The sequence below is a fragment of the Kogia breviceps genome, chromosome 2, assembly GCF_026419965.1.
Source record: "Kogia breviceps isolate mKogBre1 chromosome 2, mKogBre1 haplotype 1, whole genome shotgun sequence".
NCBI lineage: Eukaryota > Metazoa > Chordata > Mammalia > Artiodactyla > Physeteridae > Kogia > Kogia breviceps.
The window spans coordinates 126208189-126352367 of NC_081311.1; the positions used below are offsets into that span (position 1 = coordinate 126208189).

At 33.3% G+C, this 144179-nt stretch overlaps 1 non-coding gene and 1 pseudogene across 1 annotated transcript; one reads left to right on the forward strand and one right to left on the reverse strand.

The window, feature by feature from the left end:
• Positions 1-46930: 46930 nt before the first annotated feature.
• LOC131751697 (small nucleolar RNA SNORA70) lies at positions 46931-47066 on the forward strand. The gene has a single exon (XR_009334264.1). It is a non-coding gene; the product is annotated as a small nucleolar RNA SNORA70 (small nucleolar RNA).
• Positions 47067-61621: 14555 nt separating this feature from the next.
• Positions 61622-117593, reverse strand: LOC131750387 (transmembrane emp24 domain-containing protein 2 pseudogene; annotated as a pseudogene).
• Between the last annotated feature and the right edge of the window lie 26586 nt (positions 117594-144179).

Here is a 144179-nt window from a genome sequence, read left to right on the forward strand (position 1 = left end):
AAGGGTTCCCTGAGGCAGGCCAATATGCACGATTATAATTTTAAAAAGCAACGAAAAGCAAAGGTTAAAGTCAAAGAAACAGATCCAATATGGAGCTGATTTAGCTCTTCCCTGTTACAGGACTAACAGCAGGGCTGTAAGAAACCTAGACTCTGCTTTTGAAGAGTTCACATCCACTTGCGTACTTCGGAAACAAGGCAGAGGAAGCAGATTGACACTGCCCGGGACTCTGGCTGGTTTCCTGTGAAGGTCGCTGGTTTCCTGTCAGCTCCAACGCCTCAGGCTACAAGGCACAGCCCCACGCTAGGGTGAAGGCTGCCCTTGCGGAGGAGAGTGCGCAGTTGGGGATGGAGTAGGTTCAGACCCAACACAGCATGCAAACTGTGTGAGGGCAGTCCAATCAATTTATTTATGAAGGTATAAAGCACTGTTTTAATTATTGAGTACTTATAGTATGTTGACAATTTTGAGGAGACGGTTGCTACTCTGCATTTTCTTTACAGTTTTATTGGTTATACTTGACTTGTTTTTGTTTTGTTTTTAATACAAACTTTGGTGTGAGTTTGATCAGTTCCAGAAAAATAGGGCTACACGTGCTATTGTGGCATCAAATTATTTTACAATTTGAATGTATACAATTCATTATATATTACATATATATAACATTACATATATAAAGAACTACAAAAAGAAATTGACAAACCAGAATTCCCTTGCAGTCCAGCGGTTAAGACTCCACGCTTCCACTGCAGGGGGCCGGGGTTCGCCGCTCCCTGGTCGGAGAACTAAGATCCTGCAAGCCTAGAGGTACAGCCAAAAAAAAAAAAAAAAAAGAAATTGACAAACTCACATGAATAGTAGAAGTTTTCTTTAAAATATATGTCTCAATGATTGACAAATAATGTAAAGTAAAAATAAAAAACCTATATGTAAGCATATAGACATTTCTAAACACAACTAATACTTGACCAAAAGGACATGTATACACCATTCCACCCAATAACTATAAATATGCATTTCCTTTCAAATTCATTTAGAATATTTAGATAAATAAGCTTATGTACTTAAAAAAAATTCTATCTTATAGAACACATTGACTAAAATAAAATTAAGCAACATTCTTACAGAAGTTACACTCGAGGAAAAGATATGCACTAAGTACACAGAAAATAAAAGAGTCATATCAAGTACATATAAAAAGAAGTCCTAAAATTAGTAAAGAAAAAAACTAACCAATACTAAAATGGGAAAAAGACATGAACAAACATTTCAAAGAAAAAGAAACACATATGGTTTCCAAAATAGAAAAAATGTTTAACTTTATTATCAATCATTAAAATGAAAACAAAACCACAGTGAGATATGATTTTACTCTCATAAATTTAAAGGAAAAAAAGTTTGATATTAACAAGTATGGTGGCAATATAAAACAATAAAGATTTCTACAAATCTCTGGTAGTAGAGTCACTTTTTAGAACAGCTACTAAAGATATACACATCGTATGACTAAAATTTAACTCATAGATGTAGCACATAGAGGTGCTTACACATGTGTGATAGGGGATGGATACAAGAATGCTCATAACAGCTTTGTTCATAACAGAAAAAAAATATATTAACCAAAATTCCTTAACAGGGAAGGAATAAATACTTACATATATATGCAACAGAACGTTCGTTTGATATACACAAATATATTTATTTTATAATATAGGTATATATACATAGTTTAAAACAAGGCAAAACCAAATAATATATTAATTAAATGTGTGTATGTGTGTGTTAAAAATACAGAGAAAACAAGGAAATGAATAATGCAAAATTCAGAACTGTGGTTACCTCACGGAAGAAGGGCGGGCAATGTGATCAGCTAATGCACACAGGTGGATTCAACTGTATTTGTAGTGCTCTAATTCGTAAGCTTAATAGTAATACTTTTATTTTGTTTTGTCTTATTATGTAACATATACATACATATAAACTATATATTATTTTGCATGTCTGATATCACTCAAATAAGAAAGTTGGTAAAATAAATAAAACCAAAACAAGAACTCCCTTAAATTTTTACCTCATTCCATTAACTTTGACATTCTTCTTTTATATAAAATTCTAACTATAAATATGCAATTTTACATCTTGAAGATGTAAAAAAGCCACTTGAAAATACGTACTTTTTCTTTTGTTGAAAATAAAATGACTGCCAGATCAAATAATTTGATTTTTCAGCTATATTGGTATTAAACATTTCCCTTTCATACCAATATGTAAAGTTGTTCTAAATCTGCTTTCATTAACATGCCATTTGAGCTAATTACTTTATAGTAAATGCAGCTCTTAAATAATTGCTAAACCTTGGGAAATGCTTTCAATAATCGACTTGGTTTTCATCAGCAAAACTTGTGTTATTAAATTTAAATTAAATGCACATTTGAGACACAACTTAAAGTGTTAACATATCAGCATTTTAATAGCATAAGTGAAATAACTTGTAGAATTAATACCAAAAATAATTCAAACATTGTATTCAGAATTCTTTACATATTTTCTTTCATCTGAAAAATTTGCATACACTTTCTATGTGTATTATGTCATCTGTAATGAATGTGTTTTCCTACTTTCTGACATAACATAATTTTAAAATATTGTGTTTCCTAAGGTACAAATTTCCAATATCTGTGACCGACAGAAAATGAGATAGAAAGGCTTATTTTAGGGTGATATAAGTATAAATCAGTGAAGAAGTAACAAAATATTGCAGACAGATTGATATATCTAAATGTTAAATTATTCATAATTAGAATTCATTGGTAATTTTTCATAAACTTTTTATTCAAATTTTTATAAATTTTATACAGTTGGGATGAAGAATGCACAGTTCTAATTTCCTTTAAAAAATTCTCTATTGTTTTCCCTCGTTTGTGCATACATGTGAATTTTTAGCATTTATTTATTTTTGATCTGCTTCCAAAAAGAATTTAAAAGATAGATGGTTGGATAGATAGAGATAATTTCTTAAGCATAATACTTTCCCCTTGGTCAATCCTCTTGGTCAATCAGAAAGATGAAAATCTTTCTGAGTCTCATACTCAGAAAATGGATTAAACTCTCTGGTTATTTTCAAGGAAATGTGTATTTTATGAAGAAACGAGAAAGAAGTGGTTACATTACACGTCACATATGCGTAAATGCATAAACATATATTTTAAATGTTTCTTTTCTTCCACTGGAATCCTTTTTCCCTGCCCAGACGACTTACCTGTCTTCTTATCTCCAGTATGCCTGTAAGAAACCCTTTCTACTCGTCTCAAAAATTACTCTAAAAGTTACAGTTAAATAAGTAGTTATGCGAAGAGAAATTTCCTTAGAGTATTCAGCCAACACAAGAATCTATGCGAGATATTTTAAGGCTTAAAAAATAAGATTTTTCTCTAACTTATAAGATTTGTGTGTGTATGTATAGACACACACAAGACACACATATATTTGCATGCACATATAAATGTAAACATACTACATAGAACAATGGAGAAGTACTATAGGTTTCTGACTGTCACAGAAGACAGATGTTAAGATTTTGGTGTTATTTCAAGGAATTTGAGTTATAAAATCAAGACACTCAATTCATATCCCATCTTGACCACTAGTTAATAATTCTTCGTTATCTATGACTGTGAAGCTGAATCTGGCTTATGTACCCTGACACTGAATTAAATCTCGGAGACAGAGTTTTGGGTGAAGTAGAAAAGAATAGCTTTGTTGTTTTGCCAGGCAATGGGTGCCACAGTGGGTTAATGCCTTCAAAACTGTGTGTCCCAAGCAGGGGGGCTTTGTGAGGAGTTTCATAGTCAAGGGGGCAAGGTTTCTGATAAGGATCAGGGTGCTTGCAGGGCCTGCATTCCTTCAATAGAGAGAACTTCTGACATCAGGTGGTGAAGGTCGAACTGTGACCTTCTCTGGAATAACGAGTTCTTTATCAAGTAGTTAACATCTTCCATTTGTTGGGGGGTTTAGTTCTGCAAAAGAGCTCAAAGATATTGCTACGTATATCCCTTGAGGGGGTACCAGGACCCTGCCCCAAGGCTGCACTATTGTTTTTTGACTGCTCCTCCCTTGTCTCTGCATCCCCTCCTTTCCCTGATGAGCAACTGTTTGAACCTGCCCTTTGGAACTCAGAGAAGGGGACACAGAAAAGCTTTTGTGCCCAGGAGGCCCACAGGGTCCTATTGGTTTCAACTGTCCTCCTTACACATGGGAAATATACATCTCATATATTAAGTCAACTACAATAAATTGGGCTTTGCAATATATGGATGTGTGGAATAAATATGAGAAAGACAAAAATGAGTCTCCAGCTGGGATTCCTTCTCAATAGTGTGACAAAAAAGGAATATGAATGATGTTTGACCTTCATGTGTGATTAAGCACCCTCAAATAGAACCAAGTCTCCTCCAGGTTTGGAACAGGGCAAACTTAAGAGATAGTTTCTTATTTTGACTCCACCACTCTATGATATTTTTATACCCTCCCTCATACTCAATTATTTCTCCTTTCTCCCTATGCTGAGTCATAATCACATTGTTTCTCCCCCATGAGCTATAATCTATCTTTTTTCTCTCATCAAAATTTCCATCTCCTGTTTCTGTAAGGCTGTAGTTTTTCACTTTTCAAAATTTGAAAGAGGAGCCTCAGTTCAGAAGTGTACACTAGAAGCATCCCTTACTTCCTTTAACAAAGAGATGGCAATTCTGCCTAGATGGTTACATTCCAGGACAATGTAAATATAAACATCATCCATTGATGAAGTGGCACATATATTAATGTGCTATATTATTAATGTAATGACAATATATTAATTTGCAGGGTTATTTCTATTTACATAATCAAATGTAATTTTGGAATCTTTCAACTTGCTGTGTTGTCTGTGCATTCATTCAAATTAAAATAGTTGTGTCATAGAATGCTTGTTCCATAAAAAAGTGCTATTCTATGCATATTTGTGCATATTTTAGAGATTAGTTTATGATCACATGTTCACAATTTTTCCATAGAAAATATAAGCTCCAAATATATTGGATAAGTAAACATAATCCAAAGAATAAAGAGGTTTGCCATAGATTTCAAACTTTTGGGGGGTAGCTAATTGAGTGCCTCAGGATTATCAGGGTCTCCACGTGAAATGGAAAATGGAAAGAGCAGACAAGGCTTTGCTCTTCTATTCTACTTTTTCTTTATCCCAAAACTTTTCTATCTGAATTGGGTTCTCACGGAAAATTTTATTTGAGGAAAGTTTTTCAACACTTTACAAATTTGAAAACACTGAGTTAATGGGTTAAAGAAACCCAACAAAACAGCCTTACAAACCTTAAAGTTATGGTGCCTTGACCATCCTTTATGGTCTCAGCTGCATGCCTGGTGCCTGCCACTACTCTTGGCTATAGGCAGAGGGCATTTGTGGATTGCTATCTCAGCAGTAGGACTCTGTTCCCCATCGCTTAATCTGGTACAGACTATATTCCACAAATCCTGTTTTCATTGTTTTTAACATTTTCTCTTTTGTTTTTATTTAACACTCCCCCTTCAAACAGGGTTGGACCCTACAATCACGTTCGTGCCGTGCAACTCTAGTCCTTGGCTGTAACAGAATGCACCGTGAGTAAACACCTAAATCAAATAGGGTCAATGAGAGGCTCTTGCTTGGATTAGAATTAAATCTGAAAGTGGGATTACATGACCCTGGTTGTGGAAAATGGATGAATAAATTTACTAGGAAACGGTACCTCATTTTACGCCTGCATCCCTGTCAAGACTGAGGCTTTACAGTTGTGTGAGTTCAGCTTGGAACAGCTCCAGGATGTTATTACCACTTTTCTCCAGAAGATGGCAGTAAAATATTTTAGTTTTAAAAAGGCACCATGGTCTAACGCAAGTTGTACAGGATGGCTCTCTACTGCCAAGCAGAGTCTGGACGAATTTTTATTTTTTATTTTTTGATGTTAATAGTTGTCTATTAAATGAATGGATGCACTGCATGTCAATTAAAAACAGGTGGAAAATTTTTATAGATGAAATAAAGTGAGTGATTCTAGATTTAATATTAAGATAGGACTGTGGTGGCCTAAATTTTTAAAATCCTTGTTTCAGTCCATTTTCCACTGCCTGTGAAAATCTGAAATCATTCTACATCTACACCTTGGCAAAATATTCTGAGAAGTGAGAAGCTGGCACATGTTGGCATGGATACCTAACATCCATAACGTTTCCCTTTGACAAGTTATTAACAGAAGTGTTTCACTGAATCTGATGGGCTTTGCTTTACTGAAGAAGCATTTCCTGCCAAAATATTCCTTTTCTGTCACAGGGCCAGCTGCAGTGGTCCATTGGTGCTATTGCTTCAGTCTCTCTTACCTCCTCTATTCAATTAGATGGAAATTTCACACACTGCACTTTTTAAAAGTTATTAAACATTTACTAAGTGCTTATTGTGTTCTTTTCCTTCCCCATTGCCTCTAAACTGTCCTAATCCAACTCTCCTTGTTTTAATCATCTCTCTCAAAGGATTCTGAACTGGCTTTTCTTTCTCTAGCTCTTCTACTTTCTATCCATTTAGTCAACTGCAAGTAAATTACGTTTTCTGATGTATGGTCCTGTGACTGTGATTTGTCTCACCTGTTTATTTGGTGGCAGGGGTTGTGTGGGTAGAGGGTAGTTCTGGGCAATATCATGACACCTAGTTTGTTGTAAATGTCCAAAGGTTTTCGCTTCTCTTTCTATATGGTCCTTTTTCCCTCTGTGTGTGTGAGCATGTGTTTATGTATGTCTGTGTGTGAGTGTATATGTGTGAATTCAGAACCATTCAAGAACTATGCTGCCACTGCCTTCATCCTCCCAGAAGCTTCTCGATTATATAGTGGGATGTTTTATATCTACTGACATTTCACACCCATCTATTGATATTTCTATATCAATATCTACTCTTCACTATCAGCTTATGCAATCAGAATATATGGAAATATGTATACAGATAGTAACGTTAGTTACGACTGATAGTAATTTATAATTGATAACTTTGTAGGTGATTTTTACCTTCTCTCTTTATGAATTAAATTTTTTAATAAACAGAGAGGTATATATATATATATATATATATATATATATATATATATATATATATATATAGTGCCAATTAGAATCAAAATTTAGGTAGACCCATCCAGAAAAGGAATTTGAGAATTGGTTATCATTTCTGTGGTTAAGAAAATGACTTGCTACGCCTACTCAGTCGCACACCAAAAAAACAAAAAATAGGAAAGGAATAAAGAACTCAAGGCAAATTGAAAACTTTACAATAAAAACATGATACTATTACAAAACAAGTAAAAACATAGTGTCATTTTATTGTTAGTAGAGATTAAAGATTCATTTGAATATAAGACTTAGCACTTTCTCTTTTGAATGGCACATATTTAATGACAAAGATTACGTTTCATTTTTTTACAGGTCAAACAGTGTTTGGTATTGCTGTAAATAATGATCAAATGATCTTTATATTATCTATGTTTTATTCATTTTTACTTAGTATAATCAACCTATAAGCACAGGTGATTGAAGGTTGGCCTATACTTTTAGGCAAATAATAAATGCTATAACCTTAAAGCCTAAAGTAATTGCAAGTCTGAAAACTGTCAAGAGGTGGAGGGAATGACACAGGTGTGAAGCATAGAAGGGTTAAATCCTTGGCTAACAGAGTGGCTCACACACATAGACTAAAGATGCTGGTTCAGAAATGCATGTTTAAGTATTTTACTCATTGAGAAAAAGTAACAAATAGGGAAACTAAATGTCTGCATGAGCAAAAGGGAGGAGGTAGTATACATATGCTTAATTCTATGATCTTTTTAATGCGAAGCAATAAATCCTGTCTACCTTAGGTATATCCAGAAGTAGAGTTAAAATCTAGTATTTAGAATTTGATGAAAATCTACAGAAGAATCTACTTCAACATATGCATGCTATTTTTATACTGAAAAAGGTGTTTATGGAAGATTATCAATTTTGACCTCTATGGCACTATATAAAAGAGTTTCATTATGAAGTATTTTATTTAAAGTGTGCTTCCTTTTCCAGTCTGATTATAGTTCAAAGGTATTTTTTACTTAGGTTTTGTTAACTATTTAAGGCAGTCTACTGTAAATGTAAATGACTCATATGCTTTTATATCTTGCGAAAATAAATGACTTCATAAATTACATCTCTTAGAAAATCGGATTGTATCAAAACGTAAAAAGAATATGTAAAGTTTGAAAAATAACACAGATAACACTTTTTGATAAAAATGCAATTTGATGATTCAATAATATAATAATAATAATATATCCAATAATATAATAATTATCATATTCAATTTCGATTCAATTATCATGTTCAATTATCATATTCACTAATATGATAATAATATTCAATTAGATGATTTTTAATAACAGTTGAGCAAATTAGACAAAATTTTACCAATCTATGTATTATTTTATAAATTCTCTTTATTATTCAAGAAGATATGCAAAATTATAGAAATCTGATGTATTTTTACATTTCTGTAACAATCACCTATCTTGCAAAGGGTTCATCAGGTTCACAATTAGTAAGTACTTACTCCTTACAGTTAAACAACCTAAAGTTCAAATTGAAGAAAATAGTTATCCATTAGCCCATATTAATATAAATAAATGTTCTGATAAATAAATTAATGGGAGAGAATAGGCAACTGTCCCATGAAGAATTCCAAATTATTTATATAGATACTCTAGCCTCAAGAAGGTGGAGCTTTCCTCCTCACTCCTTAAGTGTGAGCTGTGCTTAAGGACTCCTTTCCGAAGGGTCCAGTATGGGAAGCTGGGGGGCTGGGGAGAGCAACTCTAGAGCCGAGAAACCTGACAAATACTTTCTCAGCAAGGTGATAAGGTCAAAGTCAACAATGGTAAGTCATGTTGATTGTATGTAGCCTGGATATGATGTGATTAAAAATAGCACTTTACCTCTCTGATATTACTCACAATACATAATCCCAGTCTACTCAAGAGAAAGACATCAGACAAACCCCAGATGACAGCAGTTCCACAAAACACTTCACCATTACTCCTGAAAACTATCAAGGTCAACAAAAACAAGGGGTGTCTGTTCAACTGGCATAGTCAGAATGAACCTAAGGAGGCACGATGACTCAACAGAATCCTGGAACAGAAGAAATGAAAACCAAGAAAATCTGAAAAAATACAGACTTTAGTTAATAATATTATGTCAATATTGGTTCATTAACTGTTAACAAGAGCACCACGCTAATGTAATAGGGGAAATTGGGCATGTAATATGTGGGAGCTCTGTACTTTCTTCACAATTTTTATGTAAATCTAAAACTGTTCTAAAATAAAAAGTTTATTTTTGAACAGTCATTCAGAAAATCAAATTGAGGGTGATAACTTTATGTAGTCATTATATTTTTCAAAAAATTTTCCTTTCAAAAGAAATGACCTTCTCTGTATTCAGGAGACTGCATTGCAATTTTGTATAGTCAAACCAGTTCACTGACCACACCTCTGAAATTCACTACGCTTCCCACTGGTAAGCAAAGAATGGCGGTATGTATAGTCACTAACCAGTTGGACCATTTCATGGTGATCCAATCTCTTTAGCCATCTTGAAATCACTGGCTACTCATGACACAACTGGTTGGGCAGCAATGATCAGCACTGATGGTGAAAGTGTGAGCAATGATTGAATTTGCGGTGTTGCAGGTTAGTTTAGCTGCCCGTGTGGAAAGTTTATTTCAGGTAGTAAAATCTACAGAGGATTTCTTATTGGCAATTAGATTTGAAAAACTACAACTAACATTGTCATTCCTATTAGCTACTTTAAATTATCCATTCCTTTACAACCTTAAGGATGTTGTTTGTTAAACGCTACATGTTCTTCTGGAAAAAAAAAAATTTTCTGTTTAGATTGAATGGTCATTTTGATTAGAGCACTGGTGTTTACCTGTTTAAAGCTATTATAGAAAACATACATCCTGTTGCAGATATTGTAGTCTTACCAGTCAAGGAACTAGCGTGATCTTCAAGAAGGAAAAATGAAGTAAAAAGGAAGAAAAACTATTTTTATGAGAATCCAAGGATTTTTAAGGTACTGGAAATTATAAAATAATGTCCAAAACTCTGTCAGTTTCCTGTGCTTACCCATCACTAAAATTTAGCCAACACTAGCTCCTCACCCAAAGTGAATTTTTACAAGCTTACATGCCTCACATCTGCACATCTTAGCTAGTTCACACGTGAGTTGGAAATGTAGTAAAAGCACCCTTTCCCTTCTGCCTTGTCATATTGATACTACCCTGTTATAAAACCAGAACCTGGGAGGAGTAAGTAACGGTACAAGAATTAAAAACTTTTTTATTTCCCTAAAATTTAAGATGTCAAAATCCTGAATTTTGCTAACGTCATAAATGATTGACTAACCCTAGGAAAAGAGCATAGACAAAATAATATAGTAGTACATATCATCCAATAGTAACACACTGTAAAATATTAAAATTGACCTTATTTGCCATCTTTTTAAAAAATTTTCCACTACCATGAAATGCAGTTCTAAGCCCTATGATAATGAAAGTCATAACTTCAAGTAATTTCTTCAGTCTCTACTAGATGGAGCCAAAGTATAAAAAATATGTCCTTGTTCCGCTCTGTGGTCTAAGGATTCTTAAGCTAAAACAATTTTACTAGCATAATAAAACAATGAAAAATTATAAGAAGCTGAATGTTTAGTTTTAAAGCTATTCACTTAGGATCATTTGGATTTGAATCATGGTTCATTCACATATTTTTTTAATGAAAAATTCTGTGTATATAAACCTCGTGTAACGTATATTTTTCTAGAATCTTTCATTGGCTAAATTTTAGGTATTTTCTACCTCTAATATATTTGAAAATTTATACAAAAAATCCAGTTGACTCTTAATATTTTAAAATATATATATTTTTTATTTTTTGTAAAAAATTAAAGATGGAAGAGAAAATGACAGTGAAAGAAATGGTGAGGTGTGTTATAAAATCAGACTGGTTTATAATAGCATAAAAAGAAACAAAGAATATAATTAGTTTTAATTATTCATTTACACATTTTTCTTTAAAAAAATATGTTTCCTATATCATGTCATTGAATTGTCTATGCCTTGATTAGATCACAATGTAGGTTTCCTTTTGCTTTTCAAACAACCATTTTTGGCTTTCTGAATGGTCAGTTAAGAGAATCCAAAAAACAAAACCCAAAATACTAAACAAGTACTTTCTATTGTAATTTTTTTATTCTAGGAATAATCTTATTTCAAAATCATAGAAAGTCACAAAATTTTAATGTACAAATAAAACTGAAACTAAAATATCTTTTAAAAAAACTTTTCCCAAAGGTACAAGCCTAAAAGGTCAATCACAAAAAATTTAATGTTGGCAAACTCATAACACTCTTTGTTAAATAAATGTATTTACTTCACATGAACGAAGAAAGTGCTCTTGAGATATTTGGCAGATGACTGATTCTCAGAATGATGATGGCAAAGTCCTTGCTTGACTAAGTATTTCACATTTATAAAATGAATTTTGTCAGTTCTTTTAGCAAATTTTTTTCCTGGTTATATATTATCAACCTTTACAGATAATGTAAATAACAGCTGGTTGCATAATGAACATTTTGTCCAATAAACACATTCCTCTTCCATCCTTGAAACCAAATATATTAGATGCATAGTTCTTTTCTTTGCTGATTCTAACAAATCAATTGAGTAGTTTAGCAATGTGTAAGCACAGCGTTTACAGATAAGTTGGACCTATTACTTGAAGCACAGAATGAGGGGTCTGTAACATATAGGTTGCCTCACAAAAATGCAAATAATCAATATTAATAATTCAGTCAAATAACAGTGGTCAGGGTGTTTTTTAAAAAAAAACAGAAAGTTAAACATGTTTTGTGGAACCATGTTGAAAAAAATCTAGTTGTTTTATTGCTTTTTCTACATTTTAATTGTTTTAATCAAGGTTGTGTTGTTGTAACCGTAGAAAAGTTTAGGTAAAATAAATTGTAAATGGAACAGTGATTAGCCACTACTTTAATAAACAGGTAAAAGAGAGGCTGTGATTCTTCAAAATATCTCAATATATAATTTACATTGGGATTTTAGAAGGTGAATTTGATTGTAGTAAATATTTATAAATTATGCTTGTAGATTATCAGCCAGGTATTTCAGTTTTTCATTCTTGTGAAATATTTGTAGACATAAATTGACAAGTAACAAAGCAAAATAAAAAAAAGAAAGAAAATTAAGATTTTCAAGTGCTTGCAGGTCTATCAGAATGATAATATCTAAGAATACGTTGAATGAATAATGTTTCTTCCAAGGAAATTAAGATTTATTTGTATATATTATTTGTTATGTAAAAGTTGTAGGGATTTAAAGCTATGATTGTAGCTCACAAAAAAATAAAGCTGGTAAATTCATAAGATTAGATAATTTACTAGTAAAATTATACATTTTTCATAGAATTATTCAAGTATTAACAGTAAAGAAAAAGAAGAGAGGAGGGCTGGAGACAACAGAAGGAAGGAAAAGTAGAGAAAGTAGTGGGCAGTACCTAAAATATAGAAACAGTCTCTTGATTTTAATTAATGATTTAATACAGATTTTTTTAACATCTTTATTGGAGTATAATTGCTTTACAATGGTGTGTTAGTTTCTGCTTTATAACAAAGTGAATCAGTTATACACATACATATATCTCCATATCCCTTCCCTGTGGCATCTCCCTCCCTCCCACCCTCCCCATCCCACCCCTCTAGGTGGTCACAAAGCACTGAGCTGATCTCCCTGTGTTATGCGGCTGCTTCCCACTAGCTATCTATTTTACATTTGGTAGTGTATATATGTCCATGCCACTCTCTCACTTTGTACCAGCTTACCCTTCCCCCTCCCCGTATCCTCAAGTCCATTCTGTAGTAGGCCTGCGTCTTTATGCCCATCTTGCCCCTAGGTTCTTCATGACCATTTTTTTGCTTGTTTTATAGATTCCATATACATGTGTTAGCATACGATGTTTGTTTTTCTCTTTCTGACTTACTTCACTCTGTATGACAGACTCTAGGTCCATCCACCTCACTACAAATGACTCGATTTCATTTCTTTTTATGGCTGAGTAATATTCCATTGTATATGTGCCACATCTTCTTTATCCATTCATCTGTTGATGGACACATAGGTTACTTCCATGGCTATTGTAAATAGAGCTGCAATGAACATTTTGGTACATGACTCTTTTGGAATTATGGTTTTCTCAGGGTATATGCCCAGTAGTGGGATTGCTGGGTCGTATGGTAGTTCTATCTGTAGTTTTTTAAGGAACCTCCATACTTTTCTCTCCATAGTGGCTGTATCAATTTACATTCCCACTAACAGTGCAAGAGGGTTCCCTTTTCTCCACACCCTCTCCAGCATTTATTGTTTGTAGATTTTTTGATGATGGCCATTCTGACCTGTGTGAGATGATATCTCATTATAGTTTTGATTTGCATTTCTCTAATGATTAATGATGTTGAGTATTCTTTCATGTGTTTGTTGGCAATCTGTGTATCTTCTTTGAAGAAATGTCTATTTAGGTCTTCTGCCCATTTTTGGATTGGGTTGTTTGTTTTTTTGATATTGAGCTGCATGAGCTGCTTAACAACATGCCTATAGCACTGCTTTTGTATCATATTGCATATCTTCTTTTATAATAATTGATTTTGCCTTTTAACTGGAATTGAGGAAACTAATTGCCCTCAATTCTGCTCTCATTCGTGTTAAGTAGAGATTATATGTGCTTTGTTTATTTTTTTGTGTTATTTTGTTTGTTGTTTTTAAATTTTTTCATACAACCTAGTGTGAACTTCTATACATGATGAATACTTTTAACTCGTTGTCACCTATTCTTTTACTAATAGTGTTGAATCAGAATATGCAACTACTGGAAATAAGTAGGTAAATAATCACAAGATGCTAAAAATTACTTTTGTGATGTTTAAACAGAAGAAAAATTTACTGCTTACTTTTAATATAGTGTAATTACTTTAGTAGAGAAGACCAATGAGATATATTAAAACTTCCAGAAAAAGAAATATTGTATATATAGAATGCACTTTGTTTTTTTAAGAAAATATAATTTTGACTTCTTAATTTATTTATCAGAAAGGAAGAGGAGCCAGTATCAGTTTAATTATTGTTATTAAAGTATGAGTATTTTTTTTTACATACGAACTAAAAATACATGTAGGTTTCCATGGCAGCAAGCAGCACCTTTTTCTTTTCAAAAATCTTATGTATTAACAGTTGACAAACTTTGGAATATCATCTGAAATTTAATGTTTGGAATTTAAGATGTTTTTCTTCATGAAAGGGAAAAAAAGAGAATATAATTAGTAATTATTGAGTGGGGAGAAAGTGGGGCATACTACATCTTTATACCATTACTTGCTGCCATTTTGGTCATATGTCTACATTAAACACTTTAGGATGTAGTTAGTATCACAATTTACATGGAGCAATATTCTGAATGTTATCCATTTTTATTCTACATTGAGATATCTGAATCCCTTTCCCTCCTCTACCTCATGTCTATATAAGATACGTGAAAGTATTCTGGGTAATCTGTCAAAACACTTTTTATTGAATATCCAATGAAGAAGAGCTCAAAGTCATTCAGTGCACCCTAAAGGCCACTCACTGGAGCAATTTCACCTCTTCTTTCCACTCTTTTAACAATCTTATTTATCAGCTGCTTAAGAATCCCAGAAGTTTATAGTTGAAAAACACATTACAGATGATTCTGTCCAATCCACACATTTTTCAGAGGACATTAAGGTCCAAGAAGTCGTCTTTTAAGTTCAAGCCTGTACAGTTAACAAGTAGCAAAGATCCTAGAATCTATTCTTACTGATTTAAGTCCTTGCTCTCAAATTACTTTTGCCCAAATTCCAGGCAAGTAATTACAATCAAAATACATATTACTGTAAATTCGTATTTCTCCCAATAAAGTTAGAAGATGGTTTCAAGTTTTTGCAGGCTATGTGATAAATGATCATTGCGGTTGGGGCAACATGAATTATGATCTTGAAGAATTCCGACCCTCATTCTTCAGAAGACCTGGCTTTACACTGGAAACAAAAAGCTGAGAAAGGCTAAAGAGAAAAGAATGCAATGGTTAGCCATAGTTTTATAAAGACTATTTTGAAAAGTAAAGATTAAATAAAAAGTATGCCTTCAGCACAAATGATTGTAAAGATCTATTGAATGAGCAAATATCAGAGATTCTATAAACTCAGGTCACAGGCTGACGGAGACTCACAGGATGTTTCACTATTGAATATGAACATCGCACATAAAAAGGAAACTGTATAAAATAGGCAAAAAAAGGATGTTCATGTTGTACTTTGTGTTACTTTGTATGGATAATTTAACACTGAAATGGATATCGAAAGCGCTCTATTATTTCATAGAATATTAAGTTAAAGTGCTATGTAATAGCCAAACTCTTGCCTTCCAACCTTACCAAGGATTAAACAGTGGAAAGATCAGTTTAGAACTTCATCACTAGATGGCATTGTTACACTTGTTACAATTTAAATAATACACATTGAATGGGCTAGTTAAATTAGTAGACAATTAACCCTGTTCTACTCCTCCTTTTATGTGATGAAACTGGTTGTTCCTTATAGCCTGCAGGATAAGTCCTATAGGACGCCCCACTCAGTCAGGGCTGTTTTTTCACAAGCTCTCTCTTCCCAGCTTTCACCTCAATCTGTCATCCAGATTTGACACAGCATCGTTCCAGCAGTACTCAGAAATGACATGTATATAATGTGGAATATTGTGCACATTTACAGCCCGGGCTCTTTCTCTTAAACATTGCTTGCCGTATCTTGGCATCGCTGTTCTGCCTAGCTGGGTGTCCTTCACTTTCCACATATAAGTGAGTGCCTAAACCAAAACTTCATCATCATCTTTATTGTTATTATTACTATTATTTTAAAGAAAAACCAAAGAACAGCAAAACTGATTTCTGTCACTTTCTGTTAGCATTTTCAAGTTTCCATGGAGCCTCTTTACAGGCTAATAAAGGCCATGAGACATGCAGGACAATGCTAACACATGATATTTTTATGACTCAGTTCCATTAATACTGCACACTATAAATCAAGTTAAGTAGCATTTCTATCAAAAGAGGTTCTTCTTTACTTCTTTATTTCCTTAAGATCAACAAGACCAACTCAATAAGCCTAGAAACCCATTTTCTTCCCTGGAATAGTCCTTAGCTTTGTTTTCCTATGTTATCATAATCTAGCACTTTTCCTGCTCTAACTGAAAACCCACTGAGGAAGCGAATCATTCCATTATGAGTGTTATCAAAAATCAATACTATACTATTTTTAGAAGAATACAACTCTAAAATGCATTGTAAATTGTACCCGGCCCACACGTAGGTGATACCACCCAAACATTCTGGGCGTGATTACAGTTCATCACATTTGCATATTTCAGAAGAAGTAAGTACAATGCATTGTGGGTGGCGGTTTCTATTTACAAGAAGGGATGCTGGAAATACCGACCCACACTACAGAATGATATTTTTGTTTTATTAAGGCCATAGGGCACAATTGTTTGGGCAGATTACAATGCAACTGTAGTATACATCTTCAGATGAGGATTGCTACTTTGTTCTTTTTCAGATATCCACCTTCCCCTCAACTCAGTACTTTCACATGAATGTGGAAAATTAACTCTTTGCATTCCTCCAACAAAAACCTTCTGAACACATACTTTTAGTTCCCATTAAGAGAACATAGAAACCAGAGAGTTGAGTGTGCACAAATACAAGCCACCCAATTAATTCTATACTGTAAACTATTATCAAAGTACATATAGACATTAAATCTACTTTAAGAGGTAAACAAACTAGGATGGCACATGCAAGTTTGATTTGACTATGAGTATGTACCGAGGACAGAAGAAGTTCTGTAGAAATTTATAATATGATGCAAGCTTCTGTTAGACTGCTGTCACAACAGGCAAGAGGGAACAGGAAAGAAATGACTGGCTGGTCTAGGTCTTTTAACATCAGTTACCTGAAAGAAAAGGTAAATCCTATTACTACAATTCTCAGCAATCATAGTACTGAAATTTATAGTAATACATTATGTAAATTTACAAGGTTTTAGATAACCTTCTTGACAAAGTGCCTAGAATCAAGATTTTTAAGCTCAAACTAGAATACGTCTTTTTACCTTATAAAGTGTTATTAATTTATTCAGAAAATCTGTTCATATGTTATACAGGTTTACTAAGATGTTACAAGCAAATCATTTTATTCAGGCCAACATTTTCCAAAAATCCCTTTCAGTTTTCATGCACCTCAAATTCCTTTTAATGCATCTGAGAACCACAAAGTAAAATGCTTCTGATTCAGAATTTGTCTGTATTTAATTTATATTTCCTGAGAGCCTGTTTCACTACTAAACTTATGAATGAAAGAGGGAACTTTTTCAATATTATTTATTTTCACTATTTGTTTCATATATTTCAATATATTCAATATTTATTTATTTATAGTTTCTTGAGTGTCACCTAATGAATTTTAATGTTAAAAATGAAACCTAGTTGTTATTCTACCAGTGTTCTAATGAACTCCTTCATTTACATTGTACATGCAGCAAATTAAATTTTTTACTTTTTTGACCATAATCAAACTGTCACTTCTTAATATAATTTATGATAAATATGCACTTTGTTTACAGAAAAAAAAAAGGATGTTTATTCTTTGTAGAAGAAAAGTGACTTGATTTACATTGAAACTGATCTGGTGAAGGATATTTCAATTGTTCTGCCCTGAAAGTCCTAGAAAACTGATATGGGTATGATGCTAGCTCCTGCAGTGTACATACTCTACAGTGTATTTCTCACATGAGTAACTCCTGAGTTCACTCACAGTATACCCTCCCTCTCTACCTCTCTCTCTCTCTCTCTCTCTCTTTCTCTCTGTTTCACTCACAGACTAACATTAGCTCTTTATTTCTTGGGCATCAATTTTAAAATTATCTCTGAAGCTTAAAAGAGATACACATTGCATCAAAACTCTTGAAACAACTGTATATATCAGTACCCAAAGGAAAAGAGAGTGTCTTCCCATGGCATAGAACTTCACCTGAAAAACTTCAATGTAATATAATTTTCAGGATTTATGTCAATCAAATTTGGCTAAACTAATTTTGTTCAGTGCACTGACTAAATATGTTTTTAAATAAGAAGCCAAAATCAATGAGAAGCCAAACAACTTCTTGCATTCTTCGATTATTAACTTCTCATGGAGCTTTTACAAATAAATTCTTGACTGTAAATAATCCTGTTAGAATCAATAATAAACAATGGTCATTTTGTTTGCAGTCTACATGTTTACAATTCTGTTTTAAAATTGCCTCGAAATAAGATAGTGTACTAAAAGATGAATTCAAAAGAAAGCAGATGGTTTTAGAAACTTAGTTTTGTTAGCATGCTTGCAAATTTTTCTAAAAGTATTGTTGTTTTTAAAACATTTATTTTATTGTAGTTGATTAACAATGTATTAATTTCTGTTGTACAGCAAAGTGATTCAGTTACACACACACACACACACACACACACACACACACATATATATACATATACATTCTTTTTCATATTCTTTTCCATTATGGTTTATTATAGGATACGGAATATTGTTCTCTGTGCTATGCAGTAGGACCCTGTTGTTTACCAATTCTATATATAATACTTTGCATCTGCTAATCTGAAATTCCCAATCCCAACCCTCTCGCCACTAAAAAGTATTGTCTTATAAATTACAGGAGTTCAGGTACAAGCATTATTCAATTTTATTTATAAATTGCATTGATAGTGTTTCCGTCAAAAAAGTGAGTTAAGATGAAAATAGTCTTTAATTATTAGGCTTATAAATGCATTTCACTAAAAACCTTACAATGCATTAATAGTGTTATTGATTTTATAAAATGAGTTCATGTTGGGTTAACACAAAGCTCTCTCGAGGGGTTGATGATGAGAAGTAAGTGGTCCCTTTGTAGGCATAAATGTCAAAGGGCAGGATGGCATAGTGAAAGGAAAGCTGGAACTGAAATTTGGTGACATAGCTCCTATCTCTGCCATTATTTTTTGTCTGTTTTTTAAAAATTTTTATTTATTTATTTAAGTATTTTACTTATTTATTTAGGCTGCACCAGTTCTTAGGTGCGGCAGGCAGGATCTTTTCGTTGCAGCATATATGTGGAATCTAGTTCCCCAACCAGGGATTGAACCCGGGCCCCCTGCACTGGTGTGAAGTCTTACCCACTGGACCAGCAGGGAAGTCACTATCTCTGCCATTTTTATTAGCCATGTCACCTTTGCCAAGTTTTAAACATCACGAATCCCTATTTTTCTCATCTGTAAAAAGATACTACCAAAACTTGCCTAGACTTTCCTACTGGGAATAATGAAAGTATTTTGATAACTGTAAATTATTATAAATTCAAGGTCTTATTACCCTGTGCATATTTCTGGTGGATTAAATACTTCTCATGAACATGGGAAGTTGAGTTTTGTCTGCTTTTAAAATTTGGCAGTGTCTAATAGTCAGGTATACACTCTGGCAGTTCACAAGAAGTGCATTCTCTTTTACACCAAAAATAATTTGACATTTTGGTAAAAATGGCAAGCATTTAGAATCTGAAGATCAAATTGACAGTAATTAGAGGGATTTTACTCTCAAGGAACCTCACACAGATTCTTACAGAAATGTTTGTTAATATCATTGTATTTCTATATAAAGATATATACATCTTTATGAAGGAATATATATCAATATAGAACATGTAACACACATATATGGGTAAGTATACACATACACACACTCACACAAAATCATCCTACCTCACTGAGATGGATAAAACTGAAAATGAATGCTCTGGGATCAGATACTTAGTCTTCATTTTATTTCATTTTAAATATCAGATTTGAAATTAATCCAAGGACCACCATGGAACAGAAAAATGTGTGTGTCAACATCATCTCTGAAAACAAAACTTTGTCAGGCACAAGCCCTATTTCAGTCCTCAATTCAATTCGGTGCAGATAACAAGATTAATTCACAGGCTTCATTTTAATATTGTCTTTATTTTTAAAAAGCCCATTGATGGTGTCAAAGATTTTGATTAGATAATTTGATCACATTTCTCAAGCCAGATACAAATTAAAGTTGGAGCTAAAACGGAAAATCTTACTGTTTACTATTCAGAACAATCTTCCTATTTCAGGAAATGGCAGCGCTCCAAAAGCCACATGTGTACAAATGAAAATTCATAACATGTTATTCAAACTCCTGTTGTATTTGTGCAATTTACTAATTAGATATAATATCAGCACTGAAATATCATAGTAATAGCATTAAAAAGGCAAAAGAAACTACTTTTCTCTGTTCACTTCTCTTTATGAATGATATGTCTTTTTTTGTAGCATAACTACCATCTATATCAAATATAAAATAAAACTTTAAGACTGCAGTGCATATTTTAACAGGAGACTCATTTTCTGTGTGAGAAACAGAAAGACTCTGATGAAAGAATACTTTAAGATTGGTGATATCTGGAATAAATCAAGGTAATGTCCATGTACACAAACTAATTTCTTCTTCAAAGTACATGAATTATATTATAAAAATGCCAAATCATCTGACTTCATTGGGTCCCAACATGGAAACTTAAAAAAGAATGATTTCCTCTCAGAGTTATCTCCTCATTTTTTAAAAAAACATCATTATCTGCCTTGTAAAATTCTTTGGAAATTGATCCAACATAGACATGTACTAGCTATAAACAATTACAAACTGATAAGATATTAAATTGCAGGTTAATGGTTTTAAAAATTAGAGAGGGTGTGTTTGTGCAATTTTTGACAGATAGAGAAACACGGACTCCACAATTACCTTCTTTAGGTACAATCCCCATTAATCTTCAGCTGGGTAGATAATTTTGTTAATAAAAATAATATCTAAAATTTATTGAATATTTACTGTGCCAGATATTGTAATAAGCATTTTACATAAACTTTATGATTTAACCTCTTCCTTTAACCAATGAGGACATACTTTCAGACAAGCTAATTCACCAACTTAAGAAACCAAGGCTTAGAGAAGTAAAATAACTTGCTCAAGTCCTGTATTATGGTGGTGCTAAAATTTGAACCTACATATGTCTGATTTAAGAGCTTACCTTCTTACTCACCATGATGCATATTTTGCCTGCTAATTTTAATCTCAGCTATTTCTCATCAACAGAAGAAACTGACTACTAATAGAGATCATACTTATGTAAATATCTGTTAATGACAAAGATTTGCCAGTAAGGTTTTCAAGGTTGACGCTGTTAGCAGTCACAAATTTTTTTCTTTCCAATGCTAAATTAAGCATCTTGAATGTACACATTTCAGGACTCTGGAGTCAGGACACAGTTTTCATGCCAACCTAAACAGAAAACAATTCATTTTCAAAAAGAAATGAAAGGAAATAAATGTAATGGGTGCCTACTATCTCCCACAGGTTCCCATGGCAGCATAGCAGGCTCAAGAGCCATCAGACAGTGAGAAAAAAGAAACACAGAATGGGAGGTGCTGGATTTCTTACATGGAATCACATCAGAGAGAAAGCTGGACCTGAGGCAATGTGATGTCTGGGAATTGAAGCAGAGGGACAGATCAGGGAAGCATTAGGCTGGCTACAGTAGCACATTCCAGCCTCTTCATTTCTCATCTCCTTAACCCTAGTTTGATGATCTGGAGACACACCTGCCCTCTGTCCTACAGTCTCTACTCTCCTTCCTCAATTTATTTCATTATCTTTTTTCTGGCTTCCTTCCCCACTTACTTCATACATATGGAGACACTCTCGAAAGTGCCTATGTATACAAGTGCACACATTCGTCTTTTTAATCTCACTGTAGCTTCTCATTGTATTCTGTTACACAAACTGAGAAAATCCCTTATATCCTTATTAAAAAAAGAAAAATAACTTTCAGGTTTCTGAGAGACTATAGATTTCTAGTAAATATATGTAGACAAAGCTAAAGAAAAGGGAATTCATGTGGTAAATTATTTGTATTGATAAAAAATGAATATGTTTTCTACCAATCTATGAGTGAACACACACAAATACATACACATACACAAAGTTCTATAATTAATAAACTAATCTTTATTCATCAAAATAATATAATATCCTAACAGTTTTCAGCTTTGCTGGGTCTTTCTCTGACTACTTCAACTGTTTACTACTCAAAAGCCAAAGCTACTTAATGGTAGAAGATTTTGAATCCCTTATTTCCCATATCGGCTCAAAGACCCATTGCCAACACAATCTCTTCATACATGGACCTGCTTTGCTTCCATTTGCTTTCCTTGATGTGCTAAACGTAGCTCAGGAAATCAAAGGCTAAATAAACCAACTAAATTAAGGGACGGGAATTTATTTAATACTGATAGCATTGTGTGCTCATCATTCCTTCCTTCTTTCATACAATCTTTCATACATTTTTGATTTTTAAATATTTTTTTCAGTTAAACAAATAGTAGTATATATAACATTGGGAAACTTGGGAATCTTGAGAAATTATACTTTGCCTCATTTTTCCCCTGAGTATTCTGTTTATAATAACCAGGGGTGCTAGCTAAAAATAAAGATATTTTTGCCTCTCCCAAAGAGAGCCTGATACATTAGGGCTGACATGATACCAGATAATCCTTATGCCAGGATATATTTGCAACATAGTGGTGTAGTGGTAATAATGAGTATTTGCCCAAATTAATGCAGGCTGTAGTGTTTTTAAAATAAATTTGTGAAAGACCTCTTGCATCAAAAATAGTTTGAATTACCATTTTTCTATTTCAAATAGAATTTATCTAAAAGCAATACCATAATGCTGATTTAGGTGCTACATGGAAAATCATGATACCTGGGTTCTGATACCTACACAATGATCTCTGGAAAATAAATGCTTCTGTGGAGCAATGATTACTTAACTATTAACTACTTAATTTATTACACAGAGTATTTGGAGTAACATCTTGAATGCCAGGAGTAAAGGATAGAAGACAAATATTAAATATATTTTTAATCATTGATGAACTCATATTATCATTATTGTTTCTAGAACTCCCTAACACTGTTAAAATTTTTCTTAGTGATTCATAATGGTGGGAATGTATAAAAATCAATTTTTATCAAACATACACAATTCAAGAACTTTCCTAGGCCTGCCAAATCACATTCTCTAGTGGTAGAGAGTAGAAAAATATATTTTTAAACAGTGATTTTTTTTTTTGATACTTTCATTACCCTGATCTCACTCCCAGTTAAAAAATAATGTTCTCCTTGGGCAGTAAGCCACAGCAGTCCAGAGTAGAGAAGTTAAGTCCATATTCACTGAATAAAACAATGTTGAATGATGAGAAAATGAGAATAGCTTTTGCTTTCCATACCCATCATGATTCATAGTTATTTTCATAACATTGATGGAAAGAGGTAATGGATGGCCTCATTACCTTGAGGAAACATTGTATGATCCACCCTCTGAGGGAAGAGCTCTGGTCATGTAAAACAATGACTAATTAAAATATTTTTTAGTACATTTTGAAATGTGCTAAGATGCTTATTTTTTATACAGATACCTTTTTTTAGCTGAGTCATACACTAATACTAGATATGTTTAATAGTATAATTAGTTTTGTCTCTCCCTGTCTTCAAGACCTACCATCTAGAAACAAAAGCAATTTTAGAGGTGGTCAACCTTTTTTTTTAATGCTGTACACCTATTACCAAATTTTAGAATTAAAAAGATTCACCTTTAAAAAAGATCTGTACTGTAATCACTTTTTTATTTGTATGATCCACAAAGAGGAAAGTTTAGACTTACAGTCTGAGATATTTTCCTCTCAACTGAATGCATAAATAAAATAAAAGTGTATTTATACAGACTGATTTATGAAGATCTAGTGTGAAATCTTATTTTTCCACATACTTAACAACCTGGATAATTCAGAGTTGATATAATCTTTATAAGGCTCAGTGTCATTGAGACAATTAAATTTAAATGTAGAATTCCATGTATTTTCTAAGTGTGGGTCACACAGTTTCTTTGTGTGTTAGCTTCCTCCCAAAATGAGGGACTTGGATAATATACTCTCAAAGACTCTTCTGGTCTGGGAAAAGAAAAAAGAAGCCCTCTGTAACTATATGATTGGTGGTAGGAAAATGAGAGAGAGAGAGAGAGAGAGAGAGAGAGAGAGAGAGAGAGAGAGAGAGAGAGAGAGAGAGAGAGAGAGAGAGAGAGAGAAAGAGAGAGAAAGAGAGACAGGGAGAGAGATGGGATGTTCAACCAGGTAGCTTGTTGTAGCAGAGGTAGCTTGGCTGAGCGCCATTAGATAGAGCTGTTAAACAAATGAAATTTACTTTTCGTATTCTTCTTCAGTGCCAGTCAGTTGGATGTTTTTAATCACTGTGAATTTTCAGAGTCCTTCTAAAACCATTACTAGAATGTGAGAGGTTAATCCCATCTCCTGACCTCATAGAGCTATGGGCCAAACCTTTGGAATTCTGAAAGGCAAGGAGGTCTACTTCCTTCTGATTTAGTTTTACAGGCTCCTGGGACATCAATTTTTAAAGACCCAGTCAACAGATTACAGAAATCATTCAAGTTAAATTTTTATTAGAAAAAAAACCACTTCACAAATATCCTTTCCTGTGAAAATATAAACTTAAATATCTTTAACTGTGGAAGAATAGTAGAGGTGTGGAGCAGAACACTTGAAAGATTTTTGTAATGTGGATATGTAGCCCTAAGATTAAAGGGTTTTTCTAGAGGTTCTATTGAATAATTAATGTCAATTACTATTTACAAAGACATCAAAATTTATTAGAGGTAATTGACTAGGGCTCTTATAGGAAGTGTATATGGGAGACAACTATCGACAACAAATCTGGGCACACTAAACATCCAGAAAATTTTTCATTAGCTCCAATTTTCAAGAATGAGTTCTAATATGTGGTGGACTCCGGCCTATTTCTGAAGAGGTTACTAACCTTCTATCAAATGTTCTTAGAATCTTTATCTTAGAAATTTAATACATGGGGCTTATTTGGGGCTTTAAAACTGTATTGTGGAACATATACCTTGTCGTAGGGGACAGGAATTCTGATTGTATTGGATTTCTTATCATTTATACAGAAATTGTTTTTAATCCAGTAATTTGGGCTGAATTCCCTCATTTCCCATCTATTCCCATGACCTTCTGGCTTGCAAATCATGATATCTGAAAGAGCCCATGCCCTGAATCGTTGGTGCTGTCACAGTCTTGCCAGAATCAGAGTTGCAGGGTAGAGGAAAAACCCTTATGAGTGCTATTCTTGGTAAGTAAAGCTGGAATTTTGGTATGTGTGGTTTGGCTTTTCCTAGTTACGGTGAAGTATTTGCTGTACTCTGTTGGCATTTGTAAGGTAGCTGGTTGGGTTAGAGTTTTGGTTTGTGCTTCTGGACCAAAACAAAGCAAAATAACCTCTGTAGAAATCAAACACTCAACCTCAGCATCAGTGTCATCAAACTTTAAAACCAATTGAGCTGACCCAGTTTTAGACCAAACTAGAGCCAGCTGAACCTGAAACTCCTAATCCTTTCTTACACATTATATTGGTTTGGGAGTCTTCCAGAATTAATGACAGTAGACTTCTCATCACTAATACTAAAACTAGGAAAAAAGGTGGTCCTCTTGAAATCTTACAAAATCAAGTTTAACTTGTAAAACAACCACAATACTAGAGACCCTCAGGGGATTGGAGCAGCCAGTTCAGGAAGGTTTGTTGACTTGATAACAGTGAGCAGTTGGTGAACCTGACAGCAGCCTGATTAATCTACCAAAATTATTGTAGATGAGACACACAAATCATAGGCAAATGTATGAAGCAATAGATTATAGTGACTAAGCAGGATTTAAAAAATAACTATACTTTCCAAGAGTGAACACTAAATTTGATTCCCTGGTCATGCCCTCTTGATTCTTACTCCAGGTCTTCTCCATCAAATTCAATGGCAATGACATCCTTCCATTGTACAGGTAAAAGGATTGGCATCACCTTTGACTCTTCTCTTTATCTCTCACACCAATCCATTTGCAAATTGTGTCAGCTGTATCTTCAAAACATATCCAAAATCCAATCATTTCCAGCCTTTTGCCTATTAGAGCATGGGGAGGAGGGTGATCTCTTTATCTCAGGGCTATCTGGAAGATAAGAGATGAGCTGTTGAGTTACTTGGGGGGCAGCATAAAGAAGACTCTTTGCTGCATTGAAATTGACCTGCACACCTACATTTTATTCAGGCAAAACACGTTCACAAGTTTCCCAGGGATGTGGGTCAGACAAGAAAGAGAGCTGATGCAATGGTAGCTTGGAACCTGTCCAATATGACTTCTCAGAGGAGCAAACAAGCTTCTGCAGAGAAACTGTAGGTAGACCTCCAAATTCCAGTGGCAGAGGATTGAGAGGTCTACCATTAGAATAGAGTACATCCACCAAGGCTATGAGAACTGCAAATAAAAGACTATGTGATTGAGAGAGGGCTCTGTAGAACCCTTCATGGATAACCATGAAGTTATCCACAAATGAAAGTGTCACCTTAAAACACCTGCCAGGTCACCTTTACCTTCTCCCCTTTACCTCCATCTTCCTTCCAGATGAATCATATTCTGGTCATGATGGGGGAAATGGTGGATGAAAAAACTGAGGAAAGAGTAAAGACTTTTGTCCTCAGTTACCCACGTTATCATCTGCAACAGTCCCAAAATAGAGAATGGAGGTATGTTCACATTAATTTGTTTGAATTGTTTAATTGTTATAATTGGCTAAATATTATTAACTACTAGATTGGAAACTTAAAGTGACAAAGCCATGAACTGCTAAAATTTTCTTGCAGCAAGAAGATAAATGTCCTCTTCAAAAACAGTTGTAAAGGACAGGAGTCAAAACAATATGTCCAATAACAAGGTAATCTTATCTTCACAGGGCAGGACAGTAATCCAAGTAAACTGGTTCTACCTGGTAAATATTATCTATTCCTCTTCTTAACACCCAGTAGAAGTGCTTTAGCCCTAGAACTTAACTTTGCTTATGTAACCTTACTGTCCATATCAACCACCTGGAAAACTTTTTTCCAACACTCAGTGCAAATACCATCTCTTAAGTCAAATTTTCCAGATGTGCACAAGAAATTAAGCACTTCTTTACCTATTCCTTCCCAGGACTTCCTGTTACATGATACTTTGCATATACTCATATCTTTATAAGCATGTCTCCTCTGAAAGACTCTGAGATTTTTAAAAGGGATTTGCTGCCTTAGCAACCAGCAGTGTGGCTACTAAATACATATTTATTGAACTAATAAATGTATATATTTGAAATTATTATAAAGTTTATACAAACAATTAACTACAATTTCCCTTACAGTATCTCTCACTCACCTACATTTGACCTGTTATCTGAAGACACATAGAAGAGGTCTGAACTCTCTTCCAAGTTCCAGACATTCAAATATTTAAAAGAATTTTGTGTGGACTTCCTGATTATCTCCTTTTTTTCCTCTATCATTCTTGTTATAACATCATGTTAAAATTATTTACAATTCAATCACAATAGTAGCAAGGGTTCTCATTTGCAAACAAAAGAGCTAATATTGGCACACATCAGGAGAAAAAAATTATTGTAAGTCTATTGTGTAGGTCACAAATAAGAAGACTGGAAAAACAGGATTTAAAACTGGAAACAAAGCACAGACGTGGAAGTAACCATTATGTCAAGACATCATTTAAGATATTCTTGCTATTTAATTTGACTCAAGTCTTGAAATTGATAACTCTTTATTTGGTATACTCATATTCCTACTGAAGTCAGGAAGTCCTTTTCCAGCACAGAGTTTTTGGTTTTTCTTCCAAAACTCATGTCTGTTTCATCCCTCTTGTTGAAATATACAATTTTTTGTAGCATAGTCATAGAGAATGCCTAGTTTTCAATCTGCAACTTGTCTGAAAATTTAGATATTTGAGTTTGCCTTCAATTTCTTCAAGTTGTACAATGATGTGCAGTCTTTGCTTTTTAGAAGACTTTCATATAGTCTAAGGCATTGGAAACTTTAATCATTATCAGTCCAATAAGAACTTCCTTTTCTCACATATCTCTCCATTATTCCAACTTGGTAGGAGTAATAAAACACATTAACTGGGTTTCCCTGGTGGCACAGTGGTTAAGAATTGGCCTGCCAATGCAGGGGACACAGGTTTGAGACCTGGCCCGGGAAGATCCCACATGCCACGGAGCAACTAAGCCCATGCGCCACAACTACTGAGCCTGTGTCCCACAACTACTGAAGACAGCGCACCTAGAGCCCATGTTCTACAAGAGAAGCCACGACAATGAGAAGACGGCACGGAGCAACGAAGAGTAGCGCCTGTACGCCACAACTAGAGAAAGCCTGCATGCAGCAACGAAGACCCAACGCAGCCAAAAATAAATAAATAAAATAAATAAATGTATTAAAACACACACACACACACATTAACTAGCTGGGAAAGAAGATTGTTCTTTCCCTGGGAATTTTTTTTTTTTTAAACGTTCAGTTCCCTTAATGCAGATAACGCATTCTTCTTTTACTCCTTCCAAATCCTTGAGAACTTTGCTGATACTTCCAGGTTCTCTCTATTATATTATGTTTACCTCTCTGGGTGGACAGGACCTAACGCAACCCTCATGTAGCCAACACCTGGTCCATCAGAAACATACAGAATTTTCTCTCCAAGAAAACTGGGGAGTGCAGGCTACCCAAATGCAACTACTTCTTTTTGGTTTGTCAGTCAGAGGTAAATAGCCCATCTTTTGCCTTTGACTTTTACTGAGAGAAAACATATACCAGTTTACTCTGTAACCTTCAATACCATAAGAGAGTCATATTTGGCTAGCTGAGTAGTCTCATTGAATTCTCTCTGATTAGATTTGAGGTGATAACTAGGCACATTCATCTTCTCCCCTTTGTGAGAGGGGAACTTAGACTCACAAAAATTTGTTTATAAAACTTTTCTTTACAAATCCTTCTTTAATATCCTCAATGAAATTGCAAAGCTTAAGAACTTCTAACCAATGTCCTATACATGTCCTTTGAAACTCTCCTTTTTTGTCTAGTATCTCGCTTTGCTGTCTTATCATTCCTGCCAAAGTTTCCAATTTAACATCTTGTTGCTCTATGAAGATAATTCAGAGTCTGGGTAGCTAACAGTGAGAAATTTCTACCACAGTAACTTTACTCTAAACGTGCTTGGTTGGCCATTTTTATTTTAAAAGGTGGCACAATATGCATGTTTTGTTTTGAGCAGAGCAGATGAAAAGAAGGCAACTGGAATTTACTGAGTTGATGTCATGTGAAAGGTAATCTGCTAGGTGCCTTCACCTAAGAGAGGTGATGGATTTAGAAAAAAATGTGTGTGTTGTGGGGAGGGCAGGGATTGGGGGGGTGATGCACTATTATTAGGGACATCTTTAAATGTCCTTCATTCAGTGAGAGAGTGCTTGCTAGCAGAGTGAAGAAAACTCCCATAACCAAAAAATTTTGAATTTTGTCACTATCTTTTCTTCTATCAGTTTTGTGTTATCACTGCAGCTGAATTCATACTGGAGGATATTGTGCATCCAAGTGGTCAGTCTGTAAGATAATTCCTGAAGATTCAACTTTAAGCCCTCTATTTGTTTGTCTTTCCTTAGCTTTTCAGTATACTCCCAATCTTAAATCATCACATTAATTTGAGGAATTTCCATGAGAGTGAATACAAAATCATTAGAAAAATTCCACATGTATGGACTCCTCCACACCCTAAAATTTCACCTCTCTTCATGTGAAAAATAAATACCCAAACATTGGGTAAATTCAAATCTCATTGGCAGAAGAAAGAAATTCTGATAATTCTACTTTTATTTTTTGTAGCAGATTCTCCTGTTGAGCAAGTGGGTCTTTAATTTTATATATAAAATGTTCTCTGCCACAAATATACCTCAGATGATATCTTGGATAAGCACAAGAACAGATTATTTTTAAGGCGCTGTAATTTTCACATATTTATATCATGGACAAATTTTCTCAATAATTTAAGTATTTATGCATCCCTGTCTTTGGTAAGCTCTAAAATGAAAGCTAAGGTTCTTTATCTACATTTGCCTTGACCATGATTTTCAACTAGAAAGTGAGTTCCAAAAAAGGTGTTGTCCCGTATTCTACTAATTTTAGAAAGTACACAGGACAAATCTCAAAATGGAGTATGTGCAAACACCATATTATTTACAGCAAACTAAATATAATGCCTTGATTTGGCACTGCCTGCTTGATATTTCTCTTGAAAACTGTTACATATGTTTGTTTTGAGTTTCTGCCAAAATAGCAAGATTCTTAAATATCTTTCATTTACTTCTTGTTAAATTCAAGGAAAGAATTACAGATTACCTTAGCTTAACTTTCATACAACAGTCCAGTGGACACTAAATCTGTTGGGAGAAAAAAGTAATATTCAAATTATACAGAAAAAAATGACTCTCGTAAACACAAATATATTGCAATTGTAACATGCCAATATTCATTTTTATACCTAAGCCAATTCTATTCATAATAATGTGACTCATTTACCAATTACATGTAGAACACAGTGAGACTGTAATTACATGGGGGCTGATTATCCAGGTTGTCAATTATTCAAGGATTTTGCTTCCCCTTCTTCTTCGTCCTGCTGTCCACCTCTCGGACAGTTATCGCCTCGTTAGTATTTTTACTCTCTGCTTGTTAGTGAGATTGGCAGGGAAAGGGAAAAGGTGTGAAAACTTAAATCAGTAGATATTATTACTTGCAAGAATTTCTCATAGAAATTGGTAGTGGAAGAGTTTGAAGCTAATTGCTAAAATTACATTGGGAATATGTGTGTTTCACTTATGCTTGTTTATCTAGTCCTCTCTATATCAGGGAGAGTTAAAAGTGAAACTCAAGGCTTACCAAAGGTAGAAAATTATTTTTGGTAGAGATTTTCTGAGAAAATTATTTTAGATGGAGGCTTTCTGAAGAAACTTACATAAAATAGTCAACCTAACAATTCAGATTTTTTACACTTCAGACAATTACATTATAAACATTATAATTTGCTCCCTAATGAACTGTTCAAATGCATAATTAAACATTTATAAAATATGCCTGATGAATCTCTTTAATTGGGAAAAATATGAATCTGAAAGTCAGTAGTTCATATTTTTATATTTTGAAGGCATCACAGGATATAACATGCAAGTTTAAATGTAATTTCTTTTATTTGAAAGTTTTATATTTCTCCTTTCAGTAAATCTGAGTTTATTTGAAAGCACCTTTCTATAATCTATTTTTAAAACAGATGAAATTCACCTGATCTGAAACATGAGCCATTTATTCACTCCCCCTAAATTTTAAAACTTTATGTAAACATTCATTTTTAAATTATTCAGTCATAAAATATTTTTGAGCATTAACTCTATGCCCAACATACAGTAGACATGAGATAAAATGATAAACAATTTATACATCGTTTTGCCATCACAATATTCACAGTTCAACAGCCAAAGCAGACATTCATGAAATACTCCTACGATCGTTTTTGCACTTCCCCCATCCCTCCCATTCAGGGTGAGGCCAACACAGAATAATGTAAAGGGCAGGAGGAATAATCAAAGCACTTAAGTTTTCTAGACCTCTGCAATTTCAGGCCAATTCTAACAGGGCTTCATGAGTGAGATTTTGCACCTTTCCCCACAGTCCATCGTTTCTGCCCTGGGACTGATCATTAGAACACATGAGACAATGTGGTGTTACAATAATATGATTTATAAGTATTCATTTCAGAGGAGGGAGAAAGCCAATCGATTGATAATAATCCACAAAATCACCAAAATACAGGCTTGTTTTTTGTATATTTATTTATAACCCAACCCCATTCTCTTGTTTCTCTCTTCTGACTCTGCTGGTGATCGCAATCATTACTACTGCCAAGATTCTGTTTTCTCTTCTGGAAGGTCCCAAAATACTGTTTCTTGCAATGCCCAAATTTGGTGTGAATGCCCATGTCATTATACTAAGGGAAAAGTTTATTATTTTTAGCTTTCATATCTTGCACTGTACAGCTTTTTCGTAATGATAGTTGGTGAGAAAAATTTATCTTAGACATCTGTGGTAAAAAGAGGAAAAGAACAACACTTTGGTTTCTGTTATATCTTGTGCTATAGCAAAAGTTGACCATTGATGATGAGCAATTTTTTTTTTAAACATAGCCTATTATAATGGTTGGCTTGTGATCTAAATGGTGTTTTTCAAGATGATAAGACTTTGTCATGTTGGGTACCTGATGACCATATCTTTGCATTGAGAAATGCCAAGAGCCTTCATTTTTGTTTTTTAAACAGAAAGTAAAATTTATACATACTTATATAATCAAATCATGATTAAATAGAGAAATATAGGTTACCTATTTAGCATGCAATTCTATTCGTCAAGAATATGGATTCTCTAATCAATAACTTTTTAAAACAGAATTCCTTATGAGAACTACTAGTAGGCATTTGAAAAACAACTTTTAACTTGAATGTATATTTTGAACATATATACAACTACACTGCTAAAAATATTGGCCATAATTCACATCTTTTTTTTTTTTTTTAAATTTTTATTATTTTTTTTTGTCTGCACCACGCAGCATGTGGGTTCTTCACTGCCTGATCAGGGATCGAACCCGTGCCCCCTGCAGTGGAAGTGCAGAGTCTTAACCACTGGGCCGCCAGGGAAGTCCCAAGCACACCCAAAATGTAATAATTAGGTATGACCTAACAAAATATGTACAAGATCTATATAAGAAAAACTATAAAACTCTGATGAATAAAATCAAATAAGAATTAAATAAATGGAGAGATAACTCATGTTCATGGATAGGGAGACATAATATTGTCAAGATGTCAGTTCTTCCCAACTTGATCTATAGATTCAATGTGATCCTAATCAAAATTTCAGCTAGTTACTCTGTGCGCATCAACAAACTGATTCTAAAATTTATAAGGAGATGCAAAAGACCCAGAATAGCCAACACAATAATTGAGAAGAAAAAAGTTAGAAGATGAAACTACTTGGCTTCAAGACTTATTAGACAGCTACAGTAATCGAAACAGTGTAGTATGGGCAAACAAACAGACAAGTAGGTCAATGGAACAGAATAGAAAGTCCAGAAATAGACCCATGTAATATAGTCAACTGATCTTGGACAAAGGAGCAAAGGTAACACAATGGAGCAAAGATAATCTTTACAAAAAAATGATATTGGAACAATTGGACAGCCATAAAAAATTGAATCTAGATGCAGACCTTACATCCTTTTCAAAAATTAACTCAAAATGGATCATACACTTAAAGTAAAACTGTTACAAGATAATACAAGAGAAAAACTGGAAGACGTTACGTACGGCATTGACTTGTTAGATACAACAACAAAGGCATGGCCTATTAAAGAAATAATTGATAAGCTGGACTTCATTAAAATTAGAAACTTTTGCTCTGTGAAAGAAAATGAGAGGACAAGTCACAGTCTAAGGACAAAGTATTTTGTCATGTGTATAAAGTACTGCTTTTCAAAATATAACAACACTTAAAACTCAATAAGGAAACATGTAACCCAACTAAAAAGTGAGCCAAAGACCTTATCTGGCACTTCATCAGAGAAAAATTTAAAATGGCAAATAAGCATATAAAAATGTTCCACATCATGTATCTTCAGGGAAGTACAAATTTAAAAATGAGATACACACCTATTTGAATCACCAAAATGTGAAATACTGACAGCAGTAAATGCTGGTGAAGATGTGGAACAACAAGAACTCTCATTCATTGCTGGGAGAATGCAAAATAGTACAACCACTTTGGAAGACAATATGGTAGTTTCTTACAAAACTAAATATATTCTTACCCAGTGGTCCAGCAATCACACTCCCTGGGATTTACCCCAAGGAGTTGAAAACATTTGTCCACAGAAGAAACTGCATATGTATATTTATAGCAGCTTTATTCATAATTGCCAAAACATGGAAGCAACCCAGATATCCTTCAGTAGGTGAATGGATAGACTGTGGTACATCTGGACAATGGAATATTATTCAGTGGTAAAAAATGAAATGCGCTATCAATGCATGAAAAGACATAGAGGAAACTTAAATGCATATTACCAAGTGAAAGGAGCCAATCTGCCAAGGTTATGTACTGTGTGATTCCAAGTATATAACATTCTGGAAAAGGAAAAAATATGGAGATAATAGAAAGATCAGTAGTTGTCAGAGTTTTGGTGGGGGAAGGAATAAGGATGAATAGGGTAGCACAGAGGATTTTTATGGCAGTGAAAATATTCTGTATGATACTATAAAGATGGATACATGATATTATATTTGCTCAAACCTGCAGAATGTATAACACCAAGAGTGAACCCTAATGTAAAGTATGGACTTCAGGTGATTATAATGTGTCATTGTAGGTTCATCAACTGTAACAAATGCACCACTCTGCTGGGAGATGTCCATAAGGAGAGAGACTCTGCATGTATGGGGGCAGGTGATACAAGGGAAGTCTTTAAAAAGTAAGAAAAGTAAATGTATAGCATTTTATTTATTGCCTTAAGTTTAAAGCACTTTTACATACTACATTAAATTTGAAAACTGCTTTATGTTAAATTAGTATGTAATTTATAGTTGATAAAGATGAGGTTTTTTTAAGCTTTAAAAGCTGGACCTTAGCTCCTAATATTTATTTGTAACATAATTAATATGATTTCTATCACTTTGGCCTATTTGTTTCTTCTAACATCATAATCTACAATGAACTATGAGAACTGTAGTAAATCTGTGAAAAATTGTCACTGATGAAATGAAAAGAAAAAACAACAAAGAATTTGAATCAGTTTGGGCAGGACCTGATTTATAATGCATACTCAATAAAGCATAATAAAAAATAATGTTTCAAATGTCTTAAATTCAGAGGGATCAATTTTTTGTGTAAATTCTTATTTTTGTGTGGGCCCAAAATTAGGCATTGATTTTGTTTGATTTCTTAGAAATTGCACTGTAGCTCTTCTCTTTCTCTCTCTCTTTTTTTTTAAAGACTGATGTTAGCTTTAAATAACTCACCCTACTTCCAATTACTGTGCACTGCCTTTGTTACTAAGCATACCTGAGTGATTATGAATAATTTTAAGTTACGTTTCAGTGTATTGAGGCTCTGGGACTAAAATGTCAAATTAGAAAGACAAATGTGGGCCAAGCATCTTGCCTTGTGTCTTCAATAAAGTATCCTAAAATTGAGAATTCTCAAATGTTTGAGTCAAGATCCATAAAACCTTGAGATTTTATCAGTGCTGATTGACATTTTTCACACATTGAAGGCAATCACAAAATTTCCCATTAAAAAATAAGTATATAATTTGTACATTCAGAATATTAACATAAACATTCAACTAACATTATTATCTCAATAGACAGTTGGCACCAGTTAGCATAAATAGTGAAAATATAGGCAAAGGAAGAAGTAGATTTAATTAACAACATCCAGGCTTGAGGCATTTTACTACTATGCATCTGGTGTTGTAATACCTTTTTGAAAGAAAAGAACACACAGGAAATCACTTATCTTAGAATGATTTTATAGTCTTAACATTTAGAGATTTATTAAAAACTTTGAAAATACATTTTTAAAAAATGTACAAAAATCCACTTAATGTAATTCCAATTAATGGATTTTTAATCAGTGAGATATATGCATAACCATTAAATACATGTATATTACATATGTGCATATTACATATAAATATATAGGTAATCTCTATATATCTATGTATCTATGTGCCTATCTACATTATGTATCTATTGTCTATCACCTGTGTATCTGTGTATCTATGTATCTATATGTATCCAATTCCCAGCTTCTCTCAGCTCACTATGTTTAGTCTGTGAAATGTAACAGAAATCTTTGCTGTATTTCTGAGAAGTGTCTTCAAAAAGAAAGTGTTATACTCTTCTTCCCCCTTCTCCATCATCCAGCTTGGAATACAACATGAATTTAGGATTTGTATCAGCCATTTTGACCATGGGGATAAGTCCCATGCCTTAGAAAAAAATGCAGGGAGGCACAGGAAGCAGTCAGCTCTTACAGAAATTGTATGAACCTCTAGGCTAGGTGGAAGGGACAGGGAAAGACATTCTGATCTTATTTAAGGGATTAGTTGAATGTGTAAATACTAAATTGTTGGATCCTCCGACTTCTTCTATCTTCTTTCAAAAAAAAAAAGGAAAAAAGAGTCCTTGTACTTCAGAGATGCATACTAATGAATGAAATGATATAAAGAAAATAATTTATTCAAAAATAAATTAGTGTGTGGGCTTCCCTGGTGGCACAGTGGTTGAGAGTCCGCCTGCCGATGCAGGGGACACGGGTTCGTGCCCCAGTCCGGGAAGATCCCACATGCCACGGAGCGGCTGGGCCCGTGAGCCATGGCCGCTGAGCCTGCGCGTCTGGGCCTGTGCTCCGCAACGGGAGAGGCCACAGCAGTGAGAGGCCCGTGTACCGCAAAATAAATAAATAAATAATAAAATAAATTAGTGTGGATGGTGGATATGTAGTACTGGGGGAAGTATGGAAGGATGAAGTAAGATTGACCTTGTGCTGATAATTGTTGAAACTGGGATATATAAGGGATATAAGGTTCATTTTATTATTCTTACTACTTTTGTATGTGTTCAAAAATTTTAGTAATAAAAATGAGAGAATATACTTAAAGTATCCAGAGGTGGAAGAAGTGGAGGAGAAAACAAAGGAGATATTAAAAAAAGATACAAGCTGAGTGAGAGAAAGAGAGAGAGAGAGAGAGGGAACCAGAGATCACATGCATAGAAATGGAAATAAAACATGAAAGAAAAATGGCATCAGATTTCTCAAATGTAACCTTATTGATTGTTTACTATAAAGAAATAGCTTCAAAATTATGAAAGAAAAGCATTTTAACTCAGAATTTAAATTTAGTTAAATTATTAATCAAGTGTAAGGGTAGAATTAAGAGATTTAAAAAAAAATTCAAGTTAGGCTCTTTTTCTGGGCAAATACTAGGGAAACTGCTTTAAGAAAATGAGAAGTAAACACAGAGAGACACCAGACTCAGGAAACAGAAAAGCCAACACAGAGCAAAGAAAAGGGAAGTGTCAAGATGAGAGCTGTTACCTGAATTTAGAAAGCAACCTGGCTAGATTAGATGAGGTAGCAACTGAGAGATAGTTAGGAGGAAAAAATATAGCTGATTGATTAGCCAATATGCTTGAGCTTTCAAAAATTATGTTGGTCATTTGAAACATCTGGTGGAGCAGTTTTTTAAAGTTAGATACATAGAAAACTAAGAAAACATTTTAAATGCCATTATTAATCCAGTAAAAATAAAAAGTTCTGAAAAGAGTATAATTCTCCATTTAGGAATGCAGCACTTACGTTGCCATACATGTGTAAACATTGACTTTATAGAACCCCAAGTTATAGTAAGAAGAATAAGGACAGAAAAATAGAATAAAATGGTGTAACCATGAAAAGTTAAAATTAATAGATTATTTTTAAAATTGATAAATCAAAAATTAATTTTACGTATATTATTCACTAATGTAGAAGCAAAAATTAACATTAAGAGCTGAAAGAACAGAGCTGGGAATTAGAAAGATGTGGAGAAAGGTACTGCATTTTTTTTCCAACATAAACTTTTAAGTACTGTTTGATTTACTTGATAAAATTGTTTAAACATATATTTCAAGTTATTTTTATCAATGAATATATGTCTGTGTCCAAATATATCTATATGCATTTATGTATATATATAACATATACACATGTGTTTATATATAATATGTATACGTGTGACATATATGTACATACGACAGACATATATACACATATGCACACACTCATACATACACATATATACACACATACATACATGTATACCAGAAAGTGTATTTTTCACTGTTGTAATTACTATGTTTTTTTTTTTTTTTTTTTTTTTTTAAATTTCTGTATTAGCCAGAGAGGCTGCCAGCTGCTCTTTGAATTTGCAGAAGTGGAAGGTCATTCTGGTGCAGATCTTCTTTGTCCTGCTCTGGGTCATGTGTTTGACCCTTTCAGTTATGCAAATATGGGGCAAGAAGAAACTCATAGTAGTGGGATTAGGGTGTAACAAGATTTTTTTTCCTATGTGATTTAGTAAAATCCACCTCTATGCAGAGCTCTGGGTTAGAGAATTAACCTATTTGCATAATGGCTCTAGGGACATTCTGGCCAAGGTACCAAGCATGAAACAGTGAGTGTCTGATACAAAATTTTTGTTGATGAGAAGAAACTAAACAGGTGGTTTACCTTCAATACAAAAAACAACCTCAGAGTTTGTTGGGAATGAATTTTAGCCCAGTTTATGGCTAGTGCTATCTCTTCCAGACCACCTGCCCAAGAGGAACAGTGGCTGAACTTAAGCTGAACTTACATATAAGGTAAAATAAACTATAACTTGAAATCACAGTTTGGGATTGTAAGAACACATTATGCCAGCATTGTTAACAAGTGTCACCCATTGATTATGCAGGATGAGACTCCACAAGTTCCCCCTACATGACTGGAAGAAATACTAACAGTAGTAAGCCAATTAAGATCCTACTTCTGTCTCAGTTTGTTAAAGAATTGTTGTCCTCTACCCTGAGTAAGCTGATAGGATCTTTGCCCAATATGAGGTGGTGGGGAGGTCTTGAGAGAGATGTGAACCTACTACTAGTAGAGCATTGTGGGCTATAGAAATTAATTGAAAAAAGAGCTAAAAGTTATAACTACATATGGAGCACAAATTGGCAGCGTAGGTCCCACTATTTACGTATATGAAGACATATGTTTATACATCCCCATGTCCTTACATCAATTTACCCTATGCCACTTTAGGAACTAAGATGTATAACCACACCATGGATATCATTACCATTCAGAGTCATAAACTCTGAAATGTCTCCCTTAATACTACTAACTCTCCTCTTTTTTTCTAGTCACAGTAGTCAATCTTTGAGACTCTTTCTAATCTTTAAATCAGCAAACATTTTATGTAGGGTCAGATAGTAAATATTTTATGATTTCCTATTATAAGGTGTCTTGTAATACTCAATCTGCCATTGTAGCGTAAAAGCAGCCATGGGCATTTGTAAACAACTAGGCATAGCTGTATTCTAAGAAAACTTTAATTATCAAAGGTTATTATCCATAATTCAGTCAGGTCAGATTTGTTTGTAGGACTTCATACTGCTAGGAAATTTTTCTTCCAAGCCTAAAAGGGACATATATTATTTTCAATCATAATCCACTGGCTAGAAACCACTCACATGGCCTCAATCTGATTGCAGGAGAATTTGAGAAATGTAGCCCTTGTGTGCCCAAGAGTAGAAAACAGGATTAGAGAACATCTACTCAATCTCTGAAAAAATACTAAATGTATCATTTTGTTTAAATTCCACATATTAATGATATCATATGATATTTGTCTTTCTTAGTCTAATTTACTTTGCTTAGTATAATAATCTCTATATCCATTCATGTTGCTACAAATGGCATTATTTCCTTCTCGAAAAAAAATATATACATATATATATATATATATATATGAATGAATCACTTTGCTGTACACCTGAAACCAACAACATTATAAATCAACTGTACTTAAAAAAATATTAAATGTAGCCCGAACTGTTTCTCTTCAATACAATGTCATTATTTCTAAAGATAATTTAGGGTGCTAATACTTACTTGGAATTATTAATATCCTCTAGTGTTTGTATATTTTACTTATTAGCTTAATAGGTTAAAACTAATTTCTCCCTAAGATGCAAGCATGAACTTAAAGCATGTCTGATTTGAGTCTACGTAAGATAATTTGAACTCAATGCCTCAATAATATAACAAAAACAAACCAAAATAATGAAAATTCTATGGATCTGAAACTAGATTTACCAAAGTATAGGAAGATTCTTGATGACTAAACTCTTAGAGGAAGATGGAAAGTGACGGTACCAACTAACACTTCTATTACCGAGACCAAAGACTCCAAGTTCTTAAAAAAATAAGAAAAAGAAAAAAATAGAGGTTAAATATTTTCCTTGTTGTGATCATTATTTTAATATTTAAGAGTATTAATTAGTCATTCCACATGGGGACCAGATTACATGAATTGATAGGAAAGCTTATATACCATAGAGGAAAAGTTCTAATCCTTAGGCCACCTCTAAATTTTCTGTGCACATCTGGATCCTGCGTATGCTCATTTGGATCAAAAGATGTTGCTGCTTATAAGGATGTGTGTTACATCTTGCATGGTGAACCTAGAGGTCTGAGAGCTATGCTAGTTAGGCAGCTTCCCTCACAAATAAACACTGGGTGAGAGCTTCTCACCAAGCACTCATTAAAAGGTAAACTTCCTTGGGCTGGGAGTCAAGTCAATCATCGTTCTCTTGCAAACCCAAAGCTGCCTTTTTCTCTGTTAGAAGCTGTTATCATCTTCAAAGCCATATCAAAACAGTGTTTGTTCTGTGCTTTGATTTCACCCACATGGTGAATTCAAAGACAGGTCTACTTGAGAGTAGAGAGAGACTATTTCAGATGTTTGAGCATTTGTCTTTCCGTGTTTGTAAACGTGATTTAAGTGCCTGACGGCTAACAAAAATTCTTTAAATGTAGCGGATTTTTTTTGCATTGAAACATTCTACCTTCTGTGTTTCAAAATGTTTATGGATGAGATTTCATAATCTTAAACATAAAACTCCAAAAGATTTGTAGAAGGACAATATAAACCGTAATTTACCTCAGTGTTCGTTTTCCTTTTTTTACCCTGATGCAGTCCAGTAAAAACAAACAAAAAAAAGCTCTTTTTGAATGACAATTTCTAAATACCTGGTACAAATAGTCAATTTTTCATTGGGAAAAGAAAAGTCATTAGGAAGATAATGTTACTTAAGGTTCGTTTTGCATTGAGGATATTTGACACTATTCACCAGAGATAAACAGATGCATGTAATTTACATATGAAAACCTATCAGATAATGCAAAAATTTGTATGTGAAATGCTTCATTCACTGAATTAGCTTGTGATAATCTCTTATTATATGAAAAAGAAAATGATTACTAAAAATGTCTAAATAAATATTAATGTGGTTATATTGTTTTTAAATAAATAAAATATTTTGAGAGAACAATATGCAGAGAGAATCATTTAAAGGTACAGTTGCTATTTTAGCTTTTATTTATCTGAAGAGCCAATAAAGAAGACTTACAAAATTAAGTCTGGTGATGAGCTGAAAATATGATTTTAAAGCTTCCTCTCTTGTTGCACCAATTTAAATGATGGAAGAGAAGGAAAAATGATAAAAAATTAGCATGATAAACCTTTCATATCTTGACAGAATTAAAGCAATTGTGAATATGGCCAACTTTTGAATATATTGTTCCTTCTCCATTGAAGTCAGAACGGGACCAAGGATGTGGTAAACCATGTTTCTCTCTTAAACACTTTTTCCCATTTTCTCTTAAGTAGAAAACATTTTAAAGTGTTTAAAAAAATCAGGCACTGTGAAAACTGAAAAGGTTTTGAACACAACATTTAGATCACAACCCATTCTTACAAAAAAAAAAGGAAATTTTGCCAATATTATATCACTGACCATGTTCTTAATGGAAAGGGGTCACCACCCTCGAGCAATCTACAGTCCACTTGGGTCACGAGCAAAGACATGGGGGACCAAATTAGAACCATAAATGGAAATCATTTTGTACTATTGTTTGTGATAAACTGTCCATATACTTTTTTAGAGATGCTTACCAAAAGATGTTTGGGTGAAAGATAATCTCTGGGATTTGCTTTACATACCTCAGGAAAGAGAAAAGTAAGAGCAAGAGAGCCAGAGCTGGAGAAGAGGTTAGATAATCAAGTCAGCAAAATCTTGATAAGGGTTGAATCTGGTGATGGGTAAAAGGGGATTCATTTACTCTTCTCTATGCTTCTGTGATGTTTGAAACTTTCACATACCAAAATATATGTTTAAAGACTATATTAAGTCATCTGTCAAATATACTAAAGTGTAGTGAGTATATTTCTTGGGTTATTTTAAAGGAAAATATTGGTCATTCGCCTTCCATAAATATCCCTCAAGAAGTCAAGTTCATAACTTTTAGTGTGCCATATATTTTTATGATGGTCAATAAATTAGTAATGTGATGAAAGGACTGTCTTTTTTCTCAAATCAACATTATCCTATCCTGCCAGTCTCCACCCACCTCCCCAGTAAAAATGGGTTCTAATAATGTGTAAATTAGCTAGGTTCCTACCTTGTTCTTATTTTAATACTGCTTTGTCAATATATGTGGGTTAGAGAGGAGGAAGTTATATTCACACATATATTGATATATGAGACTGACTTTTCTTTAGACAACCTCTTTATATATTAAAAGATGCTTTCTTTCTATGTTGGCTAGCAAAGATATTCTTTCCTCTTTATTTGCTAGACATATATGTATATATTTCAAATTGTTAATGATTTTGATTTGGATCATAGCCAAATTTGTCATATCTGTCGTATTAGTAGTATTATTATGTGTGAAAGTACTATTTCAATTGGAAGATATCAACTCTAAGATTACTTTCCCAATCTTTACCTCTTCTCTGACTACAACTAGGTTATAGAAAAGTCAGTAATATCTCTTGGTTCCTAAATATTGACTCCTGTAAAATATCATTAATCTGTACTAATTGGAGGAAGCTTAGTTTTAATTAAAGAAAAAAAGTCTGAAAATATATTATTTCAGAAAGGAATAGAGTTCCATTATTTCAAGTACCTACATTAACTCACATTAAACTAACAAAGTGTTATCCAATACACATCCTTGACTTGATTTAATGGTTTGTAATTAACATATCAATTGTGTGGAAATGGTTCCTTCTAAAGTACTTGAGGGTGCTTAGAAAGTTTGTTCTACTAAGTATTTTGAAGGATCCTCTTGTAATCTTATTTACATTATTAATTTACTTCTATAAAAAGAAATAAATTAATCAATGCAAAAATAACATTCCTGTCAGCCTCTGGTCAAATAATGAATTCTGAATTAGTGAAACACAATTATTAAATTTTTTTCTCCACCATTAACAAGCTAATTATAATCTCACTGTTTTGCTAAAAAGTTTAATGTATTTTTCTCCATTCGTAAAGGTAATTCTATTGATTGGAAGAAGTGCCTTCTGATTTGATGTTCTTTCCCATTATATATAGAGTAGGGTTTCCTTGCAACCAACAACACATTATTTGAGAGATGGTTAGTAGTCATATAAGATATATATATATATATATATATATATATATATATATATATATATAAAAGACACCCATGATCTTGAAGAAGAGAAAGCCATATTTGGATTCTGCTTGCAATGGATTTGTATTAATACCTAGTACAGTGCCTGGCATATTAAAGCAATACATTTATATTGACTAAATAATTGATGTTTAGCTTTTGGACCAGTAAAAAAACCACAATTCATTTTCCATCATGCTTGTACAAGCTAATCCTGCTTTCAATGTAGTCTTTATTTTCACTTCATTTTCTACTTCATTCTATTTTTATGTGAAAAACTCAAATATTTTTCAAATATGAGTTAGAAGGCAGCCCAATCTCAACAAGAGAGAGAAAGAGAAAGTAAAATTAGATTTCAACTTTGGAAGGAAGGTCTTGGTTTATGTCTGTTCTCCTTTGTAGTAAGGCAGGGTTAACTTAATTATTTATGAGCCTTTCTTAATAAGCATCTAACCTCAATATTGGCTTTTCAATAATGACAGACACTATTACCATAAGAGTTACATATTCTTTAGGTTTATATCCTTCATTGTTTAGAGATTTTCTTAATTTTTGCATGTCTTTCCTAGTTTATATTTTCTATTCTGTCTTTGTCTTGTTTTTTATCATTTAATTATATATATATATTTGTAAATATCTATCATATTTCCTTTTGGTATGTTCATTTGACTGAACATGCCTTCTTCTTTTAACCTTTCCTCATTTTCCAAACCTTTCCTCAAATCTTTCTTATGAACTCTTCAATTTGTTCATCTTCTTTCCCAAATGTGTCACGGCTGTATATACATTTATGTGTATGTGTGATAATGAATGATGCCCTAAGGTATGTACTGTTTTATCTGAGCTTTCATTCTAGTGAATGTGATTATGTGTATTCACTTATTTATTATTCCTTTTAATTTCCTGTATTTTTCCTTGACTTATTCTGAATTTTTTTCCTCTTTGAAACATTTACACTTAGGTTAACAAATTTACTTATGGAAATATTGATGAATAAATAAATGTGTGAAGTGAAGTGGATCCAAAGTTTATGTCATTTTTGCTCTTATGACCTTCTTAAAAGTAGGAAACATTAATTTTGGACAAAATACCTGTATGTGGACTTTTTCCTTTTTTTTGAATTTATATGTTAATAACTGGTAGAATTAGATGATCCTTATTTAGCTCTTTATACCTATAAAGCAGTTCTCAGCACTTTTTAATAATTCATTGAATGTTTTGCTGCAGGGCTGCTGTGTTCTCAAAATTATATAAATCATATGATTGAGAGGAGATGCAAGAATTTACAGTTTTTCTAAGGGAATTTCATATGCATATTGTGTAACACAAAGGTGTCATGAAAATATAAGATCAACATTTTCACTGAGTATATAGTTAACTCAAAGAAAGGTAAAAAATTAAATATCTATGTACATTGTACTTTTTGCATTTATTTTGATTGCACACATCTGAGAATCAAGTTTGAGGCAAGAAATGTACTTTAACCAAAACAAAATGTTCTGATTAAAGTCAAAAATAAAATAAAATAAAATAAAGTCAATGGGGGACAGTAGAGTTACAATTGATACCTAGGTCTATCTTAACACCTCTCCCCACAAAGAAGAAAAAAGAAAGCATTGATTTTTCAGAATACGCTACTTCTTTTCTGGGATGTATTGAAAAATCTGAAATATCTTTCTCTAAGAAATATTGACTTTCTGAAAATTAAGACAATATACAACAATCTTTCCAACTGATATATCCTAGGGAATCCTCAAATTAATACCATAATGAACAAGTTACCCTTTAAATCAGTTTATAATCTTGGATGCCTATACATTCTGATGACGATATATTCATGTTGGAAAACATGATTCTACAAAAAAGCAAGCTGTTTTCTATCTTCAAGTGTTTGCTTAAATTCAGATTTTATAAACTGAATTCCCCAAAATGATCTTTTTATCCATCTGTATTATAATAATTAATACATACCTAGCATCAGAATATTTTATCAAGCAAGAGTTGTGTTAAAGTATAAATGTTCAGAAAGATAAAACCACAATTTTCGTATAAATATAAAATTAACACAACTTAAAAATAAAGTCAACTCTAATTAATAAAGGAACTACTAAACTCTTAAAGGCAATTCAAAGATTTTCAAGATAATGTCTCTATTATATATTTCCACACATAATACATACTAATATAATATATAGTACATACATATATATAATCATAAATGCTTAAGTGAATTTGCTAAAAATTTAACACTTTTTAACATTTTAAGGTTCTATTAAATATATTGTTTCAAGTCATAATTTCTACAAGGTAGAAATCAATTGTATCTCTACTGAACAAAATTTATTTGCATTTCTATGGACAAAAATTACTTGGGTTACTATCAGTTTTCTACATCTTAATTTGTAGAGATAGTCCCATCGAGTTACAAATTAACCTAGTCAACAGAAAGGTGATCTAATGTATGCATCCCTGTAGAATCATAGAATACCCAGAGAACTCAGTAGATAACACTAAGTGCTCCACCAAAATGACATCTAGTACCTTTGATTTTTCTCTTATTTTGCCTACTTTCCTGGCAGTTGTAATATACATAATCAAACTGTGCAAAATAATTTAGAGTTTAATGATCCCTAACCACCTCACCCTTCATACATTTTTTCATTTGAAGGGTAAGTAGTTTAGCATAAAAATCTCAGGGCCAGAAATATTTTATAAAATTCTATCCATTTCATTGTTTGTTTTCAATTTCCCTTATCTTCTTTGCTGTTCTCACAATATAACCATGTTAATCAAACTATTCCTTACAGATTTCTATTGAGTTTCATAAAATATGTCTTGATATGTTTATCCACTTCTCCACGTAGTGAACGATATTTTTGAATTATGATTTGCTTCTTTGCTGAACCAGTTGGTAGCATCATTTTGAAAATCCTAGCAAGCTGAAATATCAAACCTTCCAATCAGTCATCTTAAGCTATCAATTAAATGTTCTCTGGGATAAGGCATTCAGTCAATTACCGAAAATGTATCCCATAAATGTATGTATCATTATTATATTTTTTCCATATTACTGACCACTTTTTCTCCTCTCACTATCCTCACTGCATTTAATTCCCAAAATTGTGCCCTCTGCTCATCTCTTTTTATGACTGGGAAATTGATCCAAAGTAAGGGCTTAAATATGGATAAATCCAACCTTTATCTCCTTCTCTGGTTTATGCTCCAATCTCATTTTCCTACTTTCTTTACAACAAAACAAGTTTCTTTGTTGCAGCCAATTAAGCCAACCACGGTCTTTTCCCCGTGGGGGGCCTAGCATGCAATGGCTGCAAACAGCAGCCTCCTCGGTAGTGTGTGCAGCCTGTTGCCGGTACGGGATGCCCTAAGGGACCTTGGAGACAGCCCTTTCCAGTGGACATTCATGACTGGCATGCTGTCATGGTAAGCTCCAGGTAGGTATGTGCAGTGCCTTTGGAAATCCCCAGAACACAGTAGCCAGAGTCCACTTTGGCCAAGTCATAATGCCCAAAGGCACCAAGGTGCAGAACAAGAAGCATGTGACTGAGGCCCTCTACAAGGCCAAGTTCAAGTTCCCCGGCCACCAGGAGATGCACATCTCCAAGAACTGGGGATTTACTAAGTTCAATGTGAATGAATTTGAAAACATGGTGGCAGAAGATCAGCTCATCCCAGATACCTGTGGGGTCAAATACATCCCTAATTGTGGTCCCCTGGACAAATGACAGGCCCTGCACTCATGAGAGCCTTGGTGCTGTCCCCTTCTTACTCATGCCCACCAATGAATCCTACTTTCCTGTCAAAAACCAAAAACAAACAAAAAAACAACAGGCAAACAAAAAAACCCAAGTCTCTTAGAACCTTAGGATCTTAGAGTTGAATAAAACTAGATGAAAATTAGCCCAAACTCTCAACAAATGACAATTCCTAACAGTGGTTGTGGTAGACAGAATAATGCTCCCTCCCCTGAAAAAAATAAAACGTTCACTTCCTAATCTCCAGAACCTTTGAATATGTTACCTTATGGGACAAAATGGACATTGCAGATGTGATTAAATTAAGGATATTGAGATGGGTAGATTATCAGGTGGTCCCAATGTAATCACAAGAATCTCGATAAGAGAGAGGTGAGAAAGTCAGAAAAGACCGAGATAGAGGTGTACATATCTGGGGGAAGGGGAGTGCTGTGTGTGTGTGTGTGTATGTGTGTGTGTGTGTGTGTGTGTGTGTGTGTGTGTGCTGGAGAGAGGCGGGGAGAGAGAGAGAGATTTAAAAGTGCTACCCTACTGATACTGAAGATGGAAGAAGGACATAGCTTAGGGAATGTAAAGGGCCTCTAGAAACTGGAAAAGGCAAGGAAACAGCTTCTCCTCTTAGAGTCTCCAGTCTCCAGAAAGAATGCAGCCTTACCAACAGTGTCTGGTTAATCCACTAAGTTTGTGGTAATTTGTTAGAGCAGCAATAGGAAACTAATATTATGGCCAAAAATTTGAACCCTTATAGAATCAGGGAAATTATCATTTTCTAAATTTGCATTTTTCCACCATTGAAAGTTTAAATGTTCAGGAAATTTAACTTGAGTTGAATTCTAACCTAGATAGCTACCTGTTACCTCAGATGGCAGCTCTCTATGTGGTCTCGTTGACTTCATTCCTAAGGCGTGTGTCATTTCACAGTGTGGTCATTTTGTATGTGTTACGATCATTTTCTCAGTCTTCCAGTTAAAACCAAAATGAAACAAAAGTTTATTGCCATGTTTGTTACTTTTGGGGGGTAAAAATCTGTCATCATGCTATATATGTCAGATTTTTCTTTCTTCTTCATTTCCATCTCTACCAGGCTGGTACAAGCCTCTCCCTCAGGTTATGATGATTGCAATGGTCTCTGAACTCTGAATTCTGAACTCTTCTTCATGTCTCCAGTCTGAGGTCTTCTCAATTCAGCCTATATGCTGATGCCAGTAAAATCTTCCTAAATAACTAATTTCAAGTCATTCCCTGGCTTAGGAGCCTGTTTTCCACTATTGCTCATCAGTTATCAAGCTTTTATACCTAAATCTCAGATTCCTTTATAATGTCCTTCAGCAGAGCTGGCTTCATGGGCCCGTGGCCTGTGCTGCACTCAGGGCTATGTACGTAGAAAGGCCTGATTCTTGCTTAAGACACTGCTATCACTATCCCAAAATACTTAAAAATTTTTGAACGCCCACCATTTTCATTATGTATTGGAAATTATGTATAGTAGAGCAAATTATGTAGCTTGTTCTGTCCCTGAGCTTATCTACATTTTATTTTGTGATCTCATTCTTTCTCAGTATAGCCTTGTTTCTGGAAGGCAGATATTACTCTTTTGTCCCTTGAATTTACCATCTTTGGCCAACTCCTTTTTCTTAACAGTTGCTATTTCTTTTTCTTGGAATGCCCTTTCTCTTTCATTTCATGCTTCTAGGCCCAGCTCAGGCACTGTGATTGGGCCCAAGAATACTGCATTGTACATAGTCTGTGTTCCTTAAATGTCATTTCTCCTTCTAGCTCCATGCCTTCTTCCTTTCCTTACTGGCAACTTTGTCAATGAAATCTTATCCACTTCTTCAGTTCTCACTAATACCTCTTTTCTGAAATTAATTTGCACTTTACTGTTTCATAATTACTCCATGTACTGTAGCATTTTCTCCTGATCTGTGTCATAACTGTGTAAGAACAATAAACTTATCTTGCCCTATTGTGCATCTACCCTGGAATAAGGATAGTAGTGGATGTATACAAATAATATATATTTGCTAATGCATTAATCATCTACCAACAGTTTTCCTGTCACTGAACATCCTAAGAATATGGGAAGCTGCTTGAAAACCTTTCTGCTTATATGGAGGTTAAGTTAGTTCCATAAAGGTCACTTACACTGTTACTCCCAGGAAGTTAATATTATTTCCTAATTTCTCCCACATTAAAAAGACTAAATGGAGATCCATTTTTTTTGAGCAAGTATCATTGAAACACTTTAACTTGAAGCCATAATATCCTGGAATTTTCTTCTTATAATTTATTTTTGGAATATTAGGAATTACATCTATCTGATTGCTAAATATAACAAAGTGAATTATAAGTTTATATAAAAATTTATATATAGTATATGTACATATATGTATGTACATACTGCATATCTTTACCTATGGCAACAGAAAGTAGGGTTGGAGAGCTTTGGTTTTTTTCCCCCACATTTCCTATAATTTCTAATAATACTTCCCCTCATGGAGAGCACTGTATGTGTGAAGTGAAATATTTTCATCTGTAATTTGACCTCTATTGTAGTCATAATAGTGGAAGATCACTCATTAAAGGGAGAATCAAACTTGAGAAGCTTGGCCTTGGACAGAACTTACTTTCTAAAATAATGGCTATAGAAAAGAAAGGCTGAAGGGTAACAAGATGGAGAACACTGAGGGATTTTCAATTATCTTTGGTGAATAGATTTTTCTTCTGATGCTAACCATTCCTATTGTAAAAGACCTGGCCATGTAAGTGAGATAGAGGAAAAGGGCAGGCTAGGCCATTTGGAACATAGGAAATGAATATAAAGGGTCACAAAAGCTCAGGATGGCAAAACTAAAAAGAAAATGTTGTTCTGATACTTAAAACACTTCTATGCTTTAAAGAACTTTCTAATGTTATTGTTTGAAAGAAGCATCAATAGCTTATACAAATATGTTCTCTTATGCATTCAGTTTTTCTTATTTTGAAAGCATATAGTTAAATTGGTGTTAGAGTCAACTTGGTGGATTTACTTATGGTGAGTCTATGCACTTTCTGTGTGGTTTGGTCATCCTTTAATTTTTAACCCAACCATTAAAAATGGCCTTTTATTCATTGTCATATTGATTTAGGCAATAATCAACTGTTAAAGATTTCCTAGAAAAGTCATCATATCATTAAAAATCCAGCAGTCTACAAAGCTGGAAGTTTGTCCTGATTTTCAGGCAGACTCATCATCTAAAGAAATGAGAATCAGAAACTGGGTCAAACAAGTGTTTAGTCTTTCAGGAGCCTAATTCTTTTAATATAGTTGTTAAATTTTTAAAATAGGAAAGCTTTTGAATTTGTATATTAATTTCATATCCAGACATTTTGGTAAATTATCTTTTTGTATGTAGTGGAAGCAATCTCTGATTTTAGTTTGCAGCAATAACCCTAAAACTGTTCAAAGAGAAAGTCTTTCAGCATGGACATTTCATTCTCTGTTTTGAAATAAGAACTTTTATATTTGAGATTCTTCTCTTTGAGCTATCCAATACCATCCCAAGTAACTCTCTGAAAGCACAATGTCAACATTCTTTATTCATTTAAAATTTTTTTATGGTAGTGCTCCCTGGTTACCTATAATTTTACTCTTAGTTGGTACATGGCCTAAATAAAGAATCACAAGCTCCATTGTTATCTCTTTGACGCTACATACCAAGGACTCTTAAATTTTTAACATCTCAATTCCTTTCAGCTACCTCAGATTTTAAACCAACATCAAAAACCTGCACATTTCCCTGAAGTTCTCGTTCCTAGACCCAGCTCCCTGACGCCTTTTTACTGAAACAGGGTGATTTGCCAATTAAAAAATATCAACTTAAATGAGTATAACTACTACTATTACAGTGAAGAAATAAAGCATTTGCATCATTCCATAAACTTTCCTCTTGCACCACTGCAGTCATTAACCTTTTCCTACTCCATGGCCTCTGACAAATGCTGATTTGCTTACTATCACAGTAGATTTGCATTTTCTAAAAATGCATATGAAAGGTGTAGGGGATGAAAAATAATTTTCCCTCTGTTCTTCTGAGTTCTTAGCTGAGATTCCTGTAATAAAACACAGATTAAAAAGAGAAAAGCCAAAACTTAATAACATATATACCTTATATATGCATGAGAGATAACCAGGGAAAAAATGAGTAACTCAGAGAGGTGACTTTAGAATTCAGACTTATTTACCATTTTAACAGGGACGTGCAAGGAGGAATGTAAGTCTCTTAGGGGAAGGTAAATAATTTTTAGGACAGATGAATGGGCCTTTAGAAGAATAGATGGAAGATATGGTAGTTAATCACAAAGTTTGTCTGAGTGTGATGTCAATGTCTAGACTCTCCTTTGATAAAAGTCAATCTTCTGTGGTTTAATGAAATTCCTAAGAAATGGATTTATTGATAGTTGAGTTCCTTTCGGGGATCTGAATTTAGGCAGATAAGGGGAGGTCAAAGAGAGCCTCTTCCTGCATTTGCTGCTTTTCAAGTGCTTACAGCTCAAAATAAACAATATATTGAAGTGGCATATTTTGAATGGCATGTCCTGAATTTCTACAGTCATTATTTTGGGACGGCATATTCTACTACCCTTCAAATGACTCACAGTAAGTATGCTTTTGTATCTGGTTTCTTTCATTTAGCATAATTCTGTTAAGATCCATTCATGTGCTTGCATATATCAGCAGTCCTTTTATTTTAATTGCTGAGTAGTATTTCATTGTATGCATGTACCACAATTTGTTTATCTAATTTAATTCAGACTTGGGATTTTTCTAGTTCTTTTGCTATTATGAATGAAACTGTTAGGAACATTAGAGTAATAGTATTTTTGTGAGAATGTGCTTTCGTTTCTCCTGGAGAAATATTTAAAAATTGGATCCTGGATTGTAAATTGATTAAATTAATATTTTTACCTATATAACATATGATATTTTTACCTATACTAATTATCAAAGATTCTATGTTATTTTGCACTCTCACCAACAATATATGTGGGTTCTATTTGTTTGATATTTTAAAATACTTAGTATTTTTGGTTTTTAATTTTAGATATTCAACTATATACTAATGATATCTCATTGTGGTTTTAGTTTGCATTTCTTAATAATAAATGATATTGAAAAACATTCATGTGCTCATTAGTCACCTTTATATCTTCTTTAATGAAGTATCAGTTCAATGATTTGTTAGTCTGAATATTGAGTAGCAAGCACTATTATTTCTTTTTCTTATCTTGTTCCAGTGGCTAGGACACATTGTATAGACGTGGGATGAAAAGAAATCTGTACCTTGTTTCTGATATTAAGAGGAAATCATTTGATATTTTACCATTAGTTACAATGTTAGGTTTAAGTTTTTTATAGATATCCTTTATAACTTTGAAGGAGTCAAATTGCCTTCTAATGTTAAGTTTCTGATATGTTTTTGTATTATGTTGAATTTTGTCAAATGACTTTTTGCATCTATTTAAATGATTTTATTAACTTTCTATTTTAGTTTTTTAATATAACTTGAATTAAATTGATAAATTTTCAAGTGTTAAATCAACTTTTCATTCTTGTGATAAATCCCACTTATTACTCTACTTTATTTTTGTATATTACTGTACATGTTTTCAAATGTCTGCTTATGGATTTTTTCATCTGGATTCATGAAGGATTTTGATCAGTAGTTTTACTTTTGAGTAATGTCTTTGATTCTGATAACAGAATAATATTGGTCTTCTACAATGGTTGGAATATGTTCCTTCTTTTTTCTGGAAGAGATTGTGGGGATTCGTTATTTTTTCTTCCCTTAAAGTTTTGTAGAATTCACCAGTAAAGACCTCTTGGTCTAAAGATATTTTTGTAGGAAAGTTAACTATAAACTTTCCTAAATAGATGTAGAACTATTCTGGTTATCTACATCTTCTTGAATAAGCTTTAGTAGTTGGAGTCACTTAAGAAATTTGCCCATTTGTCTAACTTTTAAAATTTATTGTTATAAAGTTTTTGACATTATTTTATTATCCTTTTACTATCTTTAGGATCTGTAATGATGTCCCATTGCCTTTTCCTGTTAGTGGTAAACTGTTTATTCTGTTTATGTTTGATTATCCTGGCAAGCAGTTGATTAGTTTCATTTACCTTCTTGAAGAACCAGCTTTTAATTTCATTAATTTTCTCTCCATTTTCTGTGTTTTATTTCTGTTGTTTGTTATTGCCTTACTTCTACCTGTCTGGGGGCTTAATTTGTTCTTGTTCTAATTTCTTTAGGTGGAAGCTTATATGGTATGTAACTTCAGATATTCTGATTTTTATCTCTAGTAGTTTGTTTTTGGACTATTTATATATTCGTTGCTTTCCTCATCATATCAATATTAATGATTTCCTCTAACTTTGTGAAAGCTACCTGTGGTACTCTGGACTGGATCTTGCAACAGAAAGAGGACCTTAACAGAAAAACTGGTGAAACCCAAATAAAGTCTGAATGGTAGTTAATAGTAATGTAAAAATGTCAGTTTCTTAGTTTTTACAAATGTGCTATGGTAATGTAAACTGGTAAAAATGGGGGAACTGAATGGGAGATATACAGAGAACTCTGCACTATGTTTGCAACTTGTCTGTAAATTTAAAATTGTTCAAAATAAAAAAAATATATTAAAAAACTTTCATTGACTTCAATCTAGTTTTTTTGTTGTTTGTTTTCACCCTATTTCTTTACCCACACTCTCAGCAAAAAGTCTCAGTTGATGAGAAATGTCACTATTTCCCACCTTTCTCTTACATATACTCTGATATGGCTTCCATGCTCCCTAATTCATCAAAATTCTTCTTATCAAGATGGTCAATCACATCTCAATGCTAATATAGAGGTGAGGTACCTGGTATAGAGAACAAGCTCAATAAAGAGAGTTTTGGTGTAATAAATAACATTTACACAAGATATTAATTCTACTTAAACAATACTTGTAGTAGTAGACTATGTTATAGTAGTAAATAGGTCTCAACTCTATGGACTTAAGATAATAAAGACATATCTCACATAAAATTTGATGTGGATCAGGTAACCCTTTACAACTTGAAGCTAGAGGATCTAGAAAAATAGTCCCAATTGTTGTATCAGGGCTAGGGAGAGTCATAGAATTGTGCTTTATAGTTTTCAAGTCCAGGCTTGAAGTTCCTACATCATGTGTATTCATATTCCATTGGCCATTCCTGAATCACACATACACAATCTAACTTAAAGTAGGACTGGACAATGTAGTCATCTGTGTGCCCAGAAAGAGGAAATGATTTGATTAATATGTAATATTATCTCTGTCAAAATGTAAAATTTCTGAGATAAAGTTGGAAAGCCAACCATGCCTAGGTAATAACCAATTGCATGACTGATTGACTCATTGATAGTTGATCAACAAATTTGGCAGAAATTTACAATTTTCTTCCAATGTCCATTCCTTTCTTCTTCCACAATAATAGAAAGCCATTTTTTTTAGTAATCATATGGTTACTCTGAGAAAAGACTATATCATTAGCTTTCTTTGCAACCTTATGTGGTCCTATAGCACTAGGTTATAACGAGAAATGCTCTGTACATCAACTGAGAAGTGGCTTTAATGGAAGGTCATGTGCCTTTATTTCCTACTTACATTTGGCCATGATTTTTAAAATATGGCCAAGTCTCTAGCAACTACACTGGATCATTAGATGACATTGGGAATGGAAGCCAAACATGGTAAAGGCATAAGAGATAAGAAGGCTTATTCCTTGACAGCATGTAGCATCTTTCCATCTCTAGTATTTTCTCCCTTGACTCTCTGAATAAGGAAAAAATAATTTCTATCTTACTAAGTCAAATTTAATTTTTTTCTTCAGTTACTTTCAGACAAACTTAATCATGAAAGATACAGCAAGCAATCAATTGATTTAAAAAGATTAACTATGCCTATATATAGACTTATATGTTCTAACTTAGGATTTTCAGGTCTCTCATTCATTTACATTCATTGTCATTAAATTTTGCATCAGACCAGAGTGTGATCTCTGGGCTCAAATTGTCTCAATTAGATGATAGATTTACTACTAGCTAGAAGACTGGCAATGGGAAAGTTTTGTAGTATTTTAAAGTTTATCTTACATTTCTTTAAATAGTAGTATTTTAATCCACATAATAGGTTTTTACTTTTTCTTAAATTAATTTTTATTGGAGTATGGTCGCTTCATAATGTTGGGTTAGCCTCCACTGCACAACAAAATGAATCAGCCATACACATACAGATATCCTCTCCCTTTTGGATTTCCCACCCATTTAGGTTACCACAAGGCACTAGGTGAGTCCCCTGTGCTATACAGCATGTTCCCATCAGTTGTCCATTTTATACATAGTATCAATAATGTATATGTGTCAATCCCAGTCTCCCAATTCCTGCCAACCCCCCACTTTTGGTATCCATACATTTGTACTCTATGTCTGTGTCTCTATTTCTGCTTTGCAACTAAGATCTTCTATTCCAGGTGTCCCCAACTCCCAGGCCGTGGACTGGTTAGGAACCGGCCCCACAGCAGGAGGTGAGCGGCAGTCAAGCGAGGGAAGCTTCACGTGCCGCTCCCAATCACTCGCATTACCTCCTGAACCATGCCCCCACCCCTGCCCGATCCATGGAAAAATTGTCTTCCACAAAACCAGTCCCTGGTTCCAAAAAGGTTGGGGACCACTGATCTATACCATTTTTTCTAAATTCCACATATATGCGATATTATACGATATTTGCTTTCTCTTTCTGACTTACTTCACTCTGTATGACACTTTTTAGGGCCATAATAGGCTTTTAGAATGATTAAATAATTCAATGCCTTTAAGGTGCTAGCCAGACTTAACAGCACAGAGAAAGTAGTCCTAAAATGATATTTCTTTTACAACAAGTGAAGCAATGGCACTGCCTGTTTAGATTCCTTCATTGATTTAAACCAAAGTTATATTCAGATAATAATATATTAATATGGAAAAATTAACAGAGTCTTTTTTTTTGGCTTGGATAAATTTACTAATTTTATGAGGCCATCCAATGCTACTAAGTTAGTAGTATTTATGCTATTATCCTTAGAAGTTTGAGTAATACATGGTGGTGCATTCCTTTATATCTCAAAATAAGAAAAGTATGCACAATATCAAAGATGACAAATCAAAAACAATTAGGTTTAAAATTAGATTCGTAATAGAAAAATCTGATCCCTGGAAAAAACTTGTCCCGCTGCGTGTGTGTGTGTGTGTGTGTGTGTGTGTGTGTGTGTATGATATCATACATACCAGTTCTTCTCAAAGTGCGGTCCCTAGACCAGCAGCATACACAACATCTGGGAACTTGTTAGAAATGCAAATTCTCTGGCACAACCCCAGACTTACTGAAAGAGAAATCTGTGTTTTAAAAATCTTAATGATTTTAGTGCAGGCTAAAGTTTGAGAACCACGGATGTCTATCTTTAGCTAAAATACTAAGGTTAACAAAAGATTTCAGTTTATACAGTCACCAAGCGAATTGGTGATCTTAATGAGAATTCAACTTGAGTTCCAGCAATATTGGTTTTCCTGCATGAATTTAACCCAGCTAAACAATTTATATTTTATTTATTTGTTTCCTTTATGTCTTCCTTCATTATGTCCTAAATTTATTCAAAATTTTACGTGATAAATTCTTAAGGATACTTTGGTAAAAACATGTTATAAATATCAAATGATTTAAATTACATGCAAACAAATAAATTAAAAAATGATATTACTCTAACACTGATCAAGCTGCTTTGCTTTTCCACTGGTCTTAAGATACACCCTGCATGTGACAACTTGTTAAGATCATCCAAGAACAACTTCTTCATGACTTGATAAAAATTAAAGAGATAATAGAATAGTATAATAAAATACAACAGTGCACATAAGTACAGTATCTAAAACAATAGTCTCTACTTGTTGAGTAACCTAGAATTTAGGTCTGAGAAACCTCTCTGGTCATCAGCTGCCTAACAGGATGTAGCTCAAACAAGGTCCCTTTTAATATATTCCCTTCAGTATATGCTAGAACATATATTATTTCAGAATATAAAATTTACCTCCCATTCAGAATATTAGTTACAGAAAATATTTTCATCATGGCTTTTCCCATTCTTTTTCAAGTGCTCCATAGATCTATGGATATAATTTCAAAGTGTTTGGAAATTTTGATGGAAATATTTAAAACTTGAATAAAGTGGGGCAAGCAATAATAATACATGGCAAAATGTCACTAATATTAATGTAGTTTGTCCAAAATCTTCAAGCGTTAAGCATTTTGATATTCTCTGAAAACTGCTTTTATTTTACTTAAAGCCTCAGAGCAAATTTATTAGTGTTTTCTCTATCACTATTGTATTTAACCTGCGCATCCTGGAATACTTCTCTCTGTGATTATCAAGGAGGTTGCAGGGTGGGAAATGGTGAAGATAAATTATACTTATCAATCACTCCATGACTGGTGGTTTGTTACAGCCTTTATCCCCAAGGCACTGCTTCTTGAATGTAATTAAAGTAAACATCCTGTATCCATAAAGTCAAAGTATTTTACATCAGTTTTTAAATTCAGTTTAAGGAATAATATTAAACATCATTTAAAATAAAAGTTTTAGTATGAGGCAAGTGTTTTAATATTTTGTTTTTAAAACCATGTGAGCTTAGGTATTTAATATAACAAATATATATATATATATAATATGGTAATATCAATTTTGCATAAAAAGCCAAATATGTTTATATCTATATATAGGCATATGCATTCTAAATCCAATCCAACTTTTGATATGGTTAAATGTATTCAAGCTTTTTCAATATTCCGAATTGAATGTATTACATATAGACCTCTATATCATGTAACAATACTCTTTAGTATGTTTGACAATCACTTTTCTAGCTCCATTAATTATTGTTTTCTTACTGTACATCATAGAGGAGATGTGGAAACATGTTAAATAAATTTGTAAAGCACAAACCTGCAAAATATTCCTATTTATCACTGACTATGTGATAACAAAATTATAATCATATATTTAATTAATATTTTATACTGCAGTATCCAAAGTTTGCCATGAAATCAATATAACATATGAAATGCAACCAGGTTAAATAACACCGCATTGCTTTCCTTTTTGCATATGAATAAAACAAATCTGAATTATACAAAATCCAGTAAAAGTTTTCATTCTTTGGAAGAAAGACTCCATATCCTTGGAACTGAGGGTATTACAGTGAAGAACTTAGATAAGGTCCTTACTCTCCTAGTCTATAGGTTCTGGTGTCAGGTGGTGATGGGAGTGGAGGGAGTAAACAATTGATTATTTAAATGGGATAGGTTGAAAATTATAAAGTGCTATGAAGAAAATAAAAGGATAATAAGTAGGGCTTCCCTGGTGGCGCAGTGGTTGAGAGTCCGCCTGCGGATGCAGGGGACACGGGCTCGTGCCCCAGTCCGGGAGGATCCCACGTGCCGCGGAGCGGCTGGGCCCATGAGCCATGGCCACTGGGCCTGCGCGTCCAGAGCCTGTGCTCCGCAACAGGAGAGGCCACAACAGTGAGAGGCCCGTGTAGTGAAAAAAAAAAAAAAAAAAAAAAAAAACCTTTAGATGTTTTTGTCAAGGAAGACTTTTCTGAGGCAGTGAGATGTGATCCGAAACTTGAATAATGAGAAGTTAGCCACACCGATATTTTGTGGAAGAGTATTAGATAGTATATCTAGTATATAGATAGAATATATCTAGTATATAGATAGAAGAATAACAGATAAAAGTCTATGGAACAGGAACAAATATCAATGGAATTAAGAGTAATTTAGATGAAAAATAATTATTATGAGAAAGAGTATAGAGTCAGAGCATTACCTCATATTCAGTATTGGGAACAATAGAAATTGAACTTTTATATAAACTGAAGTTAACCTGAGCTCACTTCTAGCCCTATCCATGACCTTGACAATTATTAGGATAGTGATGGCTTGAAGGGTAAACCAAGTCCCCTGACCAAGGAAAAGCTTCATAGAATGTTTTAACAGTATTTTTACAGCTATGGAACACTCCAGTCATGTAGCACAAACATTTAATATCAAAACCTGGAAAAAGCAAAACTAAACCCAAATAATTAGTCCTGCAGCAGGAAGAATGGGGATTCCTAAAAATATAAAAGGAAGAATTGAATTACGAAAAAAAATGTTAAGAGTTTCATGTTTGGGTCATTAAGGAATTAGATATAGAAGCAAACAAATAAGCAAACAGTGAGATGTTAAGGAAAATAATTCCTCAAAAGTTGGAAATGAGTACCAAAGTTGACTACAAGTAACATTAGCACCTGAGACTTCATAGGAATTCCAGGGAATCCACTGAACATCTCAGAAAATGTGAAATGAAGTTTAAGATTATTTACTATGAAGGAGGAGTTAGCGTTTATTCCTTGTTAACGTTATACTTAATACAATGTAATCTGACTAATTTTACCAAATGTCCATTGTGTCTACTCATGTCAAATATCAATACTTGTGGATTGATATTTGTAGGAAAGCAATTAGTAAAATTCATAATTAAATACGAATAGTGATATTACCTCAATAGTTGCTAAAAACATATTGCAAGATTCAACATTCAGTCCTGATAAAATTTTTGAGATAGAATGTTACTTAATACAGCAGATGTATTTATCTCAAACTAACAGCCAATCTCATGCTTGACAGTGAACTTTTGCAGATTGTCATGTCATAAGAAGTCAAGGGGGCTCTTTCATGGAACTATTTTTAAATCTCATTTGAAACTGATGTTACTGCACTTATTTATTTGTTTGTTTTTGTTTTTAAAAAGAATTGCTTATTTACTGAACCTGAGGCAAATTAGATATACAACCAGTTTTAAATTTACATCTTTTAAATCAATTATGAAGTGTTTTCACACACACATGCACACAAGTTGGCAGGCAACAGTTGTTCTAAGGTAAAACACAGTCACCTTAAACTGTTGCAAGTATTTTCACCCAAGGTTTAAAAATTGTTTATCCTGAACATGAAAACCTGTAACAAATTTAACTTAATTATATAAAACTCGTTACTAGTACTTTTCCCCTTGCAAAGATCCAAAAAAAAATGTACAAGTAAGTAATATACATCAGTCACAATGTAATCCTGGATCATCCCCACACCAAAAGAAAGACCCAGGAAAACAAAAACAAACACACTAGTACTGACAGTAATGTTCAGTGAGCTAATTAAACAGCGGCCAAAATGCCACTGATCAAAAATAAAATAGTGGCTGTATATCACTGCAAAGATATCCAAGAGGTTTTTAACCATTTGGCATCAGAAATCCAGATTTTTCCAACTATGTGAATGCATACCTCCCACGTGCCAAGAGTAGAGAAAGTGGATATGTCAGCATAGAAAGAAAAAGAACTACTGTTCAATGCAACACCCAGATAATTGAATTTAATAGAGACTTGTTATAAGTTTAGGCAGAAACCAAAAAATGGTTCTCAGCTGCTTGTGTCAACAATTTTAAGTGGAGGTGACTGAGTTCTAAGGTTCACTGTAAAACTTTAAAGGGGAAAAAGGTTGTTGGTTTAAGTCTTATCTTTAAAGTAAAAACAAGATAGACAAAGTAAAAAAGTACCAACTTGGTAGCATCCTCTAGTCACAGAGCTCTGCCATTAGGCTGGATAGAAAATGTCAAGATTCAGGTTGTTATTTCTGATAAGGACTCAACAAAATGAATCTTTAATGACTTGAACTGCAGGATAAGGGATCCCAAGAATTCAGTCATTTTTAGTAAAGTACTGTCAATAAAGTACTATCCTGAACAAACTGCATTTTATTATGAAAGCAAAAGGAAAGAATATATTAAAAGGACTATACATCTATATTCCACTTACAGTGTTTGAGTTCTGGAAGGACCTGTATAATGGAGGAAGAATTCAAATATGAAATCATGCCAATCAAATGTCAAATTTTCACTATAACTTTCCTAAAAATGTGTTTTCCCCCAATATCTATTAATCACAAAGAAACAGAAGCTGTGAATGTACAGTTTAGAAAATAAAAACGTTGAAACTAATGACATTATTATGACCAAGACACTTGGTAAACAGTGAATTATGAGTTCGGGATCATCAGGAAAAGGCTTTTTTAAACAACCCTCCAGACTTCAAAAAATCTCTTCAGGTAGTAGATCTGTCCCAATGTCATGGCAACTAGAACAAGAGCTTCAAAGAAGGACCAAAGGACCACTCTGCTGTTTGTGTTGTCATTGATTGCCCTGTGTATTCTCTCCCAAACTTCCATGTATTCCTGTTCATGCTTTACAGTTGTCATCGCCACTGTGAGCTCATTAATCATTTCTTCTAGCTTGTTCTGGTGAGCTTCTGTTTCCATGTCTTGTCCTTTGGGGGCCTCCCCAATATCAATGGTGAACATCACTGTCTTTGGAGTCATGGTGGACATCCTACCACTAAAACAAAACTTAAATGTTCCATCCATGTGAGCAGCAAAGGTGTATTTCCCACTGGACTCCCGGTCTCCTTTAAAAATTCCTTTATTATCAGGCCCTGCAATCTCCACGTCGATGTCCAGGAAGCCGCCCTCGGCCACCTCGAAGATGAGGCCCATCTTGGTGCCCGGGGTGACCCGCTCGAAGAAGCACTCCTCAGCATGCGCGTCGATGCTGACAAAGTAGCCCGAGACCGTGGCCCAGAGCAGCAGCAGCACAGCGAGCGTCACCACGGTGGGGCTGGGGCCGAAGCCAGGACCGGGACTGCGGCCTCCAGGGCCGCCGTCGCCGCTGCCTCAGCTCAACCGTATTTATTTGAAAAAAATTAACAAAAATATATAATAGGACAAAGGAAGCAAACTACCATTATTTGTAAATAATATGCTTATATTCCTAGAAAACCAAAAAGAATCATCTGACAATGGCTAAAAATGAAACGAGTCAAACAGAGTAGCCAGCTTATAAATGATGTATGAAACTTTGTTATATATCAACAATAAACCACTAAGTATATGTAAAAGTTGATATTCTTAATAGCAACACAGAAAACCACCTAGGAACAAAATTTCCAATAAATTCATGGAAACCATACAATACAAGAACAATAAAGATACAAAATTCTACTAAGAAAAATAAAGTAGACTATATGGAGAGCCACATGTGTTCTAGACTGGGAAGACTCAAGACGATAGTTATGCCATTTTGACTATAAATTAGCCAATAAATATGTTGATTTTAATGCAAATATCCAGCATGCTTTAAAAGAATAGACAAATTGATTCTAAAATTTGTTTATCTGTGGATATAACCAGGGCATTTTTGAAGAGAAATATGGATTAGCAATTGGAGATGAGGCAATTTTGGAGGAGGCTTGACCTGTCAGAGTGAAACTGAATTATAATACTACGATAATCAAAACAAAGTTATTCTAGCACCTGTTAGGTGGTAAACAAAGCAATCAATTAGAAGAATACTGACACGTATTCAATTATTTATAGGAATTTATTATACAAAAAAGGTCTAATTTCAAAGTCCACAAGTATTGATATTTGACATGAGTAGACACAATGGACATTTGATAAAATCAGTCAAATTACATTGTATTAAGTATAACTGTGGCAGGATAGAAAGTAATAGTATGTGTTTTGACATGGAAAAATCATCTGTGAAAACATAAAATATAAAATTTGGTATGTTTTGGGAAAAGTATTTTCTATTTTAATTTAATTTTTCTTTGTCCTTTTCATTGTAGTTTTTGGCTGTATTCTTACACTGTACAACTATAAACAACAAAAATGGAATTACCTGAACAGCTAGTCATTTATATCCATGATTATCACTTACAAGTCTTCCCATGTTATTTCAATCTCTGTATTCTAACTAAATGAAAATCATGCAAACTATTTCAAAATGACTTGATCTGAGAGTTCTCCCATCCTCTTACCCTGACTGCTAGTGGTTGTCTGTTTCAAATATGGAAAAAAAAATGTGGTTCATAATTTTAACTTCTTAGCAACCTTCTTATATCTGGGAAATGTATATATCATAGTTAAAAATAATTCTCTGTGTCATCAACCCTGTCTTTCACTAGTAATGACATTATTTTAAGGAAATTTGATTATACAATTTCCCTTCCATATTGATTTCCATCAACAATCTATTAGAATGGTGAATGAAAGAACTGAAAATACTTTGTAAATTATTAAATGGGCTGTGCACATTGCACCAAAAACTTAACTATATATAAAGAAGCATGCACATTCATTTCAAAGAAAGTCAAATTTGAATTATTATAGAAGAAATGATAAATGATTGAATAAAATAAAATTCTCCTTGAATGGTAAGTAAAAGCTATGTAAAAACATGGATTGAAATGTAGTATAGTTTTTTTTCAACAAAGAAACATGATACATTTAAGACTTCCTGACTGCCATTGAAAAAAATGCTACAAAGGGGAAAAAATGCTTTATCTGGAAAAGTCTGGGGTTATAATGAAATCATATTAGATTAATATTTCAAAATTAATGTTATATAAAGTTTCAATTTGGATTTCTTTGATGTCAAATTTTTACTCACTTATCTTTGTTTCATCTTTTATTTTGAATCATGCTCATTTGTCTACTAGAAACAATACTTGTTATAAGATATTTAAATATATTTATATACATATAAGATATGTGGAATATATGTATTTGAATATACTTGTGCATATATGTATATATAAAAATATAATCTTTTGCCTCTGTGATCCCATTAATCATTTTTCTTTCCAAACCACATCGTTTTGTCATTACATGGACATAGCAGCAAATATAAATACACTCACACACATGCACACACACACACACAGATAAAGGTAATCCTATAAAAATCATGAAATTAGTGCTGATTCTCAAGATTTAACCAACTATAAAAAAATACTTTACTACAAAGAAGACAGGAACAGTTCTTAAATCAACTTGTAAAATGATGATACTTTCTCCATACCTGAGAAATATTTTTCCTGAATGAATTCGAGACAAATGTGGTGACTTAAAACTGATCCCTATACAACAAAGATGATAAAGGAGTTAACTACAGGCCAGACATCTTAATCTGTAAGAGGTCTCTGGGGGTCAAGAAATCACATTCAATTTGCAGGATTATTTCAGGTGGCACAATTTCTTAATTACTGTTAGATGCCTCAGAACAGAGACCTAAATCCATCTAAAACTCCTGCTGCAACGATGACAATTCTGCTGAGGTTGTGTCTGCATCTGCTGTGTGACCATGTTCCACATTTACCTTTAAGTTTAAGCAAATTATGAAAAGCAACCCTGCTAAAGCTGTCATCATTGAATATCATCATCATCACATAACTGTTTGGACTTAAGAAAAAAGTTCAAACTGTAAAGGATTTTGGAAGCAGATGGTTGAAGAAGAGAATCTGGAAGGACTTTCCAGGTTTCTCATCTTCAAAATGTCATGCCATGGCTCTAATGTCAATTGTGCTAACATGACAGAGAATGAAATCTAGGCTCAGAAAAGAGCACCTGCTAGTCTAAGGTCACTGAGGTAGTGGCAGAGTTGAGGCTTGCACCCAATTTACAGTGGCTCCAAATTTCACTGCTCCTTCCTGTGTGAATGACTTCTTGCATATCACAATCTGTTCTTACAACATATAATTTATGGTTTTATGACTCCTGTTGACAGCCTGTGAAGGTTTAAACTTGTCAGGCACTTGTCTTTTTGACTTTCCCTCTAGACACAAACTAAGAGTTAGGTCAAACTAGCATCTCAAACAGCTAATCATGCAACATGAGAAGGCTGCAGAGGAGTCAGAAAGTTCCCCCCACCTCTCAGTCTTTACAGGGGTGCAGAATAGCACGGTTTCAAATTCCACATAGAAGATGACCAGGGCATTAACGTTGCTCTGCCAAGTTGATAAATTTAGCAAAACTCTAGAGGTGCAGAAAACTTGCCCAATAAGACTTATAATTCTTAGAAAAGATTTGGCAATGGTGGTGTTTTATAGAAAAAGGTTAGAGGTATAACATGGTAACTTCTAACTTGGTATGTTACTGCCAAAAAATCATCATAAAACACAATCAGACATCTAGAGTTTTGTAAAATCATTAATAACTCAGTCATTTCATTTGGGTTGGAATATTTATTTAAATATTAAAACACATAATATTAGCAAAATGGGGTTCACAAGAAATGGCAAAAGAGTAATATTTGTTGAATAATATGAAGGTATTTGTTTCAGACACTTATTCGAAATGCTCGTTTCACCCTCAAACGGTATTTTTTAAAAATTTAAACTTGGCTCATAACAACAGTTCAGAAAGAACCGAGAGAAGTTTTGAGAAGCAAGAAGTTGCACTGGCCATATCTGCAGAGCAATGGAAGAAATTTTTACTCCCTAAGCTTTCTGCATAGTCAGGATCTACATAGTGGTGAACTCAAACAGATGTGTGGAGTTTCCTTAATGTAGTTGACTAAGAATTTGCTTTGAACCATTATATAAGAAATTTGATTCCTCTAGTCATAATAATAGGTGAGACACTGTTAAATGGACTGAAAAATGTGGAGCAGTGCTAACCAGATGGAGATAAATGAACTGTACAGAATTAGGGTGATAAAAACCAAACCTAGGCTAGACCTAGGATAGAGAGAATTCTATTAACTACTTGAGACAAAGGACTTCATCAATATGAGAAGGGCAAGGAATTAAAAACAAACCTCATAATCTCACTGTGTTTACCTCTATGCATTATTTAAGATATTTACATGAATAAGCATAATACATATCACCGTATAAGAAAATGTATATACTTTGGTATTAATCTTTGTAAGCCTCATGATCTATAGGGCTAGCTAAATCATTCTCAATTTTTGTGGTGCTTCTAGCAAGTACTGAGTAAAAAGAGTTTTGTCTGGTGTTGTTTTGCAGAAATCCTTGAACAATTGTATACTCAATTATAAATACATTTAAGAATGTGTTTTCCAGATAGGTAGATGAGGTAAACTAGAGCTTTTGCTACATAGTACTTTTGAGGAAGGCATTTTGCATACCAACTTGTTGTAATTCGAGTTACAAAAGAAGCCTTGAGTACTGTATTGAAAGATACCAGACAAAACCAAGAAAACACCCTAGTTGTTTCAAACATAGAGATTTTGATACAAATAATTGATTTTATGTGTGATACAAGAGTTGGAGAACCAGTGAAGCAATCTAAAGACTAGTAAACAGAAAGAACTAGATATCTCTCCAAAGGCTAGAGGAAAACAGGTAGAAATGAAATTACTAACCTGGAAGCCAGGGTCACTCTATGGGATGTAGAGTCATGGTGGAGACTGCCAAGTAGGTGCCATAAACACAGGGAGAGACATTATCTGGCAGGAACTAGAGCCACCATGGTGACTCAGACACTTGTGACAACATCAGTGGCATCACGGGAGAGGAGGTATACCTTGATTTCCTTCTCTTAATCTCTAATATTCTACCAGTGCCTCGCATTGGCTAAACTTAACTCTAAGTCATTTGGCAAAAGTCTGCGTGAATGCAGTTCCTCAAAATAAAGAGCAGAGCAAATAAAAGACTGAGATGTGAGAGCAATAGGCAAATGGCTGGCCCAGAGGTTGTAAAGTTACAAAGGGACATGTCAAAAGTATCTTCAGTGTTACACTTATTGATTATTGATCTGTTCCATCAATAATGGATTGAATTTCATATTGCACTCACAGCTACTAACAAACATTTGTGTCTTTTCTAGCCTGCCACTTTGAATATGAGAAAATTCCAGAAGTTATCCAATGACTGATGGCTTTTAAGTACCATATATTCGTAAGGAGAATATTTTTTCCCTTGTAGAGTTATTTACAGACAGATTGTATGTGTAAATTACCTATAGATTGACCAAAGTTTGCACATATTGACTGGTTTATGGATATTTAAAAACTTCTCTTTCTTATATTTTTGGTTTTGATTTAAACCACACTGAAGAAATGCTAATTTATAGATTTTTCTTAGATAATGGGGATATGGTGTTAGCTTTCAAGGAATTCAGTGGACAATTAGGCTTGTTCTTAAATACTGGCTCTCATTTTGATAGGTAACCTTAAAAAAATATAGACAAGTAGATTGGAGACAAAGCAGTATGATCAAATTAAGCTGCAAAATTCCATGCAAGCTTCTCAGAGGAGAAGATGTTTGAATTGAGACTTCAGGCATGAGTGGAGTAGAAGAAATCATAATTCAGAGACATGCGGTACTGTAATTTTAATTTGGTAATATATAGTTTATTTTTACTTTATTTCTATTACCCAAATATTAAATGTTCTTTGTAGAATAGCTAAATAATACACATATGGGAAAAAAAGGCTCCATTAATCCTACGAATTGGAAGCAAACATTCTAACATTCCAATGTGTATCCTTCCAGATTTTTTATGCATATATCAATTTATATGTAGAAAAAAATAAAGTAATTCTTGCAAATGAAACTAAATTATGCATTTCGTATTGTGGTTGTTTTCAAAAGAAATATATTATGGATTTATCTGGCAATACTTATAAGCGCTGTGTCTTAGATTGAATAGTTTTTCAATGCATACTTTCTAAAACTAATCATATTTTGTTAGATATTTTGGTCACTTCTAAATATTCAATATTATGAGCAATGCTCCAATAAATTTTCATATTCCTTTTAAAGTATATAATTAACTATATTTTTAGTATATATTCCTAAAAGTATCAAAAATATATACTCAGAATAAACGCATTTTATATATCTTGCCCTAAGAAAATCTTACTAATTTATAGACAAGTGTGAAATTTTTTAGAAGTTAGGGAAGAGGGTGATCTTTTAATTACACACATCAAAACTAGGCATCATAGCTTATTGGTATGTTTTCTTATGCAGAAGTAATTTTTCAACTTTCTTGAGCAAATACTGTCAAATTTCTCTCTTTTTTTTTTTTTTTTTTTTCGGTACGCGGGCCTCTCACTGTTGTGGCTTCTCCCGTTGCAGAGCGCAGGCTCATCGGCCACGGCTCACGGGCCTAGCCGCTCCGTGGCATGTGGGTTGTTCCCGGACCGGGGCACGAACCTGTGTTCCCTGCATCGGCAGGCGGACTCTCAACCAGCGCGCCACCAAAGCCCTCAAATTTCATTTTTAAAAGGGATATCTTGTTGGAAACTTGAACAGTGATTTTTTTTACAAGCAAAATGTTCTTTAAAAATCTGCACTATTCACAGTTGTTTATGCTCAATTAATCAATGCTGAACGTTTAATTACAAAAGCTTTGCTACTCTATATTTAAAGGTTTGTAAAACTTCTTGATGTAGGTTATGTAAAAAAAGGAATTGTCAGATATTTATAATTTTGAGGAGAAATCATTGTAAGATTAAGCACATTGACACGAGATAGTAAGAAATGATCAAAAAACGTTAACTCAATACTTCTGTTCTAATAATAAGCCAGAGTTATTAGTTACTTAACAACATTTTTTCACACTGCATTTGCCTCCACATTCCTGTCCATTCCTCATGCTGGGCATACCAATTGCGGAAAGCAAGCTACATTTGCTTTGAAAGCATTCTTCTATTTGTTCTTCCTTCCTCTTTTCCTTCCATCCTTTCTCCCTTTCTCTCTCTTTGTCTCCTGCCTTAAGTTTTCTTTTAATTAATTAATTCATACTATGTTTTAAGTACAGAAAAAAATTAAAATAGCCTATAATCTCACCAGCCAGATAATCTCAGTGATTAATTTTAAATAAAATGAACAGTCTGCCAAGAAGTTCAAACAGCACACAACAGTACCAAATGAGAAGCAAATATGTCTTCTTTCCATTTTCCAGACCCTATTTTTTGTTTTCAAAGTTATTCATCATCAATTTTTTTCTTTTACACCTTTCCAGAAAAATAATATGCATGTACTAGCATATATGTAAAAATAATCTCTCTATTCCTATGTTTATCTATAGGTGGACTTGCATATCCTTTTTTTAAAAAGCAGAATAAATCATACAATGTGCACTGTTCTAAGCTCTAGTCGTAGAGAACGTTGCATAACACAGATAGATCTACACACGCTTTTTACTAATGCCAAATTATTCTGTTGTACAAATATCTACCATAGTTTATTTAACTGTATCAAGGGATATTTGGGGATGAATTCTGATATACCCAACACCCAGCTGAGAACAACTTTACTTGAGAAAATAAGGACACAATTTAGGGCAACAAAATGACAAATAAAAAATAAAAATTATGGGCTCTTTAAGAGTAAGTTTATTTTGTTCAGGATGGGAATTCCAAACCATTATCTTGAGTTTCTCATTACTATGTTTTTGCCTCAGATTACAATGAATAATTTTCTTAAGTAAAATTTAGATCATTAAATGATCCTGTAAAAGTATGTCTTCAATGAGTCTGCAAACTTACCAAATGTCTTTGACTTAGACAAAACATAATTGATATTATGTACTTTTTGGATCTCACAAGGCATAAAAGGATTCACTTTTTGGTCTTAATCAGTATTATCTCCAAATAAAGAAAGTTAACTCCTCTCAGCATGAATGTCTTAGAAAATAGGCTAGTTGATAGACTTGAAAGTATGCTCTAAAGCAGATATTTTAACCATTTGGAAGTGGCATGTTAGATTTTGTTTTAGTACAGTTGCCTAGGTAAGGTTTTTACCTCACTCTCCTATGTTACAAGATTGAAATTTAAATGCAGTCTAGATCACGGGTAGTGCAGCTGTATCTTTTATAGCACCCGAAGCGCCCTATGCTTTGTGTTTTTAAAGACCAATTCTATTTGCTGTTTCTTGGCATTAAGAAATACAGTAAAACAGCATCCCCAATCACGTTACTTGTTCTGCTATGAATTCTGTTTGCTATGCTGCTATTGCATTCAATATGTGCATTTACATTTAAGTTAACATCTAGAGTTGGATAAAATGATTTGGAACATTTTACATTTAGTGCTAAAGAGAAGACATTTGATATTTATTCGCACTTTGCTCACCACCAGTGATTTCCAGATCTAAAATCACATTACATTCTGTTTCACATATAGTGGCATTTCCTAAGTGTCCTGTCATCATACTTTACTATTATTAAACCAATAACACTGGGTTATAATCTCACTAGAAGTCCAGAAGGAAGACTCTAAAAGAAAGAAAAAAAGAAGGCTGAACGGCTTAAAATATAGATGTAAATTAAATTATTACAGACATTTTTGTATAATTCTTCCATAATATTTAAAAATTTAGAAATAACGATATGGTCCTTAATGTATGCTCAGCCAGGGTCAATGTCTTGACAGAAATGTCACCAGCATATTAAATAAAATTCAATTTCTTTGTATAACTACTGTATATGTTCTCAAGGTCCTTGTCGCAGAGCAAAGTTGAATAAGACATATTTACTGCACGTCTGTAGAACTTATAGAAGGGTCTGGACATATTTTAAGTGTTCAAATCTCTTTAAGAAGGTTACAGGTATACTGAGACAATAAATTATGATCCTAAGATTCACTGTGAAAAATATCACTTGGAGGGCTTCCCTGGTGGCACAGTGGTTGAGAGTCCACCTGCCGATGCAGGGGACAGAGGTTCGTGCCCCGGTCTGGGAGGATCCCACATGCCGCGGAGTGGCTGGGGCCATGAGCCATGGCCACTGAGCCTGCGAGTCTGGAGCCTGTGCTCCACAACGGGAGAGGCCACAGCAGTGAGAGGCCTGCGTACCAAAAAAAAAAAAAAAAAAAAAAAAATCACTTGGAGAAAAAATACTTCCCTTAAGCATGTATACAAAATCAAATAAGAGGAAGGAAAAATGATAAACAAATAACAAACAAAAAGCAGCTTTTCTATTTTAATAAAGTCAGCTAGAGAGAATGTAATAATTATCCATAGTAATTACCAGCTATACATTAGAATATTCCAAGTATTAAATCTGCATATTCTATGTAATTACTTACTTTAGAACCCTTTATAGCTTCATAGTGCTCTATGTTTTAATTAGAGCTCTAGTTAATTTTAATAATGCTCAAGAAAATTCCTATCTTCTCATTTTAAATGTATTTACTTTGTATTTCTTTGTCTTTTATCTCTGTCTCTCCACCTCCTAAACATCTAATCTTTTGACAAAAGCCCTTAGATATATATCCACTGACATATAATATGTAGTGCTTCTTTGTTTTTTACATTTACATAAATTTCACTCTGTTTCTAATTCCATACATGCACACTCTCTTTGGAGGACGTACCCATATATTGTTTTATGTTCTTTTGGTCCATTGCTCTATTTGTCACAGATTTGGCATAGTATACTTAAGGTAAACATTTCTCTAGTGATGAATATCTGAGTTGCTTATAACTCCCTACTAACACAGAAAATGCTTTGATGAGTGTCCTTGTTCATATTCCCTTATGAACACATGTTGGCATCTCTCTGGGATATATATCTAGAGGTGTGGACCAGGAGCTGCATGATCAACATATAGTTAATTTCATTAACTAGAACCAGATTTCATTCCAAAATAACTGTATCTATTTGTTCCAGGGACACATGTCCCATTGCTTTGTTGTATCAAGTTTATCATATATTAAATACCAAAATATATACATTGATCTCTTTTTGAGCTCTTTATTCTGCTTGAGTTGCCCAGTGTACCCATATTGTTTTTAAAAATAAGGTTTTGTAGTATGGCTTAATAGCTGGTAGAGTATATTTTGGAAATTAACTGTTTTGGGATCTTTGTCTTCATAATCCATATAAATATATACAATTTTGACCATGATTTTATGAGATATAATATCTTTATAAATTTATTTTGACATATAATATCTTTAGTATATTGTCCTTTCTTTAAGCATGGTAAATATCTTTAATTATTCACTTATTTCCTTTAATAGAATTAATTTTTTTGTCATAACATTTATATTCCTAGAAAACCATATTTTATTTCTCATATTTTCTAATTGGTTTTTCTAGTACAGAGGAAAGCTATTAAATTATTTTTATTAGTTCTGTAAGTTTTTCTACTGTTTCTTTTGGTTTTCTACAATAATAATTACATGACCTACAAAAAACCTGAGACTTCTATTTCTTTACTTCTAATTCCTGTGCCTTTTACTCCCTTTTCTTACTTCTAGTGTTTTCTAAGACCACCAATACTAAATTGTGGCAGTGATTTTAGGCTTCTTTGTCTTGTTTCTTATCTAAATAGGAATACATCTAATTTTTAAAATAAAGATTGGTATCAATATTCTCCACATACTTAATTAAAAATATTATTTTTCAAATTCTTTCTGCTTGGAGAACTTACTTTCATTTTACTTTTAGTACAGATCTTCTCTTAATAAGTTCTCTGAAGTTCTGTTTGTTTAATTTCTTAAATTTCTTTTTCCTTTTCAAAAGATACTTTTACTGGGTTTTGTATTCTGTGTAATTTTTTCTTTCACTACTTTAAAGATGACTTTTAATTATTTTCTGTATTACACAGTATCTGAGGAGAACTCTGTTTCACATCTTATTTTGTTTTTGTCCATGAAATGTGTCTATTTTCCTTTAATTTACTTCACAATTTTCTTTATATTTGTTTTCAGTAGTTTGTATGTTTTATGTGTGCGTTATGGTATTTATCCTGTTTGGAGTTCTCTGAGCTTATAGGTATTTGTTTTAATATGTTTCGTTATTTTTTGAAAATCCTCAGCCATTCCCGTTACAAATATTTTTTTCTCCTCCGTTTTCTTTTTCCTTCTTCTCAGACTCAAATTATACATAAGCCATTTGATATTGTTCCACAGATCTTGGATGCTCTGCTCTAATTTTTGTTTTCATTTGTTTCTTTGCTTATTTATTTATTTATACTTATTCCTCTTTGTATTCCAGTTTGGATAATGTTTTTCAATCTATCTTCAAGTTCACTGACTCTTTCCTCAACTCAGTTGAATATATGGATAACTTTGACTAAAGCAATCTTAATCTGTTACAGTGTCCAGTATTTCCATTTAATCTTTTCTTTTATATTTCCGTTCAACTTTTGTTACAGTTTCCAATTGTCTGCCAAAATGTTCCAAGAGGACTTTGACAGAGTAATCATAGTATTTTTTTTTTTTTTTTTTTTTTTTTTTTACATGGGCCTCTCGCTGTTGTGGCCTCTCTTGTTGCGGAGCACAGGCTCCAGACGCCCAGGCTCAGCGGCCATGGCTCACGGGCCCAGCCGCTCCGTGGCATGTGGGATCTTCCCGGACCGGGGCACAAACCTGTGTCCCCTGCATCGACAGGCAGACTCTCAACCACTGTGCCACCAGGGAAGCCCAAGAGTAATCATAGTATTTTAAATTATCTGTCTCATAGTTCCAACATACACATCCTTTACTAATCTTTTTCTGTTTACTAATCTTTTTCTGTTGATTGTTTTATCTTCGAGTGTATTTCTTGCTTTTATTTATTTCATAATTTTTGCTTGATTGTTGCATGTAATGTGTAGAACTTTAGAGCCTGAGGTGAAATGTTATTTAGACCCAAAAACATACAATCTTTTTCTCCTAAGCCATTAGTTCAAATATAGAAGGCCAAATCCTTTCTTTGCTTACAGACATATTTTAGCTCCTAATCTGACCATCTTTATTTCTGCCTAGTTATTTAAGAGTAAAATATAATACAAGCTTTTTTGGTTACAATCACACACTAGTGCATCCCTAAATTTACTATTTTGCCACAATTAGTTAGATGCCTCAGCATTTTTATCACCTAAAGCGGGGGTGAAATGTGTAGTTTAGAAATATTTTCTAAATTCATGCCTTAAGAAGGACTGTAACCATTTTGTTTTAGCAATAGTGTGTATCATCTCTATGATCAGCCCACATTATTAAAGATACCATCACTATGGCATGTATTAATAGCAGCATCACATGTAATAACCAGATTCTCTGAGCTTCCTGGATCTGTGGTTTGGTGTCTGATATAAGTCTGGGGAAATTCTCAGTCATTATTGCTTCAAATATTACTTCTGTTCCTTTCTCTCTTTCTTTTCCTTCTGATATTTCCATTATGCATATGTTATACCTTTTGTAGTTGTCCCACAATTCTTGGATATTCTGTTCTATTTTTTCCAGTCTTTCTTAAAATGTCCATCTGTTTGTTTATACTATCCATCTGTTCTTATATGTTATCTACTTTTTCCATTAAAACCCTTGCCATATTAAGTTTTTTTAACTCTTGGTCTAATTCCAACATCCCTGCCATGTCTGTGTTTGGCTCTTATGCTTGTTCAGTCTTTTCAAACTGTGCTTTTTATCTTTAATATGCCTGACAATTTTTTGTTGAAAGATAGACATCATGTACTGGGTAAAAGGAACTGCAATACATAGGCCTTTGGTAATGTAGTGGTAAGGTATTGGGGGAAGGGAAGCATTCTATAATCCTATGACTAGGTTAGGTTTCAACCTCTTGGTGAGCCTGTGCGCCTGAACAGTGAGCTTCACCAGTGCATCTCAGTTTTGTTTTCGTTTTTGTTTTTTTGTCCTCTGACTCTCCACCTCTGTTAGGTCAGATCAGCATTATTAGAAGGGTCTAGAGCTAAAGTTTGCTATTTCCCTTTCCCCAGATGAGTTAGGTTCTGATAAAATCTCTGCAGGTTAGGCTTTACTAAAATAGTTTCTTCTGAGAGCAGGACTTGTTAAGAAGAACAGAATACTCTGGCATGTTTCAAAATACTTTCCCCCCCGCTCCTGTTGGAAACTCGACGGGATTTTTCCTCAGTATTTGCTGTAAGAAAATGGTACCGCTCCTGCAGGTAAAACTCACAGAAGTGTGAGGGAGTCCCTATGACTGGGTCCCCCTGGAGATCCAAATAGACTCACAGATTCGGAGGAGAAACTAGTGGTTGCCTGGGGTGTGTGTGGGTGGCATGGATGAAATAAGTGAAGGGGATTAAGAGATACAAACGTACAAACTACCAGTTATAAAACAAATAAGTCACAAGATGTAATGTACAGCACAGGGAATATAGTCTGTAATATTACAATAACTTTGTATGGCGTGTAACCTATATCAAATCACTATGTTGTGCACCTGAAGCTAATATAATATTGTAAGTCAACTATATTTCCAATATATATAAAAAAAAGAGTTGTTGATTCTTTTAGTTTTATCAGCTTTTTCCTCGTTAAGATACAGTGGTGATTTCTAAATTCCTTACATGCTGGATCAGAAGTGTGAAATCTGACAAAAGGAAATTCATCCTTGAATAACTATGTTGGATGAACATTGTTAATTGCATGGTTTAGATACTGTCTGGCCTTCAGGAGGTAGTGAGACTAGATGGATTTCTGAATGTAATTCCAAAAGGTAGCTAACAAGTTTTAAAGGAAACGTTGCATAAAAGAATTTTAAGTTGTAAGTATTCTTACTATTGGGCAGGTATAACCAAAATTCGAATACAATGTTCCTGATGTTCTAGAAGGATTCTCCAGGAAAGTTTTGAAATGCATACCTATACATATTTTTAAAGAATTACAAAGATAATATCACAAGGACAGATGATTATATCTCATACTATCAACACTAGTAAAATAGTTCTAATGTCTTCTTAAAATTCTATTATAACTTTGAAGCTTGATAGTTATGCTCTGAGGACAAATCATTTGTGTCAAATTGTGTCTTTAGAGTAAAAGCAAAACTCTGTGGATGACTAAAAAATATTTTCAAGAGAAAAATACTACAAAATAATGAATCAAATAGCATCGTCACTGTTGTTAGTAGATAGAGATACTTATCAGAAATAGTGGGGTTAGAATTGTATCTGCCATAAACAATAGAGAAATACGGGTGACTTTATGAGGATAAAATTTAACTCTAAGGATTATTAAAAACCTATCACTGGAAATTAAAATATCTGAAATAAAATATTTATTGAAAAGGCTTAACAGCAGATTAAACACAAATTATCTAAACTGAAGTCAAAGAAAAAAAAAGTCGGAGCACCAGAGAGATATTTAGGGAATAAATGTACTTGGGATCAGAGGGAGAGGAGAGAGAGAATGCAACAGAAAGAATATTTTGAAGATGTCTGAGAACTCTCCCAAATCACTGCAGGATCTCTATTCTATAAAAAAATGTGTGCCAATAAAACTCAAAGAAAATGTTTTTTTTATTTCATTTAGTGAAACAAATTATATAGAGTTATCTTTGCCTATTTCAGTCATGTAAAAAAATTGGCTATTTTCATCAACCTAATATTATTTCTTCAGTCAAACAGAAGAACCAGCAGAAGTAAATAAAAGCTAGATTTAGATAATTCAATTCGTTCATAAACAAACAAATAAAGAAATAATCACAACAAACAAAAATCAAGAAGCCTGGGATATATTTCTCTATATTGTCTTGTTCCATTTGGGTTGCTCTAATAAAATACCAGAGATTGGATGGCTTGTAAACTACAGACATTTATTTCTCACCATTCTAGAGGCTAGAAGTCCAAGATCAGGGTGCCAGCATGATCAGGGTCTGGTGAAGGACCTCGTCCAGGTTGCAGACTGCCAACTTCTCACTGACTCCTCAATTCCTCTCATGTGGGAAGGGGCAAGCAAGCTCTCCAGTCTTCTTTAATAAGGCTTCTAATCCCATACTTGAAGGCTCCACTCTCTACTCTCTCCCAAAGGCCCCACCTCCAAATACCATCACATTAGGCATTAGGATTCCAACATATGACTTTTGAGGAGACAAATTCAGACCATAGCACACACATGCTACATTCAATTAATTAAATCAAGTTCTTATACATCTTGTGTAACTCTTTAATAAACCATTTTCTCTCCATACCTACTAAAAATTATTTATGTTAAATTTTCATCAACTTTTTCTTGGATTTAAAAAGGAGGGGGGCAGTGTTAGCAACTTGTCTCTGACTTGTCATTCCAGTTGGAACTGGGACAATGACCAGGGAGAAATGATTTGGTTAAATCTTGTGAACATGCAAATCACCACACTTGGCAGCATTAATTAGTAGAAAGATAAAGGAAAATCCTTGTCTATGGCTTGCTTTTAGCAGGACTAGCCTATCTGTCTCTGATTCTTGTGAGTCTGATTTGATAATCCCGTTCTGTGTCTCTTAGATTAGTGCTGTTAGCAGAATTATCTTTATTTTTTTACAAATAATGATAGCTAAGGCAATTTTTAGCAAGAAAAAGGAGGGATTAGAAATGTTTTAGGATAATTTAAAATGCCTACTTCTTGTTGGTGGAAAGAAGACTTGAGGTAGATTATAGAAGGCAAATTTTATCAAAGAATTCAGGAGAAATAAGCTTAGAACCATGGGCTAAATGAATAGAGTTCCAGACAAAAGGAAAATGTACAAAAAATGTTTTCCCTTGATAATGTGACCATCTCTGGTGAAAGTTAGATCTCTAATACACAATGCTGGAAAAATGAGAAAATAAGAAACAGACTTTTTTTAGAAGTCTTTCTGGTCATATATTACATCCTTGGTGCACTAAACAGCTCAGCCAAAAATGCTATATTCAGTTGCAAAATAACTCAGTTAAGACCACTGGTTACTTAAAATAATTATACAAGTACCTGGAAGCAAAAGTTAGGTGACCATAGAATTCCAAGGATATTCTGTGAAAGAACTAGACATTTTAAAGAGAGACACCAGTAAAAAGAATTAGCAGCCAATAGACACTTCATCAATTTAAGATACTGCCAAGTAGAATAGACTAATGGCCAAGTGGCCACAGACCTTTGTGAATAGATGTTTCTCCATGGTACAGCAATTATGTTGCCACAGTGGGTGAAGATGCTGGTTTGGAAAAAAACCTTTGGAGGGTTAATTGCCTCAACTTGCACTGACTCACAGGTGGAATTCTCCTAAAGTGATAAGAATGTGCTGACTATCCACCTAGCTTGGCTTTATCATGCTCAAGGGTAATGCACTGAACTTAATGCCATTGATACAGACTATGATACAGGATGTAATAAAAGAACTATCTATCTTGAGCAACTTAGGTACCTTTCCTCTTAGTAGGCTAAGAGAATATTCAGGAAGTACTGTGACTTGGGATGTGTGATGAGAAAATGATACACATGGTCCAACTGAGATATGGTACAAAAAGAAGAAATGAAAAGACTAATGATGGTAACAATAACCTATTCAACTGGTGGCTTTTGAAGAATGTGTTGAAATAAAGAATGCTGACAAGACTTCAAATAAATTGATAGCATATTTTTAATGCTAAGGAGACAAGAGATCCACTATGACCCAAGCCCAACCTATTAAAACATCATGCCAATTGCGTCTTATTTTTTTCTAACCTGGAGGAGTTAAAATCTAATTAAGATAATCAGGATTTAGACTGGAAAATACTTGAATGGGGTGGGAGGGTCAGTTTACTCTTTTTCTTAAATCTATTGAATCTAAAACAGATTGAGGAGATGAGAGTTGCTTTCCTCATCCACGGGTGGTGTGGAGGGAAACATGGGCAGAATCTTAGGCCTTATAACAATTTGAATGGTGCTGCTTGGAAATACTATGTAAAATCATTTTACGATTGATAGATATGGGGCTGTATGTACAGTAATCCTTACAGGGAATAGAGATGGCACTCTGAAACGTACAAGTTAAACTGGCAGAGCATATCAATTACATAAAGAAGGGAACTAAAATTACAAATTGAAAAGATTATTATCTAGTCCAGTCACCTTTACCTGAAGGTATAACAGTATTGGACATTTTGGAGTGTGGAGCATTTTTTGCCATTACTCTTTTTATGGGAGTTATCAACTAAGCTTGTCCTTTGCCTAGTTTTAATTGCCTTGCTAAATGAGACCTTTTGTAATTATCCATGCCCTTCTAGGTAATAGAAATTAGGCAATACAGAATTTTAGGGGGCAACATGAGATCTGTGTTCTAATTAAGGAAATGACTGAAGTTGGAGTTTGGTTCTCCCTAATTCTCTTTTCATCAGTATTTTCCAGTCAGTTTATAAAGCAGTTCCTGGAGACTCATGGTAGATTGTCAAGGATTAAAAACTTTATTCCTCTGAACATTTCAGTTGTATGGAAGTATACCCATATAGTGCCTACATAGTATTTTTTTTTTTTTTTTTTTTTTTGCCACACCTCGTGTCTTATAGAATCTCAGGTCCCTGAGCAAGGATCCAAACTGCCCACTCAGCAGTGAAAGTATGGAGTCTTAACCACTGGAGCATGGGGGAATTCCCCTTACAAAATATTTTAAGTACTGTGTAAGAAACACAACAGTTCAAGCATAATTGGTCAGTCAATATAGATATGGTTAATGATTTATTTAAAATGCCAGTTTTGGGCTTCCCTGGTGGCGCAGTGGTTGAGAGTCTGCCTGCCAATGCAGGGGACACGGGTTCGTGCCCCGGTCCGGGAAGATCCCACATGCCACGGAGCGGCTGGGCCCGGGAGCCATGGCAGCTGAGCCTGCATGACCGGAGCCTGTGCTCCGCAACGGGAGAGGCCACAGCAGTGAGAGGCCCGTGTACAAAATAAATAAATAAATAAATAAATAAAATTTAAAAATGCCAGTTTTGAATCCCATCCAGGCACAATTTGCATTCTCATGAAATGGAATCCACTATGCTACAAGGTTATTTGAATTCACCACCATAATGCCATAATCTGGTGAGGTGGCACTTGGACTTGATAACCATAAAAAGCAAGTTAGTGCCCTATGTTGATAAAATAATAATTGCTCTCTTCAAAGGAGGAAATGTAGGGGTAGTTAAAAACTGTAGTCACTCATATGATTAATAGTGTTTGTGAAGTAAATCCACCTAGAATTCAAGGACAATTCATTTTGTGAAATTCCTGAGAATTATGTGGTGATAGTAACCAGAGACATTCTTCAAAATGTGAGGACTCAGTTACCATCTCTCAGTGAACTTGCTTTAAGCAAGAAGCTCAGGGATTAGCGGTGTCCAGACTTTGATAAAAATGCATTCCTTATCCAGGAATCTTTTTCACAAAGCTAAGAGAATAATAGCAGAACCTGAATGGGGCTCTGAGCAAAACCAAACATTAAAAGTCTTATTAAGGGCTTCCCTGGTGGCGCAGTGGTTGAGAATCCGCCTGCCGATGCAGGGTACACGGGTTCGTGCCCCGGTCCGGGAAGATCCCACATGCCGCGGAGCGGCTGGGCCCGTGAGCCATGGCCGCTGAGCCTGCGCGTCCGCGAGCCTGCGCTCCGCAGTGGGAGAGGCCACAACAGTGAGAGGCCCGCGTACCACACAAAAATAAAAAAATAAAAAAAAATAAAAGTCTTATTAAGAGTGACAGCATAGGCAGTCCCAATCAGCCCTTATGGCTCAACTGAGCAGGTAGTTCTAGACCTGTTTAAAACTAAAATACATGAAGACTAGAGCACTTGGCAGAAATTGAATAAGGCTACCCTGCAGAGACCTGTAGGTTTTGAACACAGATGCTGCCATTTGAATGAACATTTCTAGCTTGTTACTACTGGGCATTGGTCAAAAGTGCCCCCATCAGAGATGTGCATCAGGTGATTGTAAGGCTAGAAATAATAATTATGTCCTGGGAAAAGTCAGAAAAATATTAGAATAGAGATTGAAGTACATGGAGAGGGAGTGGAAGAATTCAATGTTAGTGCATCATATACATGAGCAGATTATTGCCTCACTGCCAATAGAGCCAACAACTCAGTCTCCTAGGTCCTCCACACCCCTTTCAAATTGTAGTCTGAACCTTCTGACTTTTCCCCCGCTGAGGCAAATCTGACTGCTTGGTCCACAGATGGGAGTTCCTGAAATGAAGGGACACATTGCCATTTGGAAATCAGTCACACTATCTCCTGCAGAGGGTAAAACCTTGGTGGAAGAAGTCAAGGGAAAGCCAGCAGTGGGCAGACCTGAGACCCACTTACAATGCAGGAAAAAAGAAGTTAGGCTCATGCCTCAGGGGAATATTTGGATATTTGTAAGCTTTTAAACTACAGTCAATGACCTTGGATTATATACAGGCAAATGGGTCTTCTAAAAAAACATGGCTTCATATGGGACTCTTATTTATGGAAATTCCTGTGGAATTTAGAGGAATAATTTAGATGCGCCTTGTAGATGCCAAATAAAAATACCAGTTGCCAGTTCAGAAGTCAAATGGAATGCTAAGGCAGAAATAGCTGAATCCCTAAGGCAGGGATGCAGGTGCAAAGGCCATGCACCCATGGGCTGAAATGACATATTCACCTTGCCCCTGATGAATTCACTAATAAGAAACTACACCCACTGCCACCAAGAAAGGAATTACTTGAAAATGTCTGTGAGTAAAAATTTCCCCCAATAAAAGCCTATACATAGTTGACAAGTATATTATATTAAACATCTACGCAAAGGGTTACAAGCAGTGTTTAACTGTAGCTGATATTTATTCTAAGTTTTGCTTACCTGTGAAAGGGGTAACCTTGGATAATATGACATAATTAATAGTTGGGAACAACAAGTTTCTATCAATTTACCTGGATACATTTCTTATAATCAGGGTTCACATTGCTATGGGCAAGAACTATTCTAAGCATTTACATATATTAATGTTTAATACTACAGCGCTTCTCTGAGGAACATACTATTACTACCTAAACTTTAGAGCTGAAGAAACTGAGTCACAGAGAGGTTAAGTGATCTTCTCAATGTCATGCAGAAAGTTAGTGGTAAAGTCCATAAAGTTAGTGGTAAAGTCCATAAAGGATGCTTTGGATTCTCTGCTCTTAAGCAGCATGCTGTACTGCTTCTCCACAAACACTGATCAGAATTTTTAAAAATCAGTTTAGCAATATATACTGAGAATCTTAAAAGCAATCATTTTCTGATACATTTTTATTACATCATTTTTTGTTACACAGGAAAACAAGGTTCAAAATAATGGCTGGTGAAATGGAAAAAAATTATGCAAATTATAATAAATAGACTAATAAAGCAACTAAACTAATATGTAGTTATTTTAAAAATTAGAATTTCTGATTTTAAAAGTAATTAATAATAAAGTAGAAACACAGTTCCACGCTCATTATGATTTTACTATATAAATTTAACACTTACATTAAAAACCAGAAGTAAATGGTACAAAATGTTGACAGTGCATGTATTTGTGTTGTAATATAATGAGTCATTTTTTTCCAGCTTTGATTTTTATCCTTTTACCAAATTTAAAATAACAAACCCATTTCCTTATTTTTTTCTCCATATACATTTTATCTGTTTATTTATTTTAACATCTTTATTAGAGTATAATTGCTTTACAATCGTGTGTTAGTTTCTGCTTTATAACAAAGTGAATCAGTTATACACATACATATATCCCCATATCCCCTCCCTCTTGCGTCTCCCTACAACTCACACTATCCCACCCCTCTAGGTGGTCACAAAGCACCGAGCTGATCTCCCTGTGCTATGTGGCTGCTTCCCACTAGCTAGTTATTTTACATTTAGTAGTGTATATATGTCCATGCCACTCTCTCACTTCGTCTCAGCTTACCCTTCCCCCTCCCCATATCCTCAAGTCCATTCTTAACGTCTGCATCTTTATTACTGTCCTGCCCCTAGGTTCTTCGGAACCTTTTTTTTTTTTTAGATTCCATATTTTTCTCTTTCTGACTTACTTCACTCTGTATGGCAGATTCTAGGTCCATCCACCTCAATACAAAAAACTTAGTTTCGTTTCTTTTGTGGCTGAGCAATATTCCATTGTATATATGTGCCACATCTTCTTTATCCATTCATCTGTCAATGGACACTTAGGTTGCTTCCATGTCCTGGTTATTGTAAATAGAGCTTCAATGAACATTGTGGTACATGACTCTTTTGGAATTATGGTTTTCTCAGGGTATATGCCCAGTAGTGGGATTGCTGGGTCATATGGTAGTTCTATTTTTAGTTTTTTAAGGAACCTCCATACTGTTCTCCATAGCGGCTGTATTAATTTACATTCCCACCAACAGTGCAAGAGGGTTCCCTTTTCTCCACACCCTCTACAGCATTTATTTGTTTCTAGATTTTTTGATGATGCCCATTCTGACCGGTGTGAGGTGATGCCTCATTGTAGTTTTGATTTGCATTTCTCTAATGATTAGTGATGTTGAGCATCCTTTCATGTGTTTCTTGGCACTCTGTTTATCTTCTCTGGAGAAATGTCTATTCAGGTCTTCTGCCCATTTTTTAAAATGACTCAATTTGAAAACCACTTTCTTTTTTTCAATAGATTGAGTCAAATTTGCTTTTGTAAGATGAAGATCGTTGCATTTACTGCGGGCTTTGAAATAATATTACATTCCAGCTATCAAACTGACTTCTTCAACACATTTATAAATGTTTTACAGACCATTTAAGCAATCTCAAACATTTTTCTTTGGTTGAGTCTTTACTGTGCACTTATGATTTTTGTGACACAAAGAGAACTTTGGATGACAGATATTATTATCAGATTTTAGTTCAGTGTTATAAATGTTTGATAGAATTCACCTGTGAAACCATCTGGTCCTGGGCTTTTGTTTGTTGGAAGACTTTTAATCACAGTTTCAATTTCAGTGCTTGTGATTGGTCTGTTTATATTTTCTGTTTCTTCCTGGTTCAGTCTCAGAAGGTTGTGCTTTTCTAAGAATTTGTCCATTTCTTCAAGGTTGTCCATATTTTTGGCATATAGTTGCTTGTAGTAATCTCTCATGATCCTTTGTGTTTCTGCAGTGTCAGTTGTTACTTCTTGTTTTTCAGTTTTAATTCTGTTCATTTGAGTCTTCTCCCTTTTTTTCTTGGTGAGTCTTGATGGGACTCTCTGCACTTCCTGGACTTGATTTACTATTTCCTTTCCCATATTAGGGAAGTTTTCAACTACAATCTCTTCAAATATTTTCTTAGTCCCTTTATTTTTCCTCTTCTTCTGGGACCCCTATAATTTGAACGTTGGTACGTTAAATGTTGTCCCAGAGGTCTCTGAGACTGTCCTCAATTCTTTTCATTCTTTTTTCTTTATTCTGCTCTGCAGTAGTTATTTCCACTATTTTGTTTTTCAGGTCACTCACCCATTCTTCTGGCTCAGTTATTCTACCTTTGATTCCTTCTAGAGAATTTTTAATTTCATTTATTGTGTTGTTCATCATTGTTTGTTTGCTCTTTAGTTCTTCTAGTTCCTTGTTAAATGTTTCTTGTATTTTCTCCATTCTATTTCCAAGATTTTGGATCATCTTTGCCATCATTACTCTGAATTCTTTTTCAGGTAGACTGCCTATTTCCTCTTCATTTGTTTGGTCTGGTGGGTTTTTACCTTGCTCCTTCATCTGCTGTGTGTTTCTCTGTCTTCTCATTTTGCTTAACTTACTGTGTTTGGGTCTCCTTTTCGCAGGCTTCAGGTTCATAGTTCCTGTTGTTTTTGGTGTTTGCCCCCAGTGGGTAAGGTTTGTTCAGTGGATTGTGTAGGCTTCCTGGTGGAGGGGACTGGTGCCTGTGTTCTGATAGGTGGGGCTGGATCCCAGAGCACAGCGCTTGCCTATGGTGCAGTGGCTGAGCTCCAGGACATGGCAGGCTGGGGCAGCGAGGCTGGACTCTCTTTTCCTTTTAAATAGAAAATAATTTCTGAATAATAATTTCTTCTATTCCTCTGTGCAATGAATATTAACAGCTGATTATATACATTGGTTGCATGTTGGTAAAATGAATTGTTTCCTATCTATATTGATGGCTTTCTTAGTGGCCAACTGGTCCATCTCCATTATTCTGTAGCTTAAGGATATATTTAATTATACATGCACACAATCTATTTGAGTAAAATTCTCCTAATACAATGAAATTGTGTCTTTGTTGGTTGATTTTGCTTTAAAAATGACTTATGCTGTATTCAACTCTAATTTTCTATTTTCCTAATATGGAAATTAAGAGAATAATGGGTATTCAGGTAGTTCCCAATAAACTGTGAAGATCTCTTACTGATAAAGATCTTCTCTTCCTGTGAAGTTCAGGGCCTATATTCCACGTTGGTACAACAGGAACTGAAACATGGATTATATGCCCTTCCATGTTTGAAAATGCATCTCTTAATTTTATTGTAATTCTTAGGAAGCATCGTCGCTGGGCATAACCAAAATAGGTAATTTTCATGAAGCATATTAGAAAGTATAAAGCTCATCCTGGGCTTCCCTGGTGGCGCAGTGGTTGAGAATCCGCCTGCCGATGCGGGAGACACGGGTTCGTGCCCTGGTCCGGGAAGATCCCACATGCCGCGGAGCGACTGAGCCCGTGAGCCATGGCCACTGGGCCTGCGCGTCTGGAGCCTGTGCTCCGCAACGGGAGAGGCCACAACAGTGAGAGGCCCGCATACCGCAAAAAAAAAAAAAAAAAAAAAAAAAAAAAAAAAAAAAAAAAAAAAAGCTCATCCTGATGGAGTATATGCTAAGGTCATTCCTGTATGTGAGGGAAATATGATAATTATTCAATGTTTAAATATCAGGGAACAAATGAAGTTGTATTAATATCATTAGAATAACATATTTAGTTAATATCACAATCAGTTACAGGGAGAAAAATGTGTCTGAATTTTCAAGGAATTATTCATTTTGAAATGCATTTTTATATAGTTCAGAATGTTTTTTAAAATGGTAGAAACAGTTGAAAAATATAAAGAATAGCATAGTTTAATATGTTAACAGTACATATTTGTAAGGTATATTGCTTGCTATGCAACTCAAAAGAAAAATGTAATATATACTTTCACCGGTAAAAATATCTTTCTTATAGAGGATGTTTCATAATAAAACTTTCTTAAACTGTAATCCTTAACCTTTCAAGCAAGTGCAATGTTGAAGCTCTTCTTTCTGTAATAAACTCTAGGTGTGGTTTAAAAAATTTAGGATAAAGTAATTTCTTTTTGTCCAAATGCTGTTGGATTTTATAATCAAAACAAACAAAAATATTTAACATATTTTCTGTGTTTTTCATCACCAAAACAAGAGAGTTTTGGAATATTGCTCATTTATATTATACACTATCTAAACAATGCCATTTTAATGTTAATAACATGGTTTGCTATTTTGACTTTATTGTTAAAAAAAGTTAAAAAGGAAAATAATTGATCTTATTTTATCTGAATAAATATACATGTTATAAAAATAATAACAATATTGAGCATTCAACATTTTCACTAACTAGAATTGAATTTCTCCTTTTTTATCATATGCAAGGTTAAATGATACAAAAATTAAGTTTAGGGCAGCCTTCACTGTGCCAGTTTTTACCATTACAAAATGTCCTGTGAGAATTAGAATATGTTTTTCTTATCTCAACATGACAAGTGTTACCACTATTGATGACCCTAAATAATGATTCTATTATCTAAATGTTTTTGTATTCAAATAAGACATTTAAAAAATTGCTACTGACTTGCTGTGTGACCTGGAGCCATTCACTTAACCTCTCTGTTTCTTGATAGGAATCAGATTAAGATTAATTATCCATGCGTGCTTTGCTAGCATAGAGAGAAAATGAGAGAGAATCTGTAAAATAAATTAGATGTTAAAATATGTCATACACATTCAAAGTGTTATTCCAATGTGTAATCATATACAGTAAGGTCTGTCAGCATTTAAATTAAATGATAAGCTTAGATATTTAAAAGCAGTTTGTGTGGAATTTAGAAATTAAAGAAAGACCAGAGTTTCCTCCAATTCATAATCCATATTAAATGGTTAGAGGGGAGAACAAAACTGGAGATAAAACTTTTATTCAAAGTTGAATGTGATTTTCCTACATTTAAAGATCTTAGTTTTCTTAGAATGACATTATTCCTTCTAGAAAGGGGGAAAAACACTTTTCCTTGAAAAACTGTCATTGGTCAAGTTGTTATTAGTAATCTTTGACACCACTGGGGAATCAAGATTCCTGATTTCGAGTCTTAGGTAAGGAGATAATTAATTAGCTGTACCTTGAGGAATACAGCTACACAGTTTGAATCTCAGTTTTTTAAATTAAAAAAAATATTACATAAGTTTCAGGCATACAGCACTTATAATTTGACATCGGTATATACTACAAAGTGATCAACACAAGTCTAGTTACCATCCATCAGCATACATTTGTTCCCCCGCTTCACCCATTTCTCCCATGCCCCACCCTCTTCCCCTCTGGTAACTGCTAACCTGGTCTCTGTAACTATGAGTTTGTTTTTGTTTTATTTTTTTGTTCATTTGTTTTGTTTTTTTAGATTCCACATATGAATGAAATCATACTATGTTTGTCTTTCTTACATGTTTGACTTATTTTGCTTAGGCTAATACCTTCAAGGTCCTTCCATATTGTTGTAAATGGAAGAATTTCAATTTTTTTTTATGGCTCAGTGATATTCCATTTTATACACACACACACACACACACACACACACACACACACACACACACACCTATCTTACATATTCTTTATCCATTCATCTATCGATGAACACTTAGATTGTTTTCATACCTTGGCTACTGTTAATACTGCTGCAATGAACATAAGGGTTACATATATCTTTTTGAATTAGTGTTTTCATATTCTTTGGGTAAATACCCAAAAGTGGAACAACTGAGTCATATAGTAGTTCTTGTCTTAAGTTTTTTGGTAATCACCATACTGTTTTCCATTGTGGCTGCTCTAATTTACTGTTCCACCAACAGTGTATGAAGGTTCCCTTTTCAACACCTCTTCTCCAGCAATTGTTATTTCTTGTCTTTTTGATAATAGCCACTTTCTTAATCTGAAGAATGACAGGGAATTTAGAGCAAATGACTTCTAGAAGTAATTTCAGAGTGAAAATTTTATGACATAAATCATTCAAATTATTCTTATAGCTTTGTCAATTCTACCTGAATAATAAGAATAATAAAACACATACATACACACATTGGTTTAAAAGTAAGAAATAGATTAAGAACCAATTGCCTGGGTTGTATTTAAGATGGTACAAGATTTTATATGCATAGTCCCTTCAAGAGCTAATAGAATAAACTTGTAAACACCTCTTAGAGACATACTTGATCAGGTAATTCTGAAAAGGAACATTTCCTTATTCTATGGGTGATATTTCCCTAATTCTTTGAGTTTGATCTCATTGTGGATGACAGCCATGTTTTCTGTGGAGAGTACTTGGGTCTAATATCACATGCAAAGACCTGAGGTAGTTGTTTCATTTGTCTAATTTAACACTTTTATATTATTTTATCATTGAATTTTACCAATTGCATTTAGAAGCTTAGTCCTTGGATCAACCATAGTTTAACATGTCCAAATTCCAAACGTTTTCTGTTGCTCTTTGAATCTTAGGTGACTTCTTAATTTGGATTTCTTCTACCGTTAGGTCTCTGTCATACTTACTGTTTTCCAAGTACTCCTTTCCATTTAATATAGAATTTTTTATGATCAGCTGCATTCATCTGTTTGTGCACTACTGCAGTTTCTTCACCATATGTGCATTCTTAATAAGTTGCTTGTGGCCAGTCAATCATGAACCATTTATAATTTAAGCCATTTATAATTTAAGCCTTACCCACATACCAAAGATTACACTGTTATTCATGTGCTCCTTTATCTGCTTTTACTTGCAAACTAACTATCATTCGCTCCACCAGAAACAATCATCTGCCATCTGTCAATCTGAGACTCACTTGTCTTGGAAACTGAAGCCTGGTGTTTATATATTGCAGGTATTATGAGCACTTCTCATCTGACACCCTTCTCTTTCTTCTCCATTCATTTTTTCTATTGTTAACAAGCATACTTTATGATGTTTTCTATGCTTTGTGACTTGTCCTCTAGGTAGATATTTTCAGCATGACTACGTCTTTGAAAGAAAAGTGGTGTCATCATATTCACCTTGTCATATTTAAGTATATTTTAAAGCAATGGGAACTTCACCAGAATTAGAAATACAGCAATAATTCATTGTATGGAATTTTTCCAATTGTTTATAGGAAGAGACTGGATATATTAATTACATGAAATAATTAATATTACATGTATTAATTAATTGTCAAACAAAGTTTATTTTTATCCTGAAAAGTAATTCCATTTTTCTTATCCATACCTTCTTGTGTTGTGTTCACATTAATTTTTAGGTAAAAAATAGAAATAAGTAAATATCAATATGAAGTCCATTTCTGTGTTCCATGCATTAATATGTGAGTATATGTAGGTAGGAGTAAATGTCAAATTAAGGTAAAAAATGGTATTATCTGAGGAGAGCCTTCTCAGAATTGGAGGTGGGGAGCTTCTAATTTGGACAACATCTGAAAACTTGAAAATACACCTAAATCTAAAATGGGATAGATATTTTGTATTAAAAATTGTATGTAGCATAGATCTTTGTCTTCTTTAAGTAAAAGCAGTTAATATAATAACCACCACCATGCATTGGTGAGTTAATAAAAACTTTCAGTGAAATACTTTTTTGTGCCATATTTTTACATTAAAAAAACTTCCCTTTTTCATTTTCAAGACCACTACCAATTTCCAAGAAAGAACTGTGAAATACTTAATGAGACATTTATCTGGTCTATGTATTTTATATTTAGCTGATAATATAATGAGGTCAAGGTACTAGAATGAAACATCCCTAACATTTCACATAATTTTCCACTTCCTCTCCACCATTTTTGGTATTCTGGCAGAGTATTTTAACTTCTTGATGTTTTGAACTTTACCATTACTGTCAATAATCACTCTGTCAGATGCAGCATACTGTTAAACCTCATCCTGAAAAATACATTTCCATTTATCTTTGAGTATATTATTAAGATGATTTCCATCTAATAAACAAAGCAATATGTTTTAAGTTTGATTTTTTTAGAAAATCCCACCTGAAATGTTTTTTTGACTGATGTTTCCTCATGCACACTTTAAAACCATATTGCAAAAGCAGACTTTTTTATTGTTTTCCAAATCTTTTATAATTTTACACACATGTCTCAATCTCTCCTTCTCTCTTAAAAAACAGTTATCCATTGACAACCCTGTGAAAATGTAAAATACTTCCACTTTATATTTTATATTTTCCAAACACATGAAAGCATTTATTACATGTAGTAGCAATCGAAAATCAACACGTTAAACAAGAAGCACAAAAATTCTCAGTGATTTTTTCGTTCTTTATACATTTAACATTACTTTGAAAGGAAAAATTAAAACATTATAGAAAAAATATCCAATCAATCTCTTCAATATATTTCTCTTCTGAGAACATTTACCTTATTCCATGTTCTTTCTTATTTTATATGATCAATCTCTAATCAAAGATTGACATAATTCTTTTCTGTAGTAGGAAACAATTGTTTCTCTCCTCTACACTCTGCCAAAATAAAAGGGGAATACATATGAAAGTCCTATACAAATTTTAAAACACTACGCAAATAAAGTTTTTATTGTTTTATTTATTTTCAAAAGGCAGCTTAACTTAGAGGAACATGTAACAATCAAGTATAAAAGTGGCCTCTCAACTTTGCTTCCCTAACAAGTTACCTCTTTTCTGCCTCAGTTTCTCAATCAATAAAATGGGGAATAAACCACACTAAATTTCCTACAGGACTGTTGCTAGTTTGGAGGTGATATAGTAAATTTGGTAATGTAAGCTGTGAACTACTGTATCCATATAAGGAATCATTATTTTACTTTTACTTCTAGAGGAGTGATGTATATGCTAAACTGAAGCCTGAAGAATGAAGAATAAAGAAATCCAACATGTAGGAAGATTGGCATCAGAGTACAGCTTTCATTTGATCTTTGTTATTTCACTCTTTACAGAATTCTACAGATTAAAAACAAAAATTTAAAAAATCGGGTTGATAAAGTTTCTAAGAGTAAGGGAAATATGTAATAGTATTTCATCAATGCTTTTTTTAATAGGATAAACAAAAGAGAGTAATTACAATTTTACCCAGTTGATAAAATACTGCAAAATAAAGTGCAATCATATCTACTATCAAAATTTCATGGTTCCCAGATCGAAACACTCTCTTGTTTCCTGATTCAGCATGGAAATCTAATGTTTTCCTTTCCTTGGATGATTTTGAGATACAATCGAGTGCACAGAATACATTAGAATACATTTGCAATTTAATTCAAGGATTCCCCCTTTTTTTATTTGGGCACAAATGTCCAAACACTAGGTTAAAAAAATTACTAAGAAAGTAAAAATGGATGAGCTAAAGTTCTAAAATAGTATGGGATAAAGCAACAGCTTAAATAATCATATACTTCATGATTTGGGGTTATTTCATGAAAACAAGGTATGTGATAGAAGAGTTACAAAAGGAGAAACTATCAGAAGTTAGGTCTACACAGTCAAGTATAGAGAAAACAATTACATGTCAGGAATAGAATTTTATTCTTAGAGACAAAAGAATAGTTGCAGGACAACTGAGAGGGGAAATTCTGCATTGTGTTCATGAAACACAGCAGAAACCTCCAGGGAAAAGAGAAAACTCCACAGAGATTGCCAATATAGAGTTGGCCCGAAATGACAGAGGACACGGCATGTGCATAAAAAAAATGTTTAAAATGTGCTCAGGTAAATTCCTCTCTGCCAAAATGAAATTCAAGTATGAAGAATTAATTCCCCAATGGGCAACACTACAAATTGATTTTTAGGACCCCTTCCAATTGTACATAAATAGAAAAGTGCATGTTAGCAGTTGAAGATGGATTTTTCCAATTGTATTGGGAACTTCCCTATGAATAGAAGCACATCACTGGGAACTGTCAGGGAGTAAACTGCACAGGAATATTCTAGATTGACAATAAAAGGTCATAGTGAACCTTAGTAAAGTTCATTTGACAAGCTCTTAACAAACTGTGAATATGCAGGATAGCATAAAATAAAATATTGAATAACCCCCAATTTGATTTGTATTATTATTGCTAAATCAGCATATTCAACTAGCTTGAGCTTTTAAAATGAAACAATTGAGTATTTAAAATAAATTTGTGTCTGCATCTTTGTTCCTGCCCTGCCACTAGGTTCATCAGTACTGTTTTTTAGGTTCCATGTATGTGCATTAGCATAAGGTATTTGTTTTTCTCTTTCTGATTTACTTCACTCTGTATGACAGACTCTAAGTCCATCCACCTCATTACAAATAACTTAATTTTGTTCCCTTTTGTGGCTGAGTAATATTCCATTGTATATACGTGCAACATCTTCTTTATACCTTCATTTGTCTATGGACATTTAGGTTGCTTCCATTTCCTGGCTATTGTAAATAGTGCAGCAATGAATATTGTGGTAGATGTACTTTTTGAATTATGGTTTTCTCAGGGTGTATGCCCAGTACTGGGATTGCTGGGTCATATGGTAGTTCTAGTTTTAGTTTTTTAAGGAACTGCCATACTGTTCTCCACAGTGGCTGTATCAATTTACATTCCCATCAACAGTGCAGGAGGGTTCCCTTTTCTCCACACCCTCTCCAGCATTTATAGTTTGTAGATATTTTGATGATGGCCATTCTGACTGGTGTGAGGTGATACCTCATTGTAGTTTTGATTTGCATTTCTCTAATGATTAGTGATGTTGAGCATCTTTTCATGTGCTTGTTGGCAATATGTATGTCTTCTTTGGAGAAATGTCTATTTAGGTCTTCCACCCATTTTTGGATTGGGTTGTTTGTTTTTTTTTGGTATTGAGCTGCATGAGCCGCTTGTAAATTTTGGAGATTAATCCTTTGTCGGTTCTTTCATTTGCAAATATGATGCTTTGTGATGACTTACAGGGGTGGGATAAGGAGGATGGGAGGGAGGCTCTAGAGGGAGGGCATATGGGGATATATATATATACTTATAGCTGATTCACTTTGTTGTACAACAGAAACTAACACAATATTGTAAAGCAATTATACTCCATGAAGATATAAAAAAAAAATTTGAAACTTTTTTGTAATAAATTAATTACTCTTTGGCTCAATTGTTTGGCATTTCATTCAAAAGATTTAGCCAGTTAATAGTAGCACAATTCTGTTTTATGTATAGTAACAGTCTTAATTTTACTTTTTCTACTTTTTTACTTTTCAGTGCTTCTTTAATATCTTCTGTCTAAAAACTGTGAAGTGGTCAAAAGGCAGGGAAGAGGAGAAAAGCGAAGAGGAAGAATCCACAGGGTGTAAATAATCCACAAACAGCCTAATTGGTCCCTGGATAATTGGTGATTCTCTGCAGCAGCAAGGCAATTGAGATTTCCAGAAAAATGAAAATATTTGATTTATATCTGTTCAAATTTTGTTTTCAAGCATAAAAGTACCAATAAAACAGGCTTAAATATTTGATCAGTATCTCTAATCTGTACTTACTTGCTAAATATTTGCATATTGCTATTGTCTGCCTTATCATGCAGTTGTATTTTCATTCACTTATAACAGAACAAAATCCTAACTAATATGGCACTGGAAATAGGGACTAGAAGCCGTCTATTCTCTGTACCTATTTTTTCTTCTGTGTGTTGGGATTCTGGTTCAGCTCTACCAGTGACAAGCTGTATGACCTTGTTCAGTTACTTTATCACCATTACACAATAGTCTTTTCATTTTTAATTAGAATGCACATTAAGGTATTTACACACTCACAAAAACATATAAAGGGTGCCTATTCCATGAAAGTCGTCATGATTGGCCATGAGAGAAATGCCATGAATAACTAAGTCACAACCTTTGTTTTGAGGAGCTAACATTTTGGTAAGAGAGAACATTATGAAGACAAATAACCATAATGAAAAATCCTGCAATTTCTACTTAAAAATTTGCAAACAAAGTACAATGGGTATTAAGAGATTAACTTCAATTTAGAAGGGAACATAAAAGAGTGCATTTTTGGGAAAATAGTATTTGATCTGGACCTCCAGAGATTGTTAAAATTTTGACAGCCTAGGATGTTATAACTGATGGGAAATTACAAAGAAAGGAAAAGAAGGTACAAGCTGTGGAGCTGGAAAACACAAGGAATGTATAGGGAACTGTGTGTGGTGTTGTTTGGTGGCAACATTTAGTGTATGTAAATGAGTTGTTGGACACAGGTTGAAAAGCAAGCTGGGGCTTTGAAGTTCAGGAAGAACAGGATTTGATAGTGAATATTTTTTCCAGCAGGGTGATTGTTCTTTAGAAATATTTGACTTGACATAATGTGTCATGTTAATAAAGAAAAGAGATTCTACGTGGGTGGAATTAGTGAAGACGCTATTTGAGGGATCTTGTTGAAAAGCTATTGGTAACTGAACTAAGGTGGTAGTAATAGAAATTGTAAAAAGGAATAGATGTAAAAGATGTTTCAGCTACAAAAAGCACACAACTGAACGTGTAAACAGTCATGTTTCCCAGGTAGAGAGTGAATCAAAAATACTATTTCGAGTTGGCTGAGTGGAGAAGGATAGTTCCATTAAAAGAAATAAAGAAATCCAGAGAGGAGTCGATATGTAGCTAAGTTATCTATAATTGCACATGTTGACTTTGAAGTTCCAATAGTTAACCAGTTTGTCACTGAATGATGTATAAGTTTCCAGGGAGAATTTGAGGTTGGAAATAGTACCTTTGTTCAAACTATAAAAGTGGATGAATTCAACAAAGAAAATAGGTAAAGAACAGAGATGCAGCCTGATAATAACACCACAATTTGGAAGTTTAAGAATAAAATATGGGCCACATAACAAGAGTGGTTAAGGTACCAAAAAAGAGCACAAGTAGTAAATAGTCCCAGAAAAAAAATAAAGGAAAGAAAAAGGGTGTTTAAGTGTTTTATATATGGCAGAGAGGTAAAACAGCTAAAAAAGCAATAGCAAATACAAAACTCACATTAGTTTAGAGAATTCCCATAGAGGGGGAGTAACCAATGCTAAATTTAATCTCTAAATTTCGACCTAGACTTCTATGGTGAATAATGTTTAGGATCAAACAAAAGTGTATACAAAATTTTAAGTTTGGTTGATGGGAGAGTACTGATGCTATTAATGGAAACATGGATGTGATAGAGTGCTAAATATTAACACAGATGCTTCTAGTCTTTAATAAATAAAAACACCTCAACTCTCTGGGATGATTAATACAGCTACTGCTTCTTGTTGGATCACTAGGAAATCCCTCTCAATGTCACCTGTATCTATATGATATAACATGTATTCATTTTATTGGGAAGTAAAAGCATTTATATCCCATTTAAATTCCTAGAACACTGACCCAATATTTAGTGCATTTAAGTTAAAGATAGATTTTTGCAAGCCTATTCCTTGTAAATATATTCTTGGTGCGTCTATGCGACCTGAGGTAGAATCTGGGAGTTATGAATGGATTGTGGTGCACAGAGCTTGTCTACACTGCAAGGCTTTGAGTGTAGCAGATTCTTGAGGTAACATATGCTGGAAACTCTAGTTTAATATCAACTTGATTTCACAGCTTCTTTGGTCTAGAGAATTCCAGGACACAGGAAGATTCCAATGTCTAGAAAGGCTTAGAAGTGACAAAGATATCTGGGGTCTTTTAGACAAAGACCATTTCAAGTCTATATATTTCCTAGATAACAAGAGTAAATACATGCTTTAATGGCTTACAAAGTCGATAAACGGGGCTTCCCTGGTGGCGCAGTGGTTGAGAGTCCGCCTGCCGATGCGGGGGACACAGGTTCGTGCCCCAGTCCAGGAAGATCCCACATGCCGCGGAGCGGCTGGGCCCGTGAGCCATGGCCGCTGGGCCTGCGCGTCCGGAGCCTGTGCTCTGCAACGGGAGAGGCCACAACAGTGAGAGGCCCGCGTCCCGCAAAAAAAAAAAAAAAAGACCATAAATGGTTTTGTATTTCAAATCTACTAAATAGAGACCAAGGAACACCGTTTTCGACTTGTGCCTACATGACAGTATGAGGGCACAACATATAACTTAGCTATATTTGTCTTGATTTCAAAGAAGGATATGTACTTAACTATTTTGGGTTTGGAATTTTTCTCTTTTGATTTTCCATCTTTAACAATTCTGCTTGTGAAGCACTGTCCACAGTTTTATACTGAAAGGAGCATAATTCACTTAAAAGGTTATTTCTGAACTGTGACCACATTAACTTGATTGCAACACAGAGGAAGTATACATGCTAGAATTAATTTATATCCTAAGAAACTATGGTGTGAGGAATAGAGGTGTCCATGTGTTCCGCCTCTCAGTTCCATCTTATGCCTTTCAGTTGTACCCTTCAGTATTTCGTGCTCACGCCCATCATTCTTGTCAAGCACACTTAACCTCTGAGCTCATGACAATGTCTCATTTTTCCCTCACTGCCATACATGTTAGACACATTCCAAATCCACATCTTTGGTAAAATATAAGAGCTAAGATCCACTGAGTATTTTCTGAGTGTCAGGCATTGTCGTGAGCATTAGAAAAATCCACTCAGTTAATTCTCAAAATAACCTAAGGTAATAAAGAGTCTGACTCCATTTTTGATGTTAGCTGGCTGATGAGTTTCAAGCCCCACACCACCTCTCCCCTTCGGCCCCACACCTGGGCAAGCTGTGATAAGAAAGATCAGGTTAAAAAAAAACAAGAATGAAAGAAAGACCAGGTACTCCTTTTGAATTGACTCAAGTTTTCCAAGGATCCACACCTAAGAGGGGGCAGGAACTGCCTTTAAACTCAGACGGTCTGGTTTCAGAGCCTAGACCTTCACTGTTACACAAATCTGCCTAATTTTTTCCAGTAGAAATATTCTTAAGTGAACATCAATAATTATGGTATTATACCTGAATATATTAAAATACATTAGGATAATAAAATGAATAATGTGAGCTTATATGTTCAGTGCTGATATTATATGAACAGAAATGTTCTTTGTGGTAATACCTTGTATTTTATAATTGAAATTCTGTGTAAGTGTGAAATATTTGAGGCTAGTTTAGCTCTCTATAACTAAATAAATAAATAAAAACACTTTAGAGGCTCAGGGGACTTTCACTTATTATTAACTGTCAATTTAAATTTATTTTGTTATATTAACTTATTAGGCTTGATGACCTTGAAAGATACAGCCACCTGAGCTTAAGTTTGTTTTAATAATCTAATAATTTAAGTCACCTGAGTCAAAAACTTTCAGCGACATAAGATTCTAGCCTAGAAGATTTTTTCTTGCTTTCTGTTTTAGCTGCTCATCTTCAACAGTCAACACAACCCAATCTTTACTAGCACTGTTAGAATTGACATTGGAATCTGCAGCAGTATTTGTCTTAATCCAATATTTGTCTCATTCCCAGTTCTTACTCTCAGTATTTACCTTATTCCCGAGTGTTTTAATTTTTGTATTTGTTATATGCCTTTTCTTCTCCCAGAGACTCATCTTATCAGGTTTTCTCTCATTGCATCTGTAAATGACGGTGCAGTGTATGCATGTGTAATGTGGGAGATTGCAAAGTTCCAAATAATGACTAGATGAGCTCAGCAGGTGAATTCAGAATTACCAAGTCATTGCTCTCAACTAAACAGCAGTGATAAATAGTCATGGTGTATGGGCTTGGCGAGATCTCAGGCCTGGAATAAAAGGTAACTGCTTATAAATCGTTGGGTAAAGTAGTTTCAACTTTAGTCCCCTTCCTTCCTTCCTTCTTTTGACTCTCCCCTTTTATTTCCCAAATATAAAGAATATTCTTAGGAGAAATTTTGTACTGGATGATTTAAACTATGCTAATATAGACCAAGAGAAGGGAAAACATTGTGAATTTCATTCATTGTACAGTTAGAATAATTCATAGAACAGCAAAATAAAATAAGGTCTTTATCTTTTTAAATATAATACAATAAAAGCAACAATATAGAATTTATCATAAAAATAAAATCAAGGAGTAGTCTTCATGGTATCAGACTTTTCATCATGATTTATAGTAAGTAATTGCATAAGTTTAGCAAATATACTATAGTCAATACTGAAACAAAATAATTTGGTAAATTTGTTATCTTACAAATTTAGTTTCCCTTTCAAAAAAATGAGTGGCAAAAAACAATTTTAATTTGCAGAAATAAATGTACCTGATGTGTGTGTGTGTGTGTGTGTGTGTGTGAACCTTTTTTACAGCCTGATGGGAATGATACACTTGAATAGATAAAATTATGAGGTGGGAGTAAAAGTGTTGAATTATTGGAGTGAGGTGATTTTATGATAACCATAGAAGATCTACACAAGGAAAGAAGAGAGATGAAATCTGAATATCTAATGAAGAACATGAGTCTTTCTTCTATTGAAAATTTTCAAAAATGTGATTCACAACACATATGCATAGTTAAAATCTACTTCCTGAAAGGGATAAAATTTGTTTTGTATTATGCTTCATTCAATGAAATTTGAATGGGTCCAGGTAAACTAAGTTTAAACAGCATTGCTGATTATATATAAATAAAAGAATAAGGAGATATTTTCACATTGCACCACTTGCAAAATTATGAAAGGAACCACCCTGGATTGTCCTGTTGAAGCTCCATGGTGAATTACTCAGATTTAAGAAAGGTACTGTGAGGGATTTCTATGTCTTATAACAGGTTTCCTTTCTATTCAAACCTCCAACACCTCCTTCCTTATCACTGTTTTCAGACCATGTATTCGGGTGATAAAATTGAAGCAAATACTAAAAGAGAAAACTCATTAACTTACCTTTCTAAGCCATTTATTGCAAGTAAGTAGACATTTCTAGGATTTCTTAAAAATTTTGCATGTGTTAGAACTGTGCCTTCTTCCAATCAGCCTGGAATTGGAGAATGGATAAGGGAGAAGCACAGTGGAGAATTTCTAGAAAAGGGGTTGATAGGAAGAGACATATTAAGATACTTCTGGTATTGCATAATGAGCAAAACACTGAATGACAAACTAAAATCTGAAACCGAGATGGAGAATGTGAACTATACAAGGAGGACTCAAGATCATGTGTCACCCTTGCAATTTTCCTGGAGATTGAGAGACCAGCATTTGTTGGTAAGATTATGAAAAGTTTGTATCTCATCTAGAATACATATTTCTGGGTCTAAGTGTTACTTATACCAATAAGTGACGCTATATTAGTGATGTTGTCAGCAAATTTTTGGATTGTGTTCTCTATCAGTTAAAACAAATGTTGATTACACTTAATAAACATATTTATTATCCATTGTTATAGTAAACACGTATTTATATTATAAAATTTACAAAAATGAAATTTGGAAAGGTATGGAAAAATTATGTATGACTCTTTGCTCTCCAGTGGATTGTCACCACACCCCTTCTCACCCCAACAATGTGCATACCTGACTTTGAAGACCATTAACATACAGCAAGCATCAGCAAATCATAGACTGAATGCCAAATCTGGCCTGCCATTTGATTTTTTTACATTTCATGAATTAACAGTGCTTTTTATACTTTAAAATGGTTGGAAAAAATCAAAAGAAAAATATGATTTTGTGACATATGAAAATTATATGAAATGTAAATTTCAGTATCCATAAATAAAGTTTATTGGCCTGGAGTACCATTCATTTGCTTACTTAACATCTATGGCTGTTTTGTGGCTGTAATGGCAAAAATGAATAGTTGTGACAGAGACCTTATAGCTCACAAAACCTTAAGTATTTACTGACTCTTTACCAAAAACAAAAGTTTGCTGACCCTTGATTTAGAGGATAATGCTGTGTTCCGTATAAATCTCTTCCCTTCAGATCAGACAAGCTACCTTTACATTCAAGACCGTTCTCTTCATCAAATTGTATACCTCTTTATTTTCCTTCTTAATATTCTAGAGCTGACACCTAAGTCAGATGATCCCAACAGTTGATAAAGTGCTGACTCATATGAAACTGGTTTTTGCTTTGAACAAAAATATAGAAAACAAACCCAGAACAACTAGAAGCATTCATGGATTTTCATTGCCAACAACATCAAAAAATGTTTTCCACATTTTTACCCTTTCTGTGCCGCTTCTGATTTATTATTTTTCCTTCTCATCTCATCTTCTTCAGGTATGCTGCCCTGCAAAGTGGACTTCTTTGCTTTCTTGGCTTCCTTGTTCTTGACCAGTGGGTGACACCAGAAAAATACTGGGCAAATGGTTAAGGTATGTATTTCCTAGTTTCTTCCCTAGGCTGCTTGCATCTCTGCCTTTGGTCTGAGATTATGGAGATAAAAGCAACTTTGTAGTTCAACATTTCTTTGGGTATTTTAATCTAAAACCTACAAATGCACATTTACATTTTTTAGTATATTATTTTTAATGTTGAATGAAACTTACTTTTTAAAGAATATATATTCTAGTAATATTTACTAATTTTCTATTGAGACTGGCAAAGAACTGACTTCCAAGCTAAGCCTCCACAAAATGGAAAATAGTAAGTATTAATATGTATAATTGGTATTTCTTGTAGAACTTACAAAATGTCAAGGTTTCTCCTTTTATAATCTTCTGGATCCCCCCCAATTAAAAATGAATAAAATTTTTTCTCTATAACAGAAATCAATATACAAAATATTTAGAACTTATATGGACAGGTATATATTGTATTTGCATGTTAGTATCCATATGACATTCTTGTTATGTTTTATATATTTAGAAAAAGAATAAAATGATGGAGAAATCAATAAAATGGATTAGAAAATTGAATAGTTGACAAATATACTTTATTTTTTCATGAATGCCATATCGCTGATGAATATAAGGGACTTCTTTCACCTGTATTTTCATAAGAAAGAATATGCTATTGACGAATAATGAGCTAGATTGGGTCACGGAGTGACGAGGAGTCTAATCTAAGACCTCTATATTTCATGTCACTACTTAGAATAGAGCTTGTCGTCGCAGAATAGAATTTTTCTTGAATTGGCTAAAAAAAGTCATATAGTCCATGAAGCTGTCTGCACTACCATCTGGGAAGGAAATTAACAATCTGGAAAAATATTCTGTGGTGGAATCCTTTGCAGTTCACTATGGTGGACAGCACAGACCAGTTGCATTTTAACAGATGTGCAAAATTTTTTGCAAGTTGCCTTTTGTGTTTCCATGGTTTCAAATGAAATAAGGTACTGAATTTGCTGTGTAAAACCAAAGATGAAAAATATAAATTCTTCAATTGCAATTTTATTAGTCTTTCATAGGATATTGCACACCTACAACAGATTGTTAAAGTATACTCATATTAATGGAGACACTGGCATATAGATATATTAATGAATAATGTTTATTGCATTTAAGAAATTCATCATCCAACAAGGTGACAGTTAAAATATGGAGCTGATTTAAAAAATTAAAAGTAGTGAATGACCTAAAATTATCCTTTTAAAGGGGCCAGACTTAATGGAAAAAAGTTAACCTATTAAATGTAATAATTGCAAGCAGCTAGAGCCCAGATATATATAAATAATTTTTGAATTTGTGATCTCTAGAATTTTCTAATAATTTTTCTAATAATTTCTTCAGATCTTTTCTTAACTGTTTTTCCTTTTTTATAATATCCTATCATGCCTTACAGAGTGACTTCTTTCTAACATGAGCAATTTATTTAGTTAATGAAACTGAAAAACAAAAGAGCAGAAAGAAGACACCAAAATAATCTTCTCTAGACCGGGCTTCATCTCTGATGTAGCCCACTACTTTTCCTTTGTTAAAAAACTGTCTCCAATAAGTAGCTTTTATACAGTAGACTTTTTTACATTTATATTTTATAAATGGATAATTACACTCTTGTAAAATTGATATGTTAACTCTAGAAATATACTTAATTAAAATTTTATATTCTAAACACTGAAATAAACAAATTTGACTGAATATGAAATTTTTAAAGATTTGTGCCTTTAGTACAGTAATTCTATTTCTATAAATCAGTTCACAGTAAAATGCAGATAATTCCATGCAAAAATATAAGGATTGTTCAAAATTTAACTTTAGCAAATTTGTTCAAATAATCTCACAATAATTGCAAAATATCAGAATAAATATAATAGGGCAGAAAATCATGAAAAACATTGAAAAATTACTCCAGCAGACAACCAGTTATTTTAAAATTTTTCTTTTCTTCAGGATTTTTTCTTCACACAATCTAATTTAAACTGTGTGTATAATTTTATAATATGCTTCTTTTGCATGTTACAAAAATTATTTATAGACATAATTTTAAATGACTGCATATTATCCAATTATAAGAATTTTCATAACTTTACTTGACATATTTTTATACTAGGCTGTAATTTGATGTTTCTAATAGGAAAAGATTGGAGATTACCTTATTGCCCTCTACTTGGGAGTAGGTTCAACAAGTTTTGATGTATTTCAAAATTTAATATCATGCAGTAAGAATCATTAATAGTGTGAATTCTTAATAATTAATGTTATAGTTGAAATTATACTAGTTAAATGTGAGAATAATACAAATCCACTCTAATTAATAAACCTATTTTCTTGTAAAAAACAATAGACTCTGGGAAATTTAAGCAAGAGCAGGGAACAAGATATTCTGGTTTGAGAAATTTCAAACAGGACCAACAATCAAAATCAGGGTTGGTTTGTTACCACTGGCACTGCTCCTGGACAGACATACTAATTTCCCTACTCTGTACCCGTACTACTTTCTAGATTGGACTCTAATCTTACATCTGGATTGGCTGCCATTGGAATTGGAAGGGCTGTCTGGAAACTGAATGTATCTGCCACTATCTGTCCCCAGAAAGGGCTTTTGTGGTCTTTGCTTCTCCACATCGCTAGCTTACCACTCAAAATCTGAACTGTTGAGAAACTTGGCAGAACTGATACTTCAAAAACTCAGAATGCATTGGTCTCTGGATGGAAAATAAAACAACTTTGCTGAAAATAAGTTCATACACAAAAAATTGTAAACCACTTAACATGATAGTATAACATCAGCACAGGCCATATTATAAATTAGTGCATCCAAGGACTCCAGATAGAAAAATGCAAAGACCATATAATAATATATTTAAATTTTAATTGATATAAAATAGAAACCATAGTAAAAGGTAAAGTACTGTGAAAAAGAAAAGGCATAGTTTTTAAAAAAGATAGAAATTTTATACATGGAAGAGTCTTAAAATGGATTTTAAAAAGTCAATTGATATTAAACAATATATAGGACAGTAAAACATGAAATTAACAATATGGAAGGCAAAGTAGAGGAAATCTTCAGTTTAAGGTCGAGAGGTAAAAAAGATGAAAAAAATATAAATGTGAAAAAGACATAGGGCAAACAGGTCTAATTTAGATCTAAGGGCATTTAGGATAATGTAAAGAATATTTAAAATATAATGAGAAGATAGAGATAATGATTTAGTATTAATAAAATCATGAATCTTCAGATTTAGAAAATATACATATTGCTCATGATTAATTTAGAAATTCACAGGTAGATACATACATTTCATTAAAACTGCAGAACATTAAGCATAAAAAGAAAGATCTTTAAACATTACATTGACAAATGAATGGATAAAGATGTGACACATATATATAATGGAATATTACTCAGCCATAAAAACAAACAAAATTGAGTTATTTGTAGTGAGGTGGATGGACCTATAGTCTGTCATACAAAGTGAAGTCAGAAAGAGAAAAACAAATACCATATGCTAGCAATATATATATATATGGAATCTAAAAAAAAAAGTGGTTCTGAAGAACCTAGGGTCAGGACAGGAATAAAGATGCAGACATAGAGAATGGACTTGAGGATATGCGGAGAGGGAAGGGTAAGCTGAGACGAAGTGAGAGAGTGGCATTGACATATGCACACTACCAAATGTAAAATAGCTAGTGGGAAGCAGCCACATAGCACAGGGAGACCAGTTTGGTGCTTTGTGACCACCTAGAGGTGTGTTATAGAGAGGGTGGGATATGGGGATATATGTATAAGTATAGCTAATTCACTTTGTTATACAGCAGAAACTAACACAACAATGTAAAGCAATTATACTCCAACAAAGATGTTAAAAAAATACCAGGAAAAAATTTTAAATTACCTTTACAGAATAACAATCGTACTAACAAGTGTCTTTACACAGCTGATACCTTAAGATTCTTCAGTAATATATAAAGTGCTGAGAAAATAATAACTATATTACAGATTCTGTATGCTTATAAACTGTTATTCAAGAGTGAGGGAAAAATAAAGACATTTTCAGACAAAAAAATACTGAGAGTATCCCTCATAAAACTGCATTAAATGGACTTCTGAAGGATATTTTTCATGAAGAAATGAATCAAGAAGGAAGAAATGGGAAACAGGAATCATGGCAGAAGAGGGGAACTGGCAAATATGAAAGGATGTCTCTTGCTCATGCTTTATGTTTCCATGTTGACAGACGTTTACCATGTTCTTGGCCCTTTGCCCCATTCTCTCAATTCCAGTAGTTGGTGAGAGCATGAGCTACAAGATAGCCATCTCTGAGAGAAGTTTGTAGTTTCCCTGCACTGTCTCTGACTAAAGGGGAAATGCAATTTGGGAGAGAGCTAAGAAGACTAGCTGACACAATAAGCTATGCTGTCCATTTAACATCACTAGTACTATATAATGTAGTAAACTACCTGACTCCAGATTAGTCCCTATCTGCTTGACTTTATCTCTTAATTGGTTTCAAATTGGTTATTTACAAAGGAACTATTATCAACTTCCAGTGCAAAGACTAGGAATTACAATAAATTGACACAGAGAGCCATTGGGGAAGCAAAATACCTGGAATTGAACCATATTAACGGGAACTTTAAAATTCAGAATTTGGTTTAAGGGATTGTTGTATGAGATTTAGACCTTGTCAGGACATCTGGAGCTTCTGATGGCTCTCTACACAGTATTTTTATTTTAAGTTAAAGTTGTAGGCATGGACCTTAGGACTCATGAGTGCTTGAATTACAATCTTAGCACATGGATGTTAGAACGTGACAGCCTTAGCAAATGCGAGACTGGCTTTCTGAGTCCTTAGCAATTAGAAACTGCTGAGTCAAACATACAAATAAAGAAAGTTGATATGCATGCTTTTTAGACTTTAGAGTGCTTTTTTTTTTTTTTCTTTTGCATTTTGCCATATTTGCTGGCAGAGAGACCAGGGACTTTAAATGGAAAAACCGTTTTGTGTTATGTTCATTAAGAGCCCTAATGAACATACAGCTTTAACGTGTAGGTGTCAGGCAGTGCTAGATGAACTATCCCCATTTCTCTTTATCTTAAATGTTGCTTTAAACTACATTTGAGGCCAAGAGAAGAAGCTCTGAAAGAGACTAACCTTGGATTTTTATTAGTCTATATGTTGAGAGGAAAGGGGAGGATGTTAGCACTAGAATACACTTACAGATTTGTCAAAGGATAAAGATGACAAACTGTTATAAGTAAAAGTATGTTTACAAATGATATACAAGTATGAAGATAATCAACTAGAAGAAAATTTCAAATAAAAAACAATGAGAACTAAAATAGTGAAGTGATAGATCATATAAATTTTGGTGTGTATATATATACTATATACATAGTTATATATACATATATACATATGTATTTTTATGCATACACATATATATGTACATATAAAAACAACAGAACCAAGACCAAACATATCTGTCATGACAATAATGGAAATAACTTTAGTTCACCTATTAAAGAAAAATTGTTCAAACTGATTCATAAAATTGAAATCTTTGCTATTTACAAGAACCATAACTAAAGAAAGATGATTTAGAAACATTAAAAATAAAATTATGGGTAACATGTTCTAGGCAAATGTAAACAGAAAGAAGAAATATATTGTGAACTTGTTATCAATTAAGATGAATTCAGGAAATAAGTGCACATGAAGTTAAAGGTTACAATTCACAAAGAAGGCATAACAATTCTGAATATATAGTTTATACATACAAAACCTAAAGCTACTTTGATACAGTGAAAGTTAGATGGGACCCAAACAGAGACTAGTATTGTTAATAGTAGACTTTAATTTATCACTATCAGTCTGAGTTGGTTGATAATACCTATAAAATAATACCTATATAATTAACCAATATGATCATACACCTTCATAATAGAGAGCACGTCTTCTTTTCATGAACCCATGGAAAATATACAAACATTGAAGGTATATCTGGTCATATAGAAAGTCTCATTTTATTTTGTTGAATGCAAAAATACTGGCACTATTATAAATAACACTACAAGTAAACAAGAAATTAATAACAAATCCTAAGCAAGTTTTTTCCATCTGATCATTACAAAGCCATTTATAAAATGACTCTTCTGTCAAAGTTTTAATGTTTTTTAAAATCATTATAGTTTTTAGAAGAAAATAGGAAATAAATACTAAAATCTATGAGATACTGCTAAAGTAGTACTAAAAGGAAAATTCTTAGCCAAAATAATTCCTTCCTTCTTTTTTTCCTTCCTTCTTTTTTCCCCCTATCTTTCTTTCTCCACATCTCCCTTCCTCTTTCTTCCTTTTATCCTCTTTTCTTCCCTTCCTTCCTTTTTAAAGCCTGTGTTCTACACTTTTTACAAAATCAAGATTGGGATTCTCCATTTTCATTTGTGTTTCCCTAGTATACTTTTGCCCATCTTTCATTTTTAATCATTCTGAATCTCCTTTTCTTTATATGCATCTTTCATATTCAGCCAAGTTAGGCTTTGCTTTTTTGTTAGCAAATCTGAACATGATTTTCTTTTAATTATGGAGATAGATCACTTAATTACTAAAATGACTCATTAATTCATTTTCGTTTGCTTATATTCATGTATAGAAAATAGGTGAAACTTTAAAATATATAATGTAATATACAATTAATATACTATAAACATGCTTTCTCCATGTTTATTTTTTATTATATATTTCAATATTTCAGAAGATTTTCATCTTTTTCTAGGGGTACCTTTGTATAATACTTATAGTTCCTATTTATTAAAATATATCTTCTATTAATTCAATGTTATCTTTCAGGTAGTCCCTGAGAGAATATTAAAAGTTCATTTTTACAATGATTATCACATCATATACACAATATTATATTATTATAAACTTCTCTATAAAATATTTTATATTTTATTTTCTACTAGGAGTAATTAGATTTACAAACAACGTCTTCTTTCCCTTTCTTTCCTCACCAGTTATCTAATTTACTTCCAGTTAATATCTATGAATAACTCTCATAAAGGTTATTTTACATTTATGTACACATAACTTCTATCCTTATCTTTTTGTTTGTTGAATTACATAAAGTTTTCATTGCTTGGCATTTGCATAGTACTCTATCATTTTTACCTACATCATTTAATTTTATGCATTTATTAATTATATTCAATTCTCAACACCAAAACTTATGCCAAGACGGCTTCTGTGATATTTTTGTCTGATAGTTATCCTCTTGAAGATTCTCCAGGAAATGCTTGTCAGAACAGTGCTACCTAAATTCATAAATGTACATAACATTGGCTCGAACTTATAAGTGGCTTGATCTTTTTGTCTGGCTGCTTAAAAAACTACTTTTCTCTACCTTTAAAGTCCAATAAATTCACTAAAACCGGTCTTGGCATTGATTATTTTGAGTGTCCTTTCTGTAGTACATGGCAAGTCCTTTCCACTTGCACATTCAATTTTATTTTCAGAAAGTTTTGTTGCATTATAATTTTGAGAATATGCTCTGTTCAATTGTTTGACTTTTTTCTTCAAGGACCTCAATTATACACAGTGGATTTTTTCATGTCTTCTCTCTTCCTTCATTTTCCTCATAATCTATATTTTTTTCTCAGACATTTTTCTTTTCATTATCCTTTATTTCTCTGTTTTTATACTACTTTTCACTTTCTATTTCCATTACAGTACTATGTTTGCTCTTTTACTTATTGTAATTTAGCCTTTTTTTTAAGGTTTAGATAATTCATTTATTCCTTTGATCAGTATTCTAAGTTCAAAGGGTTTCAAAAGCAAAATAAACAAACAAACAAAAAAAAAACTCTTGTGTTATATTTGCTTTGTACCCCTTACTATCTTATATGGTGCTATTAAAACCATCCAAAATAGGCACAAAATATTATTACTCCTATTGAGTAAGTGGGGTAACTGAGGAATGGAAAGGATTGCATTACTTGCCTAATACTATGCAGTAATTTTTCACAGAGGTTAGGATTAGAACCCGAGGTTTCTGATCCTCCAGCAATTTCTCCTGCTTGCTCACATTGCTGATCCTCAAATTCATTCACACAAGTTGCTCTTAATTTAGTCTTGATTTCTAAAATTTTCCTTACTTTTTTTCTCTGAACTTATTTCTCATATATGTATCTCTTTATATACTTGGAGTTATTTTTTTTAACTTCTTTATACTTTCCATTTTCATTACTATATTTTGTAGTTTAGACTTGATTTCTAAAATTTTTCTTATTTTTTTTTTCTGAACACTATCATCTTTCTTTTCTTATCTTGTTGCTGTTTGGTTATTTCATCTTTAAACTACTTTATTTTATTTTTGTCTTGTTTAGGGGTTCTATTGGTCTTCTTACACTTTTAAATTCATTTAAAAATTATAGGCAATAATCTCATCTACTTTTCTGGCATAATTTTTTTTCTATTCATCTTTCATTACTAGCACTACATTATCCAGTTTATTATCTTTTTCTCAACTATATATGTTTTAGAGAGTATGACAATTATCTTTTTTTAATGTATAGTTGATTTACAATATTGTGTTAGTTTCTGGCATATAGTAAAGTGATTCAGTTATACATATATAATTTTTCAGATTATTTCCATTATAGTTTACTATAAGATATTGATCATTGTTTTCTATGTTATACAATAAATCCTTGTTCTCTATCTATTTTATTTATTGTACTGTGTATCTATTAATCTCATACTCCTGATTTATCCCCCAACCTTTTTCCTATGTCTGTAAGTCTATTTCTGTTTTGTAAATAGATTTATCTGTATTATTTTTTAGATTTCACTTATAATTGATATAATAATAGTATTTGTCTTTCTCTGGCTGATGTATTTCACTTTGTATAATATTCTCTAGGTCCATCCATGTTGCTGCAAATGGCAATATTCTTTTTTATGGCTGAGTAATATTCCGTTGTATATATATACCACATCTTCTTTATCCATTCATCTTGACAATAATCTTTTTATTTGTCCTTGTTTATATGAGATGCATTTCATCAAAATTTTAAGGGAAATTTTCTGAATGAAGAAAGAAAGTGGTAGATTTTCTAGTTTCACTGATTAAGAACTACATCTTCTGTTATTAATATGAATATTTTTAGAGTCCTCTCATAGGCACTTTCATACAACTGAGATCTGTTCTCATAAAACTCTCTCTGTAACTCTTATGTCTGAACATTTTCTCTTCTGTACACCCAGTGTTCCTGTTTTGCTCTTTTTGTCAAATTTCAGAATTTTTTTCTCCTGTAGTCTTAGGTCTCTGTCCTGCAGAAGAATTTTTGGAATATTTCTAATGTCTTTAATGTAGTGTAACAAACTATCTTGGTTTTCTTGGGACTATTTTAACACTGAAAGTCCTACATCCATGGAAACCCCTTAGTCAAGGGCAAATTGAGAATGTTGGTCACCGAAAACTTAATGTCCATTCTTCTCCAATGCTAGGATAGTACCATAATCGACTTGATGTCAAATCTACTCTGATAGCCTCACAGTTCCATAGTGTAGTGAGTCCTTTTAGTCTTTTCTGCACTTCCATGCAAATTAGAGCTTGTGGAATATTTTCTAATTTTACTGTTCTTTTACTCAGATCAATTTTCTGAGGATTCCATACTGAGAGGATTCCATTCTCCTTTTAGAGGTAGCTGTGTATTGGGTACATCTGTGTTCTCAGGTTCTTAGACTCCTCAATTCCCATTTACTTTATTCTATTAACTCTTCAGAAGCAAAACTTGTGTGGGTTCTGATTTGATGGTGATTGGACCTTATCAACTCATATTTTATATTTTCTAGGTATACCTTATCATTTTGTTCCTTTTTCCCATATTATTAGTTATTTTTCTGTCTATTTTATTAGTGGATTTGTGTAGATTTTAAAAATACCATTGAAATCATCTTGTCCTGACTCAGAATTCCCCAGATTTATAAATATATGCTTCTAATAAATATCTTTTTGATGGGTTCTCTACCTTTGTGTAGTATAGAACTTCCACTATTATTGTGATAACCGGCAAGAGACTATGTTAAGACAACACTTGCGTTGAAAATTTGCATCTGTTGGTTATTTAATTTTATCTTTTTTTCCCTACATTTCATCTTTGAAAAGGGAGATACCACTCAACACTCTTTCCCACGTGGACACTGGTAGAAAAATAAAAGTTTAATTTATTATAAACATTTCCAGTTGATTTTGGACTATTTGCATAAACCTACTTAAGATTCGTTCAGATATTCTCTGCCCTGAATAATACAATAGTCTTGAGATGCACAAAACTGGCCTTTCCCTTCTAATATCCGTTAATCTTTGGCAAGATGACTTACTTTAGTAGCATAAAGTTATTCAAGCTAAAGACCTATTTGAAATTGAGGAATCTATGAAGCCAGTGTTAATGAAATAAAAACCTTAGAGTAAGAGTTAGTAACATTTTAAAAAACCATATCCCGAAGGGACGGCCTCTTTAACTGTCATAAGCGCTCCTAATATGAAGAATTCCTGCTACAGCTTAGCCCTTAGAACAGGTGACCACTTTTCCCATTCCTGTTCTCCTTTAATTCCAGCATTTTGAACAGTTAATCTCTTCCTCTGAGTATATTAAAATCTTATAAAAAGTATAAACACATAAAGTATGTTGCAATTGATTTTACTTCTATAGAATATCAATCAATGTTTTAAATATGTTCTTTGTTGTGACCAATGTTTTAAATATGTTTAAATTTAAATTTGCAAAATTTCTAATAACTAAATAAAGAACAAAGAGAATATAAAAATTTAGAAGAATATTGGACCTCCACTTAAAAAAAATTAGTCTTATTCGAGGTTGGATAGTCACCAGTTGGATATTTCCTTCAAAAATGTAAGTATAACAAATGGATTAAGTACTTGACATTTTTCTGAACAAGGAAAATAGAAAGAATGAAAGAAAAAGAAAAAAGTAAGACCAAACCAATACAAATATATACATAAATTAGAAATATTTTAAGAGGCAGACAAACCATTTTCACAGGGGTTGGAAGTATAGAAATGCAGTGTTTAATTCAATGAGTGTTATATGAAAGCAAAATATGACAATAATCCACATATATTAAGCACATTCTGAATAAAAAAGAGATTGGGAGTGAAATTTAAATTACTAGTGATTATTTGTTATTTGGATGCCTTCTGGTAACAAATTGATCTTGCCAATGAATTGAATAAACTTAATGCCATCTTTCCGTTGGTAACCAATATATCACTCTAATTTAGTATTAGTAACTACTCTAAAAAATATACGTACCAAGGACAGCATCACAGTGAGAAAGTAAAATGCATTAGGATTCATCATAAAGAGTGGAAAAAAATCACTTCTAATAGCTCAATTGGGATTTAAGTGCGTCCTCAAACTTTAAAAAGCGATTTCTTTTTAGGAAATACAATTTTAACATTTGAAGAAACTGCTACTATTTCGATCTCTCTGTTTCTTAAAAAAATGTGACATTAGAGAACAATTCAAAACCTAATAAAATGCTTCAATTTAATTTTAGTCCATGTGGGATGGTTTGGCTTTTAGACAAAATAAAATGAAATAGTTACATAGTTGACATAAAACTCTTTGAAATATTGAATAAACAAAAGAGGTAAAATATTTTATTTTATCATGCACTATATATCAGTATCACCTTTCCATAACATAAGGTTTTGGTTTCCCTCAAAGGTGGTCATTCATTTGAAGGCAAAGCTATTTATTACTTGAATTGAAATTTTAAAATAAACCTCAACTAATGCCACCAACATTGTTGCAATATCTGAACAAAATATTCACCATAGAAAGTCATCATGGTTGTTCTAATATCTCACTCAGGCAGTACACACAATTTTGTACATTCACCCCATCATTTTCTCCATAAATAACCCAACGATGATAATCCATGCAGAAGAAAATGGAAGACAAAGTTAAAATAAATACTCTTCATCTACCATTATTCCAATGCTGTAACATTTAACTTCTGCACAGACAATAATGCTTATCATTGACATTTCAGAAGAGAACTGAAAACATTGTAAACCATTTTCTGTTGTAAGAAATTACGGTATCCAAACAATGCTTCAGTCTAAAAGGGAAAGGCTGACGACTCTAACATAAAACAAAGCTCATCATAAAGCATGCCATTACCTCTGGTTACAGGAAACATGTGAAACTTTGCTAACAAGAAATTCAGCTTCTTCTAAAATCCTCAGATTTCTATGGGCACAAGATGGAATATAATTCAACGTGAAGGCAATAGCAAGTGATGGTGTGATGGAAAACTAAATATTCAGTAACTATTAAAATAATCATAAGTCATATCTTTCAAGTCATATGCAATACTTTTTATTCCATTTCAATGAAGTACATTGTAATTTAAATAAATGAACCATAGAAATCTCATCTTTAGTGTTTATATCCTTCAGAAAACTTAAAAAATATGCCTAGTTCTATCTACAAGGTAACTGAAGAGTATTTTGAGGATACTGGGGAAAATTGAAGATTACAAATAGAAAATTAGGCATTTTAAGGAACTATTGATTATGCTAGTGAACAATGTTAAAAACCCTTCAGGGAATGAATTTATATTCAAAGTGTGTGTGTGTGTGTGTGTGTGCTTATGTGCTTTCAGCTATTTTTGAAGATGGCAAATCTACACTTTGAGGGCTGTCAGGTTTTCAATGCAATAGAGTTGTTGAAAAGTACATTTTCATAGTCCAATTTGCTACCATTGGCCAAAATAATGTGACACATAAAGAGTGATATGATAAATTAATTGATTTCTTCACGTCACCAGGCACAAAGATGTTTCTTTTATGTCTATGGAACGCAATGTGAAGTTCTGGCAACTGACAGGATTGTAAAAATATTCATCAGGCTTTTCTTCAGCACTAAGTTTCTACAGAAAAAAATTATTCCTGAGTCTTTTACACAGCACAAAAGTATAGTATTTATTCCATTTTTGATAGGAAATATTTGAGGTATTTAGGTATAGAAAACGATGGACTCTATCATAGATAGGAAATGACAGGGCAATTCTATCTCAAAATGCTCTTTCAATACAGATTAAAATACTCAGCTTATTTATTTCAATGGAATTTCTATAAAGTTTTTAAAAAAATTATCCTCCATGAGTATTTTGGTTCAATATAACAGGCCAGATGCCATCTCTAATTATTTAGGTACAGAAGAATAATCTCTAAGAAGAATAAGCTCTAGGAAATACTGTGAATAATTTTTGAATGAGTAGCTCAAATGGTTGCAACTTATCATCAGAGAGGGAGTATTACTGTTTATTTATAATAACCTAAATTAATAATAAAAAAAAGAGGAGTCCAACTCCCTTAAGCTGACAGGCTGCCAAGCTCTAACTGGCAAAAGGGAGTGCAGAGAGATTCAATGTGAAAAGTGGAAGATAATGTGCTCACACACTAATGGGCACTGAACTAGACACAGGCTCATTTTTCATATCATGTCATCTCTAAGGTTTGAATACAAAGTAATGGCCCGAATGAGCCTGGCTCTGTCTCAGACATTATCATTTGCCTCCTCAGTTTTATTTGTGTTGACTTGTACAGTCTAAAAAGATGACAGTCTCTGGGCCTCTGGATCACTCAGAGTGATAATACACAGCACGTTACACTGCTGGTGACAGGTTCTGTTCTCCTGGATGGCATATGAAAGGAACGCATCTCTTTCCGTCATTTCAAATGCTATAAACTGACAGAATAAAGAATCTTGCAGAGGGGACATCACAAACCCTGTCTGTTATGATGTTATGAGATAAACTGGAGTTTCTAGGGTATCTTGTTCAGGAAATTAGTGTCAGTCAAACTTTAGTGGGCTTTTTAAAAAGAGATAAATAGCAGACTCTGGAAAAGTAGCCTTGTTTTATTTCATATGGCAAAACCGCCAAAAACCATATGCTTGATCTTGAGAAAAACTATAGTTGTCCTGGCTTTAAAAAGATAGGTTTTGAGTTACCTAGTTAAAGTGTAGTAAACTGTCAATGGCTTCAGCAAGAAATAAATGTCCACATATGGATGAGATTTTTAAAGAAATCACTAGGCTGATTGTATGAAAGAATAAATCAGTACTTTAAAATATTTTGGAAGGCTCATTTTTTGCTGAATTGCTAACTTAATGTCCTCTTGAACTATAAACATGCCAAGACTGTAATGTTTTTTTCTTGGTACATTTATTCAAGGTTTTATCTTCTTTCTCATTATTTCAGTAAATATTACTGAATTGACTTACAGTACTTTGAATTTAACTGAAGACACCACAAAATATCAGTTAAGTAGATAATAATATGCAGAATTTTATTAATTTATCCAAAACTGAATAGCATATGGCTTCCCTACTCTTATGTTTTTTAAAACATTACAGTGTCATAAAAATTTACTGGTACTTGAACCATAATCTACCAATTGTCATAGCTTTTCCCCATGTAATTTCAAGTACTTCTGTTATAATAAACGTTCCTTGCATGACTTAAGTTTAAGTGATTATTTAAGTTAGGCTTGCTCATTGTACTTTTCTGTCCATTTTCATGTTCAAAACTTTTTTACTGTCAAGATGAATAGAAATGAATGTCAAAGAATGTTTAACACATAGATTTATAAATGATCCTTTATTCAATATTTTTATTACAGACTCACTAAAAAATTTATCTCAAACTACATTTGACCACATGGTTGTATTTTAAGAGTAAGATAAGCCTGATGATTCAGTTGACTTGATATTAAGGCATAGGGATGTTTTAAAAATTAAAGATTGTAAGTATAACCATAGATAATGTGATTAATTAAAGGAAATTATGATAAAGAAGAAATGAGAATTTGGGCCTCTCACTGTTGTGGCTTCTGAGCCCAGCCGCTCCGCGGCATGTGGGATCTTTCCGGACCGGGGCACGAACCCGTGTCCCCTGCATCGGCAGGCGGACTCTCAACCACTGCGCCACCAGGGAAGCCAGGGAATTTATTTTATTTGTTTCTCCTATCTCTGTGGATATCTTATTAATCAATTAATACTTATGCTGTAGACCATGTATTTTAAAATTTAAATCTAGGCTAATCTTTAAAAGGAAAAATAAAGCACGGAGACTATAGTTAGAAAAAAATATGAATTTTTTTCCAGTATGTTCACATAAAACATGCAGAAGGTGTGGTTCATCATCCAACAGGTGGATTTTCAGAATTTTCTAGTGCTTCGAAAATTGATTTGACATTCTCTAAATTGTGGGGTCTGCGGAATTATCTGCCCACCTATGCACCCAGGTGTTCAATGGGATTCTCCCTCACCTTCCATCAGGGCATTTTAATTTATACAATCCCATTTTGAGAGCCAGGCACCTGCCACCCACTTGCCATAGACTACTATACAGTCACTATCTTATGTTGGTTTATGGAGGTTATAGAGGGAGAAGTAAAGAGTGAAGGGATTAAAAAGGCCTTAAGAGCATTACTTTGTAGTGGGGTTATCTCAGGTGGTTTGTTTTTTTTGTTTGTTTGTTTTTTGGTTTGTTTTTAGGGTTACTCAACTTTCCCCTCAATCAAACAATTTTTATGAGACCCAGAATCAATCTACAAATCACTCTCCAACCTGGAGATGTTCTCTTGCTCTCTTCCTCAGGATAACTTTAGAACTTGAACATTGTCTATATTCACTTACTTACATTGTATCATTAGCTTGATGCCCTTGGGCCTCTCACTGTTGTGGCCTCTCCCGTTGCGGAGCACAGGCTCCGGACGCACAGGCTCAGCGGCCATGGCTCACGGGCCCAGCTGCTCCGCGGCATGTGGGATCCTCCCGGACCGGGGCACGAACCCGTGTCCCCTGCATCGGCAGGCGGACTCTCAACCACTGAGCCACCAGGGAAGCCCAGCAAGATTTGTGTGTGTGTGTGTGTGTGTGTGTGTGTGTGTGTGTGTGTGTGTGTGTGTGTGTGTGATGCCCTCTTTTTATAGTCCACCCCTTCCCCAGTGTTCTTATGTAATTGTCTCTGGGTATCGTACTCTAGAAGGTGAACACACAACCAGAATTCTCTCTTTTTCTCTCTCTCTCTCCTCTCTCGCTCTTGCTCTCTCTTTCCTGAAAGCAATGTTTCATAAACAGTGAACACTGAGAGCTGGTAACTGGAGGATGGTCAAAGAACTACTTTCTTGCATGGAGCTATAGCCCCTTTGGGGTGAGGTTTGTTGTAATCACCTTTGGCTTCTGCAAATGAACCTCAGCTTTTGTGTGCATTCAATAAAGAGCATTTAGAATACAAAATGTTACCTTAATAGAATCAAGGCTGTTAACTTAGTCAACTATTTACTAGCAATATTTTGAATAATAGTGATGAGTAATAGCACACTTTATTTCCTGAATACACACTAGTCTGATAAAACTCATTTATTAGTGTTGTGTATATATATATATATATATATATATATGTTATATATATTTATACATATATATAGAGAGAGATCTCAATAATATTAACATTTTCAACCAAGAACTCCTTCAGTGAATATCATTCTATTAAATATGTGGGAAAAAAATAGAAGAGTTGAAGCCCTTCAAAATCGCTTACCCGGTTGGTGTGCAAAAATGCATATATAATAGAATCTCTCTCTTCTTTTGTTTCAAAAGAATATCTGTCCCTACAGAAAAAGGCATGACTTGTAGCCCCTACTAGAAATCTGCAAATCCCCGGCGTGTTCTATATCCAGCTGCGTCATGACTCACCACGAGGTAGTCCAGGGACGTGGAAAATGCAGTCTCTTGCTACGGCTTACTGAAAAAGTCATTTTTGCTCTAGGAAATGGGAATTGCTGCCCAATCCCATTAGGATTCCACCTCAGGTCCTTAGACTTACTTCTGCGTTTCTTTGTTCCGGTCTTATCCCTCTGCATCGATGTTGAACTCGCCTCGCAGAACAAGTAAGCCTCTTGTAGTCTGCCCATGGAGTCATCAGGTTAAAGGGTGTATCTGCTCCCTTCCTGATAAATTCCCGTGTTATCTGGCCCGTTCCTTTTGTGTGTTTCTCAGTTAGATAGCAGGGTTAGGACATATCAAATCTAGTATTCTCCATGTCCTTTTTATTTTGGAAAGCTTTTGAGAGCTTAACATTTCCCCATTTCTTGTTGTTCAGACCAAACCATTCCCTTCTGAATCTGTTTACTCGTGGCCTCTTGCCTCCTACAGCAAATCCAGCCTTCCCCTTGTCATCTTCAAGGAACCAACCTCTGTCTCCCCTTTTTGTCCTTGTACACTCAGTCCTAGCTGTCACTTTTATCTCAGGTCAATGGTTAGAATCATTATAACAGTTAAGCAAGAAGTCAAATGATATCAAAGACAAAGTGCTTGAGATTCAAAAGAAGAGAATACAAATTTTGTTTCATTTAAAAGAAGTAATATATATTTACTAAGACTTAACTTCTTACACCATAAAAACCTTGCAATTCAAATTCACCAGACATGGTTTTATCCAAACGTTAATAAGTGTAATATATATATCATATATGTATATATAATATATATTACATATCAGCTCAGCACAACCAATTGGCCTTAGCTTCTAGAAAATTTTCATTTAAATCATGTATGAATTTTAAATGGATGGTAGTATGCTCCAAATCCCTTACTTGCCCTCTCCTGATCGATAATTGAATCCCCTTTTGTATGCTACTTACAAATAGTCTTCTAGCCTCTGCAAAAAGAAGTTCAACCATTTTTCTCTTAGAAAACCCATTCCGTTTTTAGGTAGTTATATTTAAAGAAAGTTCTTCCTTAACTTGAATTGAAATCTGTCCCTCAGTAATATCCAATTGTTGGATTTTATTCTTGCCTCTGGAATCATACAAATCATGGTTAAATAAATGTTCACATGCAGACTTTCAAAAAATTTTAAATATTTGTGTCTTGCCTAAATTCTCTAAGTTAAATAACCTCACTACTTAAACTAAGCATTGGGTCTTTCACCATCATGCTTTGTGTTCTCTATTCTTGTTTATTAAAGTTCCCCTCAAAATGTGGTGCCCCAAGCTGAGTATGATGCTCTGGTCACCTCACACTGATTATGAAGCTAAACTAAAACTTCACTGTGATTTTTATACAGGTTTTTCCGAGGCAAGCCTTCTTTATTCTGTCTTTGTAAACTTGGATGTTTTTAGACTCTGGAGCAAGGTGACATTAAATTAATCAGTACCCCATTATAACTATATTGGTTTGTCTATTTTTTGCCTATAAAATTTTTTAGTTATTGACAAGTGAATATTTTCTATATCTTGTTCAGACTTATGTCCTTCACAGATGTGATTGGTACACTGAGTGCTCACCAAAGTCCTTAATAAAATATTCCAGAAAAATTTAAAATTTGATTTTTTTAACAAACTTAGAAATTTGTTTTGATCAAGAAGATAAGCTTCAATTAATCTAAAGGACCACAAAATATCAAAACTCCTATATTTAACTATGGTGATACTGAAATTTTGTTATATACCATATTTTTATATTTAGAAATAGTAAGTTTATGCATTTTCATAAATATTTATTTTCTTGTATAATTTTAACCTTTAAAAAGATTGTAAAAGCTGACAAAATTTGAAACATTATTTGACATCTTTCCACAGAAATTATTGATATGTTCAAAGGTTTCTGAAGAATTCTATTGGACTAGGTAATATTTTTTTTAAATGAAGAAGAATGTGTTTATTTATTTATTATTTATTTATTTGGGGGGGCTGTGTTTGGGTCTTCATTGCTGTGCCCGAGCTTTTCTCTAGTTGAGAAGACCTGGGAGCTACTCTTGGTTGTGGTGCGCGGGCTTCTCAATGTGGTGGCTTCTCTCGTTGCGGAGCATGGTCTCTAGGCACGCGGGCTTTAATCGTTGCAGCACGCAGGCTCAGTAGTTGTGGCTCGCAGGCTCTAGAGTGCAGGCTCAGTAGTTGTCCCGCACAGGCTTAGTTGCTCTGCGGCATGTGGGATCTTCCCAGACCAGGGCTCGAACCCGTTTCCCCTGCATTGGCAGGAGGATTCTTAACTACTGTGCCATCAGGGAAGTCCTGGACTAGGTAATATTTCTAAAGCTTCTTAAATGGCCTTTCTGGCACAGAGACTACCAGTCCAATAAAGCCTAAGTAAGCACCACAGTAGACTTGTAAGAGGAAAATATAATATTAGGTCAATTTTTTGATTGAAAGTAAGGGTTTCTAGAAATACCAATACATCAGAATTGATTGTAGTAATACATGTTTTTGTCGTTTTTCAAGAGTATCATACCATGCTGAGCACAGTCTATACCATAGTGAATTACATGACTTTTTTCCCCTCAATGTAAGTATCAAAAACAGGTGAGAAGATGTAGTTCCAGGTAAACAAACCCAGACATTCTACTGAGTATTCACCTGTGGATCTGGTTAAGTCACTTCATCTCCCATCAAGGTTCCCTAACTATAAAGTAAACTAATCATATGTCACCTCTTTCAAGGGAATTTTTGAGAGTTAATGAATGTACAGTGAGCAATTTAAGGATCAAACACACTGGGCAAAAGACCACATTTTTATTATAGTGGATACTCACAGCCTTATGTAATCTGCCAGTCTAAACCATGTGCTGCTTTGGCACATGCTTACTGAAAATAGCAGACCAGTTTGTGAGCTGGCAAAATCTCAACATAGCAGATGGACATGCAATGAAATAACTAGCAAAGAGACCTTGTTTCAACATCAAATATGTTTCCATAGGGCCAGATTCCTGGGCAAAGTTGTTTTAGTGATGCAGCTACAACTAACGTAATGTGGTATATCTCCTTTGCATTAAGTCTTTGCTAACTTTTTCTATCTCTTTTGGGGAGTTATTTCAGGCATTCATCCATTTCAGATACTTTAAAAACTCATATTTGAAAGTTACAATGGCTTGGATCCTTTTAGTTAGAGTTTTGAAACACCAGTGAAGAATGAGGTTTAAATAATACTTGGATTTCTTTTTGGTATGGTAGAATCTGCAGTTATCAGGCCCCTAAGCAAAGAGGGGAGATTTATTGTACACCCAATTATGACACTTTTTACTTAGAGTTTGGTAATCTTATAGTGTCTCAAAGGAATCATGTTATTGAGCTCTTTACTAAATTAAAATATTACAGATATTTTTGACTGTCTCCTTTGAAAAGTAATACATCCATATGGCAAGGTAAAAAGAGTAGAAACTCATCAAAATTAATGGAAAGTTCAAATAATTTTCAGCTATTGTTAAATGGGAGCCCTTCATTTTTTACTGGTTAATATTATAATTATAATCAGAGAAATCTATGTGAAATTGATTCGGCGGGGCTAATGTGTACCCTAAAATTGTTAGTACAGTACAACACATTAAGGAAATAAATTATTAAAGTTTCATAGATGATCTGAATGCATTTTGTTCTGTAATAAGTTTTACTATAATGTTTGCTATGGATATAAATTTCATTGAGATTCCTGGACACATCATAAGCCCATAAGCATTAGGAATTTTTTTGACAATTAAATTAAGAACAAAACCTTAAATAATGCACACATATGGCAAAAAGGCAATCAGACAATGAAAAAGGCAAATTTTTTCCCCTAGGAGAAAACCATTAGTGCCTCTCTGGATATGTAACCACTTAATAGTTGTTTGTATTTGGTTATAATCCTCTGATGTGTGTGTGTTCTTAAATTTAAATGTTTATATATTTAAAATAATGTATCATGGAACTCTGCATATGACACATTCATATCTATTTTAATAGCTTCATATTAATTATTATATAAAAGACCAAAAATTTATCTAAACAGTCCCTCATTAGTGGCCTTTTTAATATCTGATACGGTTCTCATTACTGATCTTATTCTGAAATTTCTTGGATGTTGTCACACATTTATTCCCCAGATGAACCATAGTGTCATTTTGTCAAATGCCCCCCAAGTAAAAAGACTGATTGAATATTAATTAGTATTGAGTAGAATTTATGAATTTAATTTAGGGACAATATACTTCTTAACAAAGAACATTGTCTTTCTTACTATTCATTCAAGACTATTGTGATCTATAATTTGTATGATGTCTGGCATACAATAGCTCATAGATTTATAATGTTTTTTACATAGATTCACTACATATCTGGTCAGGTATACTCAATTATTATTATCATTGTTATTATTACTATTGATGTTAATATAAGACAATAGATTTTTCCTTTGCCTATATTTTAACTTGACATTGTTTGTATATAGAACAGCTACTTTCTATATTAATTGGCAAAACATCCACTTGACTGAATTATTTTACTGCTTGTTGACTATAGTTTATTCTCTTGAGTTTTCTTGCTTATATAGTCATACCATCTGCAAAAAGTGTTAAATTTTTATTCTCTTTGCAAATTTGTATGTTACTTATTTCTTTCTCTTCTTTAATTGCACTGGCTAGATTTTCCAGAATATTGTTCAATAATACTGATAAAGTAAGCATCTGTTCTGTTTCTGACACTTAAAAAAATGTATTTAGTGCTAAACTGCAGATATATGTTGACTTTTGGGTTTTTATAGCTCTATCTCTATATTATTATATCAAAAATAACACATCTATTTCTAGGCTATTAACATTTTTACATGTTAATTTATGTATGTTATTTGGGGTGGTAGATTGTATGGTTTGTTCCCAGTGACTTTTTCTTCTCACACTTTGCATCATTTCGCATTCTGTTGACTTTGGGCTGGACCATGTGATTTGTTTTTGACCAATGATACATGGACGCAGAAGCTTTAAATTGGATTTGTGTTTTTTACACCCAACCCTACCTCTGTGTGTTATGCCATTAGAATGGAATACTCCAGATGGGTTAATCCTTCACACTGGGTCCAGTTAGAGAACACAGTCAGCCCAGCCCAGCTCAACATAGCCTAGCAGAGCTCTTTAGAGTTCAGTCATACAGCAACCCATAGAACTCGTGTAGTGTGAGTGAGGAGCAAGTGACTAAATAGTTATTTGTTTTATGTTGACATCATCTCAATCTTTCTAAATATCTTTGCTTGTGTCTTAATTAATGTATTATTTTAGTATGCTTTCTGAAAGGAAATGACCTTTGCATGTCTGGGATGAAACTCACCTGTCCGCAGAATGTCATTTTATACACACAGTTTAATTTAGTTTGATAATATTTTCTTTTGGAATTTGGTATCATTTTAATAAGTGAGATATGTCTAAGGTTATTTTGGCTGTCTGGCTTTTTTATCTTTGTGAAGTTTTGCTAGCAGTGTGGTGATAGATTAAGAAATATTTAGAAACTTTTCTGTGAAAGTAATGTTTTAGATAAGTTTAAATAGTATTTGAACTTGTGTATTTGAAAAACTTTACGAACAAAACAATCCAGACCTTGTTTATTTTTTATAGGGAGCCCTTTGATAATTATTCATATCTTTGTTTATTGATTTATTAAATGTTTATGTATATTTTACTAAAAATTCCTATAATTCACTTAGATCTTCAAGTATAGTGTATCTCAAGTGTTTTACAAAATAAGAGCTCCTGTAGTAATTCCAGTGTGGAACTGGGAAAGAGATATATTGCTCTGTATATTCCTATGCTGGCTCCTATCTGTTCTTATAAAACAATTCAAAAATAACTTGAGAAAAATCTTCCTTGAGCATATTATGTAATGTACCTCCACATTGTGAGCCCTCAACCTTAATATAGGTATCTATTATCTGTTTTTGAGAACGTACCACTTCCAAAAATATTTTTTCCATTTATTATAGTTTATTTTTTCTGCTAATATGTATCCTCCATGTATTATAACTTTTGTGACCCAAATGCCTAGTACAATATCTAGAATTGAATTTAATGAATTGTAGTCTTTCTCTCTGTTTCATTTAGTAGATTTGATCGGTTATTAATATAGTAACTCTTGCTTTTTATAGAATTTAAATAATATATTTTTCTCCCTCTGTACTTCATACCATTGTATGGTTTTGTTTTAAATGTCTCCTGTACATAGCACATAGTTGGCTATATTTCCAACTTTTCTTGGAGTTAGAAGAACGCATAAGTTTTTAGCTATTAATTTTCTGTCCTTTATTATTGTTTTCTTTATGTTTATATCTTGTAATTTTCCAAAATTATATATTTGTGTCAGTTATGAATTGGGTGATTGTAAAGAAGAGATCACCCAGTTTTCTGAGTAGAGAAAAACTGTAAAGAAAATATAAGTATTGAAGAGTAAATCTCAAACAAGCCAAGAAAGTTCTTCAAATCCAAGATCAGGTTCCTAAGAATGTGTCAGCCTCTAGATTATTTTTGACTAAATAATATAAAGAACTTATTGCATAAGGTATTAGAACTTCAAGGTAAAATATGTCTAACTTGCTTTTCATTGCAGAGGTGAGAAACGATGACAAGACAATATTAAAGAAATAAGCTTTTCACTTAATTCTGTAGTTGTATGACCAGGATTGTGAGTCTGTGCCCACATGAGGTGGACTGTTATCATTGGGAGCTCCACAAAAAGCAGTAAACTTCAAAAGACTGTATCCTGAAGAAAGGGATGATAGAGAAAAATAATCATCCTTCAATATGAGAGATGGAAAAAGAAGCTTATCTTTCCCTACCTGGTCTATTGTTGGGAAACAAACAAACAAACAAACATCTCCTGAGAATTTGTAAACATTGGCCTATACTTCAAGTAAATTTGAAATTCAAATTTACATGTGCACATAATCTGACAATCTTTTAATCGACAGTGAGAGGTAAATTTTCTCTCACACAAGAGACAAATATGCTGTACAAGACAGAACAAATACAAAAATATTTTAGAGCAATATTACTTAGAGTGTGATCTGTGGATTGGTGCTGATTGATGAACTATTTTCTACTTATCAGTGGTGACAAGGTAAGTACAGAAATTGAAAGTGTTAGAAATGGTTATGGCAATTTAATGGAGTAAGTAATAAAAATTTGGTCTAATATTTTTTAAACCTAGTGCTTTTGTCTCAATTTATTTCATTTTTTCTAGCAATTCATTTTAATTTTATTTAGAAAAGTATAAATCTGTGATGGATTTGAAAGAAAAAATTGTTCTTCACTACTAATATTTTGAGAAGAAAATATGTTCCATGCAAGAAGGAAAATAATTTAAAAGTTTACACAGTTAAAAATTACAAGACACATGAGGGGATAGAAAAGACACTATGATTAGGAGTCTGTATAAATAAAAATAATAGCAGGATTAGACTTCAGAAAATATCATTCATATGTTTAAACTGATTAAGTTGAAAAACAGCAGAATAGAAAACAGAGAAATAGAGCATGACAGTAGAAAATAAAGCCAAGATATGAAAAAAATAAAAACTTAGTAAAAAGTTAGCCATCAGATTAGACATAGTTGAACAGAGAATTAGTAAAATGAAAGATAAAAATTTAATTATTTTATATGTAGCTTTGAGAGTAAATGAAATGAAATACAAAACATGAAGGAGAGGTAATGGAAAAGTTTAAATGTAGTGAATAGCCTCTATATATCTACACAGTGTTCCAAAAGCAAATTTCCCAGCATCATTAACCCATGAATTCTCAGAAGTGAGATATATAAAATCCTAAGTAAGATAATTTAAAATATTGTAGGGAAGTTCACTAAAAGGGGGAGAGACAGTTTTAAACATAACCAGAGATTATTAATAGGATTACATCTAAAAGAATGACACTTAGGGTTATATGTAACTTTTCCAGAGCAATATAAAACCATAAACTGATGGGGGAAAATATCTTTAAAATGTGGAGAAAAAATATTTTTCAAGCCTCAATTCTATATACTGCTAGTTTATTATTTGGAGAGGGGAAAAGAGACTTTTTCAGAAAATGAGATAGAGGGAGAATAACACTCTCCCACCTTTCCCAAAAGGGAATGGTGTAAATCAGAAAGAAGAAATTAAGAGAAGAAAGGAGTGAGATAAATAAAGCAAAGATAAGCAATAAAAATTGATAAATATGTGGGAAAATCTGAATAAACTCTGACAATACAAAAGAATTTTTGTTGTAACAATGATGAGTTTTTATTGGCTAATGAATACTGAATATCATGTAAAATATAAGCATCTTTTGGACTTGAGGATTCAAAAATTGTGTTTTTTGTGAGAATGGGAGAAATAATTAGTATCATTAGATTTTGCTACATATATATTAAGAATTTCGTGATAAATATCAAAAAGAGAGAAACAAAATGATTAATTTCCATAGTAGTAAAGCAAAATATGGAATAGAGAAAACTTGATCGATCCATGAAAATAAAAATCAGGAAAAAAGGGGAAAAGGAAAGCAAATTATGGTAAATAGAAAACAAAAATAATATGGTGGAAATAAAGTCTGTAAACATAACAAGTATAAATGGACTGAACTTTGTATTTAAAAGTTTTTAAATACATTGTTTTAAAAATAATAACCTACCTTAATCTAAATGAAACTGGTATACTTCCAATAATATAAAAATACACTTATAAAACTAATATATAGCTCTAAAATGGATCTTTAAAGATAAAATAGAAAGAACTTACCAGAAAAATATAACTCTTATGATTTTTTGTTTCATTTAACATAGTTCCAAATATATACAAACACTAATTGGCATAATTATCAGGAGAAATAAAAACGTCTATCTTTATAGATTTTAATATACTTATTTCAGTAATTGATAGATTGAGTGGAAAATATTAGTTAGAATATATATTACTTGAACAACTCAGTGAGCACATATATGTTCGTATGGACATATATAATATCTATACCTGTCATGTAGAGAACTTGAATTTTTTTAAGCACACATTATACACTTATGAAAATTGAACGCATACGAGGCCACAAAAGAAATCTTTAGAACAACAGAAAGGTCCAGGGGAGTAATCGTTGCATAGAACATGTTCTCTAACCTTGAAGGAACTAAGATAGAGAAAAATAACAGAGTCAACTCCCATAATCTTTTAAATAACATATTTCTAAATGACATGTGGTCATGTGAAAAATTATAATGAAAATTAGAAAACACTCAGGATTATACAATATTGAAAATGTTAAATGGTAAGTATGGGAAGTTGCTTAAGTGACAGAAAAATCAAAAATTTTGCATATTTATATAAGAAAAAAAGTAAAAACAAAGATAGGGAGTTCCTTAAAATGATAACCTACCAAAACTACTCAAGATAAAATAGTGCTTTTGCATATGAATATCTACACACCTACACCTTGCCCTTTCCTCAAAAAGTAGACACTTCTGTAGATGGTTTTATAGGTATGTTGTATTTTACATTTAAGCACCATAAAAGCCAATATTATAAAAATTCATGTAGAGAAGAAAAAACTTCAGTGCTTACCAAATCATTTTCTAAAGGTGGTATAGATTTTTATAGCAAACAGTGCAAAAGTATATGAGAAATGGTAATTAAAACCAACCTCATTTATGAACATAGGTAAAAATATATTTTAAGAAAATCACCAAACCAGAACGTTCAAGGTTGAGTTAATGTAAACATACATCCATTTAGCCATCACATGAAAAGATAAGGTAGAAGGAAAAACGTACAATTTCAATAAATGAAGGAAAAACTATTACATAATATTTACATTTTATAACACTGAAAATACAGGAAAAGCCTTTAGATAAAATTTGCAACATTTTAAAACTCTAGAAATAGAAAAATACATTTTTGTTGATAGAGGTTATTTATTAATACTATAAATTTACAAAATATTATTCACCAAAGCAAATAAATACCTCCCTTTAAATCCATGTAGGAAATAAGTGTTCCTTCTATCATAGGTCTATTAAACATTGCATTAGATATTCTAAACAGTGAAACAAATAAAAGGAAAAATATCTGGAAATTGAAGAAGAAAAAAAGGTAATGTTTTTAGACAAGGAGTTGCCTACCTATAAAATCCAGGCAAATATATAGAAATATTAATAGATACAAAGAGTTATTCCAAATCATGACTACATGTTTATTCCAGTAAAACATGATTAGAAAATATAACTGTAATATAAAGATAATATTAGAAAAGTAACAAAGACTGTAAAATACCTAAGGTTAAATCTAACATCATTGGTTAGTACAAACTTTAGACATAGATGATAAGTCTCCCTACAGCTCACCCCAACAAGTAACCATGGTTAGTGGGCCTTTATTTTTCCAGATAAGTGTTATGCACACAGAAACCTATAAAACTGTATATCCTTTTTTCCCTTCTCTTTCCCCCTCAAAGACAACATACTATACATATACTTCTGTAACTTAGGTCTTTAGTTTTAAATTTATTTTATTTTAAAAATCAACATAAAATGATTTTTTATGTACACTTATTTGAATTTCAGCATGTGTATAGATTTGTGTAACCAAAACCAGAATGGGGATATAAAACAATTCCCTGGCATCACAAAATTTCCTTTTGCTATCACTTTGTAGTCAAATCCTCCATCAGCTCTTAACCCCTGGCTATCATTGAGCTAGTCTACATCATTAAAGCATTTTTGAGAACATACTGGCACCATACTGTATGTAACTTTTTGAGACTGGCTTCTCTTATTCAGAGTAACATCTTTGAGATTCGTCCAAGTTTACATATCAATAGTTAGCTTCTTGTTTTGTTTTTCTATATTTTCTTTCACTTTTGACCTTAATTATAAGGTTTATTTCCATGCACTTAAAAAATATTTTAACAAATTTTTCAATCGAATGTGAACTTTTTGATTTAAAGGAAAAATATAAAGATAATACACAGAATTCTCATAAACTCCATACCTACTTTGTCTTATATCTTGTATGATACACTTGCCATAATAAAGGAGCCAATATTAATATATGATTATTAACTAAAATTTATACCTTATTTATATTTCCTTCATTTTACCTAATGTTTTTCTATGCCAAGATCTCACTCGTGTTACTACTTTACATTGATGATCTTTACAGTTTTGAGAAGTACTGGTCAGTTATTTTGTAGAATGTCTCTTAATTGGGATTTGTCTGACGTTTTTCTCATGATTAGACTAAGGTAATGGGTTTTTGAGAAAAGATCACAAAGGTACAATACCATTTTCATGACATCACATCATGCCATATACTATTACCATGACTTAGCACTTTTGATATTAAGCTTGATAACCTGGCTAATTCATCCCTTTTATTGCTGAATATCATAGTATTCCATTGTATGGATGCAGCATAGTTTGTTGACCCAGTCACCTACTGAAACACATTTAGGTTGTTTATAGTTTTGGAGGTTATTAATAATGCTGCTATAAATACTTGTGTATACATTTGGGTGAGAATATAATTTTTCCTTTCTCTAGGGTATTCTTTATATACCCAAGAGTAAGATTGTTGAGTCATAAAGTAAGAATAGAAAAAAAATAAATAAATAAAAAAATAAATAAATAAAGTAAGAATAGATTTAATTCTGTAAGAACCTGCCAAACTGTTTTCCAAGTGCACCATTTGGCATTTCCACCAGCAAAGAATGAGAGTTCCTGCTAGCATTTTCTCTTTTCAATATTATCTGGAAATATATTTTAGCCATTATACTAGGTGTGTAGTACTAACTCATCATGGTTTTAATTAGCATTTTTAAAATAGCATATGATGTAAAATTTTCATGTGATTTCTTGCCATTTGTATATCATTTTTGGTGAAGTGTCTAAGTCATTTGACCATTTTTAAAAGTTGGTTATTTATTTTCTTACTGTTGATTTTTGAGTATTATTACATATTCTGGAAACAAGTCCTTTGTCATATATATGTGGTTTCCAAATGTTTTCTTCCAGTCTGTAGCTCTTTCATCCTTTCAACAGGGTCTTTCAAAGAACAAAAGTCTTTGATTTTAATAAAGCCCAAATCATTGATTTTTTTCTTTTATAAACCATTCTTTTGGTGTCTAAGAACTCTTTAACAAGCCCTAGGTCTCAAAAATATTATAATATCTTCTAAAAGTTTATATTTAAATCTGTGATTTTCATTTTGAGTAAATTTTTTGTTTAAGATGTGAGGTTTAGTTCGAGGTGAATTCTTTCTTTTTTGCCTACGGATATTGAATTTCTCTAAACTAAGGGTTGAAAAGACTATTTCCTCCATTGAATTGATTTTGCTCCTTATCAAATGTCATTTTTCCATTTTCTGTGGGGTGATTTCTGGGCTGTCTATTCCACCCCACTGATTTATATGCTTGTCCCTCTGCCAACATCACATAGTATTATTTGCTGTAACTATCTAACAACAGGTTTTGAAATAATGTAGATTTAAGATTAAGATTTCTCTTAATTCTCCTGTTTCAAAATTCTTCTAGCTATTCTAATTCCTTTACTTTGCCATACAAATTTTAGAGTAAACGTGTCTATATGAATGGAGTATCTTGCTGGGATTTTGCTAAGAATTGTGTTAAAATTTTACGTGAATATTCAGATAATTGACCATTTTATTTAGTTTAGTTTTCAAATTCATGGACACAGCATATCCCTTCATTTCTTTAGATCTTCATTGATATATTTTCTGAGCATTTTGTAGTTTTTTTTTTTTTTTTTTTTTTTTTTTTTTGGTGGTACGCGGGCCTCTCACTGCTGTGGCCTCTCCATTTGCGGAGCACAGGCTCCGGACGCGCAGGCTCAGCGGCCATGGTTCACGGGCCCAGCCGCTCCACGGCATGTGGGATCCTCCCGGACTGGGGCACGAACCCATGTCCCCTGCATCGGCAGGCGGACTCTCAACCACTGCACCACCAGGGAAGCCCCATTTTGTAGTTTTAAGCATATAGATCTTGTAAATGGTTTGTTAAAAATTTGTAGCTATAAGTTTCATGATTTTAGAGCTATCATAAACGTTATTTTTAAAAATTTGTTTCCAAATTTTATTAGTTCTAGAATTCTTTTTCGTAGATTCCTTGAGACTTTCTATGTAGTCAGTCATATCCATATGAATAGGAGAGTTTTATTTTTTCTCTTCCAATCTGTATGTATTTTATTTTCTCTTTTTCCTGTATTGAGTTGACTAGATCTTCCAGTAAGATATTGGATAAAAGTAGTGAGAGCTGATGCCCTTGCCCTGTCCCCTGTCTTAGGGGGAAACCATTCAGTCTTTCCCCACTAAATATGACATTAGATGTAAGATTTCTTTTATTAGATTCCTTTATTATATTGAAGAAGTTCCCTTCTAGTTCTTGTTTGCTAAGGGTTTTATCATGAATCGGCATGGTATTGAATTTTCTTAAATGTTTTTTTCTGCATCAGTTGATATGATCATGTAGATTATAATGGATTAAATTAATTATTTTTTGAATATTGAATAATACAATTCTTGAGATAAGCTCCACTAAGTCATGATGCATTGCTTTTTTAATTGTTGGATTTGATTTGGTAATACCTGAAGATTTTTTATGTCTATTTTCATGAGAGTTAATGGTGTCATTTTTCTTTATTTGTACTTTCCTTATCTGAATTTTGATTCAAGATAATTCTGCTCTGATAAAATTAGATAAGAATTTTCCCTCCTCTTTTATTTTATGGAAGATATTGTACGAAATCAGTTTTATTTGTTCTTTAAGTATTTGTTAGAATTCACCAGTGAAATCTTCAGGTCTGGAGATTTCATTATTGGAATGTTTATTAACTACAAATTCATTTCCATTTCTTTGATAGTATAGGACTGTTCAGGGTATCAATTTCATCTTAGGTGATTTGGTAGTTTGTGCTTTTCAAGGAATTGTTTTATGTTAGTTTTAACTTTATGTGCATAGAGTTGTTCATAGTATTCCTTTATTATTTTAATATCTTCTGGGTCTGTAGTAATTTTCTTATTGTAGTGGAGAAATACTTAGTAATGCAATTAATGGGCTGGATTTGTGTATATTTAAATTTATTTTTAAAAAGCCAGCTAAACAGTTTTTCAAAATAGTTATGCCATTTACATTCCCATCAAAAGTTATGAAATTTCTGCCTGTTCTAGTTCCTCTCAACAATTGGCATAGTTGTTATTTTTACTTTTAGCCAAGTGTTTTCCAAGTTATCTGTACCATTTTGCATTCCAACCAACAATGCATTAATTTTGTATCTTTGCTAACACTTGGTTTTGTCGGTCTTTTCAATTTTATCCCCATGATAATGGATGCATAGTAGTATCTCATCATGTTTTCAATTTGCGTTTCTCTGATGAATATTAATGTTGAGAATTTTTTTTGAGAATTTTTTAATGTGATTTTGATCCAGTTAAGTTTTTCTTTACTGAAGTGTCTGTTAAACCCTTTTACTCATCTTTCAATTGGCTAGTTTGTATTCATATTGTTTATTTATGAGTTATTTACATATTCTATATAGTTCTTTGCCTGTTACTTCTATTGCTGATATTTCCTATTAACCTGTCTTTTCATTTTTCACAGCACTGTCTTTTAAAGAGCAACTGTTATTAATATTGATAAAGTTAATTTATCATATTTCTTTCATCTATATTTTTAGTGTCCTAAGAAATCTTTGCCTGTCCCTTTGGCTGTCAAAATACTTTACACCCTCCCACACACTCCACTGAAGACAAGGATCTTGAAACATTTATTTTGCTTGGTTTTTACCCCCATAGACTCCCTGACCAATACTCATGTTGCTATAATCTGGAATAGTAATTCCACACTGTAATTAAAGTAATTATTTAATATTATCAATATTTATTTATATTTAACATTATGTTTACTTGATATGTATGCTCATTAGTGCTCCTTGAAACCCACTTTTTATCCCTTTTTTTTTTTTTCTTGAAGTACATTCTCTGATGCCCTACTATCCTATAGTCTAGTTTAGCCATGTATAGTATGGTATAGTACAGTATAGTATAGTATACACATTACTATACTATACTATACACTAATGTATATAACAGGTTAACTTTCTGAGTTCTCATATGAATAAACATCTTTTTCTATTTTGCCTTAGTGCTTGCTGAGAAATTTGTGGCCAAAATTCTTCTGTTGGGGCTTCCCTGGTGGCGCAGTGGTTGAGAGTCCGCCTGCCGATGCAGGGGACACGGGTTCGTGCCCCGGTCCGGGAAGATCCCACATGCCGCGGAGCGGTTGGCCCCGTGAGCCATGGCCGCTGAGTCTACGCGTCCGGAGCCTGTGCTCCGCAACGGGAGAGTCCACAGCAGTGAGAGGCCTGCGTACCGCAAAACAAACAACATTATTCTGTTGGATATAAATTATAAAAACTTTGTGCTCTGAAAAAATGATCTCATGTTTCTTAGTAAATATATAAAAATAAAGATCCATTTATTATTTTATTTTATGGAAAAATTCCAGGCAATCTTCTACACTTTTTTCTCTTTTATTCGTTTTATTCTCTTATTTTGGTTATATTCTTGGATGTATTTTGGAATGTCTCAATATATCCTCCATGTCTCTTGGCTTGTATTTTATATTTTACATATTTTTACATCTTTTAATGTTGTTCAGGAAGATTTTCTTAGCTTTTATCTACATCCTTTTTGCTATCAGGCCTTATATCAAGTTAAAATTTTTGTTGCAATAAGTAAACTTTTTCATTTCCAAAATCTCCGATTTTTTATACTCATCTATTCTTATTTAATATGTATGAGCTTTAAGTATTAAATAAACCTCTTTTTCAGATTTCTCTATTATTTATGTTTTCTTTGTTGCTACCTTCAATTAATATCAAGGTATTTCCAACATCAGATGTTTGGTGATATTTCTATTACTTAAAACTTCCATGCTTGACGAGAGTTGTGCAAACTCTGCAGAAGATATTAGAGTCCTCTGCAGCAATAGGAGACTGGGTTGCCCTTCTCTATGTACAGCTGTGGATATTTCTTATAAGGTGGCTACAAAGATTTTCTAATACAATGTGCATTGTAATCCCCAGAAGATTCAGCCACCAATACCACCAGGCACTATGCTTCACCGTCTTCCCAGTGAAACGGATGAGTACTTCTAAGAAAAGCTTCAAACTTTTACCACAGTCTTATTTTTAACCTTGGTTTTATTTTTGCTCATTCCGCTAAAACAATGCATCCAGGAATTAGTCCACAGATGACGTCCCTGCTTGGTTTTCAAAAATGATTAGTTTATTTTTTGTTTCTGTTCTACAATATGGGGTTTTGTAGGGCTTTGAAGCTAGAAACTTCCTTGAATTTCTATATAGAAAAATGTAATCTATGTATGTCTTACAAGTAAAAGCCCACCATGCAAAGATAATTCTCTCCTTAACAATACTTTGTTAGCACATTTATTAAAGGAGAATTTAAAATAAGTTGTAAGTCTTTTGTGTTTCTACTTCCCATAGCAGACTATGAACACTTTGAGGTCAGGGACTCTATATTATAAAATGTTAGAATTCTACATAATATTCACTCTCTTCTTCTTTGTATAGTGGGAGATAAAAATTATCATTCCTATAGCCATGAAATTAAATCACTAACCTGTAGTATGATTGTACCAATCAGGTTATGTACTCACATGTGAACCAAGATAAAATATCTATGAACTATTAAAGGATGCTTTATGTAAACCTAAGTTCCTGGAACAATAACTCTCTAGGGAAATGCACCCATCTTAATTGGCTTAGTCTAAGAAACATGTGTCTCTGGACCTGGCACTAATTTCTTCCAGACTACATGGCTGCTATACAATGAGGAAGCAATAAAATGGATATTTCAGGAGTCACTTAAAATATGGATTATATAGTCCATATTTTCAGTTACCCAACAAATATATGAATCCCTCCCCTCATTTACACATTTCAGTAAACTCAATCTATAGGAAGATAATCTAAGCTACCCTTCATCTAACATATTTCACATCATCCTTAAAGAATACTTTTAGGCATCACTTTTCCCACAATGCTTTCCCCGGCCTGCTCTTTCCCCATGCCATGTCTGCCCTCCTCCGTGCTTCTAACTTATTTTTTGCCCACCTTTATTGCTTCACTTGTCACAATTTATGACAATTATCATATTATTTGTCTGTTTACCCAACTAAAAGATCTGTCTTGTTGTTATACCATCACTGTGTACATTAATTATGAATTCAATGTTTAGACCATATTGGATATTCTATAATTATTTGTTGAACTGTAATTCAACTGCAAGTTATTCTATTTTTGTTCATGTTTTCTTTAAGTCTATATATTATCAGAATATCAAGAAAAGGAGTGCAGACTAAAACCAGCTATTTAAATTAAAGTTTCAAAAAGTTTTCTGTCCTTGTGAACTTTAATAATTAGAGAATCCCTGGTAACATGTTAATTGCTATAAGCTTAGAATGGCCAAATAATTCCCAAAGAAATTTAAAATATAACTATGATCTGAAAAATAGCACGGACAAGTTTTTAGCTAAAAAAGTCCAACTATTAACTCTTTGCTTATGTGTCTATGTGCACCTGTCTCTTTATTCCTCTCTCTCTATCTCACACACAACACACACACACACACTCACTGAAATGTCAGCATTTATTTCCTTAGAATGATCGGTTATGTTGTGATGATGTTGCATAAATGTGGTTATGAGATACAGTTGCAGCATAGCACGCCTAACATAGCACGCATTTATTTTAAGTGTTTTCACATTCTACCATTTTTCTTCTTAAAAAGTAATTCCCATAATTATTTCATTAAAAAATAACAAGCATAATTAAGGCATAGCAATATATAATTCTTAGGATTTTAAATAAATAAGAACAAACACACTGAAAAATTAAAATATTGTTTTTCTGAAAATAAGAGCATTTTATTCTTTAATTAGAAGTCATAAATTTAACTGAATGTGGAAACATTCAATTTAGAAAAGTATGAGCATAATTATGAACTAACTTCTATTTAGGAAAAAAAAAAACATAGATACAGACACAGCACACGCCCAGTTGATTTTTAAACAGGAACAATAACCATAAAATATATATTTTAAATTCTGTCTATACAGCTCTCTGTTTGGCTATAAATATGTCCAGGTTAAATGAAAATGTTCTCAATTGAAGTGTACCATTATCTATTCTATCCTTTATCAGCTTCACATGTACGGTTCTAAGGTAAACATGCAATCATACACTTGGAAATTTTGATTTTGAATCTTGACAGCACATTTCCAAAGGTATAACATCTTAATCAAATTTAAAAATAAAACATCTCAGTGCTGAGCTTGGTTGTAAACCTAAAATTATATAACATACATGTTTTTGTGCTTTGTCAATTACATTTGAAATAGGGGACTGTTTGTTTCAGCCCTTCTAAAAATGAGACGAGGATGAGAAAACAACCTATTTCCTTATTAGGTTCAGAAGTCAAAGGACTCAGCCAGGAGCCGCAGGCTTCAAGAACATAGAAGATTAAGACATATATTGGATTCATGATGGAGGGCAGAAAGTTCATTTTCAAAATAAAACAGAATTTTATTCATATTCCTTTTAAAATTCAGATTGCCATTTGCCAGATGACCTGTGACATGGCAGCAGTGTATTACATTTTCAATGAGCAGTCTGTCTGGGGCTGCTAGTGGGAGAAACTGCTTCCTGGTTTCTAGGTTTTTATTTTTTTAAGTAAGATATTGTTGTCAGAATTTTAGATAGTGCAAACAGGGGCAAGGTAACATATTTATTTTTAATAAGGAGAAGATGTAGAATAATATAGGCATCAGTATTATGCATGGAATAACCCTGTAAAAAAAAAAAACTCACAACAGCTCAGGTAAAATGTGTATATGGGACCGTCAAAGATCGGGATGCCAGCATCTCAATGAGAAATAAGAGCAGGCCAAAAACATGAATCTTTATTTAAAAAATAAATACATGTGAATGCCTTTTTAAACAAGTTTTGGTAGAGTGCAAGACAAGCCAGGGACTAGATTTATCCAGCTCACCATCTGTCAAAATTATATTATAGACGACACATATGCATAGATACAAGACCACTGATTTTCATATATATTAAAACCTGAAACTACTGCAGGATATGAAAACCTACAAACTGTTAAGCCAAAAGGCTTACATCTAGAACTTTTTTTTCCCTCCGCATTGTTTTAATTCTATTCTCTTCCTGACCGCATTCAGGAGAAATGGACATATAGTCAATGGAAATACATAAAAATTAAATTTCATTAGGAAAAATCAAAATAGAGACTTTAGAAAATATGAAAGTAAGAGAAAGGATGTGCCCTTCCTTTATTTTTGGAGTTGCTTTTGTGGGTGAATATGCACAGTTAATATCTTACATTGTAGAAAAGAGGTTTTAAGATGAGGTTGAGGACAATTTAATGTCAGATAAACAAAGGTGATGTCTGTAAAAGTAGAAAACTAGCAATAATGAGACATGTTAGTCATCATGTAACAAACATGTTACAGAACTGTTTATATTTCACCCTTGAGCATAGCTTTGTGGTATGTTACTACTGTGTGTTATTTCTGTTAACCTCTCAAGTGAGAAACAAAGGGCAACAAACACACCAGTTTTGACTGCTTTGGCACCATACTTTTTGAGTGGAATGAGAGGAAGAGAGGACTCTTAACCTCATACTAACTTTGAACAAATAATGTTTATATATTTTTCTCATGTATTGATTAGAATAATATGTTTACCTGGTAGCAAGTATTGGCTTTAAGCCATTTGCTGTATTTAAATAAATGATTGGTTTGTAAGTACAGCTCTGAAAGCTTTTTTTTTGTCCCTGTAGATGATATTGTGAAATCATATCCTTCAATAATAATTGTTTGAACAACACAAAAAACCAACATAACTTCTTATTGAACTAGATAATTATCTCTTCTTATCAATAACATAAACTTTCCATATTATACAAATTAGTCTCAATACTCATTTTTATTAAATAAACATTTTCAGGTAAAAACCTTGAAAATTTGTTATTTTTTAAAAAATGACAGCAGAAGTAAATTAAATGACAGTGGATTGCACTTTAAGAACAGATGTTCTATAAACAGATAATTTCTATTATAATTTAAAACTCATGATAGGAAAGGAAAAGAAAATTAAATATCCTTCTTAGACTCTTCCCAAATGTGTTTGCACACTTATCACTGCAATTATGATCCATGAGGTCTCAATGTCCTTCCAACTTCTTAATGGACAATCTCCAAAGAAAAGTTCATATAATTCTTTTTTTTGTAGTTTTAATTTAAATCAGGTAAACATTGTCTTTCCATGAAATGTTTAAATACCCATGATTTTAGACATTATTTTTTGTGTGTGGTTTTGTAGCCAATGGGAAAACTGAAGAAATGGTTTTATTGTAAGCTTTGTTTTATTTTAATTGTTAAAATACATTTTGAAGTGCACACAATCTCCATAATATTCAAAACAAAAGGAAAATCTTTTGATTCTCCTACAAGAAAGGGAGGAAGAAAGAAAAGAAGGCAGAGATAAAGAAGGAAGGAAGGAGGGGAGGGAGGAAGGAATAAACAAATGAAGGAAGAAAAGAGAATCCTTAAACCAATAAATTATAAATGCAGTAGAAGTACTTTGGGATAATATGATTTGCACGTGCTATATGTCAAATTATACACTCTTTCCTCACACACATTTCACATTACCAAAAGCCTGAAAATCCTGATTCTCTGGCTTTGTCTATGCCATCTATTAGTCCAGTCTGCCTAGACTTAGTGCTATTGAACATATTTCATTACATAGGGTGGAAAATGACTGTCAAAATTGATGAAATTAGTATCTTTTGAGCTATAATGTGCTTGGCATATGTCGCTAGGAATGTTTTCCAGTAGCTCACACAAGCACCAAACAAAATTTTAAGTTTCTTCCTATTGACTCGCAACAGACTGATTTATTTTAAATTATTTTAAATAAAGTTTTGAGCCAGCGACTTAACCAATTGAACCCCAAACAGAAAATAGGCACCGAATTTTGCAATACAATGGGATTGAGATCGCTTCTTCACTGAGCTAATTCTCCCAGAATCCACTGTTCATCTCATCACTCCTTATAAAATACAGAATCCTTAATTGGTCTGTGCTTCTCCAACATGTTTTTAATGAAAACGCAGCACATAACTCTTAGTTTGTTGGCTGCCAGAGCCCAATTTACAAAAGTGAGAGTGCGAGATAAGAAAAGAGTACATCTGCAGAGCAGGCTGCGCAATGAATCACACGGTGCCAGAGTTGAGTAGAATATAATTGAGTCCAACATCTCTGAGCACTTTCACCATAATTAATGATAATCTGTAACAGAGGAATCTGAGATTCCAGTTCAGAGAACTGTTTAATTAGGCCAAGTAATGAAAGCAGAAGCAGTACAAGAATATGGCCTGTCTCATGATTAATGATTCATGGTACTGAACACAAAAGTGCCGCACCGTTAACTCTAACGGATGCTGCATCTCTCTGGCATTTACAAAATAGTGAAATGCATGCAGTTTTGTATTTTAAAGATGTAACTGGCAGTATCCTTTTCTGAGCTATTTACATGATAAATATGGTTCCAAAGGTAACTGTCTTCTTCATAGGTTCTTTGCTCTGGGGTAGTTTAAGATAAATATGGTATCTGTCTCTACATCAGTATTAAGGTAAGTGTTGTTCCAATACAGAATAATTAACACTTTCTCTTTCACTTTCCAAGTTAGTAAAACATTATTTTCCATCTTACTCTTTTCTTGTTTTAAAAGCATGTCTTTTATTGACCAATTCAAACATCTTAATATTTACATATACACCTCACTTATTAATAACACAATAAAGAAAAAATAGGATCAATATAAAATCTAAGATACAGAAAAAATAAAACATGTTTGACAGTTATTATTTTAGGGGGTCAGAGTGTAAAAATGTCTTCTCAATGTACAGCAATTTAACACTGGGATTGCCCTGTGAGTATAGGAGACAAAAGAAAAAATGGTTTGCCCGAGGCTTTGATTCAGAAACCAGCAAATTATATAGGTTTTATGTGGCTACTCACTATGTTTTTTAATAAAATGAGGAGTAGTACTTCGTAGGATTGCAGAATTGCATCGTACATATGCATGTACTGTGATAAGACAACTTCCATATTAAAACATGCATATTCTGTTCTCAAAAAAATTAGGTCTCTTTAGGTAACTGCTGCAGAAGCTTTTGTGATTCAGCACCTACTGAGATTTAGACTAATTCAGAGGACACCTTATCTGTTATATGGATTCAAAGAAAAGATTTCTGGAGTCTCCGTTCTCCTTACCCTGCTTCCAATACTTGTGGAAACTTAGTTAATCACAACAGTGCAACTCATGCTTGACATCCAGATCTCTCATGTTGGTCCAAACAGAATATGTGATCTCATAGGCAGTGGAATTCCAGGGTCGTCAATAAGCTTGGATCCCTGTAAACCTGGGACAACTGGCAGAGATGCGAAATTTCAATGATTGCTTTCAAGTAGGCTAAGACAAAATTTCTGAGGTCTATAGCTTTTTCACGCAATCTAAAGAGGGGTTGATCTCCCAGGAATGTTTTCAAGTAAATAGTAGTACAACACATGTAAATGGAACAATTTTTTATTAGGCATTAAAGAACCATACATTATTCTAAAATTTCAGAATACACATTGAATTCTTTGTCTGAATCTTACCACACACACTTTAAAAAAGGTCAAATAAATTTCTCTTAGCTACCTCTGTAAATATCTGGGTGGACTTTATACATGAAATGATCAATTTCTACTATAATCATAGGTGATAAATACATCATATACAAGAAATAACTTTTTTTCAAGTAATACATTTAATCAAATTCTTTTAAAGGGATTTGCACACATTCCTTAGCTAGTTTGATAAATTTTATATATTGAAATTATTTGCAAATCAACTATTTTTGGTACATGGATTGTAGAAGATAAAAGTGGGCGTCATTATGTGGGAGATTCTCAGAGGAAGAAACCACCTACCAATTATTTTACAGTGAATAAAAATAGCTAATGTTTTTAAGATAATTTCTATGTTCCAGACACTGATCTTCACAATTTCATGTTATTTGTTCTTTGCAACAAATAACCTAATGAAAAAGTTACTATAATTATACAAATGTGAAATATGAGAAGAAAGTTTAAACAATGACTTGGCTAAGATTAATTTATCAGCATATGACAGAAAAAAAGATCAATATCATAACAGCACATTATATTTCTCATATAAAAGAAGACCAGAGCTGCCATGGTAACTTCGAAGTGTCATCAGAAGTCAGAATTCTCTCTTTCCGCTCTGCCTTACTCAGCAGATGACCACATAATCAGAGCTAACTGGTAGAGTTTCATCTACTACATTTATCTTCTAACCAGTATGAAAAGTGAGGAAGGAAAAAAAGGATTTGCCCCATTCTCTTAAGAAGGCTTTCAATAAATTCCATGCTGCTTTTCTCCTTAAATCACACAGGCAGGAACCTAGCCACAAGGTCTCATATAACTATAGTATAGGCTGGGTAGTATAGACTTTAATCTTGGGAGCAATGTGTTAAACTCAACATCAGGTTTGCATCATTAAGAAGACTGGAAAAATAGACTTAAGAGTCATCTGGTATTCTCTAGCACATAGAGGTTTAGTGACTTACTACTTCCTTGTCATGCAGCTGTTAAATGGTAGAGCCTAAATTTGAAGACAAGTCTGTTTGAATCAAATGCCATATTCTTAATTATTATCGTGTATACATAGTGCGTTATATCATATACATAGTAGCTTCTTGATAAAGACTAGTTGATTTTTATTTATTTCAGCTTAATGATAATTGATAGAAAATTATTTTATTCTAGCTTATATTAAAAACCTGAGTATTTTAACAAAAGTAAAATATAATCTGTTCAGTCCTTCAAGTACCATTTGAAGGTATCATGTGTAACTCTAAGAAAAATAAGAGGTAGATATGAGGCATGGCCAGTTATTTGGCATTAGCTACTGGTAATATATTTCTATTTTTAAATCCAAAATCTCCTTGAAGATATTTTTATAAGTGGACTAACAAATATTCTTCAAGTTTTGAGACTAATGCTTTTACTTATACATGTGGAAACAATGACAACTTCATAATAACTCACACCTGGGGATAATTTTAATATGTCATTGGGAATAAAATTTCAGAGATGCTGAATTTGAAAAATATGTATAGAAGAAACACTAGAGTATACTCATTGAAATGAAGAATCCAGGGGATGGATTAAAATAAATCCAATGGATTAAAATAGATACAAGTTGAAAGAAAATAGCAAATTGTATAATCAATTTGAGGAAATAAAACAGAATCCAGATAAAATGAAAGAAAATATGAGAGAATAAGAGCATGGAAAGTAGAATGAGAAAATCCACTATTATACTTCTTATGAATTATAGAAAGAGAAGATGAAAAATTGAGAAGATACATTGAAAGAAATAATGATTATGAATTTTCCAAACTGTAAACCAGCAAAATAGATGAGTTTTCAGGTTCAGAAAGCTCACTGACCACTGAGATGGAAAACTTAAACACAAAACAAAAACCCAGTTTCATTGTAATAGAATTTCTAATTCTAAAGGCAAAGAGAAAATTACAAAAACAATCAGGGAGAAAATATAAATAATAATTTGGATGACAATGAATGTCTCCTTGCAGCAACAAATAGCAAGGGTGAATGCAATAGTATCATTAAAATTTGCTGTGTAAATAACTCAACTTAGATCTCTATCCCTAAACTGCTTATTGACAACATCATGCAAATGAATACTGAAAGACTTTATCAGTTACATAAAATAGACTAAAAATAAAAATACTAAGATATACTTCAGACAGAAGGAAATTGAAACTAGGAGAAAAAAGTAAATGCAAAGAACAATAAAGAAGAAAAAAATTAATATATTGGTTAAAGTAGGAAGTATGAAATTTCAAACAACAAAAATAGTTCTGGCTTCTACCCAGAGTAGGGAAAGATGGAAAGAGTGTATCTTTCAACTTAATCAAAAGAAAAATCCAGTTAATCTGAAAAATCACTTTTGTTGGACCTATTAGAGAACTGAAGTCTCAAGGCAACCACCTTTTCTGAAAACTACAGAGAATTTCCTTCATGGAGAGATGGGGCATTAACACTGCAAAGAGTCAAATGAAAATTCTTCTCGTCTAGAAATCATTAACAGAAATATATTGAGAAAATCCTAAAATATTTGGAAATTAAAAGACAGGCTTCTTTAAAATAAAAACATGGATTAAAGATGAAGTTACAGGGAAAGTAGAACATATTTTGAATAGAATATAAATTAAAACAAAACGTATCAAAATTTATAGGAGGCAGTTGAAGCAGTGCTTAGTAGAAAAATTAAGTAAATTAAATGTTATAACTATAATTACATACACATATATATTCTATAACATAGCATAGAAATATGATTCATATTAATTTATACTAAATGTAAAATTATATAATTAGTATAAATAAAAATGATAATATGAATTATAAAAGAGGGAGATTTTAAATCAGTGATCTAAGATTCCACCTTAAGTAACTAAAAACAAATTATATTAAACACAAAGCAAGCAGAAGGAAGAAAATAATTAAAATATTATTATATATCAATGAAATTGAAAACAAAAATTCAAGACAATATAATCAAATCAAAATCTAGATGTTGACAAGATCCATAAAATTGATAGTACAAAAAAAAGAAATGCTTAGATATAAATCTCATAAAATATGTGCAAGATTTGTATGCTAAAACACTCATTAAAGAAATTAAAGAATACCAAATAAGTGGAAATAAATTGTGTTTATGGATGAAATGGTTCAATATTGTCAAGATGTCATTTCTCTCCAAATTGATAGCAATGTGCTTTTCTCTATTAGACTATAAGCTTTTCAAGGACAGGGTAATGTCTAATTTAACTTCATAGCCTTGCACATTTGGCTGTCAGAAAACTTTTTGAATTAATTTAGGAATGCAGCAACATAATCAGTGCCAAGACATTTATAGTATTAGATAATTAATGTAGTGAAACAACCTCATGATTACATACCCTTGTTTTTTACAGAAATTGTATTTATTTTTTAAGTGTGATGGAATCATAAATGTGAAGGAAAATACTTGTAGACTTAGTAATTTTTCCTTACATTTACGATTAAAATGTAATTATCTAATCAGTGGAAAACAGCATAATGAATAAGGTATGGAGCACAAATTGTAATGAAGCTAGAATTCAATTAGTATTTCTAAGATTTTAGATTTTTTTCAGCAATGTAACATAATTGACATCTATAGACTAACAGCAATTTTCGTGTCAAGATTGTTTGAATTTTTCTGAATCTATTTCAAAATATATTTTCTTTTATGTTTATGTTCTGAAAGGGGAGACAGAGAATTAATAAATAAGTAATATAATGATGGATAGTAATAAGTATTATGAAGTGACAAATACCAGGGCAAGGCGAAAGTAAATGATGTAGGTGTATTTAAGAGGGTATTCTGAGAAGACTTCTCTGAGGACATGACATTTATGAATAGATTTGACACACAAGAGAGCATTCATGGAGAGAGTAACAGAAATCAGATATGAGAAGTAATCAGGACACTGCCCCTG